Source organism: Gorilla gorilla, chromosome 20, assembly GCF_029281585.2.
Source record: "Gorilla gorilla gorilla isolate KB3781 chromosome 20, NHGRI_mGorGor1-v2.1_pri, whole genome shotgun sequence".
NCBI lineage: Eukaryota > Metazoa > Chordata > Mammalia > Primates > Hominidae > Gorilla > Gorilla gorilla.
Window position 1 is genome coordinate 72,506,724 of NC_073244.2, and position 144,179 is coordinate 72,650,902.

Consider the following 144,179-nt stretch of genomic DNA (forward strand, 5'->3'; position numbering starts at 1 on the left):
CAGATAGCGGTATAGATATTTCCATGTTTATACAGATGGTGGTGTAGATATTTCCATGTTTATAGAGATGGCGGTCTAGATATTTCCATGTTTACAGAGATAGTGGGGTAGTTATTTCCAAGTTTATAGAGACAGCGTTGTAGATATTTCCATGTTTATACAGATAGCGGTGAAGATATTTCCATGTTTATACAGATAGCGGTGTAGATATTTCCATGTTTATACAGATAGCAGTGTAGATATTTCCATGTTTATAGAGATAGTGGTGTAGATAATTTCAATTTTATACAGGGAGCAGTGTAGATATTTCCATGTTCATACAGATGGCGGTGTAGATATTTCCATGTTCATACAGATGGTGGTGTAGATATTTCCATGTTCATACAGATGGCGGTGTAGTTATTTCCATGTTCATACAGATAGCGGTGTAGATATTTCCATGTTCATACAGATAGAGGTGTAGATATTTCCATGTTCATACAGTTAGCGGTGTAGATATTTCCATGTTCAAACAGATGGCAGTGTAGATATTTACATGTTCATACAGATGGCGGTATAGATATTTCCATGTTCATATAGATGGCGGTGTAGATATTTCCATGTTCATACAGATAGCGGTGTAGATATTTCCATGTTCATACAGTTAGCGGTGTAGATATTTCCATGTTCATACAGATGGCGGTGTAGATATTTACATGTTCATACAGATGGCGGTATAGATATTTCCATGTTCGTACAGATGGCGGTGTAGATATTTCCATGTTCATAGAGATGGCGGTGTAGGTATTTCCATGTTTATGCAGATAGCGGTATAGATATTTCCATGTTTATACAGATGGTGGTGTAGATATTTCCATGTTTATACAGATAGCGGTGTAGATATTTCCATGTTTATACAGATAGCAGTGTAGATATTTCCATGTTTATAGAGATAGTGGTGTAGATAATTTCAATTTTATACAGAGAGCAGTGTAGATATTTCCAAGTTCATACAGATAGCGGTGTAGATATTTCCACGTTTATAGAGATGGCGGTGTAGTTATTTCCATGTTCATACAGATGGCGGTGTAGATATTTCCATGTTTATAGAGATGGCGGTGTAGATATTTTCATGTTTACACAGATGGCGGTGTAGATATTTCCATGTTTACACAGATAGAGGTGTAGACATTTCCATGTTTACACAGATAACGGTGTGGATATTTCCATGTTTATGCAGATAGCGGTGTAGATATTTCCATGTTTATACAGATAGCGGTGCGGTTATTTCCATGTTTATACAGATAGTGGTGGAGATATTTCCATGTTTATACAGATAGCGGTGTAGATATTTCCATCTTATTACTGATGGCAGTGTAGATATGTCCATGTTCGTACAGATGGTGGTGTAGATATTTCCATGTTCATACAGTTGGCGGTGTAGATATTTTGAAGTTTATAGAGATAGCGCTGTAGTTATTTCCATATTTATAGAGAAATCTGTGTAGATATTTCCATGTATATTCAGATAGCTCTGTAGATATTTCCATGTTCATGCAGATGCCGGTGTACATATATCCATGTTCATACAGATGGCGGTGAAGATATTTCCATGTTCATACAGATGGCGGTGTAGATATTTCCATGTTCATCCAAATTGCGGTGTATATATTTTCATGTTCATAGAGATGGCGGTGTAGATATTTCCATGTTCAAACAGATAGCGGTGTAGATATTTCCATGTTCATACCCATAGCGGTGTAGACATTTCCATGTTCATACATTTAGCGGTGTAGATATTTCCATGTTCTTACAGATGGCGGTGAACATATTTACATGTTCATACAGATGGCGGTGTAGATTTTTCCATGTTCGTACGGATGGCAGTGTAGATATTTCCATGTTCATACAGGTGGCGGTGTAGATATTTCCATGTTTATACAGATAGCAGTGTAGTTATTTCCATGTTAATAGAGATAGCTGTGTAGATATTTCCATTGATATACAGATAGCTGTGTAGATATTTGCATGTTCATACAGATAGCGGTGTAGATATTTCCATGTTCGTACAGATAGCGGTGTAGATATTTCCATGTTCATACAGATAGCGGTGTAGATATTTCCATGTTCATACAGATAACGGTGTAGATATTTCCATGTTCATACAGACAGCGTTGTAGATATTTCCATGTTCATACAGGTAGCGGTGTAGATATTTCCATGTTCATACAGATGGCGGTGTAGATATTTACATGTTCATACAAAGGCCGTATAGATATTTCCATGTTCGTACAGATGGCGGTGTAGATATTTCCATGTTCATACAGATCGCGGTGTAGATATTTCGAAGTTTATAGAGATAGCGCTGTAGTTATTTCCATATTTATAGAGAAATCTGTGTAGATATTTCCATGTATATTCAGATAGCTGTGTAGATATTTCCATGTTCATGCAGATAGCGGTGTAGATATTTCCATGTTCATCCAGATGTCGGTGTACATATATCCATGTTCATACAGATGGCGGTGAAGATACATCCATGTTCATACAGATGGCGGTGTAGATACTTCCATGTTCATACAAATGGCGGTGTAGATATTTCCATGTTCATAGAGATGGCGTTGCAGATATTTCCATGTTCATACAAATGGCGGTGTAGATATTTCCATGTTCATAGAGATGGTGGTGTAGATATTTCCATGTTCATACAGATAGCAGTGTAGTTATTTCCATGTTTATAGAGATAGCAGTGTAGATATTTCCATTGATATACAGATAGCTTTGTAGATATTTGCATGTTCATACAGATAGCGGTGTAGATATTTCCATGTTCATACAGATAGCGGTGTAGATATTTCCATGTTCACACAGATAGCGGTGTAGATATTTCCATGTTCATACAGTTGCGGTGTAGATATTTCCATGTTCAAACAGATGGCGGTGTAGATATTTACATGTTTATACAGATGGCGGTATAGATATTTCCATGTTCGTACAGATGGGGGTGTAGATATTTCCATGTTCATACAGATAGCGGTGTAGATATTTCCATGTTCCTACAGTTAGCGGTGTAGGTATTTCCATGTTCATACAGATGGCGGTGTAGATATTTACATGTTCATACAGATGGCGGTATAGATATTTCCATGTTCGTACAGATGGCGGTGTAGATATTTCCATGTTCATAGAGATGGCGGTGTAGGTATTTCCATGTTTATGCAGATAGCGGTATAGATATTTCCATGTTTATACACATGGTGGTGTTGATATTTCCATGTTTATAGAGATGGCGGTCTAGATATTTCCATGTTTACAGAGATAGTGGTGTAGTTATTTCCAAGTTTATAGAGACAGCGTTGTAGATATTTCCATGTTTATACAGATAGCGGTGAAGATATTTCCATGTTTATACAGATAGCGGTGTAGATATTTCCATGTTTATACAGATAGCAGTGTAGATATTTCCATGTTTATAGAGATAGTGGTGTAGATAATTTCAATTTTATACAGAGAGCAGTGTAGATATTTCCATGTTCATACAGATGGCGGTGTAGATATTTCCATGTTCATACAGATGGCGGTGTAGATATTTCCATGTTCATACAGATGGCGGTGTAGTTATTTCCATGTTCATACAGATGGCGGTGTAGATATTTCCATGTTCATACAGATAGCGGTGTAGATATTTCCATGTTCATACAGTTAGCGGTGTAGATATTTCCATGTTCAAACAGATGGCAGTGTAGATATTTACATGTTCATACAGATGGCGGTATAGATATTTCCATATTCATACAGATGGCGGTGTAGATATTTCCATGTTCATACAGATAGCGGTGTAGATATTTCCATGTTCATACAGTTAGCGGTGTAGATATTTCCATGTTCATACAGATGGCGGTGTAGATATTTACATGTTCATACAGATGGCGGTATAGATATTTCCATGTTCGTACAGATGGTGGTGTAGATATTTCCATGTTCATAGAGATGGCGGTGTAGGTATTTCCATGTTTATGCAGATAGCGGTATAGATATTTCCATGTTTATACAGATGGTGGTGTAGATATTTCCATGTTTATAGAGATGGCAGTCTAGATATTTAAATGTTTGCAGAGATAGTGGTGTAGTTATTTCCAAGTTTATAGAGACAGCGTTGTAGATATTTCCATGTTTATACAGATAGCGGTGAAGATATTTCCATGTTTATACAGATAGTGGTGTAGATATTTCCATGTTTATACAGATAGCAGTGTAGATATCTCCATGTTTATAGATATAGTGGTGTAGATAATTTCAATTTTATACAGAGAGCAGTGTAGATATTTCCAAGTTCATACAGATAGCGGTGTAGATATTTCCACGTTTATAGAGATGGCGGTGTAGTTATTTCCATGTTCATACAGATGGCGGTGTAGATATTTCCATGTTTATAGAGATGGCGGTGTAGATATTTTCATGTTTACACAGATGGCGGTGTAGATATTTCCATGTTTACACAGATAGAGGTGTAGACATTTCCATGTTTACACAGATAGCGGTGTGGATATTTCCATGTTTATGCAGATAGCAGTGTAGATATTTCCATGTTTATACAGATAGCGGTGCGGTTATTTCCATGTTTATACAGATAGTGGTGGAGATATTTCCATGTTTATACAGATAGCGGTGTAGATATTTCCATCTTATTACTGATGGCGGTGTAGATATGTCCATGTTCGTACAGATGGCGGTGTAGATGTTTCCATGTTCATACAGTTGGCGGTGTAGATATTTTGAAGTTTATAGAGATAGCGCTGTAGTTATTTCCATATTTATAGAGAAATCTGTGTAGATATTTCTATGTATATTCAGATAGCTGTGTAGATATTTCCATGTTCATGCAGATGCCGGTGTACATATATCCATGTTCATACAGATGGCGGTGAAGATATTTCCATGTTCATACAGATGGCGGTGTAGATATTTCCATATTCATACAAATGGCGGTGTATATATTTTCATGTTCATAGAGATGGCGGTGTAGATATTTCCAGGTTCATGCAAATGGCGGTGTAGATATTTCCATGTTCATAGAGATGGCGGTGTATATATTTACATGTTCATACAGATGGCGGTATAGATATTTCCATGTTCGTACAGATGGCGGTGTAGATATTTCCATGTTCATAGAGATGGCGGTGTAGGTATTTCCATGTTTATGCAGATAGCGGTATAGATATTTCCATGTTTATACAGATGGTGGTGTAGATATTTCCATGTTTATAGAGATGGCGGTCTAGATATTTCCATGTTTACAGAGATAGTGGGGTAGTTATTTCCAAGTTTATAGAGACAGCGTTGTAGATATTTCCATGTTTATACAGATAGCGGTGAAGATATTTCCATGTTTATACAGATAGCGGTGTAGATATTTCCATGTTTATACAGATAGCAGTGTAGATATTTCCATGTTTATAGAGATAGTGGTGTAGATAATTTCAATTTTATACAGAGAGCAGTGTAGATATTTCCATGTTCGTACAGATGGCGGTGTAGATATTTCCATGTTCATACAGATGGCGGTGTAGATATTTCCATGTGCATACAGATGGCGGTGTAGTTATTTCCATGTTCATACAGATAGCGGTGTAGATATTTCCATGTTCATACAGATAGCGGTGTAGATATTTCCATGTTCATACAGTTAGCGGTGTAGATATTTCCATGTTCAAACAGATGGCAGTGTAGATATTTACATGTTCATACAGATGGCGGTATAGATATTTCCATGTTTGTACAGATGGCGGTGTAGATATTTCCATGTTCATACAGATAGCGGTGTAGATATTTCCATGTTCATACAGTTAGCGGTGTAGATATTTCCATGTTCAAACAGATGGCAGTGTAGATATTTACATGTTCATACAGATGGCGGTATAGATATTTCCATGTTCGTACAGATGGCGGTGTAGATATTTCCATGTTCATACAGATAGCGGTGTAGATATTTCCATGTTCATACAGTTAGCGGTGTAGATATTTCCATGTTCATACAGATGGCGGTGTAGATATTTACATGTTCATACAGATGGCGGTATAGATATTTCCATGTTCGTACAGATGGCGGTGTAGATATTTCCATGTTCATAGAGATGGCGGTGTAGGTATTTCCATGTTTATGCAGATAGCGGTATAGATATTTCCATGTTTATACACATGGTGGTGTAGATATTTCCATGTTTATAGAGATGGCGGTCTAGATATTTCCATGTTTACAGAGATAGTGGTGTAGTTATTTCCAAGTTTATAGAGACAGCGTTGTAGATATTTCCATGTTTATACAGATAGCGGTGAAGATATTTCCATGTTTATACAGATAGCGGTGTAGATATTTCCATGTTTATACAGATAGCAGTGTAGATATTTCCATGTTTATAGAGATAGTGGTGTAGATAATTTCAATTTTATACAGAGAGCAGTGTAGATATTTCCAAGTTCATACAGATAGCGGTGTAGATATTTCCACGTTTATAGAGATGGCGGTGTAGTTATTTCCATGTTCATACAGATGGCGGTGTAGATATTTCCATGTTTATACAGATGGCGGTGTAGATATTTTCATGTTTACACAGATGGCGGTGTAGATATTTCCATGTTTACACAGATAGAGGTGTAGACATTTCCATGTTTACACAGATAGCGGTGTGGATATTTCCATGTTTATGCAGATAGCGGTGTAGATATTTCCATGTTTATACAGATAGCGGTGCGGTTATTTCCATGTTTATACAGATAGTGGTGGAGATATTTCCATGTTTATACAGATAGCGGTGTAGATATTTCCATCTTATTACTGATGGCGGTGTAGATATGTCCATGTTCGTACAGATGGCGGTGTAGATATTTCCATGTTCATACAGTTGGCTGTGTAGATATTTTGAAGTTTATAGAGATAGCGCTGTAGTTATTTCCATATTTATAGAGAAATCTGTGTAGATATTTCCATGTATATTCAGATAGCTGTGTAGATATTTCCATGTTCATGCAGATGCTGGTGTACATATATCCATGTTCATACAGATGGCAGTGAAGATATTTCCATGTTCATACAGATGGCGGTGTAGATATTTCTATATTCATTCAAATGGCGGTGTATATATTTTCATGTTCATAGAGATGGCGGTGTAGATATTTCCAGGTTCATGCAAATGGCGGTGTAGATATTTCCATGTTCATAGAGATGGCGGTGTAGATATTTCCATGTTTATACAGATAGCAGTGTAGTTTTTTCCATGTTTATTTAGATAGCAGTGTAGATATTTCCATTGATATACAGATAACTGTGTAGATATTTATATGTTCATACAGATGGCGGTGTAGATATTTCCATGTTCATACAGATGGCGGTGTAGATATTTCCATGTTCATACAGATGGCGGTGTAGATATTTCCATGTTCATACAGATAGTGGTGTAGATATTTCCATGTTCAAACAGATAGCGGTGTAGATATTTCCATGTTCATACCCATAGCGGTGTAGACATTTCCATGTTCATACATTTAGCGGTGTATATATTTCCTTGTTCTTACAGATGGCGGTGAACATATTTAAATGTTCATACAGATGGCGGTATAGATATTTCCATGTTTGTACGGATGGCAGTGTAGATATTTCCATGTTCATACAGGTGGCGGTGTAGATATTTCCATGTTTAAACAGATAGTAGTGTAGTTATTTCCATGTTAATAGAGATAGCTGTGTAGATATTTCCATTGATATACAGATAGCTGTGTAGATATTTGCATGTTCATACAGATAGCGGTGTAGATATTTCCATGTTCGTACAGATAGCGGTGTAGATATTTCCATGTTCATACAGATAGCGGTGTAGATATTTCCATGTTCATACAGATAACGGTGTAGATATTTCCATGTTCATACAGACAGCGTTGTAGATATTTCCATGTTCATACAGGTAGTGGTGTAGATATTTCCATGTTCATACAGATGGCGGTGTAGATATATACATGTTCATTCAGAGGGCGGAAAACATATTTCCATGTTCGTACAGATGGCGGTGTAGATATTTCCATGTTCATAGAGATGGCGGTGTAGATATTTCCATGTTCATACAGATAGCGGTGTAGATATTTCGAAGTTTATAGAGATAGCGCTGTAGTTATTTCCATATTTATAGAGAAATCTGTGTAGATATTTCCATGTATATTCAGATAGCTGTGTAGATATTTCCATGTTCATGCAGATAGCGGTGTAGATATTTCCATGTTCATCCAGATGGCTGTGTAGATATTTCCATGTTCATACAGATAGCGGTGCTGATATTTCCATGTTTATACAGGTAGCGGTGTAGATATTTCCATGTATACACAGATAGCGGTGTAGATATTTCCATGTTCATACAGATAGCGGTGTAGATATTTCCATGTTCATACAGTTAGCGGTGTAGATATTTCCATGTTCATACAGATGGCGGTGTAGATATTTACATGTTCATACAGATGGCGGTGTTGATATTTCCATGTTCATACAGATAGCGGTGTAGATATTTCCATGTTCATACAGTTAGCGATGTAGATATTTCCATGTTCATACAGATGGCGGTGTAGATATTTCCATGTTTATACAGATAGCAGTGTAGTTATTTCCATGTTAATAGAGATAGCTGTGTAGATATTTCCATTGATATACAGATAGCAGTGTAGATATTTGCATGTTCATACAGATGGCGGTGTAGATATTTCGAAGTTTATAGAGATAGCGCTGTGGTTATTTCCATACTTATAGAGAAATATGTGTAGATATTTCGAAGTTTATAGAGATAGCGCTGTGGTTATTTCCATACTTATAGAGAAATCTGTGTAGATATCTCCATGTATATTCAGATAGCTGTGTAGATATTTCTATGTTCATGCAGATAGCGTTGTAGATATTTCCATGTTCATCCAGATGTCGGTGTACATATATCCATGTTAATACAGATGGCGGTGAAGATACTTCCATGTTCATACAGATGGCGGTGTAGATAGTTCCATGTTCATACAAATGGCGGTGTAGATATTTCCATGTTCTTAGAGATGGCGGTGTAGATATTTCCATGTTCATACAGATGGCGGTGTAGATATTTGAAAGTTTATAGAGATAGCGCTGTAGTTATTTCCATATTTATAGAGAAATCTGTGTAGATATTTCCATGTATATGCAGATAGCTGTGTAGATATTTCCATGTTCATGCAGATAGCGGTGTAGATATTTCCATGTTCATCCAGATGCCAGTGTAGATATATCCATGCTCATACAGATGGCGGGGTAGATATTTCCATGTTCATACAGATGACGGTGTAGATATTTCCATGTTCATACAGTTGGCGGTGTAGATATTTCCATGTTCATACAGATGGCGGTGTAGATAGTTCCATGTTCATACAAATGGCGGTGTAGATATCTCCATGTTCATACAAATGGCGGTGTGGATATTTCCATGTTCATAGCGATGGCGGTATAGATATTTCCATGTTTATACACATAGCAGTGTAGTTATTTCCATGTTCATACAGATAGCTGTGTAGACATTTGCATGTTCATGCAGATAGCGGTGTAGATATTTCCGTGTTCATACCGATAGCGGTGTAGATATTTCCATGTTCATACAGACAGCGGTGTAGATATTTCCATGTTCATACAGATAGCGGTGTAGATATTTCCATGTTCATACAGATAGCGGTGTAGATATTTCCATGTTCATACAGTTAGCGATGTAGATATTTCCATGTTCATACAGATGGCGGTGTAGATATTTCCATGTTCATACAGATGGCGGTGTAGGTATTTGTACGTTTATAGAGATTGCGGTGTAGATATTTCCATGTTTATACTGATGGCGGTGTAGATATCTCCATGTTTATAGAGATGGCGGTGTAGATATTTCCATGTTTATACAGAAAGCGGTGTAGATATTTCCATGGTTACCCAGATAGTGGTATAGACCTTTCCATGTTTACACAGATAGCTTTGTAGATATTTACATGTTTATAGAGATAGTGGTGTAGTTATTTCCAAGTTTATAGAGACAGCGTTGTATATATTTCCATGTTTATACAGATAGCAGTGAAGATATTTCCATGTTTATACAGATAGCGGTGTAGGTATTTCCATGTTTATACAGATAGCAGTGTTGTTATTTCCATGTTTATGGAGATAGCGGTGTAGTTATTTCCATTGATATACAGTTAGCTGTGTAGATATTTGCATGTTCATACAGATAGCAGTGAAGATATTTCCATGTTCATACAGATAGCGGTGTAGATATTTCCACCTTTATAGAGATGGCGGTGTAGATATTTCCATGTTCATACAGATGGCGGTGTAGGTATTTGTACGTTTATAGAGATTGCGGTGTAGATATTTCCATGTTTATACTGATGGCGGTGTAGATATCTCCATGTTTATAGAGATGGCGGTGTAGATATTTCCATGTTTATACAGAAAGCGGTGTAGATATTTCCATGGTTACCCAGATAGTGGTATAGACCTTTCCATGTTTACACAGATAGCTTTGTAGATATTTACATGTTTATAGAGATAGTGGTGTAGTTATTTCCAAGTTTATAGAGACAGCGTTGTAGATATTTCCATGTCTATACAGATAGCGTTGAAGATATTTCCATGTTTATACAGATAGCGGTGTAGATATTTCCATGTTTATATAGATAGTGGTGTAGATATTTCCATGTTTATACAGATAGCGGTGTAGATATTTCCATGTTTATATAGATAGTGGTGTGGATATTTCCATCTTACTACTGACGGCGTTGTAGATATTTCCAAGTTTATAGAGATAGCGGTGTAGATATTTCCATGTTTATACAGATAGCGGTGTAGATATTTCCATGTTTATACAGAGAGCAGTATAGATATATCTATCTTAATACAGATGGCGTTGTAGATATTTCCATGTCCCTGCAGATGGCAGAGTAGATATTTCCATGTTCATACAGATAGCGGTGTAGATATTTCCATGTTCATACAGAAAGCAGTGTAGATATTTCCATGCTCATACACATAGCGGTGTAGATATTTCCATGTTCATACATATGGCGGTGAAGTTAATTCCATGTTCATACAGATGGCAGTGTAGATATTTCCATGTTCACACAGATGGCGGTGTAGTTATTTGCATGTTCATAGAGATGACGCTGTACATATTTCCATGTTTATTGAGATAGCGGTGTAGTTATTTCCATGTTTATTGAGATAGCGGTGTAGATATTTCCATGTATATACAGATAGGAGTGTGAATTTTTCCATGTTCATACAGATAGTGGTATAGATATTTTCACCTTTATAGAGATGGTGGTGTAGATATTTCCATGTTCATACAGTTGGCGGTGTAGATATTTCCATGTTTATACAGATAGCGGTGTAGATATTTCCATGTTTATACAGATAGCGGTGTAGATATTTCCATGTTCATACATATGGCGGTGAAGATAATTCCATGTTCATACAGATGGTGGTGTAGATATTTCTATGTTTATACAGATGGCGGTGAAGATATTTCCATGTTTAGAGAGATGGCGGTGTAGATATTTCCATGTTTACACAGATAGCGGTGTAGATATTTCCATGTTGATACATATAGCGGTGTAGATATTTCCAAGTTTATAGAGATAGCGTTGTAGATATTTCCATGTTTATGGAGATAGCGTTGTAGATATTTCCATGTTTATACAGATAGCGGTATAGATATTTCCATGTTTATACAGATTGCAGTGTAGATATTTCCATGTTTATAAAGATGGCGGTCTAGATTTTTCCATGTTGATAGAGATAGTGGTGTAGTTATTTCCAAGTTTCTAGAGACAGCGTTGTAGATATTTCCATGCTTATACAGATTGCGGTGAAGGTATTTCTATGTTTATACAGATAGCGGTGTAGTTATCTCCATGTTTATACAGATAGCGGTGTATATATTTACATGTTTATAGAGATGGCGGTCTAGATATTCTCTTGTTTATACAGATAGTGTTGTAGATCTTTCCATGTTTATAGAGGTTGCGGTGTAGATAATTCCAATTTTATACAGATAGCAGTGTAGATATTTCCATGTTCATACAAATAGCGGTGTAGATATTTCCACGTTTATAGAGATGGCGGTGTAGATATTTCCATGTTCATACAGATGGCGGGGTAGAAATTTCCATGTTTACACAGATAGCGGTGTAGATATTTCCGTGCTGATACACATAGCGGTGTAGATATTTCCGTGTTAATAGAGATAGCGGTGTATTTATTTCCATGTTTATAGAGAAATCTGTGTAGATATTTCCATGTGTATGCAGTTAGATGTGTAGATATTTCCATGTTTACACTGATAACGGTGTAGACATTTCCACCTTTCCACAGATAGAGGTGTAGACATTTCCATGTTTACACAGATAGCATTGTAAATATTTACATGTTTATAGAGATAGCGGTGTAGTTATTTCCAAGTTTATACAGACTGCTTTGAAGATATTTCCATGTTTATAGAGATAGCGGTGTAGATATTTCCATGTTTATAGAGAAAGCTGTATAGATATTTCCATGTTTATACAGATAGCGGTGTAGATATTTCTATGCTTATAGAGATGGCGGTGTAGATATTTCCATGTTTATACTGATGGCGGTGTAGATATTTCCATGTTTATAGAGATGGCGGTGTAGATATTTCCATTTTTATACAGAAAGCGGTGTATATATATCCATGTTTACACAGATAGTGGTGTAGACCTTTACATGTTTACACAGATAGCGTTGTAGATATTTACATGTTTATAGAGATAATGGTGTAGTTATTTCCATGTTTATACAGATAGCGGTGAAGTTATTTCCATGTTTACGCAGATAGCGGTGTGGATATTTCAATGATTATACAGAGAGCGGTGTGGATATTTCCATGTTTATACAGATAGCGGTGTTGATATTTCCATGTTTATACAGATAGCGGTGTGGATATTTCCATTTCATGCATATAGTGGTGTGGATATTTCCATGTTTATACAGACAGCAGTGTAGATATTTCCATGTTTATACAAATAGCGGTGTAGATATTTCCATGTTCATACAGATAGCGGTGTAGATATTTCCATGTTTATACAGATAGCGGTGTAGATATTTCCATGTTTTTAGAGATGGCGGTCTAGATATTTCCATGTTTATAGAGATAGTGGTGTAGTTATTTCCAAGTTTGTAGAGACAGCGTTGTAGATATTTCCGCGTTTATACAGATAGCGGTGAAGATATTTCCATGTTTAAACAGATAGCGGTGTAGATATTTCCATGTTTATACAGATAGCGGTGTAGATATTCACAAGTTTATAGAGATGGCGGTCTAGATATTGTCTTGTTTATACAGATAGCGGTGTAGATATTTCCATGTTTATACAGATAGCGGTGTAGATTATTCCAATATTATACAGATAGCAGTGTAGATATTTCGAAGTTCATACAAATAGCGGTGTAGATATTTCAACGTTTATAGAGATGGCGGTGTAGATATTTCCATGTTCCTAGAGATGGCAGTGTAGATATTTCCATGTTCATTCAAATGGCAGTGTAGATATTTCCATGTTTATAGTGATATCAGTGTGGATATTTTCATGTTTACACAGATGGCGGTGTAGATATTTCCATGTTCATAGAGATGGCGGTCTAGATATTCTCATGTTTATACAGATAGCAATGTAGTTCTTTCCATGTTTATAGAGATAGTGTTGTAGATAATTCCAATTTTATACAGATAGCAGTGTAGATATTTCCATGTTCATACAAATAGCAGTGTAGATATTTCCACGTTTATAGAGATGGCAGTGTAGATATTTCCATGTTCATACAGATGGCGGGATAGATATTTCCATGTTTACACAGATAGCGTTGTAGATATTTCCATGCTGATACACATAGCGGTGTAGATATTTCCGTGTCAGTAGTTAGCGGTGTAGTTATTTCCTTCTTTATAGGGAAATCTGTGTAGATATTTCCATGTGTATGCAGTTAGCTGTGTAGATATTTCCATGTTTACACTGATAACGGTGTAGACATTTCCATCTTTCCACTGATAGCGGTGTAGACATTTCCATGTTTACACAGATAGCATTGTAAATATTTACATGTTTATAGAGATAGCGGTGTAGTTATTTCCAAGTTTATACAGACAGCTTTGAAGATATTTAAATGTTTATAGAGATAGCGGTGTAGTTATTTCCATGTTTATAGAGAAAGCTGTATAGATATTTCCATGTTTATACAGATAGCGGTGTAGATATTTCCATGTTTATACAGATATCGGTTTAGATATTTCCATGTTTCTACTGATAGCGGTGTGGATATTTGCATCTTAATACAGATGGCGGTGTAGATATTTCCATGTCAATACAGATGGCGGTGCAGATATTTCCATGTTCATACAGATGGCGGTGTAGATATTTCTATGTTTATAGAGATGGCGGTGTAGATATTTCCATGTTTATACTGATGGCGGTGTAGATATTTCCATGTTTATACAGAAAGCGGTGTAGATATTTCCATGTTTACACAGATAGTGGTGTAGACATTTCCATGTTTACACAGATAGCGTTGTAGATATTTACATATTTGTAGAGATAATGGTGTAGTTATTTCCATGTTTATACAGATAGCGGCGAAGTTATTTCCATGTTTACACAGATAGCGGTGTGGATATTTCAATGATTATACAGAGAGCGGTGTAGATATTTCCATGTTTATACAGATAGCGGTGTTGATATTTCCATGTTTATTCAGATAGCGGTGTGGAAATTTCCATGTTTATGCATATAGTGGTGTGGATATTTTCATGTTTATACAGATAGCAGTGTAGATATTTCCATGTTTATACAGATAGCAGTGTAGATATTTCCATGTTCACACAGATAGCGGTGTAGATATTTCCATGTTTATACAGATAGCGGTGTAGATATTTCCATATTTATAGAGATGGCGGTCTAGATATTTCCATGCTTATAGAGATAGTGGTGTAGTTATTTCCAAGTTTGTAGAGACAGCATTGTAGATATTTCCATGTTCATACAGATGGCGGTGAAGATAATTCCATGTTCATACAGATGGCGGTGTAGACATTTCCATGTTCATACAAATGGCGGTGTAGTTATTTGCATGTTCATAGACATGGTGCTGTAGTTATTTCCATGTTTATAGAGATAGCGGTGTAGTTATTTCCATGTTTATAGAGATAGCGGTGTAGATATTTGCATGTATATACAGATAGCAGTGTGATTTTTTCCATGTTCATACAGATAGCGGTATAGATATTTTCACCTTTGTAGAGATGGCGGTGTAGATATTTCCATGTTCATACAGTTGGCGTTGTAGATATTTCCATGTTTATAGAGATGGCGGTGTAGATATTTCCATGTTTATACAGATGGCGGTGTAGATATTTCCATGTTTACACAGATAGCGGTGTGGATATCACCATGTTTATACAGATAGCGGTGTAGGTATTTCCATGTTTATACAGATAGCGGTTGAGATATTTCCATCTTAATACAGATGGCGGTGTAGATTTTTCCATGTTCCTACAGATGGCGGTGTAGATTTTTCCATGTTCCTACAGATGGCGGTGTACATATTTCCAAGTTTATAGACATGGCGGTGTAGTTATTTCCATATTTATATAGAAAGCTGTGTAGATATTTCCAAGTACTTGCAGATAGCTGTGTAGATATTTCCATGTTCATACAGATAGCGGTGTAGATATTTTCATATTCATCCACATGGCAGTGTAGATATATCCATGTTCATACAGATGGCGGTTAAGATATGTCCATGTTCATAGAGATGGCGTTGTAGGTATTTCCATGTTCATACAGATAGTGGTGTAGTTATTTCCAAGTTTATAGAGATAGCAGTGGAGACATTTCCATTGACATACAGATAGCTGTGTAGATATTTCCAAGTTTATACAGATAGCGGTGTAGATATTTCCATATTTATACAGATAGCGGTGTAGATATTTCCATGTTCATCCAGATGGCGGAGTAGATATTTCCATGTTCATGCAGATGGCGGTGAAGATATTTCCATGTTCATACAGATATCGCTGTAGATATGTCCATGTTCATACAAATGGCGGTGTAGGTATTTTCATGTTCATAGAGATGGCTGTGTAGTTATTTCCATGTTTATGGAGATGGCGTTGTAGATATTTCCATGTTTATAGAGATAGCAGTGAAGATATTTCCAGTTATACAGATAGCTGTGTAGATTTTCCATGTTCATACAGATAGCGGTGTAGATATTTCCATGTTTATACAGATAGCGGTGTAGATATTTCCATGTTTATAGAGACGGCGGTCTAGATATTTCCACATTTATAGAGATTGTGGTGTAGTTATTTCCAAGTTTGTAGAGACAGCGTTGTAGATAATTCCATGTTTATAGAGATAGCGGTGAGGATATTTCCATGTTTACACAGATGGCAATGTAGATATTTCCATGTTTACACAGATAGCGGTGTAGGCATTTCCATGTTTACACAGATAGCGTTGTACACATTTCCATGTTTACTCAGATAGCATTGTAGATATTTACATGTTTATATAGATAGCGTTGTAGTTATTTCCATGTTTATACAGATAGCGGTGAAGACATTTCCATGTTTACACAGATAGCGGTCTGAATATTTCCATGTTTATACAGATAGCGGTGTAGATATTTCCATGTTTATACTGATAGCGGTGCAGATATTCCCATGTTTATACAGATGGCGTTGTAGATATTTCCATGTTTATACAGGTAGCGATGTAGATATTTCCAAGTTTATAGAGATAGCGGTGTAGATATTTCCATGTTTATACAGATAGCGGTGTAGATATTTCCATCTTAATACAGATGGCGTGGTAGATATTTCCTTGTTCATACAGATGGCGGTGCAGATATTCCCATGTTCCTACAGATGGCGGTGTAGATATTTCCATGTTCACAGCGATGGCGGTGTAGATATTTCCACGTTTATACAGATGGCGGTGTTGGTACTTCCTTCTTCATAGACATAGCGGTGTAGATATCTCCATGTTCATACAGATGGCCGTTTAGATATTGCCATATTTATAGAGATGGCGGTATAGCTATTTCCATGTTTATAGAGATGGCAGTGTAGATATTTTCATGTTCATCCAGATGCCGGTGTAGATATATCCATCTTCATACTGATGGCGGTGAAGATATTTCCATGTTCATACAGATGGCGGTGTAGATATTTCCATCTTCATACAAATGGCGGTGTAGATATTTCCATGTTCATACAGATAGTGGTGTAGATATTTACATGTTCATACAGATGGTGGTGTAGGTATTTCCATGTTCGTACAGATGGCGGTGTAGATATTTCCATGTTCATAGAGATGGCGGTGTAGATATTTCCATGTTTATGCAGATAGTGGTATACATATTTCCATGTTTATACAGATGGTGGTGTAGATATTTCCATGTTTATAGAGATGGCGGTCCAGATATTTCCATGTTTATAGAGATAGTGGTGTAGTTATTTCCAAGTTTACAGAGACAGCGTTGTAGATATTTCCATGTTTATACAGATAGCGGTGAAGATATTTCCGTGTTTATACAGATAGCAGTGTAGATATTTCCGTGTTTATACAGATAGCGGTGTAGATACTTCCACGTTTATAGAGATAGTGGTGTAGATAATTCCAATTTTATACAGATAGCAGTGTAGATATTTCCAAGTTCATACAGATAGCGGTGTAGATATTTCCACGTTTATAGAGATGGAGTGTATAGATATTTCCATGTTCATACAGATGGCGGTGTAGATATTTCCATGTTTATAGAGATGGTGGTGTAGATATTTTCATGTTTACACAGAGGGCGGTGTAGATATTTCAATGTTTACACAGATAGCGGTGTAGACATTTCCATATTTACACTGATAGCGGTGTGGATATTTCCATGTTTATGCAGATAGCGGTGTAGATATTTCCATGTTTATACAGATAGCGGTGCGGATATTTCCATGTTTATACAGATAGCTGGGCAGATATTTCCATGTTTATACAGATAGCGGTGAAGATATTTCCATTTTAATATAAATGGAGGTGTAGATATCTCCATGTTCGTACAGATGGTGATGTAGATGTTTCCATGTTCATACAGATGGTGGTGTAGATATTTCGAAGAATATAGAGACACCGCTGTAGTTATTTCCATATTTATAGAGAAATCTGTGTAGATATTTCCATGTATATGCAGATAGCTGTGTAGATATTTCCATGTTCATGCAGATAGCGGTGTAAATATTTCCATGTTCATCCAGATGCCGGTGTAGATATCTACATGTTCATACAGATGGCGGTGAAGGTATTTCCATGTTCATACAGATGGCGGTGTAGGTATTTCCATGTTCATAGAGATGGCGGTGTAGATATTTCCATGTTCATACAAATGGCAGTGTAGATATTTCCATGTTCATAGAGATGGCGGTATAGATATTTCCATGTTTATACACATAGCAGTGTAGTTATTCCCATGTTCATACAGATAGCTGTGTAGACATTTGCATGTTCATGCAGATAGCGGTGTAGATATTTCTGTGTTCATACAGATAGCGGTGTAGATATTTCCATGTTCATACAGATAGCGGTGTAGATATTTCCATGTTCATACAGATAGCGGTGTAGATATTTCCATGTTCATACAGTTAGCGGTGTAGATATTTCCATGTTCATACAGATGGCGGTGTAGATATTTCCATGTTCATACGGATGGCAGTGTAGATAATTCCATGTTCATACAGGTGGCAGTGTATATATTTCCATGTTTATACAGATAGCAGTGTAGTTATTTCCATGTTTATAGAGATAGCAGTGTAGATATTTACATTGATATACAGATAGCTGTGTAGATATTTGCATGTTCATACAGACAGCGGTGTAGATATTTCCATGTTCATACAGATAGCGGTTTAGATATTTCCATGTATGTACTGATAGCAGTGTATATATTTCCATGTTCATAGAGATAACGGTGTAGATATTTCCATGTTCTTACAGATAGCGGTGTTGATATTTCCATGTTCTTACAGTTAGCGGTGTAGATATTTCCATGTTCATACAGATGGTGGTGTAGATATTTACATGTTCATACAGATGGCGGTGTAGATATTTCCATGTTCGTACAGATGGCGTGTAGATATTTCCATGTTCATAGAGATGGCGGTGTAGATATTTCCATGTTTATGCAGATAGCGGTATAGATATTTCAATGTTTATACAGATTGTGGTGTAGATATTTCCATGTTTATAGAGATGGCGGTCTAGATATTTCCGTGTTTATAGAGATAGTGGTGTAGTTATTTCCAAGTTTATGGAGACAGCGTTGTATATATTTCCATGTTTATACAGATAGCAGTGAAGGTATTTCCATGTTTATACAGATAGCGGTGTAGGTATTTCCATGTTTATACAGATAGCAGTGTTGTTATTTCCATGTTTATGGAGATAGCGGTGTAGTTATTTCCATTGATATACAGATAGCTGTGTAGATATTTGCATGTTCATACAGATAGCGGTGAAGATATTTCCATGTTCATACAGATAGCGGTGTAGATATTTCCACCTTTATAGAGATGGCGGTGTAGATATTTCCATGTTTATACAGATGGTGGTGTAGATATTTGTACGTTTATAGAGATTGCGGTGTAGATATTTCCATGTTTATACTGATGGCAGTGTAGATATCTCCATGTTTATAGAGATGGCGGTGTAGATATTTCCATGTTTATACAGAAAGCGGTGTAGATATTTCCATGGTTACCCAGATAGTGGTATAGACCTTTCCATGTTTACACAGATAGCGTTGTAGATATTTACATGTTTATAGAGATAGTGGTGTAGTTATTTCCATCTTTTTACAGATAGCGGTGAAGATATTTCCATGTTTACACAGATAGCGGTGTGGATATTTCAATGTTTATACAGAGAGCGGTGTAGAAATTTCCATGTTTATACAGATAGTGGTGCTGATATTTCCATGTTTATTACAGATAGCGGTGTGGATATTTCCATGTTTATACAGATAGCGGTGTAGATATTTCCATGTTTATACAGATAGCGGTGTAGATATTTCCATGTTTATATAGATAGTGGTGTGGATATTTCCATCTTACTACTGACGGCGTTGTAGATATTTCCAAGTTTATAGAGATAGCGGTGTAGATATTTCCATGTTTATACAGATAGCGGTGTAGATATTTCCATGTTTATACAGAGAGCGGTATAGATATATCTATCTTAATACAGATGGCGTTGTAGATATTTCCATGTTCCTGCAGATGGCAGAGTAGATATTTCCATGTTCATACAGATAGCGGTGTAGATATTTCCATGTTCATACAGAAAGCAGTGTAGATATTTCCATGCTCATACACATAGCGGTGTAGATATTTCCATGTTCATACATATGGCGGTGAAGATAATTCCATGTTCATACAGATGGCAGTGTAGATATTTCCATGTTCACACAGATGGCGGTGTAGTTATTTGCATGTTCATAGAGATGACGCTGTACATATTTCCATGTTTATTGAGATAGCGGTGTAGTTATTTCCATGTTTATTGAGATAGCGGTGTAGATATTTCCATGTATATACAGATAGGAGTGTGAATTTTTCCATGTTGATACAGATAGTGGTATAGATATTTTCACCTTTATAGAGATGGTGGTGTAGATATTTCCATGTTCATACAGTTGGCGGTGTAGATATTTCCATGTTTATACAGATAGCGGTGTAGATATTTCCATGTTTATACAGATAGCGGTGTAGATATTTCCATGTTCATTCATATGGCGGTGAAGATAATTCCATGTTCATACAGATGGCGGTGTAGATATTTCTATGTTTATACAGATGGCGGTGAAGATATTTCCATGTTTAGAGAGATGGCGGTGTAGATATTTCCATGTTTACACAGATAGCGGTGTAGATATTTCCATGTTGATACATATAGCGGTGTAGATATTTCCAAGTTTATAGAGATGGCGGTCTAGATATTGTCTTGTTTATACAGATAGCGGTGTAGATATTTCCATGTTTATACAGATAGCGGTGTAGATTATTCCAATATTATACAGATAGCAGTGTAGATATTTCGAAGTTCATACAAATAGCGGTGTAGATATTTCAACGTTTATAGAGATGGCGGTGTAGATATTTCCATGTTCCTAGAGATGGCAGTGTAGATATTTCCATGTTCATACAAATGGCGGTGTAGATATTACCATGTTTATAGAGATATCGGTGTAGATATTTTCATGTTTACACAGATGGCGGTGTAGATATTTCCATGTTCATAGAGATGGCGGTCTAGATATTCTCATGTTTATACAGATAGCGATGTAGTTCTTTCCATGTTTATAGAGATAGCATTGTAGATAATTCCAATTTTATACAGATAGCAGTGTAGATATTTCCATGTTCATACAAATAGCGGTGTAGATATTTCCACGTTTATAGAGATGGCAGTGTAGATATTTCCATGTTCATACAGATGGCGGGATAGATATTTCCATGTTTTCACAGATAGCGTTGTAGATATTTCCATGCTGATACACATAGCGGTGTAGATATTTCCGTGTCAGTAGTTAGCGGTGTAGTTATTTCCTTCTTTATAGAGAAATCTGTGTAGATATTTCCATGTGTGTGCAGGTAGCTGTGTAGATATTTCCATGTTTACACTGATAACGGTGTAGACATTTCCATCTTTCCACAGATAGCGTGTAGACATTTCCATGTTTACACAGATAGCATTGTAAATGTTTACTTGTTTATAGAGATAGCGGTGTAGTTATTTCCAAGTTTATACAGACTGCTTTGAAGATATTTCCATGTTTATAGAGATATCGGTGTAGATATTTCCATATTTATAGAGAAAGCTGTATAGATATTTCCATGTTTATACAGATAGCGGTGTAGATATTTCTATGTTTATAGAGATGGCGGTGTAGATATTTCCATGTTTATACTGATGGCGGTGTAGATATTTCCATGTTTATAGAGATGGCGGTGTAGATATTTCCATTTCTATACAGAAAGCGGTGTATATATTTCTATGTTTACACAGATAGTGGTGTAGACCTTTCCATGTTTACACAGATAGCGTTGTAGATATTTACATGTTTATAGAGATAATGGTGTAGTTATTTCCATGTTTATACAGATAGCGGTGAAGTTATTTCCATGTTTACACAGATAGCGGTGTGGATATTTCAATGATTATTCAGAGTGCGGTGTGGATATTTCCATGTTTATACAGATAGCGGTGTTGATATTTCCATGTTTATACAGATAGCGGTGTGGATATTTCCATTTCATGCATATAGTGGTGTGGATATTTCCATGTTTATACAGACATCAGTGTAGATATTTCCATGTTTATACAAATAGCGGTGTAGATATTTCCATGTTCATACAGATAGCGGTGTAGATATTTCCATGTTTATACAGATAGCGGTGTAGATATTTCCATGTTTTTAGAGATGGCGGTCTAGATATTTCCATGTTTATAGAGATAGTGGTGTAGTTATTTCCAAGTTTGTAGAGACAGCGTTGTAGATATTTCCGCGTTTATACAGATAGCGGTGAAGATATTTCCATGTTTAAACAGATAGCGGTGTAGATATTTCCATGTTTATACAGATAGCTTTGTAGATATTCACAAGTTTATAGAGATGGCGGTCTAGATATTGTCTTGTTTATACAGATAGCGGTGTAGATATTTCCATGTTTATACAGATAGCGGTGTAGATTATTCCAATATTATACAGATAGCAGTGTAGATATTTCGAAGTTCATACAAATAGCGGTGTAGATATTTCAACGTTTATAGAGATGGCGGTGTAGATATTTCCATGTTCATAGAGATGGCGGTGTAGATATTTCCATGTTCATACAAATGGCGGTGTAGATATTTCCATGTTCCTAGAGATGGCGGTGTAGATATTTCCATGTTCATACAAATGGCGGTGTAGATATTTCCATGTTTATAGAGATATCGGTGTAGATATTTTCATGTTTACACAGATGGCGGTGTAGATATTTCCATGTTCATAGAGATGGCGGTCTAGATATTCTCATGTTTATACAGATAGCGATGTAGTTCTTTCCATGTTTATAGAGATAGCGTTGTAGATAATTACAATTTTATACAGATAGCAGTGTAGATATTTCCATGTTCATACAAATAGCGGTGTAGATATTTCCACGTTTATAGAGATGGCAGTGTAGATATTTCCATGTTCATACAGATGGCGGGATAGATATTTCCATGTTTTCACAGATAGCGTTGTAGATATTTCCATGCTGATACACATAGCGGTGTAGATATTTCCGTGTCAGTAGTTAGCGGTGTAGTTATTTCCTTCTTTATAGAGAAATCTGAGTAGATATTTCCATGTGTATGCAGTTAGCTGTGTAGATATTTCCATGTTTACACTGATAACGGTGTAGACATTTCCATCTTTCCACAGATAGCGGTGTAGACATTTCCATGTTTACACAGATAGCATTGTAAATATTTACATGTTTATAGAGATAGCGGTGTAGTTATTTCCAAGTTTATACAGACAGCTTTGAAGATATTTCCATGTTTATAGAGATATCGGTGTAGTTATTTCCATGTTTATAGAGAAAGCTGTATAGATATTTCCATGTTTATACAGACAGCGGTGTAGATATTTCCATGTTTATACAGATATCGGTTTAGATATTTCCATGTTTCTACTGATAGCGGTGTGGATATTTGCATCTTAATACAGATGGCGGTGTAGATATTTCCATGTCAATACAGATGGCGGTGCAGATATTTCCATGTTCATACAGATGGCGGTGTAGATATTTCTATGTTTATAGAGATGGCGGTGTAGATATTTCCATGTTTATACTGATGGCGGTGTAGATATTTCCATGTTTATACAGAAAGCGGTGTAGATATTTCCATGTTTACACAGATAGTGGTGTAGACATTTCCATGTTTACACAGATAGCGTTGTAGATATTTACATATTTGTAGAGATAATGGTGTAGTTATTTCCATGTTTATACAGATAGCGGCGAAGTTATTTCCATGTTTACACAGATAGCGGTGTGGATATTTCAATGATTATACAGAGAGCGGTGTAGATATTTCCATGTTTATACAGATAGCGGTGTTGATATTTCCATGTTTATTCAGATAGCGGTGTGGAAATTTCCACGTTTATGCATATAGTGGTGTGGATATTTTCATGTTTATACAGATAGCAGTGTAGATATTTACAAGTTTATAGAGATGGCAGTCTAGATATTGTCTTGTTTATACAGATAGCGGTGTAGATATTTCCATGTTTATAGAGATAGCGGTGTAGATTATTCCAATTTTATACAGATAGCAGTGTAGATATTTCCATGTTCAAACAAATAGCGGTGTAGATATTTCAACGTTTATAGAGATGGCGGTGTAGATATTTCCATGTTCATACAGATGGCGGTGTAGATATTTCCATGTTTACACAGATAGCGGTGTAGATATTTCCATGTTGTTACACATAGCGGTGTAGATATTTCCATGATTTTAAAGATAGCGGTGTAGTTATTTCCTTGTTTATAGAGAAAACTTTGTAGATATTTCGATGTATATGCAGTTAACTGTGTAGATATTTCCATGTTCATACAGATAGCGGTTTAGATATTTCCATTTTCATACACATAGCGGTGTAGATATTTCCATGTTCATACAGATGGCGGTGAAGATAATTCCATGTTCATACAGATGGCGGTGTAGATATTTCCATGTTCATACAAATGGCGGTGTAGTTATTTGCATGTTCATAGACATGGCGCTGTAGTTATTTCCATGTTTATAGAGATAGCGGTGTAGTTATTTCCATCTTTATAGAGATAGCGGTGTAGATATTTGCATGTATATACAGATAGCAGTGTGATTTTTTCCATGTTCATACAGATAGCGGTATAGATATTTTCACCTTTGTAGAGATGGCGGTGTAGATATTTCCATGTTCATACAGTTGGCGTTGTAGATATTTCCATGTTTATAGAGATGGCGGTGTAGATATTTCCATGTTTATACAGATGGCGGTGTAGATATTTCCATGTTTACACAGATAGCGGTGTGGATATCACCATGTTTATACAGATAGCGGTGTAGGTATTTCCATGTTTATACAGATAGCGGTTCAGATATTTCCATCTTAATACAGATGGCGGTGTAGATTTTTCCATGTTCCTACAGATGGCGGTGTAGATTTTTCCATGTTCCTACAGATGGCGGTGTACATATTTCCAAGTTTATAGACATGGCGGTGTAGTTATTTCCTTATTTATATAGAAAGCTTTGTAGATATTTCCAAGTACATGCAGATAGCTGTGTAGATATTTCCATGTTCATACAGATAGCGGTGTAGATATTTTCATATTCATCCACATGGCGGTGTAGATATATCCATGTTCATACAGATGGCGGTGAAGATATTTCCATGTTCATAGAGATGGCGTTGAAGGTATTTCCGTGTTCATACAGATAGTGGTGTAGTTATTTCCAAGTTTATAGAGATAGCAGTGGAGACATTTCCATTGACATACAGATAGCTGTGTAGATATTTCCAAGTTTATACAGATAGCGGTGTAGATATTTCCATGTTTATACAGATAGCGGTGTAGATATTTCCATGTTCATCCAGATGGCGGAGTAGGTATTTCCATGTTCATGCAGATGGCGGTGAAGATATTTCCATGTTCATACAGATATCGCTGTAGATATGTCCATGTTCATACAAATGGCGGTGTAGGTATTTTCATGTTCATAGAGATGGCTGTGTAGTTATTTCCATGTTTATGGAGATGGCGTTGTAGATATTTCCATGTTTATAGAGATAGCAGTGAAGATATTTCCAGTTATATACAGATAGCTGTGTAGATTTTCCATGTTCATACAGATAGCGGTGTAGATATTTCAATGTTTATACAGATAGCGGTGTAGATATTTCCATGTTTATAGAGACGGCGGTCTAGATATTTCCACATTTATAGAGATAGTGGTGTAGTTATTTCCAAGTTTGTAGAGACAGCGTTGTAGATAATTCCATGTTTATAGAGATAGCGGTGAGGATATTTCCATGTTTACACAGATGGCAATGTAGATATTTCCATGTTTACACAGATAGCGGTGTAGACATTTCCATGTTTACACAGATAGCGGTGTAGACATTTCCATGTTTACTCAGATAGCATTGTAGATATTTACATGTTTATATAGATAGCGTTGTAGTTATTTCCATGTTTATACAGATAGCGGTGAAGATATTTCCATGTTTACACAGATAGCGGTGTGGATATTTCCATGTTTATACAGATAGCGGTGTAGATATTTCCATGTTTATACTGATAGCGGTGCAGATATTCCCATGTTTATACAGATGGCGTTGTAGATATTTCCATGTTTATACAGGTAGCGATGGAGATATTTCCAAGTTTATAGAGATAGCCGTGTAGATATTTCCATGTTTATAGAGATAGCGTTGTAGATATTTCCATGTTCACACAGATGGCGGTGTATATATTTCCATGTTCATACAGATGGCCGTGTAGATATTTCGAAGTTTATAGAGATAGCGCTGTAGTTATTTCCATATTTATAGAGAAATCTGTGTAGATATTTCCATGTATATTCAGATAGCTGAGTAGATATTTCCATGTTCATGCAGATAGCGGTGTAGATATTTCCATGTTCAGAGAGATGGCGGTGTAGATATCTCCATGTCTATGCAGATAGCGGTATAGATATTTCCATGTTTATACAGACGGTGGTGTAGATATTTCCATGTTTATAGAGATGGCGGTCTAGATATTTCCATGTTTACAGAGATAGTGGTGTAGTTATTTCCAAGTTTGTAGAGACAGCGTTTTAGATATTTCCATGTTTATAGAGATAGCAGTGAAGATATTTCCAGTTATATACAGATAGCTGTGTAGATTTTCCATGTTCATACAGATAGCGGTGTAGATATTTCCATGTTTATACCGATAGCGGTGTAGATATTTCCATGTTTATAGAGACGGCGGTCTAGATATTTCCACATTTATAGAGATAGTGGTGTAGTTATTTCCAAGTTTGTAGAGACAGCGTTGTAGATAATTCCATGTTTATAGAGATAACGGTGAGGATATTTCCATGTTTACACAGATGGCAATGTAGATATTTCCATGTTTACACAGATAGCGGTGTAGACATTTCCATGTTTACACAGATAGCGGTGTAGACATTTCCATGTTTACTCAGATAGCCTTGTAGATATTTACATGTTTATATAGATAGCGTTGTAGTTATTTCCATGTTTATACAGATAGCGGTGAAGATATTTCCATGTTTACACAGATAGCGGAGTGGATATTTCCATGTTTATACAGATAGCGGTGTAGATATTTCCATGTTTATACTGATAGCGGTGCAGATATTCCCATGTTTATACAGATGGCGTTGTAGATATTTCCATGTTTATACAGGTAGCGATGTAGATTTTTCCAAGTTTATAGAGATAGCCGTGTAGATATTTCCATGTTTATACAGATAGCGGTGTAGATATTTCCATCTTAATACAGATGGCGTGGTAGATATTTCCTTGTTCATACAGATGGCGGTGCAGATATTCCCATGTTCCTACAGATGGCGGTGTAGATATTTCCATGTTCACAGCGATGGCGGTGTAGATATTTCAACGTTTATACAGATGGCGGTGTAGGTACTTCCTTCTTTATAGACATAGCGGTGTAGATATCTCCATGTTCATACAGATGGCCGTTTAGATATTGCCATCTTTATAGAGATGGCGGTATAGCTATTTCCATGTTTATAGAGATGGCAGTGTAGATATTTTCATGTTCATCCAGATGCCGGTATAGATATATCCATGTTCATAATGATGGCGGTGAAGATATTTCCATGTTCATACAGATGGCGGTGTAGATATTTCCATCTTCATACAAATGGCGGTGTAGATATTTCCTTGTTCATACAGATAGCGGTGTAGATATTTACATGTTCATACAGATGGTGGTGTAGGTATTTCCATGTTCGTACAGATGGCGGTGTAGATATTTCCATGTTCATAGAGATGGCGGTGTAGATATTTCCATGTTTATGCAGATAGTGGTATACATATTTCCATGTTTATACAGATGGTGGTGTAGATATTTCCATGTTTATAGAGATGGCGGTCCAGATATTTCCATGTTTATAGAGATAGTGGTGTAGTTATTTCCAAGTTTACAGAGACAGCGTTGTAGATATTTCCATGTTTATACAGATAGCGGTGAAGATATTTCCATGTTTATACAGATAGCGGTGCAGATATTTCCGTGTTTATACAGATAGCGGTGTAGATACTTCCACATTTATAGAGATAGTGGTGTAGATAATTCCAATTTTATACAGATAGCAGTGTAGATATTTCCAAGTTCATACAGATAGTGGTGTAGATATTTCCACGTTTATAGAGATGGAGTGTGTAGATATTTCCATGTTCATACAGATGGCGGTGTAGATATTTCCATGTTTATAAAGATGGTGGTGTAGATATTTTCATGTTTACACAGAGGGCGGTGTAGATATTTCAATTTTTACACAGAGAGCGGTGTAGACATTTCCATGTTTACACTGATAGCGGTGTGGATATTTCCATGTTTATGCAGATAACGGTGTAGATATTTCCATGTTTATACAGATAGCGGTGCGGATATTTCCATGTTTATACAGATAGTTGGGCAGATATTTCCATGTTTATACAGATAGCGGTGAAGATATTTCGATTTTAATATAGATGGAGGTGTAGATATCTCCATGTTCGTACAGATGGTGATGTAGATGTTTCCATGTTCATACAGATGGTGGTGTAGATATTTCGAAGAATATAGAGACACCGCTGTAGTTATTTCCATATTTATAGAGAAATCTGTGTAGATATTTCCATGTATATGCAGATAGCTGTGTAGATATTTTCATGTTCATGCAGATAGCGGTGTAAATATTTCCATGTTCATCCAGATGCCGGTGTAGATATCTACATGTTCGTACAGATGGCAGTGAAGGTATTTCCATGTTCATACAGATTGCGGTGTAGGTATTTCCATGTTCATAGAGATGGCGGTGTAGATATTTCCATGTTCATAAAAATGGCAGTGTAGATATTTCCATGTTCATAGAGATTGCGGTATAGATATTTCCATGTTTATACACATAGCAGTGTAGTTATTTCCATGTTCATACAGATAGCTGTGTAGACATTTGCATGTTCATGGAGATAGCGGTGTAGATATTTCCGTGTTCATACAGATAGCGGTGTAGATATTTCCATGTTCATACAGTTAGCGGTGTAGATATTTCCATGTTCATACAGATGGCGGTGTAGATATTTCCATGTTCATACGGATGGCAGTGTAGATAATTCCATGTTCATACAGGTGGCAGTGTAGATATTTCCATGTTTATACAGATAGCAGTGTAGTTATTTCCATGTTCATACAGATAGCTGTGTAGACATTTGCATGTTCATGCAGATAGCGGTGTAGATATTTCCGTGTTCATACAGATAGCGGTGTAGATATTTCCATGTTCATACAGATAGCGGTGTAGATATTTCCATGTTCATACAGATAGCGGTGTAGATATTTCCATGTTCATACAGTTAGCGGTGTAGATATTTCCATGTTCAAACAGATGGCAGTGTAGATATTTACATGTTCATACAGATGGCGGTATAGATATTTCCATGTTCATATAGATGGCGGTGTAGATATTTCCATGTTCATACAGATAGCGGTGTAGATATTTCCATGTTCATACAGTTAGCGGTGTAGATATTTCCATGTTCATACAGATGGCGGTGTAGATATTTACATGTTCATACAGATGGCGGTATAGATATTTCCATGTTCGTACAGATGGCGGTGTAGATATTTCCATGTTCATAGAGATGGCGGTGTAGGTATTTCCATGTTTATGCAGATAGCGGTATAGATATTTCCATGTTTATACAGATGGTGGTGTAGATATTTCCATGTTTATACAGATAGCGGTGTAGATATTTCCATGTTTATACAGATAGCAGTGTAGATATTTCCATGTTTATAGAGATAGTGGTGTAGATAATTTCAATTTTATACGGAGAGCAGTATAGATATTTCCAAGTTCATACAGATAGCGGTGTAGATATTTCCACGTTTATAGAGATGGCGGTGTAGTTATTTCCACGTTCATACAGATGGCGGTGTAGATATTTCCATGTTTATAGAGATGGCGGTGTAGATATTTTCATGTTTACACAGATGGCAGTGTAGATATTTCCATGTTTACACAGATAGAGGTGTAGACATTTCCATGTTTACACAGATAGCGGTGTGGATATTTCCATGTTTATGCAGATAGCGGTGTAGATATTTCCATGTTTATACAGATAGCGGTGCGGTTATTTCCATGTTTATACAGATAGTGGTGGAGATATTTCCATGTTTATACAGATAGCGGTGTAGATATTTCCATCTTATTACTGATGGCGGTGTAGATATGTCCATGTTCGTACAGATGGCGGTGTAGATATTTCCATGTTCATACAGTTGGCGGTGTAGATATTTTGAAGTTTATAGAGATAGCGCTGTAGTTATTTCCATATTTATAGAGAAATCTGTGTAGATATTTCCATGTATATTCAGATAGCTGTGTAGATATTTCCATGTTCATGCAGATGCCGGTGTACATATATCCATGTTCATACAGATGGCGGTGAAGATATTTCCATGTTCATACAGATGGCGGTGTAGATATTTCCATGTTCATACAAATGGCGGTGTATATATTTTCATGTTCATAGAGATGGCGGTGTAGATAATTCCAGGTTCATGCAAATGGCGGTGTAGATATTTCCATGTTCATAGAGATGGCGGTGTAGATATTTCCATGTTTATACAGATAGCAGTGTAGTTTTTTCCATGTTTATTTAGATAGCAGTGTAGATATTTCCATTGATATACAGATAACTGTGTAGATATTTACATGTTCATACAGATGGCGGTGTAGATATTTCCATGTTCATACAGATGTCGGTGTAGATATTTCCATGTTCATACAGATGGCGGTGTAGATATTTCCATGTTCATACAGATAGCGGTGTAGATATTTCCATGTTCAAACAGATAGCGGTGTAGATATTTCCATGTTCATACCCATAGCGGTGTAGACATTTCCATGTTCATACATTTAGCGCTGTAGATATTTCCATGTTCTTACAGATGGCGGTGAACATATTTACATGTTCATACAGATGGCGGTGTAGATATTTCCATGTTTGTACGGATGGCAGTGTAGATATTTCCATGTTCATACATGTGGCGGTGTAGATATTTCCATGTTTATACAGATAGCAGTGTAGTTATTTCCATGTTAATAGAGATAGCTGTGTAGATATTTCCATTGATATACAGATAGCTGTGTAGATATTTGCATGTTCATACAGATAGCGGTGTAGATATTTCCATGTTCGTACAGATAGCGGTGTAGATATTTCCATGTTCATACAGATAGCGGTGTAGATATTTCCATGTTCATACAGATAACGGTGTAGATATTTCCATGTTCATACAGACAGCGTTGTAGATATTTCCATGTTCATACAGGTAGCGGTGTAGATATTTCCATGTTCATACAGATCGCGGTGTAGATATTTACGTGTTCATACAAAGGCCGTATAGATATTTTCATGTTCGTACAGATGGCGGTGTAGATATTTCCATGTTCATAGAGATGGCGGTGTAGATATTTCCATGTTCATACAGATCGCGGTGTAGATATTTCGAAGTTTATAGAGATAGCGCTGTAGTTGTTTCCATATTTATAGAGAAATCTGTGTAGATATTTCCATGTATATTCAGATAGCTGTGTAGATATTTCCATGTTCATGCAGATAGCGGTGTAGATATTTCCATGTTCATCCAGATGTCGGTGTACATATATCCATGTTCATACAGATGGCGGTGAAGATACATCCATGTTCGTACAGATGGCGGTGTAGATAGTTCCATGTTCATACAAATGGCGGTGTAGATATTTCCATGTTCATAGAGATGGCGTTGCAGATATTTCCATGTTCATACAAATGGCAGTGTAGGTATTTCCATGTTCATAGAGATGGTGGTGTAGATATTTCCATGTTCATACAGATAGCAGTGTAGTTATTTCCATGTTTATAGAGATAGCAGTGTAGATATTTCCATTGACATACAGATAGCTTTGTAGATATTTGCATGTTCATACAGATAGCGGTGTAGATATTTCCATGTTCATACAGATAGCGGTGTAGATATTTCCATGTTCATACAGATAGCGGTGTAGATATTTCCATGTTCATACAGTTAGCGGTGTAGATATTTCCATGTTCATACAGATGGCGGTGTAGATATTTACATGTTCATACAGATGGCGGTATAGATATTTCCATTTTCGTACAGATGGCGGTGTAGATATTTCCATGTTCATAGAGATGGCGGTGTAGGTATTTCCATGTTTATGCAGATAGCGGTATAGATATTTCCATGTTTATACAGATGGTGGTGTAGATATTTCCATGTTTATACAGATAGCGGTGTAGATATTTCCATGTTTATACAGATAGCAGTGTAGATATTTCCATGTTTATAGAGATAGTGGTGTAGATAATTTCAATTTTATACGGAGAGCAGTATAGATATTTCCAAGTTCATACAGATAGCGGTGTAGATATTTCCACGTTTATAGAGATGGCGGTGTAGTTATTTCCACGTTCATACAGATGGCGGTGTAGATATTTCCATGTTTATAGAGATGGCGGTGTAGATATTTTCATGTTTACACAGATGGCAGTGTAGATATTTCCATGTTTACACAGATAGAGGTGTAGACATTTCCATGTTTACACAGATAGCGGTGTGGATATTTCCATGTTTATGCAGATAGCGGTGTAGATATTTCCATGTTTATACAGATAGCGGTGCGGTTATTTCCATGTTTATACAGATAGTGGTGGAGATATTTCCATGTTTATACAGATAGCGGTGTAGATATTTCCATCTTATTACTGATGGCGGTGTAGATATGTCCATGTTCGTACAGATGGCGGTGTAGATATTTCCATGTTCATTCAGTTGGCGGTGTAGATATTTTGAAGTTTATAGAGATAGCGCTGTAGTTATTTCCATATTTATAGAGAAATCTGTGTAGATATTTCCATGTATATTCAGATAGCTGTGTAGATATTTCCATGTTCATGCAGATGCCGGTGTACATATATCCATGTTCATACAGATGGCGGTGAAGATATTTCCATGTTCATACAGATGGCGGTGTAGATATTTCCATGTTCATACAAATGGCGGTGTATATATTTTCATGTTCATAGAGATGGCGGTGTAGATAATTCCAGGTTCATGCAAATGGCGGTGTAGATATTTCCATGTTCATAGAGATGGCGGTGTAGATATTTCCATGTTTATACAGATAGCAGTGTAGTTTTTTCCATGTTTATTTAAATAGCAGTGTAGATATTTCCATTGATATACAGATAACTGTGTAGATATTTACATGTTCATACAGATGGCGGTGTAGATATTTACATGTTCATACAGATGGCGGTGTAGATATTTCCATGTTCATACAGATGTCGGTGTAGGTATTTCCATGTTCATACAGATGGCGGTGTAGATATTTCCATGTTCATACAGATAGCGGTGTAGATATTTCCATGTTCAAACAGATAGCGGTGTAGATATTTCCATGTTCATACCCATAGCGGTGTAGACATTTCCATGTTCATACATTTAGCGCTGTAGATATTTCCATGTTCTTACAGATGGCGGTGAACATATTTACATGTTCATACAGATGGCGGTGTAGATATTTCCATGTTTGTACGGATGGCAGTGTAGATATTTCCATGTTCATACATGTGGCGGTGTAGATATTTCCATGTTTATACAGATAGCAGTGTAGTTATTTCCATGTTAATAGAGATAGCTGTGTAGATATTTCCATTGATATACAGATAGCTGTGTAGATATTTGCATGTTCATACAGATAGCGGTGTAGATATTTCCATGTTCGTACAGATAGCGGTGTAGATATTTCCATGTTCATACAGATAGCGGTGTAGATATTTCCATGTTCATACAGATAACGGTGTAGATATTTCCATGTTCATACAGACAGCGTTGTAGATATTTCCATGTTCATACAGGTAGCGGTGTAGATATTTCCATGTTCATACAGATCGCGGTGTAGATATTTACGTGTTCATACAAAGGCCGTATAGATATTTTCATGTTCGTACAGATGGCGGTGTAGATATTTCCATGTTCATAGAGATGGCGGTGTAGATATTTCCATGTTCATACAGATCGCGGTGTAGATATTTCGAAGTTTATAGAGATAGCGCTGTAGTTATTTCCATATTTATAGAGAAATCTGTGTAGATATTTCCATGTATATTCAGATAGCTGTGTAGATATTTCCATGTTCATGCAGATAGCGGTGTAGATATTTCCATGTTCATCCAGATGTCGGTGTACATATATCCATGTTCATACAGATGGCGGTGAAGATACATCCATGTTCGTACAGATGGCGGTGTAGATAGTTCCATGTTCATACAAATGGCGGTGTAGATATTTCCATGTTCATAGAGATGGCGTTGCAGATATTTCCATGTTCATACAAATGGCGGTGTAGGTATTTCCATGTTCATAGAGATGGTGGTGTAGATATTTCCATGTTCATACAGATAGCAGTGTAGTTATTTCCATGTTTATAGAGATAGCAGTGTAGATATTTCCATTGACATACAGATAGCTTTGTAGATATTTGCATGTTCATACAGATAGCGGTGTAGATATTTCCATGTTCATACAGATAGCGGTGTAGATATTTCCATGTTCATACAGATAGCGGTGTAGATATTTCCATGTTCATACAGTTAGCGGTGTAGATATTTCCATGTTCATACAGATGGCGGTGTAGATATTTACATGTTCATACAGATGGCGGTATAGATATTTCCATGTTCGTACAGATGGCGGTGTAGATATTTCCATGTTCATACAGATGGCGGTGTAGGTATTTCCATGTTTATGAGATAGCGGTGTAGATATTTCCATGTTTATACAGATGGTGGTGTAGATATTTCCATGTTCATACAGATAGCGGTGTAGATATTTCCATGTTTATACAGATGGCGGTGTAGATATTTCCATGTTCATACAGATGGCGGTGTAGATAATTTCCATGTTCATACAGATAGCGGTGTAGATATTTCCATGTTCATACAGATAGCGGTGTAGATATTTCCATGTTTATACAGTTAGCGGTGTAGATATTTCCATGTTCAAACAGATGGCAGTGTAGATATTTACATGTTTATAGAGATGGCGGTGTAGATATTTCCATGTTTACACAGATGGCAGTGTAGATATTTCCATGTTTATACAGATAGCGGTGTAGATATTTCCATGTTTACACAGATAGCGGTGTAGATATTTCCATGTTCATGGAGATGGCGGTGTAGATATTTCCATGTTTACACAGATAGCGTTGTAGATATTTACATGTTTATAGAGATAGTGGTGTAGTTATTTCCATCTTTTTACAGATAGCGGTGAAGATATTTCCATGTTTACACAGATAGCGGTGTGGATATTTCAATGATTATACAGAGAGCGGTGTAGAAATTTCCATGTTTATACAGATAGTGGTGCTGATATTTCCATGTTTATTACAGATAGCGGTGTGGATATTTCCATGTTTATACAGATAGCGGTGTAGATATTTCCATGTTTATACAGATAGCGGTGTAGATATTTCCATGTTTATATAGATAGTGGTGTGGATATTTCCATCTTACTACTGACGGCGTTGTAGATATTTCCAAGTTTATAGAGATAGCGGTGTAGATATTTCCATGTTTATACAGATAGCGGTGTAGATATTTCCATGTTTATACAGAGAGCAGTATAGATATATCTATCTTAATACAGATGGCGTTGTAGATATTTCCATGTTCCTGCAGATGGCAGAGTAGGTATTTCCATGTTCATACAGATAGCGGTGTAGATATTTCCATGTTCATACAGAAAGCTGTGTAGATATTTCCATGCTCATACACATATCGGTGTAGATATTTCCATGTTCATACATATGGCAGTGAAGATAATTCCATGTTCATACAGATGGCAGTGTAGATATTTCCATGTTCACACAGATGGCGGTGTAGTTATTTGCATGTTCATAGAGATGACGCTGTACATATTTCCATGTTTATTGAGATAGCGGTGTAGTTATTTCCATGTTTATTGAGATAGCGGTGTAGATATTTCCATGTACATACAGATAGCAGTGTGAATTTTTCCATGTTCATACAGATAGTGGTATAGATATTTTCACCTTTATAGAGATGGTGGTGTAGATATTTCCATGTTCATACAGTTGGCGGTGTAGATATTTCCATGTTTATACAGATAGCGGTGTAGATATTTCCATGTTTATACAGATAGCTGTGTAGATATTTCCATGTTCATACATATGGCGGTGAAGATAATTCCATGTTCATACAGATGGCGGTGTAGATATTTCTATTTTTATACAGATGGCGGTGAAGATATTTCCATGTTTAGAGAGATGGCGGTGTAGATATTTCCATGTTTACACAGATAGCGGTGTAGATATTTCCATGTTGATACATATAGCGGTGTAGATATTTCCAAGTTTATAGAGATAGCGTTGTAGATATTTCCATGTTTATAGAGATAGCGTTGTAGATATTTCCATGTTTATACAGATAGCGGTATAGATATTTCCATGTTTATACAGATAGCAGTGTAGATATTTCCATGTTTATAAAGATGGCAGTCTAGATATTTCCATGTTGATAGAGATAGTGGTGTAGTTATTTCCAAGTTTCTAGAGACAGCGTTGTAGATATTTCCATGCTTATACAGATAGCGTTGAAGGTATTTCTATGTTTATACAGATAGCGGTGTAGATATCTCCATGTTTATACAGATAGCGGTGTATATATTTACATGTTTATAGAGATGGCGGTCTAGATATTCTCTTGTTTATACAGATAGTGTTGTAGATCTTTCCATGTTTATAGAGGTTGCGGTGTAGATAATTCCAATTTTATACAGATAGCAGTGTAGATATTTCAATGTTCATACAAATAGCGGTGTAGATATTTCCATGTTTATAGAGATGGCGGTGTAGATATTTCCATGTTCATACAGATGGCGGGGTAGAAATTTCCATGTTTACACAGATAGCGGTGTAGATATTTCCGTGCTGATACACATAGCGGTGTAGATATTTCCGTGTTAATAGAGATAGCGGTGTAGTTATTTCCTTGTTTATAGAGAAATCTGTGTAGATATTTCCATGTGTATGCAGTTAGATGTGTACATATTTCCATGTTTACACTGATAATGGTGTAGACATTTCCACCTTTCCACAGATAGAGTTGTAGACATTTCCATGTTTAAACAGATAGCATTGTAAATATTTACATGTTTATAGAGATAGCGGTGTAGTTATTTCCAAGTTTATACAGACTGCTTTGAAGATATTTCCATGTTTATAGAGATAGCGGTGTAGATATTTCCATGTTTATAGAGAAAGCTGTATAGATATTTCCATGTTTATACAGATAGCGGTGTAGATATTTCTATGTTTATAGAGATGGCGGTGTAGATATTTCCATGTTTATACTGATGGCGGTGTAGATATTTCCATGTTTATAGAGATGGTGGTGTAGATATTTCCATTTTTATACAGAAAGCGGTGTATATATTTCCATGTTTACACAGATAGTGGTGTAGACCTTTCCATGTTTACACAGATAGCGTTGTAGATATTTACATGTTTATAGAGATAATGGTGTAGTTATTTCCATGTTTATACAGATAGCGGTGAAGGTATTTCCATGTTTACACAGATAGCGGTGTGGATATTTCAATGATTATACAGAGAGCGGTGTGGATATTTCCATGTTTATACAGATAGCGGTGTTGATATTTCCATGTTTATACAGATAGCGGTGTGGATATTTCCATTTCATGCATATAGTGGTGTGGATATTTCCATGTTTATACAGACATCAGTGTAGATATTTCCATGTTTATACAAATAGCGGTGTAGATATTTCCATGTTCATACAGATAGCGGTGTAGATATTTCCATGTTTATACAGATAGCGGTGTAGATATTTCCATGTTTTTAGAGATGGCGGTCTAGATATTTCCATGTTTATAGAGATAGTGGTGTAGTTATTTCCAAGTTTGTAGAGACAGCGTTGTAGATATTTCCGCGTTTATACAGATAGCGGTGAAGATATTTCCATGTTTAAACAGATAGCGGTGTAGATATTTCCATGTTTATACAGATAGCGGTGTAGATATTCACAAGTTTATAGAGATGGCGGTCTAGATATTGTCTTGTTTATACAGATAGCGGTGTAGATATTTCCATGTTTATACAGATAGCGGTGTAGATTATTCCAATATTATACAGATAGCAGTGTAGATATTTCGAAGTTCATACAAATAGCGGTGTAGATATTTCAACGTTTATAGAGATGGCGGTGTAGATATTTCCATGTTCCTAGAGATGGCGGTGTAGATATTTCCATGTTCATACAAATGGCGGTGTAGATATTTCCATGTTTATAGAGATATCGGTGTAGATATTTTCATGTTTACACAGATGGCGGTGTAGATATTTCCATGTTCATAGAGATGGCGGTCTAGATATTTCCATGTTTATAGAGATATCGGTGTAGATATTTTCATGTTTACACAGATGGCGGTGTAGATATTTCCATGTTCATAGAGATGGCGGTCTAGATATTATCAGGTTTATACAGATAGCGATGTAGTTCTTTCCATGTTTATAGAGATAGCGTTGTAGATAATTCCAATTTTATACAGATAGCAGTGTAGATATTTCCATGTTCATACAAATAGCGGTGTAGATATTTCCATGTTCCTACAGTTAGCGGTGTAGATATTTCCATGTTCATACAGATGGCGGTGTAGATATTTACATGTTCATACAGATGGCGGTGTAGATATTTCCATGTTCGTTCAGATGGCGTTGTAGATATTTCCATGTTCATAGAGATGGCGGTGTAGGTATTTCCATGTTTATGCAGATAGCGGTATAGATATTTCCATGTTTATACAGATGGTGGTGTAGATATTTCCATGTTTATAGAGATGGCGGTCTAGATATTTCCATGTTTACAGAGATAGTGGGGTAGTTATTTCCAAGTTTATAGAGACAGCGTTGTAGATATTTCCATGTTTATACAGATAGCGGTGAAGATATTTCCATGTTTATACAGATAGCGGTGTAGATATTTCCATGTTTATACAGATAGCAGTGTAGATATTTCCATGTTTATAGAGATAGTGGTGTAGATAATTTCAATTTTATACAGGGAGCAGTGTAGATATTTCCATGTTCATACAGATGGCGGTGTAGATATTTCCATGTTCATACAGATGGTGGTGTAGATATTTCCATGTTCATACAGATGGCGGTGTAGTTATTTCCATGTTCATACAGATAGCGGTGTAGATATTTCCATGTTCATACAGATAGAGGTGTAGATATTTCCATGTTCATACAGTTAGCGGTGTAGATATTTCCATGTTCAAACAGATGGCAGTGTAGATATTTACATGTTCATACAGATGGCGGTATAGATATTTCCATGTTCATATAGATGGCGGTGTAGATATTTCCATGTTCATACAGATAGCGGTGTAGATATTTCCATGTTCATACAGTTAGCGGTGTAGATATTTCCATGTTCATACAGATGGCGGTGTAGATATTTACATGTTCATACAGATGGCGGTATAGATATTTCCATGTTCGTACAGATGGCGGTGTAGATATTTCCATGTTCATAGAGATGGCGGTGTAGGTATTTCCATGTTTATGCAGATAGCGGTATAGATATTTCCATGTTTATACAGATGGTGGTGTAGATATTTCCATGTTTATACAGATAGCGGTGTAGATATTTCCATGTTTATACAGATAGCAGTGTAGATATTTCCATGTTTATAGAGATAGTGGTGTAGATAATTTCAATTTTATACAGAGAGCAGTGTAGATATTTCCAAGTTCATACAGATAGCGGTGTAGATATTTCCACGTTTATAGAGATGGCGGTGTAGTTATTTCCATGTTCATACAGATGGCGGTGTAGATATTTCCATGTTTATAGAGATGGCGGTGTAGATATTTTCATGTTTACACAGATGGCGGTGTAGATATTTCCATGTTTACACAGATAGAGGTGTAGACATTTCCATGTTTACACAGATAACGGTGTGGATATTTCCATGTTTATGCAGATAGCGGTGTAGATATTTCCATGTTTATACAGATAGCGGTGCGGTTATTTCCATGTTTATACAGATAGTGGTGGAGATATTTCCATGTTTATACAGATAGCGGTGTAGATATTTCCATCTTATTACTGATGGCAGTGTAGATATGTCCATGTTCGTACAGATGGTGGTGTAGATATTTCCATGTTCATACAGTTGGCGGTGTAGATATTTTGAAGTTTATAGAGATAGCGCTGTAGTTATTTCCATATTTATAGAGAAATCTGTGTAGATATTTCCATGTATATTCAGATAGCTGTGTAGATATTTCCATGTTCATGCAGATGCCGGTGTACATATATCCATGTTCATACAGATGGCGGTGAAGATATTTCCATGTTCATACAGATGGCGGTGTAGATATTTCCATGTTCATCCAAATTGCGGTGTATATATTTTCATGTTCATAGAGATGGCGGTGTAGATATTTCCATGTTCAAACAGATAGCGGTGTAGATATTTCCATGTTCATACCCATAGCGGTGTAGACATTTCCATGTTCATACATTTAGCGGTGTAGATATTTCCATGTTCTTACAGATGGCGGTGAACATATTTACATGTTCATACAGATGGCGGTGTAGATTTTTCCATGTTCGTACGGATGGCAGTGTAGATATTTCCATGTTCATACAGGTGGCGGTGTAGATATTTCCATGTTTATACAGATAGCAGTGTAGTTATTTCCATGTTAATAGAGATAGCTGTGTAGATATTTCCATTGATATACAGATAGCTGTGTAGATATTTGCATGTTCATACAGATAGCGGTGTAGATATTTCCATGTTCGTACAGATAGCGGTGTAGATATTTCCATGTTCATACAGATAGCAGTGTAGATATTTCCATGTTCATACAGATAACGGTGTAGATATTTCCATGTTCATACAGACAGCGTTGTAGATATTTCCATGTTCATACAGGTAGCGGTGTAGATATTTCCATGTTCATACAGATGGCGGTGTAGATATTTACATGTTCATACAAAGGCCGTATAGATATTTCCATGTTCGTACAGATGGCGGTGTAGATATTTCCATGTTCATACAGATCGCGGTGTAGATATTTCGAAGTTTATAGAGATAGCGCTGTAGTTATTTCCATATTTATAGAGAAATCTGTGTAGATATTTCCATGTATATTCAGATAGCTGTGTAGATATTTCCATGTTCATGCAGATAGCGGTGTAGATATTTCCATGTTCATCCAGATGTCGGTGTACATATATCCATGTTCATACAGATGGCGGTGAAGATACATCCATGTTCATACAGATGGCGGTGTAGATACTTCCATATTCATACAAATGGCGGTGTAGATATTTCCATGTTCATAGAGATGGCGTTGCAGATATTTCCATGTTCATACAAATGGCGGTGTAGATATTTCCATGTTCATAGAGATGGTGGTGTAGATATTTCCATGTTCATACAGATAGCAGTGTAGTTATTTCCATGTTTATAGAGATAGCAGTGTAGATATTTCCATTGATATACAGATAGCTTTGTAGATATTTGCATGTTCATACAGATAGCGGTGTAGATATTTCCATGTTCATACAGATAGCGGTGTAGATATTTCCATGTTCACACAGATAGCGGTGTAGATATTTCCATGTTCATACAGTTGCGGTGTAGATATTTCCATGTTCAAACAGATGGCGGTGTAGATATTTACATGTTTATACAGATGGCGGTATAGATATTTCCATGTTCGTACAGATGGGGGTGTAGATATTTCCATGTTCATACAGATAGCGGTGTAGATATTTCCATGTTCCTACAGTTAGCGGTGTAGGTATTTCCATGTTCATACAGATGGCGGTGTAGATATTTACATGTTCATACAGATGGCGGTATAGATATTTCCATGTTCGTACAGCTGGCGGTGTAGATATTTCCATGTTCATAGAGATGGCGGTGTAGGTATTTCCATGTTTATGCAGATAGCGGTATAGATATTTCCATGTTTATACACATGGTGGTGTTGATATTTCCATGTTTATAGAGATGGCGGTCTAGATATTTCCATGTTTACAGAGATAGTGGTGTAGTTATTTCCAAGTTTATAGAGACAGCGTTGTAGATATTTCCATGTTTATACAGATAGCGGTGAAGATATTTCCATGTTTATACAGATAGCGGTGTAGATATTTCCATGTTTATACAGATAGCAGTGTAGATATTTCCATGTTTATAGAGATAGTGGTGTAGATAATTTCAATTTTATACAGAGAGCAGTGTAGATATTTCCATGTTCATACAGATGGCGGTGTAGATATTTCCATGTTCATACAGATGGCGGTGTAGATATTTCCATGTTCATACAGATGGCGGTGTAGTTATTTCCATGTTCATACAGATGGCGGTGTAGATATTTCCATGTTCATACAGATAGCGGTGTAGATATTTCCATGTTCATACAGTTAGCGGTGTAGATATTTCCATGTTCAAACAGATGGCAGTGTAGATATTTACATGTTCATACAGATGGCGGTATAGATATTTCCATATTCATACAGATGGCGGTGTAGATATTTCCATGTTCCTACAGATAGCGGTGTAGATATTTCCATGTTCATACAGTTAGCGGTGTAGATATTTCCATGTTCATACAGATGGCGGTGTAGATATTTACATGTTCATACAGATGGCGGTATAGATATTTCCATGTTCGTACAGATGGTGGTGTAGATATTTCCATGTTCATAGAGATGGCGGTGTAGGTATTTCCATGTTTATGCAGATAGCGGTATAGATATTTCCATGTTTATACAGATGGTGGTGTAGATATTTCCATGTTTATAGAGATGGCAGTCTAGATATTTAAATGTTTGCAGAGATAGTGGTGTAGTTATTTCCAAGTTTATAGAGACAGCGTTGTAGATATTTCCATGTTTATACAGATAGCGGTGAAGATATTTCCATGTTTATACAGATAGTGGTGTAGATATTTCCATGTTTATACAGATAGCAGTGTAGATATCTCCATGTTTATAGATATAGTGGTGTAGATAATTTCAATTTTATACAGAGAGCAGTGTAGATATTTCCAAGTTCATACAGATAGCGGTGTAGATATTTCCACGTTTATAGAGATGGCGGTGTAGTTATTTCCATGTTCATACAGATGGCGGTGTAGATATTTCCATGTTTATAGAGATGGCGGTGTAGATATTTTCATGTTTACACAGATGGCGGTGTAGATATTTCCATGTTTACACAGATAGAGGTGTAGACATTTCCATGTTTACACAGATAGCGGTGTGGATATTTCCATGTTTATGCAGATAGCAGTGTAGATATTTCCATGTTTATACAGATAGCGGTGCGGTTATTTCCATGTTTATACAGATAGTGGTGGAGATATTTCCATGTTTATACAGATAGCGGTGTAGATATTTCCATCTTATTACTGATGGCGGTGTAGATATGTCCATGTTCGTACAGATGGCGGTGTAGATGTTTCCATGTTCATACAGTTGGCGGTGTAGATATTTTGAAGTTTATAGAGATAGCGCTGTAGTTATTTCCATATTTATAGAGAAATCTGTGTAGATATTTCTATGTATATTCAGATAGCTGTGTAGATATTTCCATGTTCATGCAGATGCCGGTGTACATATATCCATGTTCATACAGATGGCGGTGAAGATATTTCCATGTTCATACAGATGGCGGTGTAGATATTTCCATATTCATACAAATGGCGGTGTATATATTTTCATGTTCATAGAGATGGCGGTGTAGATATTTCCAGGTTCATGCAAATGGCGGTGTAGATATTTCCATGTTCATAGAGATGGCGGTGTATATATTTACATGTTCATACAGATGGCGGTATAGATATTTCCATGTTCGTACAGATGGCGGTGTAGATATTTCCATGTTCATAGAGATGGCGGTGTAGGTATTTCCATGTTTATGCAGATAGCGGTATAGATATTTCCATGTTTATACAGATGGTGGTGTAGATATTTCCATGTTTATAGAGATGGCGGTCTAGATATTTCCATGTTTACAGAGATAGTGGGGTAGTTATTTCCAAGTTTATAGAGACAGCGTTGTAGATATTTCCATGTTTATACAGATAGCGGTGAAGATATTTCCATGTTTATACAGATAGCGGTGTAGATATTTCCATGTTTATACAGATAGCAGTGTAGATATTTCCATGTTTATAGAGATAGTGGTGTAGATAATTTCAATTTTATACAGAGAGCAGTGTAGATATTTCCATGTTCGTACAGATGGCGGTGTAGATATTTCCATGTTCATACAGATGGCGGTGTAGATATTTCCATGTGCATACAGATGGCGGTGTAGTTATTTCCATGTTCATACAGATAGCGGTGTAGATATTTCCATGTTCATACAGATAGCGGTGTAGATATTTCCATGTTCATACAGTTAGCGGTGTAGATATTTCCATGTTCAAACAGATGGCAGTGTAGATATTTACATGTTCATACAGATGGCGGTATAGATATTTCCATGTTTGTACAGATGGCGGTGTAGATATTTCCATGTTCATACAGATAGCGGTGTAGATATTTCCATGTTCATACAGTTAGCGGTGTAGATATTTCCATGTTCAAACAGATGGCAGTGTAGATATTTACATGTTCATACAGATGGCGGTATAGATATTTCCATGTTCGTACAGATGGCGGTGTAGATATTTCCATGTTCATACAGATAGCGGTGTAGATATTTCCATGTTCATACAGTTAGCGGTGTAGATATTTCCATGTTCATACAGATGGCGGTGTAGATATTTACATGTTCATACAGATGGCGGTATAGATATTTCCATGTTCGTACAGATGGCGGTGTAGATATTTCCATGTTCATAGAGATGGCGGTGTAGGTATTTCCATATTTATGCAGATAGCGGTATAGATATTTCCATGTTTATACACATGGTGGTGTAGATATTTCCATGTTTATAGAGATGGCGGTCTAGATATTTCCATGTTTACAGAGATAGTGGTGTAGTTATTTCCAAGTTTATAGAGACAGCGTTGTAGATATTTCCATGTTTATACAGATAGCGGTGAAGATATTTCCATGTTTATACAGATAGCGGTGTAGATATTTCCATGTTTATACAGATAGCAGTGTAGATATTTCCATGTTTATAGAGATAGTGGTGTAGATAATTTCAATTTTATACAGAGAGCAGTGTAGATATTTCCAAGTTCATACAGATAGCGGTGTAGATATTTCCACGTTTATAGAGATGGCGGTGTAGTTATTTCCATGTTCATACAGATGGCGGTGTAGATATTTCCATGTTTATACAGATGGCGGTGTAGATATTTTCATGTTTACACAGATGGCGGTGTAGATATTTCCATGTTTACACAGATAGAGGTGTAGACATTTCCATGTTTACACAGATAGCGGTGTGGATATTTCCATGTTTATGCAGATAGCGGTGTAGATATTTCCATGTTTATACAGATAGCGGTGCGGTTATTTCCATGTTTATACAGATAGTGGTGGAGATATTTCCATGTTTATACAGATAGCGGTGTAGATATTTCCATCTTATTACTGATGGCGGTGTAGATATGTCCATGTTCGTACAGATGGCGGTGTAGATATTTCCATGTTCATACAGTTGGCTGTGTAGATATTTTGAAGTTTATAGAGATAGCTCTGTACTTATTTCCATATTTATAGAGAAATCTGTGTAGATATTTCCATGTATATTCAGATAGCTGTGTAGATATTTCCATGTTCATGCAGATGCTGGTGTACATATATCCATGTTCATACAGATGGCAGTGAAGATATTTCCATGTTCATACAGATGGCGGTGTAGATATTTCTATATTCATTCAAATGGCGGTGTATATATTTTCATGTTCATAGAGATGGCGGTGTAGATATTTCCAGGTTCATGCAAATGGCGGTGTAGATATTTCCATGTTCATAGAGATGGCGGTGTAGATATTTCCATGTTTATACAGATAGCAGTGTAGTTTTTTCCATGTTTATTTAGATAGCAGTGTAGATATTTCCATTGATATACAGATAACTGTGTAGATATTTATATGTTCATACAGATGGCGGTGTAGATATTTCCATGTTCATACAGATGGCGGTGTAGATATTTCCATGTTCATACAGATGGCGGTGTAGATATTTCCATGTTCATACAGATAGTGGTGTAGATATTTCCATGTTCAAACAGATAGCGGTGTAGATATTTCCATGTTCATACCCATAGCGGTGTAGACATTTCCATGTTCATACATTTAGCGGTGTATATATTTCCTTGTTCTTACAGATGGCGGTGAACATATTTAAATGTTCATACAGATGGCGGTATAGATATTTCCATGTTTGTACGGATGGCAGTGTAGATATTTCCATGTTCATACAGGTGGCGGTGTAGATATTTCCATGTTTAAACAGATAGTAGTGTAGTTATTTCCATGTTAATAGAGATAGCTGTGTAGATATTTCCATTGATATACAGATAGCTGTGTAGATATTTGCATGTTCATACAGATAGCGGTGTAGATATTTCCATGTTCGTACAGATAGCGGTGTAGATATTTCCATGTTCATACAGATAGCGGTGTAGATATTTCCATGTTCATACAGATAACGGTGTAGATATTTCCATGTTCATACAGACAGCGTTGTAGATATTTCCATGTTCATACAGGTAGTGGTGTAGATATTTCCATGTTCATACAGATGGCGGTGTAGATATATACATGTTCATTCAGAGGGCGGAAAACATATTTCCATGTTCGTACAGATGGCGGTGTAGATATTTCCATGTTCATAGAGATGGCGGTGTAGATATTTCCATGTTCATACAGATAGCGGTGTAGATATTTCGAAGTTTATAGAGATAGCGCTGTAGTTATTTCCATATTTATAGAGAAATCTGTGTAGATATTTCCATGTATATTCAGATAGCTGTGTAGATATTTCCATGTTCATGCAGATAGCGGTGTAGATATTTCCATGTTCATCCAGATGGCTGTGTAGATATTTCCATGTTCATACAGATAGCGGTGCTGATATTTCCATGTTTATACAGGTAGCGGTGTAGATATTTCCATGTATACACAGATAGCGGTGTAGATATTTCCATGTTCATACAGATAGCGGTGTAGATATTTCCATGTTCATACAGTTAGCGGTGTAGATATTTCCATGTTCATACAGATGGCGGTGTAGATATTTACATGTTCATACAGATGGCGGTGTTGATATTTCCATGTTCATACAGATAGCGGTGTAGATATTTCCATGTTCATACAGTTAGCGATGTAGATATTTCCATGTTCATACAGATGGCGGTGTAGATATTTCCATGTTTATACAGATAGCAGTGTAGTTATTTCCATGTTAATAGAGATAGCTGTGTAGATATTTCCATTGATATACAGATAGCAGTGTAGATATTTGCATGTTCATACAGATGGCGGTGTAGATATTTCGAAGTTTATAGAGATAGCGCTGTGGTTATTTCCATACTTATAGAGAAATATGTGTAGATATTTCGAAGTTTATAGAGATAGCGCTGTGGTTATTTCCATACTTATAGAGAAATCTGTGTAGATATCTCCATGTATATTCAGATAGCTGTGTAGATATTTCTATGTTCATGCAGATAGCGTTGTAGATATTTCCATGTTCATCCAGATGTCGGTGTACATATATCCATGTTAATACAGATGGCGGTGAAGATACTTCCATGTTCATACAGACAGCGTTGTAGATATTTCCATGTTCATACAGGTAGCGGTGTAGATATTTCCATGTTCATAGAGATGGCGGTGTAGATATTTCCATGTTCATACAGATGGCGGTGTAGATATTTGAAAGTTTATAGAGATAGCGCTGTAGTTATTTCCATATTTATAGAGAAATCTGTGTAGATATTTCCATGTATATGCAGATAGCTGTGTAGATATTTCCATGTTCATGCAGATAGCGGTGTAGATATTTCCATGTTCATCCAGATGCCAGTGTAGATATATCCATGCTCATACAGATGGCGGGGTAGATATTTCCATGTTCATACAGATGACGGTGTAGATATTTCCATGTTCATACAGTTGGCGGTGTAGATATTTCCATGTTCATACAGATGGCGGTGTAGATAGTTCCATGTTCATACAAATGGCGGTGTAGATATCTCCATGTTCATACAAATGGCGGTGTGGATATTTCCATGTTCATAGCGATGGCGGTATAGATATTTCCATGTTTATACACATAGCAGTGTAGTTATTTCCATGTTCATACAGATAGCTGTGTAGACATTTGCATGTTCATGCAGATAGCGGTGTAGATATTTCCGTGTTCATACCGATAGCGGTGTAGATATTTCCATGTTCATACAGACAGCGGTGTAGATATTTCCATGTTCATACAGATAGCGGTGTAGATATTTCCATGTTCATACAGATAGCGGTGTAGATATTTCCATGTTCATACAGTTAGCGATGTAGATATTTCCATGTTCATACAGATGGCGGTGTAGATATTTCCATGTTCATACAGATGGCGGTGTAGGTATTTGTACGTTTATAGAGATTGCGGTGTAGATATTTCCATGTTTATACTGATGGCGGTGTAGATATCTCCATGTTTATAGAGATGGCGGTGTAGATATTTCCATGTTTATACAGAAAGCGGTGTAGATATTTCCATGGTTACCCAGATAGTGGTATAGACCTTTCCATGTTTACACAGATAGCTTTGTAGATATTTACATGTTTATAGAGATAGTGGTGTAGTTATTTCCAAGTTTATAGAGACAGCGTTGTATATATTTCCATGTTTATACAGATAGCAGTGAAGATATTTCCATGTTTATACAGATAGCGGTGTAGGTATTTCCATGTTTATACAGATAGCAGTGTTGTTATTTCCATGTTTATGGAGATAGCGGTGTAGTTATTTCCATTGATATACAGTTAGCTGTGTAGATATTTGCATGTTCATACAGATAGCAGTGAAGATATTTCCATGTTCATACAGATAGCGGTGTAGATATTTCCACCTTTATAGAGATGGCGGTGTAGATATTTCCATGTTCATACAGATGGCGGTGTAGGTATTTGTACGTTTATAGAGATTGCGGTGTAGATATTTCCATGTTTATACTGATGGCGGTGTAGATATCTCCATGTTTATAGAGATGGCGGTGTAGATATTTCCATGTTTATACAGAAAGCGGTGTAGATATTTCCATGGTTACCCAGATAGTGGTATAGACCTTTCCATGTTTACACAGATAGCTTTGTAGATATTTACATGTTTATAGAGATAGTGGTGTAGTTATTTCCAAGTTTATAGAGACAGCGTTGTAGATATTTCCATGTCTATACAGATAGCGTTGAAGATATTTCCATGTTTATACAGATAGCGGTGTAGATATTTCCATGTTTATATAGATAGTGGTGTAGATATTTCCATGTTTATACAGATAGCGGTGTAGATATTTCCATGTTTATATAGATAGTGGTGTGGATATTTCCATCTTACTACTGACGGCGTTGTAGATATTTCCAAGTTTATAGAGATAGCGGTGTAGATATTTCCATGTTTATACAGATAGCGGTGTAGATATTTCCATGTTTATACAGAGAGCAGTATAGATATATCTATCTTAATACAGATGGCGTTGTAGATATTTCCATGTCCCTGCAGATGGCAGAGTAGATATTTCCATGTTCATACAGATAGCGGTGTAGATATTTCCATGTTCATACAGAAAGCAGTGTAGATATTTCCATGCTCATACACATAGCGGTGTAGATATTTCCATGTTCATACATATGGCGGTGAAGATAATTCCATGTTCATACAGATGGCAGTGTAGATATTTCCATGTTCACACAGATGGCGGTGTAGTTATTTGCATGTTCATAGAGATGACGCTGTACATATTTCCATGTTTATTGAGATAGCGGTGTAGTTATTTCCATGTTTATTGAGATAGCGGTGTAGATATTTCCATGTATATACAGATAGGAGTGTGAATTTTTCCATGTTCATACAGATAGTGGTATAGATATTTTCACCTTTATAGAGATGGTGGTGTAGATATTTCCATGTTCATACAGTTGGCGGTGTAGATATTTCCATGTTTATACAGATAGCGGTGTAGATATTTCCATGTTTATACAGATAGCGGTGTAGATATTTCCATGTTCATACATATGGCGGTGAAGATAATTCCATGTTCATACAGATGGTGGTGTAGATATTTCTATGTTTATACAGATGGCGGTGAAGATATTTCCATGTTTAGAGAGATGGCGGTGTAGATATTTCCATGTTTACACAGATAGCGGTGTAGATATTTCCATGTTGATACATATAGCGGTGTAGATATTTCCAAGTTTATAGAGATAGCGTTGTAGATATTTCCATGTTTATGGAGATAGCGTTGTAGATATTTCCATGTTTATACAGATAGCGGTATAGATATTTCCATGTTTATACAGATTGCAGTGTAGATATTTCCATGTTTATAAAGATGGCGGTCTAGATATTTCCATGTTGATAGAGATAGTGGTGTAGTTATTTCCAAGTTTCTAGAGACAGCGTTGTAGATATTTCCATGCTTATACAGATTGCGGTGAAGGTATTTCTATGTTTATACAGATAGCGGTGTAGTTATCTCCATGTTTATACAGATAGCGGTGTATATATTTACATGTTTATAGAGATGGCGGTCTAGATATTCTCTTGTTTATACAGATAGTGTTGTAGATCTTTCCATGTTTATAGAGGTTGCGGTGTAGATAATTCCAATTTTATACAGATAGCAGTGTAGATATTTCCATGTTCATACAAATAGCGGTGTAGATATTTCCACGTTTATAGAGATGGCGGTGTAGATATTTCCATGTTCATACAGATGGCGGGGTAGAAATTTCCATGTTTACACAGATAGCGGTGTAGATATTTCCGTGCTGATACACATAGCGGTGTAGATATTTCCGTGTTAATAGAGATAGCGGTGTATTTATTTCCTTGTTTATAGAGAAATCTGTGTAGATATTTCCATGTGTATGCAGTTAGATGTGTAGATATTTCCATGTTTACACTGATAACGGTGTAGACATTTCCACCTTTCCACAGATAGAGGTGTAGACATTTCCATGTTTACACAGATAGCATTGTAAATATTTACATGTTTATAGAGATAGCGGTGTAGTTATTTCCAAGTTTATACAGACTGCTTTGAAGATATTTCCATGTTTATAGAGATAGCGGTGTAGATATTTCCATGTTTATAGAGAAAGCTGTATAGATATTTCCATGTTTATACAGATAGCGGTGTAGATATTTCTATGCTTATAGAGATGGCGGTGTAGATATTTCCATGTTTATACTGATGGCGGTGTAGATATTTCCATGTTTATAGAGATGGCGGTGTAGATATTTCCATTTTTATACAGAAAGCGGTGTATATATATCCATGTTTACACAGATAGTGGTGTAGACCTTTACATGTTTACACAGATAGCGTTGTAGATATTTACATGTTTATAGAGATAATGGTGTAGTTATTTCCATGTTTATACAGATAGCGGTGAAGTTATTTCCATGTTTACGCAGATAGCGGTGTGGATATTTCAATGATTATACAGAGAGCGGTGTGGATATTTCCATGTTTATACAGATAGCGGTGTTGATATTTCCATGTTTATACAGATAGCGGTGTGGATATTTCCATTTCATGCATATAGTGGTGTGGATATTTCCATGTTTATACAGACAGCAGTGTAGATATTTCCATGTTTATACAAATAGCGGTGTAGATATTTCCATGTTCATACAGATAGCGGTGTAGATATTTCCATGTTTATACAGATAGCGGTGTAGATATTTCCATGTTTTTAGAGATGGCGGTCTAGATATTTCCATGTTTATAGAGATAGTGGTGTAGTTATTTCCAAGTTTGTAGAGACAGCGTTGTAGATATTTCCGCGTTTATACAGATAGCGGTGAAGATATTTCCATGTTTAAACAGATAGCGGTGTAGATATTTCCATGTTTATACAGATAGCGGTGTAGATATTCACAAGTTTATAGAGATGGCGGTCTAGATATTGTCTTGTTTATACAGATAGCGGTGTAGATATTTCCATGTTTATACAGATAGCGGTGTAGATTATTCCAATATTATACAGATAGCAGTGTAGATATTTCGAAGTTCATACAAATAGCGGTGTAGATATTTCAACGTTTATAGAGATGGCGGTGTAGATATTTCCATGTTCCTAGAGATGGCAGTGTAGATATTTCCATGTTCATTCAAATGGCAGTGTAGATATTTCCATGTTTATAGTGATATCAGTGTGGATATTTTCATGTTTACACAGATGGCGGTGTAGATATTTCCATGTTCATAGAGATGGCGGTCTAGATATTCTCATGTTTATACAGATAGCAATGTAGTTCTTTCCATGTTTATAGAGATAGTGTTGTAGATAATTCCAATTTTATACAGATAGCAGTGTAGATATTTCCATGTTCATACAAATAGCAGTGTAGATATTTCCACGTTTATAGAGATGGCAGTGTAGATATTTCCATGTTCATACAGATGGCGGGATAGATATTTCCATGTTTACACAGATAGCGTTGTAGATATTTCCATGCTGATACACATAGCGGTGTAGATATTTCCGTGTCAGTAGTTAGCGGTGTAGTTATTTCCTTCTTTATTGGGAAATCTGTGTAGATATTTCCATGTGTATGCAGTTAGCTGTGTAGATATTTCCATGTTTACACTGATAACGGTGTAGACATTTCCATCTTTCCACTGATAGCGGTGTAGACATTTCCATGTTTACACAGATAGCATTGTAAATATTTACATGTTTATAGAGATAGCGGTGTAGTTATTTCCAAGTTTATACAGACAGCTTTGAAGATATTTAAATGTTTATAGAGATAGCGGTGTAGTTATTTCCATGTTTATAGAGAAAGCTGTATAGATATTTCCATGTTTATACAGATAGCGGTGTAGATATTTCCATGTTTATACAGATATCGGTTTAGATATTTCCATGTTTCTACTGATAGCGGTGTGGATATTTGCATCTTAATACAGATGGCGGTGTAGATATTTCCATGTCAATACAGATGGCGGTGCAGATATTTCCATGTTCATACAGATGGCGGTGTAGATATTTCTATGTTTATAGAGATGGCGGTGTAGATATTTCCATGTTTATACTGATGGCGGTGTAGATATTTCCATGTTTATACAGAAAGCGGTGTAGATATTTCCATGTTTACACAGATAGTGGTGTAGACATTTCCATGTTTACACAGATAGCGTTGTAGATATTTACATATTTGTAGAGATAATGGTGTAGTTATTTCCATGTTTATACAGATAGCGGCGAAGTTATTTCCATGTTTACACAGATAGCGGTGTGGATATTTCAATGATTATACAGAGAGCGGTGTAGATATTTCCATGTTTATACAGATAGCGGTGTTGATATTTCCATGTTTATTCAGATAGCGGTGTGGAAATTTCCATGTTTATGCATATAGTGGTGTGGATATTTTCATGTTTATACAGATAGCAGTGTAGATATTTCCATGTTTATACAGATAGCAGTGTAGATATTTCCATGTTCACACAGATAGCGGTGTAGATATTTCCATGTTTATACAGATAGCGGTGTAGATATTTCCATATTTATAGAGATGGCGGTCTAGATATTTCCATGCTTATAGAGATAGTGGTGTAGTTATTTCCAAGTTTGTAGAGACAGCATTGTAGATATTTCCATGTTCATACAGATGGCGGTGAAGATAATTCCATGTTCATACAGATGGCGGTGTAGACATTTCCATGTTCATACAAATGGCGGTGTAGTTATTTGCATGTTCATAGACATGGTGCTGTAGTTATTTCCATGTTTATAGAGATAGCGGTGTAGTTATTTCCATGTTTATAGAGATAGCGGTGTAGATATTTGCATGTATATACAGATAGCAGTGTGATTTTTTCCATGTTCATACAGATAGCGGTATAGATATTTTCACCTTTGTAGAGATGGCGGTGTAGATATTTCCATGTTCATACAGTTGGCGTTGTAGATATTTCCATGTTTATAGAGATGGCGGTGTAGATATTTCCATGTTTATACAGATGGCGGTGTAGATATTTCCATGTTTACACAGATAGCGGTGTGGATATCACCATGTTTATACAGATAGCGGTGTAGGTATTTCCATGTTTATACAGATAGCGGTTGAGATATTTCCATCTTAATACAGATGGCGGTGTAGATTTTTCCATGTTCCTACAGATGGCGGTGTAGATTTTTCCATGTTCCTACAGATGGCGGTGTACATATTTCCAAGTTTATAGACATGGCGGTGTAGTTATTTCCATATTTATATAGAAAGCTGTGTAGATATTTCCAAGTACTTGCAGATAGCTGTGTAGATATTTCCATGTTCATACAGATAGCGGTGTAGATATTTTCATATTCATCCACATGGCAGTGTAGATATATCCATGTTCATACAGATGGCGGTTAAGATATGTCCATGTTCATAGAGATGGCGTTGTAGGTATTTCCATGTTCATACAGATAGTGGTGTAGTTATTTCCAAGTTTATAGAGATAGCAGTGGAGACATTTCCATTGACATACAGATAGCTGTGTAGATATTTCCAAGTTTATACAGATAGCGGTGTAGATATTTCCATATTTATACAGATAGCGGTGTAGATATTTCCATGTTCATCCAGATGGCGGAGTAGATATTTCCATGTTCATGCAGATGGCGGTGAAGATATTTCCATGTTCATACAGATATCGCTGTAGATATGTCCATGTTCATACAAATGGCGGTGTAGGTATTTTCATGTTCATAGAGATGGCTGTGTAGTTATTTCCATGTTTATGGAGATGGCGTTGTAGATATTTCCATGTTTATAGAGATAGCAGTGAAGATATTTCCAGTTATACAGATAGCTGTGTAGATTTTCCATGTTCATACAGATAGCGGTGTAGATATTTCCATGTTTATACAGATAGCGGTGTAGATATTTCCATGTTTATAGAGACGGCGGTCTAGATATTTCCACATTTATAGAGATTGTGGTGTAGTTATTTCCAAGTTTGTAGAGACAGCGTTGTAGATAATTCCATGTTTATAGAGATAGCGGTGAGGATATTTCCATGTTTACACAGATGGCAATGTAGATATTTCCATGTTTACACAGATAGCGGTGTAGGCATTTCCATGTTTACACAGATAGCGTTGTACACATTTCCATGTTTACTCAGATAGCATTGTAGATATTTACATGTTTATATAGATAGCGTTGTAGTTATTTCCATGTTTATACAGATAGCGGTGAAGACATTTCCATGTTTACACAGATAGCGATCTGAATATTTCCATGTTTATACAGATAGCGGTGTAGATATTTCCATGTTTATACTGATAGCGGTGCAGATATTCCCATGTTTATACAGATGGCGTTGTAGATATTTCCATGTTTATACAGGTAGCGATGTAGATATTTCCAAGTTTATAGAGATAGCGGTGTAGATATTTCCATGTTTATACAGATAGCGGTGTAGATATTTCCATCTTAATACAGATGGCGTGGTAGATATTTCCTTGTTCATACAGATGGCGGTGCAGATATTCCCATGTTCCTACAGATGGCGGTGTAGATATTTCCATGTTCACAGCGATGGCGGTGTAGATATTTCCACGTTTATACAGATGGCGGTGTTGGTACTTCCTTCTTCATAGACATAGCGGTGTAGATATCTCCATGTTCATACAGATGGCCGTTTAGATATTGCCATATTTATAGAGATGGCGGTATAGCTATTTCCATGTTTATAGAGATGGCAGTGTAGATATTTTCATGTTCATCCAGATGCCGGTGTAGATATATCCATCTTCATACTGATGGCGGTGAAGATATTTCCATGTTCATACAGATGGCGGTGTAGATATTTCCATCTTCATACAAATGGCGGTGTAGATATTTCCATGTTCATACAGATAGTGGTGTAGATATTTACATGTTCATACAGATGGTGGTGTAGGTATTTCCATGTTCGTACAGATGGCGGTGTAGATATTTCCATGTTCATAGAGATGGCGGTGTAGATATTTCCATGTTTATGCAGATAGTGGTATACATATTTCCATGTTTATACAGATGGTGGTGTAGATATTTCCATGTTTATAGAGATGGCGGTCCAGATATTTCCATGTTTATAGAGATAGTGGTGTAGTTATTTCCAAGTTTACAGAGACAGCGTTGTAGATATTTCCATGTTTATACAGATAGCGGTGAAGATATTTCCATGTTTATACAGATAGCAGTGTAGATATTTCCGTGTTTATACAGATAGCGGTGTAGATACTTCCACGTTTATAGAGATAGTGGTGTAGATAATTCCAATTTTATACAGATAGCAGTGTAGATATTTCCAAGTTCATACAGATAGCGGTGTAGATATTTCCACGTTTATAGAGATGGAGTGTATAGATATTTCCATGTTCATACAGATGGCGGTGTAGATATTTCCATGTTTATAGAGATGGTGGTGTAGATATTTTCATGTTTACACAGAGGGCGGTGTAGATATTTCAATGTTTACACAGATAGCGGTGTAGACATTTCCATATTTACACTGATAGCGGTGTGGATATTTCCATGTTTATGCAGATAGCGGTGTAGATATTTCCATGTTTATACAGATAGCGGTGCGGATATTTCCATGTTTATACAGATAGCTGGGCAGATATTTCCATGTTTATACAGATAGCGGTGAAGATATTTCCATTTTAATATAAATGGAGGTGTAGATATCTCCATGTTCGTACAGATGGTGATGTAGATGTTTCCATGTTCATACAGATGGTGGTGTAGATATTTCGAAGAATATAGAGACACCGCTGTAGTTATTTCCATATTTATAGAGAAATCTGTGTAGATATTTCCATGTATATGCAGATAGCTGTGTAGATATTTCCATGTTCATGCAGATAGCGGTGTAAATATTTCCATGTTCATCCAGATGCCGGTGTAGATATCTACATGTTCATACAGATGGCGGTGAAGGTATTTCCATGTTCATACAGATGGCGGTGTAGGTATTTCCATGTTCATAGAGATGGCGGTGTAGATATTTCCATGTTCATACAAATGGCAGTGTAGATATTTCCATGTTCATAGAGATGGCGGTATAGATATTTCCATGTTTATACACATAGCAGTGTAGTTATTCCCATGTTCATACAGATAGCTGTGTAGACATTTGCATGTTCATGCAGATAGCGGTGTAGATATTTCTGTGTTCATACAGATAGCGGTGTAGATATTTCCATGTTCATACAGATAGCGGTGTAGATATTTCCATGTTCATACAGATAGCGGTGTAGATATTTCCATGTTCATACAGTTAGCGGTGTAGATATTTCCATGTTCATACAGATGGCGGTGTAGATATTTCCATGTTCATACGGATGGCAGTGTAGATAATTCCATGTTCATACAGGTGGCAGTGTATATATTTCCATGTTTATACAGATAGCAGTGTAGTTATTTCCATGTTTATAGAGATAGCAGTGTAGATATTTACATTGATATACAGATAGCTGTGTAGATATTTGCATGTTCATACAGACAGCGGTGTAGATATTTCCATGTTCATACAGATAGCGGTTTAGATATTTCCATGTATGTACTGATAGCAGTGTATATATTTCCATGTTCATAGAGATAACGGTGTAGATATTTCCATGTTCTTACAGATAGCGGTGTTGATATTTCCATGTTCTTACAGTTAGCGGTGTAGATATTTCCATGTTCATACAGATGGTGGTGTAGATATTTACATGTTCATACAGATGGCGGTGTAGATATTTCCATGTTCGTACACATGGCGTGCAGATATTTCCATGTTCATAGAGATGGCGGTGTAGATATTTCCATGTTTATGCAGATAGCGGTATAGATATTTCAATGTTTATACAGATTGTGGTGTAGATATTTCCATGTTTATAGAGATGGCGGTCTAGATATTTCCGTGTTTATAGAGATAGTGGTGTAGTTATTTCCAAGTTTATGGAGACAGCGTTGTATATATTTCCATGTTTATACAGATAGCAGTGAAGGTATTTCCATGTTTATACAGATAGCGGTGTAGGTATTTCCATGTTTATACAGATAGCAGTGTTGTTATTTCCATGTTTATGGAGATAGCGGTGTAGTTATTTCCATTGATATACAGATAGCTGTGTAGATATTTGCATGTTCATACAGATAGCGGTGAAGATATTTCCATGTTCATACAGATAGCGGTGTAGATATTTCCACCTTTATAGAGATGGCGGTGTAGATATTTCCATGTTTATACAGATGGTGGTGTAGATATTTGTACGTTTATAGAGATTGCGGTGTAGATATTTCCATGTTTATACTGATGGCAGTGTAGATATCTCCATGTTTATAGAGATGGCGGTGTAGATATTTCCATGTTTATACAGAAAGCGGTGTAGATATTTCCATGGTTACCCAGATAGTGGTATAGACCTTTCCATGTTTACACAGATAGCGTTGTAGATATTTACATGTTTATAGAGATAGTGGTGTAGTTATTTCCATCTTTTTACAGATAGCGGTGAAGATATTTCCATGTTTACACAGATAGCGGTGTGGATATTTCAATGTTTATACAGAGAGCGGTGTAGAAATTTCCATGTTTATACAGATAGTGGTGCTGATATTTCCATGTTTATTACAGATAGCGGTGTGGATATTTCCATGTTTATACAGATAGCGGTGTAGATATTTCCATGTTTATACAGATAGCGGTGTAGATATTTCCATGTTTATATAGATAGTGGTGTGGATATTTCCATCTTACTACTGACGGCGTTGTAGATATTTCCAAGTTTATAGAGATAGCGGTGTAGATATTTCCATGTTTATACAGATAGCGGTGTAGATATTTCCATGTTTATACAGAGAGCGGTATAGATATATCTATCTTAATACAGATGGCGTTGTAGATATTTCCATGTTCCTGCAGATGGCAGAGTAGATATTTCCATGTTCATACAGATAGCGGTGTAGATATTTCCATGTTCATACAGAAAGCAGTGTAGATATTTCCATGCTCATACACATAGCGGTGTAGATATTTCCATGTTCATACATATGGCGGTGAAGATAATTCCATGTTCATACAGATGGCAGTGTAGATATTTCCATGTTCACACAGATGGCGGTGTAGTTATTTGCATGTTCATAGAGATGACGCTGTACATATTTCCATGTTTATTGAGATAGCGGTGTAGTTATTTCCATGTTTATTGAGATAGCGGTGTAGATATTTCCATGTATATACAGATAGGAGTGTGAATTTTTCCATGTTGATACAGATAGTGGTATAGATATTTTCACCTTTATAGAGATGGTGGTGTAGATATTTCCATGTTCATACAGTTGGCGGTGTAGATATTTCCATGTTTATACAGATAGCGGTGTAGATATTTCCATGTTTATACAGATAGCGGTGTAGATATTTCCATGTTCATTCATATGGCGGTGAAGATAATTCCATGTTCATACAGATGGCGGTGTAGATATTTCTATGTTTATACAGATGGCGGTGAAGATATTTCCATGTTTAGAGAGATGGCGGTGTAGATATTTCCATGTTTACACAGATAGCGGTGTAGATATTTCCATGTTGATACATATAGCGGTGTAGATATTTCCAAGTTTATAGAGATGGCGGTCTAGATATTGTCTTGTTTATACAGATAGCGGTGTAGATATTTCCATGTTTATACAGATAGCGGTGTAGATTATTCCAATATTATACAGATAGCAGTGTAGATATTTCGAAGTTCATACAAATAGCGGTGTAGATATTTCAACGTTTATAGAGATGGCGGTGTAGATATTTCCATGTTCCTAGAGATGGCAGTGTAGATATTTCCATGTTCATACAAATGGCGGTGTAGATATTACCATGTTTATAGAGATATCGGTGTAGATATTTTCATGTTTACACAGATGGCGGTGTAGATATTTCCATGTTCATAGAGATGGCGGTCTAGATATTCTCATGTTTATACAGATAGCGATGTAGTTCTTTCCATGTTTATAGAGATAGCATTGTAGATAATTCCAATTTTATACAGATAGCAGTGTAGATATTTCCATGTTCATACAAATAGCGGTGTAGATATTTCCACGTTTATAGAGATGGCAGTGTAGATATTTCCATGTTCATACAGATGGCGGGATAGATATTTCCATGTTTTCACAGATAGCGTTGTAGATATTTCCATGCTGATACACATAGCGGTGTAGATATTTCCGTGTCAGTAGTTAGCGGTGTAGTTATTTCCTTCTTTATAGAGAAATCTGTGTAGATATTTCCATGTGTGTGCAGGTAGCTGTGTAGATATTTCCATGTTTACACTGATAACGGTGTAGACATTTCCATCTTTCCACAGATAGCGTGTAGACATTTCCATGTTTACACAGATAGCATTGTAAATGTTTACTTGTTTATAGAGATAGCGGTGTAGTTATTTCCAAGTTTATACAGACTGCTTTGAAGATATTTCCATGTTTATAGAGATATCGGTGTAGATATTTCCATATTTATAGAGAAAGCTGTATAGATATTTCCATGTTTATACAGATAGCGGTGTAGATATTTCTATGTTTATAGAGATGGCGGTGTAGATATTTCCATGTTTATACTGATGGCGGTGTAGATATTTCCATGTTTATAGAGATGGCGGTGTAGATATTTCCATTTCTATACAGAAAGCGGTGTATATATTTCCATGTTTACACAGATAGTGGTGTAGACCTTTCCATGTTTACACAGATAGCGTTGTAGATATTTACATGTTTATAGAGATAATGGTGTAGTTATTTCCATGTTTATACAGATAGCGGTGAAGTTATTTCCATGTTTACACAGATAGCGGTGTGGATATTTCAATGATTATTCAGAGTGCGGTGTGGATATTTCCATGTTTATACAGATAGCGGTGTTGATATTTCCATGTTTATACAGATAGCGGTGTGGATATTTCCATTTCATGCATATAGTGGTGTGGATATTTCCATGTTTATACAGACAGCAGTGTAGATATTTCCATGTTTATACAAATAGCGGTGTAGATATTTCCATGTTCATACAGATAGCGGTGTAGATATTTCCATGTTTATACAGATAGCGGTGTAGATATTTCCATGTTTTTAGAGATGGCGGTCTAGATATTTCCATGTTTATAGAGATAGTGGTGTAGTTATTTCCAAGTTTGTAGAGACAGCGTTGTAGATATTTCCGCGTTTATACAGATAGCGGTGAAGATATTTCCATGTTTAAACAGATAGCGGTGTAGATATTTCCATGTTTATACAGATAGCTTTGTAGATATTCACAAGTTTATAGAGATGGCGGTCTAGATATTGTCTTGTTTATACAGATAGCGGTGTAGATATTTCCATGTTTATACAGATAGCGGTGTAGATTATTCCAATATTATACAGATAGCAGTGTAGATATTTCGAAGTTCATACAAATAGCGGTGTAGATATTTCAACGTTTATAGAGATGGCGGTGTAGATATTTCCATGTTCATAGAGATGGCGGTGTAGATATTTCCATGTTCATACAAATGGCGGTGTAGATATTTCCATGTTCCTAGAGATGGCGGTGTAGATATTTCCATGTTCATACAAATGGCGGTGTAGATATTTCCATGTTTATAGAGATATCGGTGTAGATATTTTCATGTTTACACAGATGGCGGTGTAGATATTTCCATGTTCATAGAGATGGCGGTCTAGATATTCTCATGTTTATACAGATAGCGATGTAGTTCTTTCCATGTTTATAGAGATAGCGTTGTAGATAATTACAATTTTATACAGATAGCAGTGTAGATATTTCCATGTTCATACAAATAGCGGTGTAGATATTTCCACGTTTATAGAGATGGCAGTGTAGATATTTCCATGTTCATACAGATGGCGGGATAGATATTTCCATGTTTTCACAGATAGCGTTGTAGATATTTCCATGCTGATACACATAGCGGTGTAGATATTTCCGTGTCAGTAGTTAGCGGTGTAGTTATTTCCTTCTTTATAGAGAAATCTGAGTAGATATTTCCATGTGTATGCAGTTAGCTGTGTAGATATTTCCATGTTTACACTGATAACGGTGTAGACATTTCCATCTTTCCACAGATAGCGGTGTAGACATTTCCATGTTTACACAGATAGCATTGTAAATATTTACATGTTTATAGAGATAGCGGTGTAGTTATTTCCAAGTTTTTACAGACAGCTTTGAAGATATTTCCATGTTTATAGAGATATCGGTGTAGTTATTTCCATGTTTATAGAGAAAGCTGTATAGATATTTCCATGTTTATACAGACAGCGGTGTAGATATTTCCATGTTTATACAGATATCGGTTTAGATATTTCCATGTTTCTACTGATAGCGGTGTGGATATTTGCATCTTAATACAGATGGCGGTGTAGATATTTCCATGTCAATACAGATGGCGGTGCAGATATTTCCATGTTCATACAGATGGCGGTGTAGATATTTCTATGTTTATAGAGATGGCGGTGTAGATATTTCCATGTTTATACTGATGGCGGTGTAGATATTTCCATGTTTATACAGAAAGCGGTGTAGATATTTCCATGTTTACACAGATAGTGGTGTAGACATTTCCATGTTTACACAGATAGCGTTGTAGATATTTACATATTTGTAGAGATAATGGTGTAGTTATTTCCATGTTTATACAGATAGCGGCGAAGTTATTTCCATGTTTACACAGATAGCGGTGTGGATATTTCAATGATTATACAGAGAGCGGTGTAGATATTTCCATGTTTATACAGATAGCGGTGTTGATATTTCCATGTTTATTCAGATAGCGGTGTGGAAATTTCCACGTTTATGCATATAGTGGTGTGGATATTTTCATGTTTATACAGATAGCAGTGTAGATATTTACAAGTTTATAGAGATGGCAGTCTAGATATTGTCTTGTTTATACAGATAGCGGTGTAGATATTTCCATGTTTATAGAGATAGCGGTGTAGATTATTCCAATTTTATACAGATAGCAGTGTAGATATTTCCATGTTCAAACAAATAGCGGTGTAGATATTTCAACGTTTATAGAGATGGCGGTGTAGATATTTCCATGTTCATACAGATGGCGGTGTAGATATTTCCATGTTTACACAGATAGCGGTGTAGATATTTCCATGTTGTTACACATAGCGGTGTAGATATTTCCATGATTTTAAAGATAGCGGTGTAGTTATTTCCTTGTTTATAGAGAAAACTTTGTAGATATTTCGATGTATATGCAGTTAACTGTGTAGATATTTCCATGTTCATACAGATAGCGGTTTAGATATTTCCATTTTCATACACATAGCGGTGTAGATATTTCCATGTTCATACAGATGGCGGTGAAGATAATTCCATGTTCATACAGATGGCGGTGTAGATATTTCCATGTTCATACAAATGGCGGTGTAGTTATTTGCATGTTCATAGACATGGCGCTGTAGTTATTTCCATGTTTATAGAGATAGCGGTGTAGTTATTTCCATCTTTATAGAGATAGCGGTGTAGATATTTGCATGTATATACAGATAGCAGTGTGATTTTTTCCATGTTCATACAGATAGCGGTATAGATATTTTCACCTTTGTAGAGATGGCGGTGTAGATATTTCCATGTTCATACAGTTGGCGTTGTAGATATTTCCATGTTTATAGAGATGGCGGTGTAGATATTTCCATGTTTATACAGATGGCGGTGTAGATATTTCCATGTTTACACAGATAGCGGTGTGGATATCACCATGTTTATACAGATAGCGGTGTAGGTATTTCCATGTTTATACAGATAGCGGTTCAGATATTTCCATCTTAATACAGATGGCGGTGTAGATTTTTCCATGTTCCTACAGATGGCGGTGTAGATTTTTCCATGTTCCTACAGATGGCGGTGTACATATTTCCAAGTTTATAGACATGGCGGTGTAGTTATTTCCTTATTTATATAGAAAGCTTTGTAGATATTTCCAAGTACATGCAGATAGCTGTGTAGATATTTCCATGTTCATACAGATAGCGGTGTAGATATTTTCATATTCATCCACATGGCGGTGTAGATATATCCATGTTCATACAGATGGCGGTGAAGATATTTCCATGTTCATAGAGATGGCGTTGAAGGTATTTCCGTGTTCATACAGATAGTGGTGTAGTTATTTCCAAGTTTATAGAGATAGCAGTGGAGACATTTCCATTGACATACAGATAGCTGTGTAGATATTTCCAAGTTTATACAGATAGCGGTGTAGATATTTCCATGTTTATACAGATAGCGGTGTAGATATTTCCATGTTCATCCAGATGGCGGAGTAGGTATTTCCATGTTCATGCAGATGGCGGTGAAGATATTTCCATGTTCATACAGATATCGCTGTAGATATGTCCATGTTCATACAAATGGCGGTGTAGGTATTTTCATGTTCATAGAGATGGCTGTGTAGTTATTTCCATGTTTATGGAGATGGCGTTGTAGATATTTCCATGTTTATAGAGATAGCAGTGAAGATATTTCCAGTTATATACAGATAGCTGTGTAGATTTTCCATGTTCATACAGATAGCGGTGTAGATATTTCAATGTTTATACAGATAGCGGTGTAGATATTTCCATGTTTATAGAGACGGCGGTCTAGATATTTCCACATTTATAGAGATAGTGGTGTAGTTATTTCCAAGTTTGTAGAGACAGCGTTGTAGATAATTCCATGTTTATAGAGATAGCGGTGAGGATATTTCCATGTTTACACAGATGGCAATGTAGATATTTCCATGTTTACACAGATAGCGGTGTAGACATTTCCATGTTTACACAGATAGCGGTGTAGACATTTCCATGTTTACTCAGATAGCATTGTAGATATTTACATGTTTATATAGATAGCGTTGTAGTTATTTCCATGTTTATACAGATAGCGGTGAAGATATTTCCATGTTTACACAGATAGCGGTGTGGATATTTCCATGTTTATACAGATAGCGGTGTAGATATTTCCATGTTTATACTGATAGCGGTGCAGATATTCCCATGTTTATACAGATGGCGTTGTAGATATTTCCATGTTTATACAGGTAGCGATGGAGATATTTCCAAGTTTATAGAGATAGCCGTGTAGATATTTCCATGTTTATAGAGATAGCGTTGTAGATATTTCCATGTTCACACAGATGGCGGTGTATATATTTCCATGTTCATACAGATGGCCGTGTAGATATTTCGAAGTTTATAGAGATAGCGCTGTAGTTATTTCCATATTTATAGAGAAATCTGTGTAGATATTTCCATGTATATTCAGATAGCTGAGTAGATATTTCCATGTTCATGCAGATAGCGGTGTAGATATTTCCATGTTCAGAGAGATGGCGGTGTAGATATCTCCATGTCTATGCAGATAGCGGTATAGATATTTCCATGTTTATACAGACGGTGGTGTAGATATTTCCATGTTTATAGAGATGGCGGTCTAGATATTTCCATGTTTACAGAGATAGTGGTGTAGTTATTTCCAAGTTTGTAGAGACAGCGTTTTAGATATTTCCATGTTTATAGAGATAGCAGTGAAGATATTTCCAGTTATATACAGATAGCTGTGTAGATTTTCCATGTTCATACAGATAGCGGTGTAGATATTTCCATGTTTATACCGATAGCGGTGTAGATATTTCCATGTTTATAGAGACGGCGGTCTAGATATTTCCACATTTATAGAGATAGTGGTGTAGTTATTTCCAAGTTTGTAGAGACAGCGTTGTAGATAATTCCATGTTTATAGAGATAACGGTGAGGATATTTCCATGTTTACACAGATGGCAATGTAGATATTTCCATGTTTACACAGATAGCGGTGTAGACATTTCCATGTTTACACAGATAGCGGTGTAGACATTTCCATGTTTACTCAGATAGCCTTGTAGATATTTACATGTTTATATAGATAGCGTTGTAGTTATTTCCATGTTTATACAGATAGCGGTGAAGATATTTCCATGTTTACACAGATAGCGGAGTGGATATTTCCATGTTTATACAGATAGCGGTGTAGATATTTCCATGTTTATACTGATAGCGGTGCAGATATTCCCATGTTTATACAGATGGCGTTGTAGATATTTCCATGTTTATACAGGTAGCGATGTAGATATTTCCAAGTTTATAGAGATAGCCGTGTAGATATTTCCATGTTTATACAGATAGCGGTGTAGATATTTCCATCTTAATACAGATGGCGTGGTAGATATTTCCTTGTTCATACAGATGGCGGTGCAGATATTCCCATGTTCCTACAGATGGCGGTGTAGATATTTCCATGTTCACAGCGATGGCGGTGTAGATATTTCAACGTTTATACAGATGGCGGTGTAGGTACTTCCTTCTTTATAGACATAGCGGTGTAGATATCTCCATGTTCATACAGATGGCCGTTTAGATATTGCCATCTTTATAGAGATGGCGGTATAGCTATTTCCATGTTTATAGAGATGGCAGTGTAGATATTTTCATGTTCATCCAGATGCCGGTATAGATATATCCATGTTCATAATGATGGCGGTGAAGATATTTCCATGTTCATACAGATGGCGGTGTAGATATTTCCATCTTCATACAAATGGCGGTGTAGATATTTCCTTGTTCATACAGATAGCGGTGTAGATATTTACATGTTCATACAGATGGTGGTGTAGGTATTTCCATGTTCGTACAGATGGCGGTGTAGATATTTCCATGTTCATAGAGATGGCGGTGTAGATATTTCCATGTTTATGCAGATAGTGGTATACATATTTCCATGTTTATACAGATGGTGGTGTAGATATTTCCATGTTTATAGAGATGGCGGTCCAGATATTTCCATGTTTATAGAGATAGTGGTGTAGTTATTTCCAAGTTTACAGAGACAGCGTTGTAGATATTTCCATGTTTATACAGATAGCGGTGAAGATATTTCCATGTTTATACAGATAGCGGTGCAGATATTTCCGTGTTTATACAGATAGCGGTGTAGATACTTCCACATTTATAGAGATAGTGGTGTAGATAATTCCAATTTTATACAGATAGCAGTGTAGATATTTCCAAGTTCATACAGATAGTGGTGTAGATATTTCCACGTTTATAGAGATGGAGTGTGTAGATATTTCCATGTTCATACAGATGGCGGTGTAGATATTTCCATGTTTATAAAGATGGTGGTGTAGATATTTTCATGTTTACACAGAGGGCGGTGTAGATATTTCAATTTTTACACAGAGAGCGGTGTAGACATTTCCATGTTTACACTGATAGCGGTGTGGATATTTCCATGTTTATGCAGATAACGGTGTAGATATTTCCATGTTTATACAGATAGCGGTGCGGATATTTCCATGTTTATACAGATAGTTGGGCAGATATTTCCATGTTTATACAGATAGCGGTGAAGATATTTCGATTTTAATATAGATGGAGGTGTAGATATCTCCATGTTCGTACAGATGGTGATGTAGATGTTTCCATGTTCATACAGATGGTGGTGTAGATATTTCGAAGAATATAGAGACACCGCTGTAGTTATTTCCATATTTATAGAGAAATCTGTGTAGATATTTCCATGTATATGCAGATAGCTGTGTAGATATTTTCATGTTCATGCAGATAGCGGTGTAAATATTTCCATGTTCATCCAGATGCCGGTGTAGATATCTACATGTTCGTACAGATGGCAGTGAAGGTATTTCCATGTTCATACAGATTGCGGTGTAGGTATTTCCATGTTCATAGAGATGGCGGTGTAGATATTTCCATGTTCATAAAAATGGCAGTGTAGATATTTCCATGTTCATAGAGATTGCGGTATAGATATTTCCATGTTTATACACATAGCAGTGTAGTTATTTCCATGTTCATACAGATAGCTGTGTAGACATTTGCATGTTCATGGAGATAGCGGTGTAGATATTTCCGTGTTCATACAGATAGCGGTGTAGATATTTCCATGTTCATACAGTTAGCGGTGTAGATATTTCCATGTTCATACAGATGGCGGTGTAGATATTTCCATGTTCATACGGATGGCAGTGTAGATAATTCCATGTTCATACAGGTGGCAGTGTAGATATTTCCATGTTTATACAGATAGCAGTGTAGTTATTTCCATGTTCATACAGATAGCTGTGTAGACATTTGCATGTTCATGCAGATAGCGGTGTAGATATTTCCGTGTTCATACAGATAGCGGTGTAGATATTTCCATGTTCATACAGATAGCGGTGTAGATATTTCCATGTTCATACAGATAGCGGTGTAGATATTTCCATGTTCATACAGTTAGCGGTGTAGATATTTCCATGTTCAAACAGATGGCAGTGTAGATATTTACATGTTCATACAGATGGCGGTATAGATATTTCCATGTTCATATAGATGGCGGTGTAGATATTTCCATGTTCATACAGATAGCGGTGTAGATATTTCCATGTTCATACAGTTAGCGGTGTAGATATTTCCATGTTCATACAGATGGCGGTGTAGATATTTACATGTTCATACAGATGGCGGTATAGATATTTCCATGTTCGTACAGATGGCGGTGTAGATATTTCCATGTTCATAGAGATGGCGGTGTAGGTATTTCCATGTTTATGCAGATAGCGGTATAGATATTTCCATGTTTATACAGATGGTGGTGTAGATATTTCCATGTTTATACAGATAGCGGTGTAGATATTTCCATGTTTATACAGATAGCAGTGTAGATATTTCCATGTTTATAGAGATAGTGGTGTAGATAATTTCAATTTTATACGGAGAGCAGTATAGATATTTCCAAGTTCATACAGATAGCGGTGTAGATATTTCCACGTTTATAGAGATGGCGGTGTAGTTATTTCCACGTTCATACAGATGGCGGTGTAGATATTTCCATGTTTATAGAGATGGCGGTGTAGATATTTTCATGTTTACACAGATGGCAGTGTAGATATTTCCATGTTTACACAGATAGAGGTGTAGACATTTCCATGTTTACACAGATAGCGGTGTGGATATTTCCATGTTTATGCAGATAGCGGTGTAGATATTTCCATGTTTATACAGATAGCGGTGCGGTTATTTCCATGTTTATACAGATAGTGGTGGAGATATTTCCATGTTTATACAGATAGCGGTGTAGATATTTCCATCTTATTACTGATGGCGGTGTAGATATGTCCATGTTCGTACAGATGGCGGTGTAGATATTTCCATGTTCATACAGTTGGCGGTGTAGATATTTTGAAGTTTATAGAGATAGCGCTGTAGTTATTTCCATATTTATAGAGAAATCTGTGTAGATATTTCCATGTATATTCAGATAGCTGTGTAGATATTTCCATGTTCATGCAGATGCCGGTGTACATATATCCATGTTCATACAGATGGCGGTGAAGATATTTCCATGTTCATACAGATGGCGGTGTAGATATTTCCATGTTCATACAAATGGCGGTGTATATATTTTCATGTTCATAGAGATGGCGGTGTAGATAATTCCAGGTTCATGCAAATGGCGGTGTAGATATTTCCATGTTCATAGAGATGGCGGTGTAGATATTTCCATGTTTATACAGATAGCAGTGTAGTTTTTTCCATGTTTATTTAGATAGCAGTGTAGATATTTCCATTGATATACAGATAACTGTGTAGATATTTACATGTTCATACAGATGGCGGTGTAGATATTTCCATGTTCATACAGATGTCGGTGTAGATATTTCCATGTTCATACAGATGGCGGTGTAGATATTTCCATGTTCATACAGATAGCGGTGTAGATATTTCCATGTTCAAACAGATAGCGGTGTAGATATTTCCATGTTCATACCCATAGCGGTGTAGACATTTCCATGTTCATACATTTAGCGCTGTAGATATTTCCATGTTCTTACAGATGGCGGTGAACATATTTACATGTTCATACAGATGGCGGTGTAGATATTTCCATGTTTGTACGGATGGCAGTGTAGATATTTCCATGTTCATACATGTGGCGGTGTAGATATTTCCATGTTTATACAGATAGCAGTGTAGTTATTTCCATGTTAATAGAGATAGCTGTGTAGATATTTCCATTGATATACAGATAGCTGTGTAGATATTTGCATGTTCATACAGATAGCGGTGTAGATATTTCCATGTTCGTACAGATAGCGGTGTAGATATTTCCATGTTCATACAGATAGCGGTGTAGATATTTCCATGTTCATACAGATAACGGTGTAGATATTTCCATGTTCATACAGACAGCGTTGTAGATATTTCCATGTTCATACAGGTAGCGGTGTAGATATTTCCATGTTCATACAGATCGCGGTGTAGATATTTACGTGTTCATACAAAGGCCGTATAGATATTTTCATGTTCGTACAGATGGCGGTGTAGATATTTCCATGTTCATAGAGATGGCGGTGTAGATATTTCCATGTTCATACAGATCGCGGTGTAGATATTTCGAAGTTTATAGAGATAGCGCTGTAGTTGTTTCCATATTTATAGAGAAATCTGTGTAGATATTTCCATGTATATTCAGATAGCTGTGTAGATATTTCCATGTTCATGCAGATAGCGGTGTAGATATTTCCATGTTCATCCAGATGTCGGTGTACATATATCCATGTTCATACAGATGGCGGTGAAGATACATCCATGTTCGTACAGATGGCGGTGTAGATAGTTCCATGTTCATACAAATGGCGGTGTAGATATTTCCATGTTCATAGAGATGGCGTTGCAGATATTTCCATGTTCATACAAATGGCAGTGTAGGTATTTCCATGTTCATAGAGATGGTGGTGTAGATATTTCCATGTTCATACAGATAGCAGTGTAGTTATTTCCATGTTTATAGAGATAGCAGTGTAGATATTTCCATTGACATACAGATAGCTTTGTAGATATTTGCATGTTCATACAGATAGCGGTGTAGATATTTCCATGTTCATACAGATAGCGGTGTAGATATTTCCATGTTCATACAGATAGCGGTGTAGATATTTCCATGTTCATACAGTTAGCGGTGTAGATATTTCCATGTTCATACAGATGGCGGTGTAGATATTTACATGTTCATACAGATGGCGGTATAGATATTTCCATTTTCGTACAGATGGCGGTGTAGATATTTCCATGTTCATAGAGATGGCGGTGTAGGTATTTCCATGTTTATGCAGATAGCGGTATAGATATTTCCATGTTTATACAGATGGTGGTGTAGATATTTCCATGTTTATACAGATAGCGGTGTAGATATTTCCATGTTTATACAGATAGCAGTGTAGATATTTCCATGTTTATAGAGATAGTGGTGTAGATAATTTCAATTTTATACGGAGAGCAGTATAGATATTTCCAAGTTCATACAGATAGCGGTGTAGATATTTCCACGTTTATAGAGATGGCGGTGTAGTTATTTCCACGTTCATACAGATGGCGGTGTAGATATTTCCATGTTTATAGAGATGGCGGTGTAGATATTTTCATGTTTACACAGATGGCAGTGTAGATATTTCCATGTTTACACAGATAGAGGTGTAGACATTTCCATGTTTACACAGATAGCGGTGTGGATATTTCCATGTTTATGCAGATAGCGGTGTAGATATTTCCATGTTTATACAGATAGCGGTGCGGTTATTTCCATGTTTATACAGATAGTGGTGGAGATATTTCCATGTTTATACAGATAGCGGTGTAGATATTTCCATCTTATTACTGATGGCGGTGTAGATATGTCCATGTTCGTACAGATGGCGGTGTAGATATTTCCATGTTCATTCAGTTGGCGGTGTAGATATTTTGAAGTTTATAGAGATAGCGCTGTAGTTATTTCCATATTTATAGAGAAATCTGTGTAGATATTTCCATGTATATTCAGATAGCTGTGTAGATATTTCCATGTTCATGCAGATGCCGGTGTACATATATCCATGTTCATACAGATGGCGGTGAAGATATTTCCATGTTCATACAGATGGCGGTGTAGATATTTCCATGTTCATACAAATGGCGGTGTATATATTTTCATGTTCATAGAGATGGCGGTGTAGATAATTCCAGGTTCATGCAAATGGCGGTGTAGATATTTCCATGTTCATAGAGATGGCGGTGTAGATATTTCCATGTTTATACAGATAGCAGTGTAGTTTTTTCCATGTTTATTTAGATAGCAGTGTAGATATTTCCATTGATATACAGATAACTGTGTAGATATTTACATGTTCATACAGATGGCGGTGTAGATATTTCCATGTTCATACAGATGTCGGTGTAGGTATTTCCATGTTCATACAGATGGCGGTGTAGATATTTCCATGTTCATACAGATAGCGGTGTAGATATTTCCATGTTCAAACAGATAGCGGTGTAGATATTTCCATGTTCATACCCATAGCGGTGTAGACATTTCCATGTTCATACATTTAGCGCTGTAGATATTTCCATGTTCTTACAGATGGCGGTGAACATATTTACATGTTCATACAGATGGCGGTGTAGATATTTCCATGTTTGTACGGATGGCAGTGTAGATATTTCCATGTTCATACATGTGGCGGTGTAGATATTTCCATGTTTATACAGATAGCAGTGTAGTTATTTCCATGTTAATAGAGATAGCTGTGTAGATATTTCCATTGATATACAGATAGCTGTGTAGATATTTGCATGTTCATACAGATAGCGGTGTAGATATTTCCATGTTCGTACAGATAGCGGTGTAGATATTTCCATGTTCATACAGATAGCGGTGTAGATATTTCCATGTTCATACAGATAACGGTGTAGATATTTCCATGTTCATACAGACAGCGTTGTAGATATTTCCATGTTCATACAGGTAGCGGTGTAGATATTTCCATGTTCATACAGATCGCGGTGTAGATATTTACGTGTTCATACAAAGGCCGTATAGATATTTTCATGTTCGTACAGATGGCGGTGTAGATATTTCCATGTTCATAGAGATGGCGGTGTAGATATTTCCATGTTCATACAGATCGCGGTGTAGATATTTCGAAGTTTATAGAGATAGCGCTGTAGTTATTTCCATATTTATAGAGAAATCTGTGTAGATATTTCCATGTATATTCAGATAGCTGTGTAGATATTTCCATGTTCATGCAGATAGCGGTGTAGATATTTCCATGTTCATCCAGATGTCGGTGTACATATATCCATGTTCATACAGATGGCGGTGAAGATACATCCATGTTCGTACAGATGGCGGTGTAGATAGTTCCATGTTCATACAAATGGCGGTGTAGATATTTCCATGTTCATAGAGATGGCGTTGCAGATATTTCCATGTTCATACAAATGGCGGTGTAGGTATTTCCATGTTCATAGAGATGGTGGTGTAGATATTTCCATGTTCATACAGATAGCAGTGTAGTTATTTCCATGTTTATAGAGATAGCAGTGTAGATATTTCCATTGACATACAGATAGCTTTGTAGATATTTGCATGTTCATACAGATAGCGGTGTAGATATTTCCATGTTCATACAGATAGCGGTGTAGATATTTCCATGTTCATACAGATAGCGGTGTAGATATTTCCATGTTCATACAGTTAGCGGTGTAGATATTTCCATGTTCATACAGATGGCGGTGTAGATATTTACATGTTCATACAGATGGCGGTATAGATATTTCCATGTTCGTACAGATGGCGGTGTAGATATTTCCATGTTCATAGAGATGGCGGTGTAGGTATTTCCATGTTTATGCAGATAGCGGTATAGATATTTCCATGTTTATACAGATGGTGGTGTAGATATTTCCATGTTTATACAGATAGCGGTGTAGATATTTCCATGTTTATACAGATAGCAGTGTAGATATTTCCATGTTTATAGAGATAGTGGTGTAGATAATTTCAATTTTATACGGAGAGCAGTATAGATATTTCCAAGTTCATACAGATAGCGGTGTAGATATTTCCACGTTTATAGAGATGGCGGTGTAGTTATTTCCACGTTCATACAGATGGCGGTGTAGATATTTCCATGTTTATAGAGATGGCGGTGTAGATATTTTCATGTTTACACAGATGGCAGTGTAGATATTTCCATGTTTACACAGATAGAGGTGTAGACATTTCCATGTTTACACAGATAGCGGTGTGGATATTTCCATGTTTATGCAGATAGCGGTGTAGATATTTCCATGTTTATACAGATAGCGGTGCGGTTATTTCCATGTTTATACAGATAGTAGTGGAGATATTTCCATGTTTATACAGATAGCGGTGTAGATATTTCCATCTTATTACTGATGGCGGTGTAGATATGTCCATGTTCGTACAGATGGCGGTGTAGATATTTCCATGTTCATTCAGTTGGCGGTGTAGATATTTTGAAGTTTATAGAGATAGCGCTGTAGTTATTTCCATATTTATAGAGAAATCTGTGTAGATATTTCCATGTATATTCAGATAGCTGTGTAGATATTTCCATGTTCATGCAGATGCCGGTGTACATATATCCATGTTCATACAGATGGCGGTGAAGATATTTCCATGTTCATACAGATGGCGGTGTAGATATTTCCATGTTCATACAAATGGCGGTGTATATATTTTCATGTTCATAGAGATGGCGGTGTAGATAATTCCAGGTTCATGCAAATGGCGGTGTAGATATTTCCATGTTCATAGAGATGGCGGTGTAGATATTTCCATGTTTATACAGATAGCAGTGTAGTTTTTTCCATGTTTATTTAGATAGCAGTGTAGATATTTCCATTGATATACAGATAACTGTGTAGATATTTACATGTTCATACAGATGGCGGTGTAGATATTTACATGTTCATACAGATGGCGGTGTAGATATTTCCATGTTCATACAGATGTCGGTGTAGGTATTTCCATGTTCATACAGATGGCGGTGTAGATATTTCCATGTTCATACAGATAGCGGTGTAGATATTTCCATGTTCAAACAGATAGCGGTGTAGATATTTCCATGTTCATACCCATAGCGGTGTAGACATTTCCATGTTCATACATTTAGCGCTGTAGATATTTCCATGTTCTTACAGATGGCGGTGAACATATTTACATGTTCATACAGATGGCGGTGTAGATATTTCCATGTTTGTACGGATGGCAGTGTAGATATTTCCATGTTCATACAGGTGGCGGTGTAGATATTTCCATGTTTATACAGATAGCAGTGTAGTTATTTCCATGTTAATAGAGATAGCTGTGTAGATATTTCCATTGATATACAGATAGCTGTGTAGATATTTGCATGTTCATACAGATAGCGGTGTAGATATTTCCATGTTCGTACAGATAGCGGTGTAGATATTTCCATGTTCATACAGATAGCGGTGTAGATATTTCCATGTTCATACAGATAACGGTGTAGATATTTCCATGTTCATACAGACATCGTTGTAGATATTTCCATGTTCATACAGGTAGCGGTGTAGATATTTCCATGTTCATACAGATGGCGGTGTAGATATTTACGTGTTCATACAAAGGCCGTATAGATATTTTCATGTTCGTACAGATGGCGGTGTAGATATTTCCATGTTCATAGAGATGGCGGTGTAGATATTTCCATGTTCATACAGATCGCGGTGTAGATATTTCGAAGTTTATAGAGATAGCGCTGTAGTTATTTCCATATTTATAGAGAAATCTGTGTAGATATTTCCATGTATATTCAGATAGCTGTGTAGATATTTCCATGTTCATGCAGATAGCGGTGTAGATATTTCCATGTTCATCCAGATGTCGGTGTACATATATCCATGTTCATACAGATGGCGGTGAAGATACATCCATGTTCGTACAGATGGCGGTGTAGATAGTTCCATGTTCATACAAATGGCGGTGTAGATATTTCCATGTTCATAGAGATGGCGTTGCAGATATTTCCATGTTCATACAAATGGCGGTGTAGATATTTCCATGTTCATAGAGATGGCGGTGTAGATATTTACATGTTCATACAGATGGCGGTATAGATATTTCCATGTTCGTACAGATGGCGGTGTAGATATTTACATGTTCATACAGATGGCGGTGTAGGTATTTCCATGTTTATGCAGATAGCGGTATAGATATTTCCATGTTTATACAGATGGTGGTGTAGATATTTCCATGTTTATAGAGATGGCGGTCTAGATATTTCCATGTTTACAGAGATAGTGGTGTAGTTATTTCCAAGTTTATAGAGACAGCGTTGTAGATATTTCCATGTTTATACAGATAGCGGTGAAGATATTTCCATGTTTATACAGATAGCGGTGTAGATATTTCCATTGATATACAGATAGCAGTGTAGATATTTCCATGTTTATAGAGATAGTGGTGTAGATAATTTCAATTTTATACAGAGAGCAGTGTAGATATTTCCATGTTCATACAGATGGCGGTGTAGATATTTCCATGTTCATACAGATGGCGGTGTAGATATTTCCATGTTCATACAGATGGCGGTGTAGTTATTTCCATGTTCATACAGATAGCGGTGTAGATATTTCCATGTTCATACAGATAGCGGTGTAGATATTTCCATGTTCATACAGTTAGCGGTGTAGATATTTCCATGTTCAAACAGATGGCAGTGTAGATATTTACATGTTCATACAGATGGCGGTATAGATATTTCCATGTTCGTACAGATGGCGGTGTAGATATTTCCATGTTCATACAGATAGCGGTGTAGATATTTCCACGTTCATGCAAATGGCGGTGTAGATATTTCCATGTTCATAGAGATGGCGGTGTAGATATTTCCATGTTTACACAGATAGCGTTGTAGATATTTACATGTTTATAGAGATAGTGGTGTAGTTATTTCCATCTTTTTACAGATAGCGGTGAAGATATTTCCATGTTTACACAGATAGCGGTGTGGATATTTCAATGATTATACAGAGAGCGGTGTAGAAATTTCCATGTTTATACAGATAGTGGTGCTGATATTTCCATGTTTATTACAGATAGCGGTGTGGATATTTCCATGTTTATACAGATAGCGGTGTAGATATTTCCATGTTTATACAGATAGCGGTGTAGATATTTCCATGTTTATATAGATAGTGGTGTGGATATTTCCATCTTACTACTGACGGCGTTGTAGATATTTCCAAGTTTATAGAGATAGCGGTGTAGATATTTCCATGTTTATACAGATAGCGGTGTAGATATTTCCATGTTTATACAGAGAGCAGTATAGATATATCTATCTTAATACAGATGGCGTTGTAGATATTTCCATGTTCCTGCAGATGGCAGAGTAGGTATTTCCATGTTCATACAGATAGCGGTGCAGATATTTCCATGTTCATACAGAAAGCTGTGTAGATATTTCCATGCTCATACACATATCGGTGTAGATATTTCCATGTTCATACATATGGCAGTGAAGATAATTCCATGTTCATACAGATGGCAGTGTAGATATTTCCATGTTCACACAGATGGCGGTGTAGTTATTTGCATGTTCATAGAGATGACGCTGTACATATTTCCATGTTTATTGAGATAGCGGTGTAGTTATTTCCATGTTTATTGAGATAGCGGTGTAGATATTTCCATGTACATACAGATAGCAGTGTGAATTTTTCCATGTTCATACAGATAGTGGTATAGATATTTTCACCTTTATAGAGATGGTGGTGTAGATATTTCCATGTTCATACAGTTGGCGGTGTAGATATTTCCATGTTTATACAGATAGCGGTGTAGATATTTCCATGTTTATACAGATAGCAGTGTAGATATTTCCATGTTCATACATATGGCGGTGAAGATAATTCCATGTTCATACAGATGGCGGTGTAGATATTTCTATTTTTATACAGATGGCGGTGAAGATATTTCCATGTTTAGAGAGATGGCGGTGTAGATATTTCCATGTTTACACAGATAGCGGTGTAGATATTTCCATGTTGATACATATAGCGGTGTAGATATTTCCAAGTTTATAGAGATAGCGTTGTAGATATTTCCATGTTTATAGAGATAGCGTTGTAGATATTTCCATGTTTATACAGATAGCGGTATAGATATTTCCATGTTTATACAGATAGCAGTGTAGATATTTCCATGTTTATAAAGATGGCAGTCTAGATATTTCCATGTTGATAGAGATAGTGGTGTAGTTATTTCCAAGTTTCTAGAGACAGCGTTGTAGATATTTCCATGCTTATACAGATAGCGTTGAAGGTATTTCTATGTTTATACAGATAGCGGTGTAGATATCTCCATGTTTATACAGATAGCGGTGTATATATTTACATGTTTATAGAGATGGCGGTCTAGATATTCTCTTGTTTATACAGATAGTGTTGTAGATCTTTCCATGTTTATAGAGGTTGCGGTGTAGATAATTCCAATTTTATACAGATAGCAGTGTAGATATTTCAATGTTCATACAAATAGCGGTGTAGATATTTCCATGTTTATAGAGATGGCGGTGTAGATATTTCCATGTTCATACAGATGGCGGGGTAGAAATTTCCATGTTTACACAGATAGCGGTGTAGATATTTCCGTGCTGATACACATAGCGGTGTAGATATTTCCGTGTTAATAGAGATAGCGGTGTAGTTATTTCCTTGTTTATAGAGAAATCTGTGTAGATATTTCCATGTGTATGCAGTTAGATGTGTACATATTTCCATGTTTACACTGATAATGGTGTAGACATTTCCACCTTTCCACAGATAGAGTTGTAGACATTTCCATGTTTAAACAGATAGCATTGTAAATGTTTACATGTTTATAGAGATAGCGGTGTAGTTATTTCCAAGTTTATACAGACTGCTTTGAAGATATTTCCATGTTTATAGAGATAGCGGTGTAGATATTTCCATGTTTATAGAGAAAGCTGTATAGATATTTCCATGTTTATACAGATAGCGGTGTAGATATTTCTATGTTTATAGAGATGGCGGTGTAGATATTTCCATGTTTATACTGATGGCGGTGTAGATATTTCCATGTTTATAGAGATTGTGGTGTAGATATTTCCATTTTTATACAGAAAGCGGTGTATATATTTCCATGTTTACACAGATAGTGGTGTAGACCTTTCCATGTTTACACAGATAGCGTTGTAGATATTTACATGTTTATAGAGATAATGGTGTAGTTATTTCCATGTTTATACAGATAGCGGTGAAGGTATTTCCATGTTTACACAGATAGCGGTGTGGATATTTCAATGATTATACAGAGAGCGGTGTGGATATTTCCATGTTTATACAGATAGCGGTGTTGATATTTCCATGTTTATACAGATAGCGGTGTGGATATTTCCATTTCATGCATATAGTGGTGTGGATATTTCCATGTTTATACAGACATCAGTGTAGATATTTCCATGTTTATACAAATAGCGGTGTAGATATTTCCATGTTCATACAGATAGCGGTGTAGATATTTCCATGTTTATACAGATAGCGGTGTAGATATTTCCATGTTTTTAGAGATGGCGGTCTAGATATTTCCATGTTTATAGAGATAGTGGTGTAGTTATTTCCAAGTTTGTAGAGACAGCGTTGTAGATATTTCCGCGTTTATACAGATAGCGGTGAAGATATTTCCATGTTTAAACAGATAGCGGTGTAGATATTTCCATGTTTATACAGATAGCGGTGTAGATATTCACAAGTTTATAGAGATGGCGGTCTAGATATTGTCTTGTTTATACAGATAGCGGTGTAGATATTTCCATGTTTATACAGATAGCGGTGTAGATTATTCCAATATTATACAGATAGCAGTGTAGATATTTCGAAGTTCATACAAATAGCGGTGTAGATATTTCAACGTTTATAGAGATGGCGGTGTAGATATTTCCATGTTCCTAGAGATGGCGGTGTAGATATTTCCATGTTCATACAAATGGCGGTGTAGATATTTCCATGTTTATAGAGATATCGGTGTAGATATTTTCATGTTTACACAGATGGCGGTGTAGATATTTCCATGTTCATAGAGATGGCGGTCTAGATATTTCCATGTTTATAGAGATATCGGTGTAGATATTTTCATGTTTACACAGATGGCGGTGTAGATATTTCCATGTTCATAGAGATGGCGGTCTAGATATTATCAGGTTTATACAGATAGCGATGTAGTTCTTTCCATGTTTATAGAGATAGCGTTGTAGATAATTCCAATTTTATACAGATAGCAGTGTAGATATTTCCATGTTCATACAAATAGCGGTGTAGATATTTCCACGTTTATAGAGATGGCAGTGTAGATATTTCCATGTTCATACAGATGGCGGGATAGATATTTCCATGTTTACACAGATAGCGTTGTAGATATTTCCATGCTGATACACATAGCGGTGTAGATATTTTCGTGTCAGTAGTTAGCGGTGTAGTTATTTCCTTCTTTATAGAGAAATCTGTGTAGATATTTCCATGTGTATGCAGTTAGCTGTGTAGATATTTCCATGTTTACGCTGATAACGGTGTAGACATTTCCATCTTTCCACAGATAGCGGTGTAGACATTTCCATGTTTACACAGATAGCATTGTAAATATTTACATGTTTATAGAGATAGCGGTGTAGTTATTTCCAAGTTTATACAGACAGCTTTGAAGATATTTCCATGTTTATAGAGATAGCGGTGTAGTTATTTCCATGTTTATAGAGAAAGCTGTATACATATTTCCATGTTTATACAGATAGCGGTGTAGATATTTCCATGTTTATACAGATATCGGTTTAGATATTTCCATGTTTCTACTGATAGCGGTGTGGATATTTGCATCTTAATACAGATGGCGGTGTAGATATTTCCATGTTTACACAGATAGTGGTGTAGACATTTCCATGTTTACACAGATAGCGTTGTAGATATTTACATATTTGTAGAGATAATGGTGTAGTTATTTCCATGTTTATACAGATAGCGGCGAAGTTATTTCCATGTTTACACAGATAGCGGTGTGGATATTTCAATGATTATACAGAGAGCGGTGTAGATATTTCCATGTTTATACAGATAGCGGTGTTGATATTTCCATGTTTATTCAGATAGCGGTGTGGAAATTTCCACGTTTATGCATATAGTGGTGTGGATATTTTCATGTTTATACAGATAGCAGTGTAGATATTTCCATGTTTATACAGATAGCGGTGTAGATATTTCCATGTTCACACAGATAGCGGTGTAGATATTTCCATGTTTATACAGATAGCGGTGTAGATATTTCCATATTTATAGAGATGGCGGTCTAGATATTTCCATGCTTATAGAGATAGTGGTGTAGTTATTTCCAAGTTTGTAGAGACAGGATTGTTGATATTTCCGTGTTTATACAGATAGCGGTGAAGATATTTCCATGTTTATACAGATAGCGGTGTAGATATTTCCATGTTTATACAGATAGCGGTGTAGATATTTACAAGTTTATAGAGATGGCCGTCTAGATATTGTCTTGTTTATACAGATAGCGGTGTAGATATTTCCATGTTTATAGAGATAGCGGTGTAGATTATTCCAATATTATACAGATAGCAGTGTAGATATTTCGAAGTTCATACAAATAGCGGTGTAGATATTTCAACGTTTATAGAGATGGCGGTGTAGATATTTCCATGTTTATAGAGATAGCGGTGTAGATTATTCCAATTTTATACAGATAGCAGTGTAGATATTTCCATGTTCAAACAAATAGCGGTGTAGATATTTCAACGTTTATAGAGATGGCGGTGTAGATATTTCCATGTTCATACAGATGGCGGTGTAGATATTTCCATGTTTACACAGATAGCGGTGTAGATATTTCCATGTTGATACACATAGCGGTGTAGATATTTCCATGATTTTAAAGATAGCGGTGTAGTTATTTCCTTGTTTATAGAGAAAACTGTGTAGATATTTCGATGTATATGCAGTTAACTGTGTAGATATTTCCATGTTCATACAGATAGCGGTTTAGATATTTCCATGTTCATACACATAGCGGTGTAGATATTTCCATGTTCATACAGATGGCGGTGAAGATAATTCCATGTTCATACAGATGGCGGTGTAGATATTTCCATGTTCATACAAATGGCGGTTTAGTTATTTGCATGTTCTTACACATGGGGCTGTAGTTATTTCCATGTTTATAGAGATAGCGGTGTAGTTATTTCCATCTTTATAGAGATAGCGGTGTAGATGTTTGCATGTATATACAGATAGCAGTGTGATTTTTTCCATGTTCATACAGATAGCGGTATAGATATTTTCACCTTTGTAGAGATGGCGGTGTAGATATTTCCATGTTCATACTGTTGGCGTTGTAGATATTTCCATGTTTATAGAGATGGCGGTGTAGATATTTCCATGTTTATACAGATGGCGGTGTAGATATTTCCATGTTTACACAGATAGCGGTGTGGATATCACCATGTTTATACAGATAGCGGTGTAGGTATTTCCATGTTAATACAGATAGCGGTTCAGATATTTCCATCTTAATACAGATGGCGGTGTAGATTTTTCCATGTTCCTACAGATGGCGGTGTAGATTTTTCCATGTTCCTACAGATGGCGGTGTAGATATTTCCAAGTTTATAGACATGGCGGTGTAGTTATTTCCATATTTATATAGAGAGCTGCGTAGATATTTCCAAGTACATGCAGATAGCTGTGTAGATATTTCCATGTTCATTCAGATAGCGGTGTAGATATTTTCATATTCATCCACATGGCGGTGTAGATATATCCATGTTCATACAGATGGCGGTGAAGATATTTCCATGTCCATAGAGATGGCGTTGTAGGTATTTCCATGTTCATACAGATAGTGGTGTAGTTATTTCCAAGTTTATAGAGATAGCAGTGGAGACATTTCCATTGACATACAGATAGCTGTGTAGATATTTCCAAGTTTATGCAGATAGCGGTGTAGATATTTCCATGTTTATACAGATAGCGGTGTAGATATTTGCATGTTCATCCAGATGGCGGAGTAGATATTTCCATGTTCATGCAGATGGCGGTGAAGATATTTCCATGTTCATACAGATATCGCTGTAGATATGTCCATGTTCATACAAATGGCGGTGTAGGTATTTTCATGTTCATAGAGATGGCTGTGTAGTTATTTCCATGTTTATGGAGATGGTGTTGTAGATATTTCCATGTTTATAGAGATAGCAGTGAAGATATTTCCAGTTATATACAGATTGCTGTGTAGATTTTCCATGTTCATACAGATAGCGGTGTAGATATTTCCATGTTTATACAGATAGCGGTGTAGATATTTCCATGTTTATAGAGACGGCGGTCTAGATATTTCCACATTTATAGAGATAGTGGTGTAGTTATTTCCAAGTTTGTAGAGACAGCGTTGTAGATAATTCCATGTTTATAGAGATAGCGGAGAGGATATTTCCATGTTTACACAGATGGCAATGTAGATATTTCCATGTTTACACAGATAGCGGTGTAGGCATTTCCATGTTTACACAGATAGCGGTGTAGACATTTCCATGTTTACTCAGATAGCATTGTAGATATTTACATGTTTATATAGATAGCGTTGTAGTTATTTCCATGTTTATACAGATAGCGGTGAAGATATTTCCATGTTTACACAGATAGCGGTGTGGATATTTCCATGTTTATACAGATAGCGGTGTAGATATTTCCATGTTTATACTGATAGCGGTGCAGATATTCCCATGTTTATACAGATGGCGTTGTAGATATTTCCATGTTTATACAGGTAGCGATGTAGATATTTCCAAGTTTATAGAGATAGCGGTGTAGATATTTCCATGTTTATACAGATAGCGGTGTAGATATTTCCATCTTAATACAGATGGCGTGGTAGATACTTCCTTGTTCATACAGATGGCGGTGCAGATATTCCCATGTTCCTACAGATGGTGGTGTAGATATTTCCATGTTCACAGCGATGGCGGTGTAGATATTTCCACGTTTATACAGATGGCGGTGTAGGTACTTCCTTCTTTATAGACATAGCGGTGTAGATATCTCCATGTTCATACAGATGGCCGTTTAGATATTGCCATCTTTATAGAGATGGTGGTATAGCTATTTCCATGTTTATAGAGATGGCAGTGTAGATATTTTCATGTTCATCCAGATGCCGGTATAGATATATCCATGTTCATACTGATGGCGGTGAAGATATTTCCATGTTCATACAGATGGCGGTGTAGATATTTCCATCTTCATACAAACGGCGGTGTAGATATTTGCATGTTCATAGAGATGGCGGTGTAGATATTTCCATGTTCTTGCAAATGGCGGTGTAGATATTTCCATGTTCATAGAGATGGCGGTGTAGATATTTCCGTGTTTATACAGATAGCAGTGTAGTTATTTCCATGTTTATAGAGATGGCAGTGTACATATTTCCATTGATATACAGATAGCTGTGTAGATATTTCCATGTTCACACAGATAGCGGTGTAGATACTTGCATGTTCATACAGATAGCGGTGTAGATATTTCCATGTTCATACAGATAGCGGTGTAGATATTTCCATGTTCATACATTTCACAGTGTAGTCATTTCCATGTTCATAGAGATGGCGGTGTAGATATTTCCATGTTCATACAGATGGCGGTGAAGATGTATACATGTTCATACAGATGACAGTGAACATATTTCCATGTTCATAGAGATGGCGTTATAGATATTTCCATGTTCATATGGATGGCGGTGTAGATATTTCCGTGTTCTTATGGATGGCAGTGTAGATATTTCCATGTTGATAGAGATGGAGGTGTAGATATTTCCATGTTTATACAGAGGGCGGTTTAGATATTTCCAGGTTTACACAGATAGCGGTGTAGATATTTGCATGTTGATACACATAGCGGTGTAGATATTTCCAAGTTTATAGAGATAGCGGTGTAGTTATTTCCTTGTTTATAGAGAAAGCTGTGTAGATATTTCCATGTATATGCAGTTAGCTGTGTAGATATTTCCATGTTCATACAGATAGCGGTGTAGATATTTCCATGTTCATAGAGATGGCGGTGTAGATATTAACATGTTTATACAGATAGTAGTGTAGTTATTTCCATGTTTATAGAGATAGCAGTGTAGTTAGTTCAATTTATATACAGATAGCTGTGTGGATATTGGCATGTTCATACAGATAGCGGTGTTGATATTTCCATGTTCATACAGATAGCGGTGTAGATATTTCCACGTTCGTACAGATAGCGGTGTAGATATGTCCATGTTCAAACAGATAGCGGTGTAGATATTTCCATGTTCATACAGTTAGCGGTGTAGGTATTTCCAAGTTCATACAGATGACGGTGCAGATAGTTCCATGTTCATACAGATGGCCGTGAAGATATTTACATGTTCATATATATGGCGGTGTAGATATTTCCATGTTCTTAGAGATGACTCTGTAGATATTTCCGTGTTCATTGACATGGCGGTGTAGATATTTCCATGTTCATACATTTGGCGTTGTAGATATTTCCATGTTCATACAGATGGCGGAGTAGATATTTCCATGTTTATAGAGATGGCGGTGTAGATATTTCCATGTTTAAACAGAGGGCGGTTTAGATATTTCCATGTTCATACAGATAGCGGTGTAGATATTTGTATGTTTAGAGAGATAGCGGTGTAGTTATTTCCATGTATTTACAGATGCAGGTGAAGACATTTCCATGTTTATACGGATAGCGGTATAGATATTTCCATGTTTATACAAATGCAGGTGAAGATATTTCCATGTTTATAGAGATAGCGGTGTAGTTATTTCCATGTTTATACAGATAACTGTGTAGATATTTCCATGTTTATATGGATAACAGCGTAGATATTTCCATGTATATACAGAGAGCGGTGTAGTTATTTCCATGTTTATATAGATGGCAGTGTAGATATTTCTAACTTTATACAAATGGCGGTGTAGATATTTCCATGTTTATACAGATAGCTGTGTAGTTATTTCCGTGTTTATAGAGATAGCGGTGTAGATAATTTCAATTTTATACAGATAGCTGGGGAGATATTTGCATGTTCATACAGATAGTGGTGTAGATATTTCCATGTTCATACAGATAGTTGTGTAGATATTTCCATGTTCATACAAGTAGCGGTGTAGATATTTCCATGTTCATACAGATAGCGGTGTAGATATTTCCATGTTCATACCAATATCGGTGTAGATATTTCCATGTCCATACAGTTAGCGGTGTAGATATTTCCATGTTCATACAGATGGTGGTGTAGATGTTTCCATGTTCGTACGGATGGCATTGTAGATATTTCCATGTTCATACAGGAGGCGGTGTAGATATATCCATGTTTACAGATAGCAGTATAGTTATTTCCATGTTTATACAGATAGCGGTTATTTCCATGTTTATACAGATAGCGGTGTAGATATTTCCATGTTTATACAGATAGCAGTGTAGATATTTCCATGTTTATAGAGATAGTGGTGTAGATAATTTCAATTTTATACCGAGAGCAGTGTAGATATTTCCAAGTTCTTACAGATAGCGATGTAGATATTTCCAGTTTTATACAGATAGCGGTGTAGATATTTCCATGTTCATACAGTTAGCGGTGTAGATATTTACATTTTCATACAGATGGCGGTGTAGATATTTACATGTTCATACAGATGGCGGTGTAGATATTTCGAAGTTTATAGAGATAGCGCTGTAGTTATTTCCATATTTATAGAGAAATCTGTGTAGATATTTCCATGTATATGCAGATAGCTGTGTAGATATTTCCATGTTCATGCAGATAGCGGTGTAGATATTTCCATGTTCATCCAGATGCCGGTGTAGATATATCCATGTTCATACAGATGGCGGTGAAGATATTTCCATCTTCATACAGATGGCGGTGTAGATATGTCCATGTTCATACAAATGGCGGTGTATATATTTCCATGTTCATAGAGATGGCGGTGTAGATATTTCCGTGTTCATACAAATGGCGGTGTAGATATTTCCATGTTCATAGAGATGGCGGTGTAGACATTTCCATGTTTATACAGATAGCTGTGTAGTTATTTCCATGTTTATAGAGATAGCAGTGTAGATATTTCCATTGATATACAGATAGCTGTGTGGATATTTTCATGTTCTTACAGATAGCAGTGTAGATATTTCCATGTTCATACAGATAGCGGTGTAGGTATTTCCATGTTCCTACAGATAGCGGTGTAGATATTTCCATGTTCATACAGATAGCTGTTTAGATATTTCCATGTTCACACAGATAGCGGTGTAGATATTTCCATGTTCATACAGTTAGCGGTGTAGATATTTCCATGTTCACACAGATAGCGGTGTAGATATTTCCATGTTCATACAGTTAGCGGTGTAGATATTTCCATGTTCATACAGATGGCGGTGTAAATATTTACATGTTCATACTGATGGCGGTGTAGATATTTCCATGTTCGTACGGATGGCAGTGTAGATATTTCCATGTTCGTACAGGTGGCGGTGTAGATATTTCCATGTTTGTACAGATAGCAGTGTCGTTATTTCCATGTTTATAGAGATAGCAATGTAGATATATTCATTGATATACAGACAGCTGTGTAGATATTTGCATGTTCAGATAGCGGTGTAGATATTTCCATGTTCGTACAGATAGCGGTGTAGATATTTCCATGTTCATACAGATAGCAGTGTAGATATTCCATGTTCATACAGATAACGGTGTAGATATTTCCATCTTCGTACAGATGGCGGTGTAGATATTTCTATGTTCATAGAGGTGGCGGTGTAGATATTTCCATGTTTATGCAGATAGGGGTATAGATATTTTCATGTTTATACAGATGGTGGTGTAGATATTTCCATGTTTATGGGGATGGCGGTGTAGTTATTTTCATGTTTACACATATGGCGGTGTAGATATTTCCATGTTTACACAGATAGCGCTGTAGACATTTCTATGTTTACACAGATAGCAGTGTGGATATTTTCATGTTTATGCAGATAGCAGTGAAGATATTTCCAAGTTTATACAGATAGTCGTGCGGATATTTCCATGTTTATACAGATAGTTGGGCAGATATTTCCATGTTTATACAGATAGCAGTGTAGATGTTTCCATCTTAATACAGATGGCGGTGAAGATATGTCCATGTTTGTACAGATGGCAGTGTAGATATTTCCATGTTCATACAGATGGCGGTGTAGATATTTTGAAGTTTATAGAGATAGCGCTGTAGTTATTTCCGTATTTATAGGGAAATCTGTGTTGATGTTTCCATGTATATTCGGATAGTTGTGTAGATAATTCCATGTTCATGCAGATAGCGGTGTAGATATTTCCATGTTCCTCCAGATGCCTGTGTAGATATATCCATGTTCATACAGATGGTGGTGAAGATATTTCCATGTTCATACAGATGCCGGCGTAGATATTTCCATGTTCATACAAATGGCGGTGTAGATATTTCCATGTTCATAGAGATGGCGGTGTAGATATTTCCATGTTCATACAAATGGCGGTGTAGATATTTCCATGTTCATAGAGATAGCGGTGTAGATATTTCCATGTTTATACAGATAGCAGTGTAGTTATTTCCATGTTTATAGAGATAGCAGTGTAGATATTTCCATTGATATAAAGATAGCTGTGTAGTTATTTGCATGTGTATACAGATAGCGGTGTAGATATTTCCATGTTCATACAGATAGCGGTGTAGATATTTCCATGTTCATACAGATAGCGGTGTAGATATTTCCATGTTCATACAGATAGCGGTGTAGATATTTCCATCTTAATATAGATGGCTTTGTAGATATGTCCATGTTTGTACAGATGGCGGTGTAGATATTTCCATGTTCATAGAGATGGCGGTGTAGATATTTCCATGTTTATGCAGATAGCGTTATAGATATTTCCATGTTTATACAGATGGTGGTGTAGATATTTCCATGTTTATGCAGATAGCGGTATAGATATTTCCATGTTTATACAGATGGTGGTGTAGATATTTCAATGTTTATAGAGATGGCGGTCTAGATATTTCCATGTTTATACAGAGAGCGGTGAAGATATTTCCATGTTTATACAGATAGCTGTGTAGATATTTCCATGTTTTTACAGATAGCAGTGTAGATATTTCCATGTTTATAGAGATAGTAGTGTAGATAATTTCAATTTTTTAACGAGAGCAGTGTAGATATTTCCAAGTTCATACCGATAGCGGTGTAGATATTTCCACATTTATAGAGATGGCGGTGTAGATATTTCCATGTTCATACTGATGGCGGTGTAGATATTTCCATGTTTATAGAGATGGCGGTGTAGATATTTTCATGTTTACACAGATGGCGGTGTAGATATTTCCATGTTTGCACAGATAGCGTTGTAGACATTTCCATGTTTACACAGATAGCGGTGCGGATATTTCCATGTTAATAGAGATAGTTGGGCAGATATTTCCATCTTTATACAGATAGCGGTGTAGAAATTTCCATCTTAATACATATGGCGGTGTGGATATGTCCATGTTCGTACAGATGGCGGTGTAGATATTTCCATGTTCATACAGACGGCGGTGTAGATATTTCGAAGTTTATAGAGACAGCGCTGTAGTTATTTCCATATTTATAGAGAAATCTGTGTAGATATTTCCGTGCATATGCAGACAGCTGTGTAGATATTTCTATGTTCATGCAGATAACGGTGTAGATATTTCCATGTTCATCCAGATGCCGGTGTAGATATATCCATGTTCATACAGATGGCGGTGAAGATATTTCCATGTTCATACAGATGGCGGAGTAGATATTTCCATGTTCATACAAATGGCGGTGTAGATATTTCCATGTTCATAGAGATGGCAGTGTAGATATTTCCAAGTTCATACAAATGGCGGTGTAGATATTTCCATGTTCATAGAGATGGCGTTGTACATATTTCCATGCTTTTACAGATAGCAGTGTAGTTATTTCCATGTTTATAGAGATAGCAGTGTAGATATTTCCATTGATATACAGATAGCTGTGTAGATATTTGCATGTTCATACAGATAGCGGTGTAGATATATCCATGTTCATACAGATAGCGGTGTAGATATTTCGATGTTCATACAGATAACGGTGTAGATATTTCCATGTTCATACAGATAGCGGTGTAGATATTTCCATGTTCATACAGTTAGCCGTGTAGATATTTCCATGTTCATGCAGATGGTGGTGTAGATATTTCCATGTTCATAGAGATGGCGGTGTAGATATTTCCATGTTCGTACAGATGGCGGTGTAGATATTTCCATGTTCATAGAGATGGCGATGTAGATATTTCCATGTTTATGCAGATAGCGGTATAGATATTTCCATGTTTATACAGATGGTGGTGTAGATATTTCCATGTTTATAGAGATGGTTGTCTAGATATTTCCATGTTTACTGAGTGAGTGGTGTAGTTATTTCCAAGTTTATAGAGACAGCGCTGTAGATATTTCCATGTTTATGCAGATAGCGGTGAAGATATTTCCATGTTTATGCAGATAGCGGTGTAGATATTTCCTTGTTTTTCCAGATAGCAGAGTAGATATTTCCATGTTTATAGAGATAGTGGTGTAGATAATTTCAATTTTATACCGAGAGCACTGTAGATATTTCCAAGTTCATACAGGTAGCGGTGTGGATATTTCCACGTTTATAGAGATGGCGGTGTAGATATTTCCATGTTCATACAGATGGCGGTGTAGATATTTCCATGTTTATAGAGATGGCGGTGTAGATATTTTCATGTTTACACAGATGGCGGTGTAGATATTTCCATGTTTACACAGATAGCGGTGTAGACATTTCCATGTTTACACAGATAGCGGTGTGGATATTTCATGTTTATGCAGATAGCGGTGTAGGTATTTCCATGTTTATACAGATAGCGGTGCGGATATTTCCATGTTTATAAAGATAGTTGGGCAGATATTTCCATGTTTATACAGATAGCGGTGTAGATATTTCCATCTTAATACAGATGGCTTTGTAGATATGTCCATGTTTGTACAGATGGCGGTGTAGATATTTCCATGTTCATACAGATGGCGGTGTAGATATTTCGAAGTTTATAGAGATAGCGCTGTAGTTATTTCCATATTTATAGAGAAATCTGTGTAGATATTTCCATGTATATGCAGATAGCTGTGTAGATATTTCCATGTTCTTGCAGATAGCGGTGTAGATATTTCCATGTTCATCCAGATGCCGGTGTAGATATATCCATGTTCATACAGATGGCGGTGAAGATATTTCCATCTTCATACAGATGGCGGTGTAGATATTTCCATGTTCATACAAATGGCGGTGTATATATTTCCATGTTCATAGAGATGGCGGTGTAGATATTTCCGTGTTCATACAAATGGCGGTGTAGATATTTCCATGTTCATAGAGATGGCGGTGTAGACATTTCCATGTTTATACAGATAGCTGTGTAGTTATTTCCATGTTTATAGAGATAGCAGTGTAGATATTTCCATTGATATACAGATAGCTGTGTGGATATTTTCATGTTCTTACAGATAGCAGTGTAGATATTTCCATGTTCATACAGATAGCGGTGTAGATATTTCCATGTTCCTACAGATAGTGGTGTAGATATTTCCATGTTCATACAGATAGCTGTTTAGATATTTCCATGTTCACACAGATAGCGGTGTAGATATTTCCATGTTCATACAGTTAGCGGTGTAGATATTTCCATGTTCACACAGATAGCGGTGTAGATATTTCCATGTTCATACAGTTAGCGGTGTAGATATTTCCATGTTCATACAGATGGCGGTGTAAATATTTACATGTTCATACTGATTGCGGTGTAGATATTTCCATGTTCGTACAGGTGGTGGTGTAGATATTTCCATGTTTGTACAGATAGCAGTGTCGTTATTTCCATGTTTATAGAGATAGCAATGTAGATATATTCATTGATATACAGACAGCTGTGTAGATATTTGCATGTTCAGATATCGGTGTAGATATTTCCATGTTCGTACAGATAGCGGTGTAGATATTTCCATGTTCATACAGATAGCAGTGTAGATATTCCATGTTCATACAGATAACGGTGTAGATATTTCCATCTTCGTACAGATGGCGGTGTAGATATTTCTATGTTCATAGAGGTGGCGGTGTAGATATTTCCATGTTTATGCAGATGGGGGTATAGATATTTTCATGTTTATACAGATGGTGGTGTAGATATTTCCATGTTTATGGGGATGGCGGTGTAGTTATTTTCATGTTTACACAGATGGCGGTGTAGATATTTCCATGTTTACACAGATAGCGCTGTAGACATTTCTATGTTTACACAGATAGCAGTGTGGATATTTTCATGTTTATGCAGATAGCAGTGAAGATATTTCCAAGTTTATACAGATAGTCGTGCGGATATTTCCATGTTTATACAGATAGTTGGGCAGATATTTCCATGTTTATACAGATAGCAGTGTAGATGTTTCCATCTTAATACAGATGGCGGTGAAGATATGTCCATGTTTGTACAGATGGCAGTGTAGATATTTCCATGTTCATACAGATGGCGGTGTAGATATTTTGAAGTTTATAGAGATAGCGCTGTAGTTATTTCCGTATTTATAGGGAAATCTGTGTTGATGTTTCCATGTATATTCGGATAGTTGTGTAGATAATTCCATGTTCATGCAGATAGCGGTGTAGATATTTCCATGTTCCTCCAGATGCCTGTGTAGATATATCCATGTTCATACAGATGGTGGTGAAGATATTTCCATGTTCATACAGATGCCGGCGTAGATATTTCCATGTTCATACAAATGGCGGTGTAGATATTTCCATGTTCATAGAGATGGCGGTGTAGATATTTCCATGTTCATACAAATGGCGGTGTAGATATTTCCATGTTCATAGAGATAGCGGTGTAGATATTTCCATGTTTATACAGATAGCAGTGTAGTTATTTCCATGTTTATAGAGATAGCAGTGTAGATATTTCCATTGATATAAAGATAGCTGTGTAGTTATTTGCATGTGTATACAGATAGCGGTGTAGATATTTCCATGTTCATACAGATAGCGGTGTAGATATTTCCATGTTCATACAGATAGCGGTGTAGATATTTCCATGTTCATACAGATAGCGGTGTAGATATTTCCATCTTAATATAGATGGCTTTGTAGATATGTCCATGTTTGTACAGATGGCGGTGTAGATATTTCCATGTTCATAGAGATGGCGGTGTAGATATTTCCATGTTTATGCAGATAGCGTTATAGATATTTCCATGTTTATACAGATGGTGGTGTAGATATTTCCATGTTTATGCAGATAGCGGTATAGATATTTCCATGTTTATACAGATGGTGGTGTAGATATTTCAATGTTTATAGAGATGGCGGTCTAGATATTTCCATGTTTATACAGAGAGCGGTGAAGATATTTCCATGTTTATACAGATAGCTGTGTAGATATTTCCATGTTTTTACAGATAGCAGTGTAGATATTTCCATGTTTATAGAGATAGTAGTGTAGATAATTTCAATTTTTTAACGAGAGCAGTGTAGATATTTCCAAGTTCATACCGATAGCGGTGTAGATATTTCCACATTTATAGAGATGGCGGTGTAGATATTTCCATGTTCATACTGATGGCGGTGTAGATATTTCCATGTTTATAGAGATGGCGGTGTAGATATTTTCATGTTTACACAGATGGCGGTGTAGATATTTCCATGTTTGCACAGATAGCGTTGTAGACATTTCCATGTTTACACAGATAGCGGTGCGGATATTTCCATGTTAATAGAGATAGTTGGGCAGATATTTCCATCTTTATACAGATAGCGGTGTAGAAATTTCCATCTTAATACATATGGCGGTGTGGATATGTCCATGTTCGTACAGATGGCGGTGTAGATATTTCCATGTTCATACAGACGGCGGTGTAGATATTTCGAAGTTTATAGAGACAGCGCTGTAGTTATTTCCATATTTATAGAGAAATCTGTGTAGATATTTCCGTGCATATGCAGACAGCTGTGTAGATATTTCTATGTTCATGCAGATAACGGTGTAGATATTTCCATGTTCATCCAGATGCCGGTGTAGATATATCCATGTTCATACAGATGGCGGTGAAGATATTTCCATGTTCATACAGATGGCGGAGTAGATATTTCCATGTTCATACAAATGGCGGTGTAGATATTTCCATGTTCATAGAGATGGCAGTGTAGATATTTCCAAGTTCATACAAATGGCGGTGTAGATATTTCCATGTTCATAGAGATGGCGTTGTACATATTTCCATGCTTTTACAGATAGCAGTGTAGTTATTTCCATGTTTATAGAGATAGCAGTGTAGATATTTCCATTGATATACAGATAGCTGTGTAGATATTTGCATGTTCATACAGATAGCGGTGTAGATATATCCATGTTCATACAGATAGCGGTGTAGATATTTCGATGTTCATACAGATAACGGTGTAGATATTTCCATGTTCATACAGATAGCGGTGTAGATATTTCCATGTTCATACAGTTAGCCGTGTAGATATTTCCATGTTCATGCAGATGGTGGTGTAGATATTTCCATGTTCATAGAGATGGCGGTGTAGATATTTCCATGTTCGTACAGATGGCGGTGTAGATATTTCCATGTTCATAGAGATGGCGATGTAGATATTTCCATGTTTATGCAGATAGCGGTATAGATATTTCCATGTTTATACAGATGTTGGTGTAGATATTTCCATGTTTATAGAGATGGTTGTCTAGATATTTCCATGTTTACTGAGTGAGTGGTGTAGTTATTTCCAAGTTTATAGAGACAGCGCTGTAGATATTTCCATGTTTATGCAGATAGCGGTGAAGATATTTCCATGTTTATGCAGATAGTGGTGTAGATATTTCCTTGTTTTTCCAGATAGCAGAGTAGATATTTCCATGTTTATAGAGATAGTGGTGTAGACAATTTCAATTTTATACCGAGAGCACTGTAGATATTTCCAAGTTCATACAGGTAGCGGTGTGGATATTTCCACGTTTATAGAGATGGCGGTGTAGATATTTCCATGTTCATACAGATGGCGGTGTAGATATTTCCATGTTTATAGAGATGGCGGTGTAGATATTTTCATGTTTACACAAATGGCGGTGTAGATATTTCCATGTTTACACAGATAGCGGTGTAGACATTTCCATGTTTACACAGATAGCGGTGTGGATATTTCCATGTTTATGCAGATAGCTGTGTAGATATTTCCATGTTTATACCGATAGCGGTGCGGATATTTCCATGTTTATACAGATAGTTGGGCAGATATTTCCATGTTTATACAGATAGCGGTGTAGTTATTTCCATCTTAATACAGATGGCGGTGTAGATATGTAAATGTTCATACAGATGGCGGTGTAGATATTTCCATGTTCATAAAGATGGCGGTGTAGTTATTTCGAAGTTTATAGAGATAGCGCTGTAGTTATTTCCATATTTATAGAGAAATCTGTGTAGATATTTCCATGTATATGCAGATAGCTGTGTAGATATTTCCATGTTCATGCAGATAGCGGTGTAGATATTTCCATGTTCATCCAGATGCCGGTGTAGATATATCCATGCTCATACTGATGGCGTTGAAGCTACTTCCATGTTCATACAGATGGCGGTGTAGATATTTCCATGTTCATACAAATGGCAGTGTAGATATTTCCTTGTTCATAGAGATGGCGGTGAAGATATTTCCATGTTCACAAATGGCGTTGTAGATATTTCCATGTTCATAGAGATGGCGGTGTAGATATTTCCATGTGTATACAGATAGTAGTCTAGATATTTCCATGTTTATAGAGATAGCAGTGTAGATATTTCCATTGATATACAGATAGCTGTGTAGATATTTGCATGTTCATACAGATAGCGGTGTAGATATTTCCATGTTCAGAGGGCGGTGTAGATATTTCCATGTTCATACAGATAGCGGTGTAGATATTTCCATGTTCATACAGATAGCGGTGTAGATATTTCCATGTTCATACAGATAGCGGTGTAGAGATTTCCATGTTCATACAGTTAGCGGTGTAGATATTTCCATGTTCATACAGATGGCGGTGTAGATATTTACATGTTCATACAGATGGTGGTGTAGATATTTCCATGTTCGTACGGATGGCAGTGTAGATATTTCCATGTTCATACAGGTGGCGGTGTAGATATTTCCATGTTTATACAGATAGCATTGTAGTTATTTCCATGTTTATAGAGATAGCAATGTAGATATTTCCATTGATATACAGATAGCTGTGTTGATATTTGCATGTTCATACAGATAGCGGTGTAGATATTTCCATGTTCATACAGATAACGGTGTAGATATTTCCATGTTCATACAGATAGCGGTGTAGATATTTCCATGTTCATACAGATAACGGTGTAGATATTTCCATGTTCATACAGATAGCGGTGTAGACATTTCCATGTTCATACAGTTAACGTTGTAGATATTTCCATGTTCATACAGATGGCGGTGTAGATATCTAGATGTTCATGCAGATGGCGGTGTAGATATTCCCATGTTCATACAGATGGCGGTGTAGATATTTCCATGTTCATAGAGATGGCGGTGTAGATATTTCCATGTTTATACAGATAGCAGTGTAGATATTTCCATGTTTATAGAGATAGCAGTGTAGATATTTCCATTGATATACAAATAGCTGTGTAAATATTTGCATGTTCATACTGATAGCGGTGTAGATATTTCCATGTTCAGTGGGCGGTGTAGATATTTCCATGTTCATACAGATAGCGGTGTAGATATTTCCATGTTCATACAGATAGCGGTGTAGATATTTCCATGTTCATAGAGATAGCGGTGTAATATTTCCATGTTCATACAGTTAGTGGTGTAGATATTTCCTTGTTCATAGAGATGGCGGTGTAGATATTTCCATGTTTATTCAGACAGCGGTATAGATATTTCCATGTTTATACAGATGGTGGTGTAGGTATTTCCATGTTTATAGAGATGGAGGTCTAGATATTTGCATGTTTATAGAGATAGTGGTGTAGTTACTGCCAAGTTTATAGAGACAGCGTTGCAGATATTTCCATGTTTTTACAGATAGCGGTGATGATATTTCCATGTTTATACAGATAGCGGTGTAGATATTTCCATTTTTATACAGATAACAGTGTAGATATTTCCATGTTTATAGACATAGTGGTGTAGATAATTTCTATTTTATACAGATAGCAGTGTAGATATTTCCAAGTTCATACAGATAGCGGTGTAGATATTTCCACGTTTATAGAGATGGCGGTGTAGATATTTCCATGTTCATACAGACGTTGGTGTAGATATTTCCATGTTTATAGAGATGGCGGTGTAGATATTTCCATGTTTGCACAGATGGCGGTGTAGATATTTCCAGGTTTACACAGATCGCGGTGTAGACATTTCCATGTTTATGCCGATAGCGGTGTGGATATTTCCTTGTTTATGCAGATAGCGGTATAGATATTTCCATGTTTATTCAGATAGCAGTGCGGATATTTCCATGTTTATACAGATAGTTGGGCTGATATTTCCATGTTTATACAGATAGCGGTGTAGATATTTCCATCTTAATACAGATGGCGGTGTGGATATGGCCATGTTAGTACAGATGGCGGTGTAGATATTTCCATATTCATACAGATGGCGGTGTAGATATTTCGACGTTTATAGAGATAGCGCTGCAGTTATTTCCATATTGATAGAGAAATCTGTGTAGATATTTCCATGTATATGCAGATAGCTCTGTAGATATTTCCATGTTCATGCAGATAGCGGTGTAGATATTTCCATGTTCATCCAGATGCCGGTGTAGATATATCCATGCTCATACAGATGGCGGTGAAGATATTTCCATGTTCATACAGATGGCGGTTTAGATATTTCCATGTTCATACAAATGGCGTTGTAGATATTTCCATGTTCATAGAGATGGCGGTGTAGATATTTCCATGTTTATACAGATAGCTGTGTAGATATTTCCATGTTTATAGAGATAGCAGTGTAGATATTTCCAATGATATACAGATAGCTGTGTAGATATTTGCATGTTCATACAGATAGCGGTGTAGATATTTCCATGTTCAGAGGGCGGTGTAGATATTTCCATGTTCATAGAGATGGCGGTGTAGATATTTCCATGTTTATGCAGATAGCGGTATAGATATTTAAATGTTTATACAGATGGCGGTGTAGATATTTCCAAGTTCATAGAGATGGCGGTCTAGATATTTCCATGTTTATACAGATATCGGTGAAGATTTTTCCATGTTTATACAGATAGCGGTGTAGATATTTCCATGTTTATACAGATAGCGGTGCGGATATTTCCATGTTTATGCAGATAGCGGTGTATATATTTCCATGTTTATAGAGATAGCAGTGCGGATATTTCCATGTTTATACAGATAGTTGTGCAGATATTTCCATGTTTATACATATAGCGGTGTAGATATTTCCATCTTATTACAGATGGCGGTGTAGATATGTCCATGTTAGTACAGATGGCGGTGTAGATATTTCCATGTTCATACAGATGGCGGTGTAGATATTTCGAAGTTTATAGAGATAGCGCTGTAGTTATTTCCATATTGATAGAGAAATCTGTGTAGATATTTCCATGTATATGCAGATAGCTGTGTAGATATTTCCATGTTCATACCAATAACGGTGTAGATATTTGCATGTTCATACAGATAGTGGTGTAGATATTTCCATGTTCATACAGATAGCGGTGTAGATATTTCCATGTTCGTACAGTTAGCGGTGTAGATATTTCCATGTTCATAGAGATGGCGGTGTAGGTATTTCCATGTTTATGCAGATAGCGGTATAGATATTTCCATGTTTATACAGATGGTGGTGTAGATATTTCCATGTTTATACAGATAGCGGTGTAGATATTTCCATGTTTATACAGATAGCAGTGTAGATATTTCCATGTTTATAGAGATAGTGGTGTAGATAATTTCAATTTTATACAGAGAGCAGTGTAGATATTTCCAAGTTCATACAGATAGCGGTGTAGATATTTCCACGTTTATAGAGATGGCGGTGTAGTTATTTCCATGTTCATACAGATGGCGGTGTAGATATTTCCATGTTTATAGAGATGGCGGTGTAGATATTTTCATGTTTACACAGATGGCGGTGTAGATATTTCCATGTTTACACAGATAGCGGTGTAGACATTTCCATGTTTACACAGATAGCGGTGTGGATATTTCCATGTTTATGCAGATAGCGGTGTAGATATTTCCATGTTTATACAGATAGCGGTGCGGATATTTCCATGTTTCTGCAGATGGGCAGATATTTCCATGTTTTTACAGATAGCGGTGTAGATATCTCCATCTTAATACAGATGGCGGTGTAGATATGTCCATGTTCGTACAGATGGCGGTGTAGGTATTTCCATGTTCATACAGATGGCGGTGTAGATATTTCGAAGTTTATAGAGATAGCGCTGTAGTTATTTCAATATTTATAGAGAAATCTGTGTAGATATTTCCATGTATATGCAGATAGCTGTGCAGATATTTCCATGTTCATGCAGATAGCGGTGTAGTTATTTCCATGTTCATCCAGATGCCGGTGTAGATATTTCCCTGTTTATACAGATGGCGGTGAAGATATTTCCATGTTCATAGAGATTGCGGAGTAGATATTTCCATGTTCATACTAATGGCGGTGTAGATATTTCCATGTTTATAGAGATGGCGGTGTAGATATTTCCATGTTTATACAGATAGCAGTGTAGTTATTTCCATGTTTATAGAGATAGTGGTGTAGATAATTTCAATTTTATACAGATAGCAGTGTAGATAGTTGCATGTTCATACAGATAGCGGTGTAGTTATTTCAATGTTCATACAGTAAGCGGTGTAGATATTTCCATGTTCATACAGATGGCGGTGTAGATATTTCCATGTTCGTACAGATGGCGGTGTATATATTTCCATGTTCATAGAGATGGCGGCGTAGATATTTCCATGTTTATGCAGATAGCGGTATAGATATTTCCATGTTTATACAGACGGTGGTGTAGATATTTCCATGTTCATACAGAGGGCGGTGTAGATATTTCCATGTTCTTACAGATAGCGGTGTAGATATTTCCATGTCCATACAGATAGCGGTGTAGATATTTTCATGTTCATACAGATAGCGGTGTAGATATTTCCATGTTGATACAGTTAGCGGTGTAGATATTTCCATGTTCATACAGATGGCGGTGTAGCTATTTACATGCTCATACAGATGTCGGTGTAGATATTTCCATGTTCATGCGGATGGCAGTGTAGATATTTCCATGTTCATACAGTTAGCGGTGTAGATATTTCCATGTTCATACAGATAGCGGTGTAAATATTTACATGTTCATACTGATGGCGGTGTAGATATTTCCATGTTCGTACGGATGGCAGTGTAGATATTTCCATGTTCGTACAGGTGGCGGTGTAGATATTTCCATGTTTATAGAGATAGCAGTGTCGTTATTTCCATGTTTATAGAGATAGCAATGTAGATATTTCCATTGATATACAGATAGCTGTGTAGATATTTGCATGTTCAGATAGCGGTGTAGATATTTCCATGTTCGTACAGATAGCGGTGTAGATATTTCCATGTTCATACAGATAGCAGTGTAGATATTCCATGTTCATACAGATAACGGTGTAGATATTTCCATCTTCGTACAGATGGCGGTGTAGATATTTCCATGTTCATAGAGGTGGCCGTGTAGATATTTCCATGTTTATGCAGATAGGGGTATAGATATTTTCATGTTTATACAGATGGTGGTGTAGATATTTCCATGTTTATGGGGATGGCGGTGTAGTTATTTTCATGTTTACACAGATGGCGGTGTAGAGATTTCCATGTTTACACAGATAGCGCTGTAGACATTTCCATGTTTACACCGATAGCATTGTGGATATTTCCATGTTTATGCACATAGCAGTGTAGATATTTCCAAGTTTATACAGATAGTCGTGCGGATATTTCCATGTTTATACAGATTGTTGGGCAGATATTTCCATGTTTATACAGATAGCAGAGTAGATGTTTCCATCTTAATACAGATGGCGGTGTAGATATGTCCATGTTTGTACAGAAGGCAGTGTAGATATTTCCATGGTCATACAGATGGCGGTGTAGATATTTCGAAGTTTATAGAGATAGCGCTGTAGTTATTTCCATATTTATAGGGAAATCTGTGTAGATGTTTCCATGTATATTCGGATAGCTGTGTAGATATTTCCATGTTCATGCAGATAGCGGTGTAGATATTTCCATGTTCATCCAGATGCCGGTGTAGATATATCCATGTTCATACAGATGGTGGTGAAGATATTTCCGTGTTCATACAGATGCCGGCGTAGATATTTCCATGTTCATAGAGATGGCGGTGTAGATATTTCCTTGTTCATACAAGTGGCGGTGTAGATATTTCCATGTTTATACAGATGGTGGTGTAGGTATTTCCATGTTCATACAGATAGCGGTGTAGATATTTCCATGTTCATACAGATAGCGGTGTAGATATTTCCATGTTCATACAGATAGCGGTGTAGATATTTCCATGTTCATAAAGATAGCAGTGTAGATATTTCCATCTTAATATAGATGGCTTTGTAGATATGTCCATGTTTGTACAGATGGCGGTGTAGATATTTCCATGTTCATAGAGATGGCGGTTTAGATATTTCCATGTTTATGCAGATAGCGGTATAGATATTTCCATGTTTATACAGATGGTGGTGTAGATATTTCCATGCTTACAGAGATGGTGGTCTAGATATTTCCATGTTTATAGAGATAGTGGTGTAGTTATTTCCAAGTTTATAGAGACAGCGTTGTAGGTATTTCCATGTTTATACAGATAGCGGTGAAGATATTTCCATGTTTATACAGATAGCGGTGTAGATATTTCCATGTTTATACAGATAACAGTGTAGATATTTCCATGTTTATAAAGATAGTGGTGTAGATAATTTCAATTTTATACAGATAGCAGTGTAGATATTTCCAAGTTCATACAGATAGCGGTGTAGATATTTCCACGTTTATAGAGATGGCGGTGTAGATATTTTCATGTTTACACAGATGGCGGTGTAGAGATTTCCATGTTTACACAGATAGCGGTGTAGACATTTCCATGTTTACACAGATAGCGGTGTGGATATTTCCATGTTTATGCAGATAGCGGTGTAGATATTTCCATGTTTATACAGATAGCGGAGCGGATATTTCCATGTTTATACAGATAGTTGGGTAGATATTTCCATGTTTATACAGATAGCGGTGTAGATATTTCCATCTTAATACAGATGGCTTTGTAGATATGTCCATGTTTGTACTGATGGCGGTGTAGATATTTCCATGTTCATACAGATGGCGGTGTAGATATTTCCATGTTTATAGAGATGGCGGTGTAGATATTTTCATGTTTACACAGATGGCGGAGTAGATATTTCCATGTTTACACAGATAGCGGTGTAGACATTTCCATGTTTACACTGATAGCAGTGTGGATATTTCCATGTTTATGCAGATAGCGGTTTAGATATTTCCATGTTTATACAGATAGCAGTGCGGATATTTCCATGTTTATACAGATAGTTGGGCAGATATTTCCATGTATATGCAGATAGCTGTGTAGATATTTCCATGTTCATGCAGATAGCGGTGTAGATATTTCCATGTTCATCCAGATGCCGGTGTAGATATATCCATGTTCATACAGATGGCGGTGAAGATATTTCCGTGTTCATACAGATGCCGGTGTAGATATTTCCATGTTCCTACAAATGGCGGTGCATATATTTCCATTTTCATAGAGATGGCGGTGTAGATAATTCCGTGTTCATACAAATGGCCGTGTAGATATTTCCATGTTCATAGAGATGGCGGTGTAGATATTTCCAAGTTTATACAGATAGCAGTGTATTTTTTTCCATGTTTATAGAGACAGAAGTGTAGATATTTCCATTGATATATAGATAGCTGTGTAGATATTTGCATGTTCTTACAGATAGCGGTGTAGATATTTCCTTTTTCATACAGAAAGCAGTGTAGATATTTCCATGTTCATACAGATAGCGGTGTAGATATTTCCATGTTCATACAGATAGCGGTGTAGATATTTCCATGTTCACACAGATAGCGGTGTAGGTATTTCCATGTTCATACAGTTAGCGGTGTAGGTATTTCCATGTTCGTACAGATAGCGGTGTAGATATTTCCATGTTCATACAGTTAGAGGTGTAGATATTTCCATGTTCATACAGATGGCGGTGTAGATATTTACATGTTCGTACACATGGCGGTGTAAATATTTTCATGTTCGTACAGATGGCGGTTTAGATATTTCCATGTTCATAGAGATGGCGGTGTAGATATTTCCATGTACATGCAGAGAGCGGTGTAGATATTTCCATGTTCATCCAGATGCCGGTGTAGATATATCCATGTTCATACAGATGGCGGTGAAGACTTTTCCATGTTCATAGAGACGGCGGTGTAGATATTTCCATGTTCATAGAGATGGCGGTGTAGATATTTCCATGCTCATACAAACGGCGGTGTAGATATTTCCATGTTCATAGAGATGGCGGTGTAGATATTTCCATGTTCATACAAATGGCGGTGTAGATATTTCCATGTTCATAGAGATGGCGGTGTAGATATTTCCATGTTCAAACAAATGGCGTTGTAGATATTTCCATGTTCATAGAGATGGCGGTGTAGATATTTCCATGTTCAAACAAATGGCGTTGTAGATATTTCCATGTTCATAGAAATGGCTGTGTAGATATTTCCATGTTTATACAGATAGCAGTGTAGATATTTCCATGTTTATAGAGATAGCAGTGTGGATATTTCCATTGATATACAGATAGCTGTGTAGATATTTGTATGTTCATACAGATAGCGGTGTAGATATTTCCATGTTCAGATAGCGGTGTAGATATTTCCATGTTCGTACAGATAGCGGTGTAGATATTTCCATGTTCATACAGATAGCAGTGTAGATATTCCATGTTCATACAGATAACGGTGTAGATATTTCCATCTTCGTACAGATGGCGGTGTAGATATTTCCATGTTCATAGAGGTGGCCTTGTAGATATTTCCATGTTTATGCAGATAGGGGTATAGATATTTTCATGTTTATACAGATGGTGGTGTAGATATTTCCATGTTTATGGGGATGGCGGTGTAGTTATTTTCATGTTTACACAGATGGCGGTGTAGAGATTTCCATGTTTACACAGATAGCGCTGTAGACATTTCCATGTTTACACCGATAGCGGTGTGGATATTTCCATGTTTATGCACATAGCAGTGTAGATATTTCCAAGTTTATACAGATAGTCGTGCGGATATTTCCATGTTTATACAGATTGTTGGGCAGATATTTCCATGTTTATACAGATAGCAGAGTAGATGTTTCCATCTTAATACAGATGGCGGTGTAGATATGTCCATGTTTGTACAGAAGGCAGTGTAGATATTTCCATGGTCATACAGATGGCGGTGTAGATATTTCGAAGTTTATAGAGATAGCGCTGTAGTTATTTCCATATTTATAGGGAAATCTGTGTAGATGTTTCCATGTATATTCGGATAGCTGTGTAGATATTTCCATGTTCATGCAGATAGCGGTGTAGATATTTCCATGTTCATCCAGATGCCGGTGTAGATATATCCATGTTCATACAGATGGTGGTGAAGATATTTCCGTGTTCATACAGATGCCGGCGTAGATATTTCCATGTTCATAGAGATGGCGGTGTAGATATTTCCTTGTTCATACAAGTGGCGGTGTAGATATTTCCATGTTTATACAGATGGTGGTGTAGGTATTTCCATGTTCATACAGATAGCGGTGTAGATATTTCCATGTTCATACAGATAGCGGTGTAGATATTTCCATGTTCATACAGATAGCGGTGTAGATATTTCCATGTTCATAAAGATAGCAGTGTAGATATTTCCATCTTAATATAGATGGCTTTGTAGATATGTCCATGTTTGTACAGATGGCGGTGTAGATATTTCCATGTTCATAGAGATGGCGGTTTAGATATTTCCATGTTTATGCAGATAGCGGTATAGATATTTCCATGTTTATACAGATGGTGGTGTAGATATTTCCATGCTTACAGAGATGGTGGTCTAGATATTTCCATGTTTATAGAGATAGTGGTGTAGTTATTTCCAAGTTTATAGAGACAGCGTTGTAGGTATTTCCATGTTTATACAGATAGCGGTGAAGATATTTCCATGTTTATACAGATAGCGGTGTAGATATTTCCATGTTTATACAGATAACAGTGTAGATATTTCCATGTTTATAAAGATAGTGGTGTAGATAATTTCAATTTTATACAGATAGCAGTGTAGATATTTCCAAGTTCATACAGATAGCGGTGTAGATATTTCCACGTTTATAGAGATGGCGGTGTAGATATTTTCATGTTTACACAGATGGCGGTGTAGAGATTTCCATGTTTACACAGATAGCGGTGTAGACATTTCCATGTTTACACAGATAGCGGTGTGGATATTTCCATGTTTATGCAGATAGCGGTGTAGATATTTCCATGTTTATACAGATAGCGGAGCGGATATTTCCATGTTTATACAGATAGTTGGGTAGATATTTCCATGTTTATACAGATAGCGGTGTAGATATTTCCATCTTAATACAGATGGCTTTGTAGATATGTCCATGTTTGTACTGATGGCGGTGTAGATATTTCCATGTTCATACAGATGGCGGTGTAGATATTTCCATGTTTATAGAGATGGCGGTGTAGATATTTTCATGTTTACACAGATGGCGGAGTAGATATTTCCATGTTTACACAGATAGCGGTGTAGACATTTCCATGTTTACACTGATAGCAGTGTGGATATTTCCATGTTTATGCAGATAGCGGTTTAGATATTTCCATGTTTATACAGATAGCAGTGCGGATATTTCCATGTTTATACAGATAGTTGGGCAGATATTTCCATGTATATGCAGATAGCTGTGTAGATATTTCCATGTTCATGCAGATAGCGGTGTAGATATTTCCATGTTCATCCAGATGCCGGTGTAGATATATCCATGTTCATACAGATGGCGGTGAAGATATTTCCGTGTTCATACAGATGCCGGTGTAGATATTTCCATGTTCCTACAAATGGCGGTGCATATATTTCCATTTTCATAGAGATGGCGGTGTAGATAATTCCGTGTTCATACAAATGGCCGTGTAGATATTTCCATGTTCATAGAGATGGCGGTGTAGATATTTCCAAGTTTATACAGATAGCAGTGTATTTTTTTCCATGTTTATAGAGACAGAAGTGTAGATATTTCCATTGATATATAGATAGCTGTGTAGATATTTGCATGTTCTTACAGATAGCGGTGTAGATATTTCCTTTTTCATACAGAAAGCAGTGTAGATATTTCCATGTTCATACAGATAGCGGTGTAGATATTTCCATGTTCATACAGATAGCGGTGTAGATATTTCCATGTTCACACAGATAGCGGTGTAGGTATTTCCATGTTCATACAGTTAGCGGTGTAGGTATTTCCATGTTCGTACAGATAGCGGTGTAGATATTTCCATGTTCATACAGTTAGAGGTGTAGATATTTCCATGTTCATACAGATGGCGGTGTAGATATTTACATGTTCGTACACATGGCGGTGTAAATATTTTCATGTTCGTACAGATGGCGGTTTAGATATTTCCATGTTCATAGAGATGGCGGTGTAGATATTTCCATGTACATGCAGAGAGCGGTGTAGATATTTCCATGTTCATCCAGATGCCGGTGTAGATATATCCATGTTCATACAGATGGCGGTGAAGACTTTTCCATGTTCATAGAGACGGCGGTGTAGATATTTCCATGTTCATAGAGATGGCGGTGTAGATATTTCCATGCTCATACAAACGGCGGTGTAGATATTTCCATGTTCATAGAGATGGCGGTGTAGATATTTCCATGTTCATACAAATGGCGGTGTAGATATTTCCATGTTCATAGAGATGGCGGTGTAGATATTTCCATGTTCAAACAAATGGCGTTGTAGATATTTCCATGTTCATAGAGATGGCGGTGTAGATATTTCCATGTTCAAACAAATGGCGTTGTAGATATTTCCATGTTCATAGAAATGGCTGTGTAGATATTTCCATGTTTATACAGATAGCAGTGTAGATATTTCCATGTTTATAGAGATAGCAGTGTGGATATTTCCATTGATATACAGATAGCTGTGTAGATATTTGTATGTTCATACAGATAGCGGTGTAGATATTTCCATGTTCAGATAGCGGTGTAGATATTTCCATGTTCGTACAGATAGCGGTGTAGATATTTCCATGTTCATACAGATAGCAGTGTAGATATTCCATGTTCATACAGATAACGGTGTAGATATTTCCATCTTCGTACAGATGGCGGTGTAGATATTTCCATGTTCATAGAGGTGGCCGTGTAGATATTTCCATGTTTATGCAGATAGGGGTATAGATATTTTCATGTTTATACAGATGGTGGTGTAGATATTTCCATGTTTATGGGGATGGCGGTGTAGTTATTTTCATGTTTACACAGATGGCGGTGTAGAGATTTCCATGTTTACACAGATAGTGCTGTAGACATTTCCATGTTTACACCGATAGCGGTGTGGATATTTCCATGTTTATGCAGATAGCAGTGTAGATATTTCCAAGTTTATACAGATAGTCGTGCGGATATTTCCATGTTTATACAGATTGTTGGGCAGATATTTCCATGTTTATACAGATAGCAGAGTAGATGTTTCCATCTTAATACAGATGGCGGTGTAGATATGTCCATGTTTGTACAGAAGGCAGTGTAGATATTTCCATGGTCATACAGATGGCGGTGTAGATATTTCGAAGTTTATAGAGATAGCGCTGTAGTTATTTCCATATTTATAGGGAAATCTGTGTAGATGTTTCCATGTATATTCGGATAGCTGTGTAGATATTTCCATGTTCATGCAGATAGCGGTGTAGATATTTCCATGTTCATCCAGATGCCGGTGTAGATATATCCATGTTCATACAGATGGTGGTGAAGATATTTCCGTGTTCATACAGATGCCGGCGTAGATATTTCCATGTTCATAGAGATGGCGGTGTAGATATTTCCTTGTTCATACAAGTGGCGGTGTAGATATTTCCATGTTTATACAGATGGTGGTGTAGGTATTTCCATGTTCATACAGATAGCGGTGTAGATATTTCCATGTTCATACAGATAGCGGTGTAGATATTTCCATGTTCATACAGATAGCGGTGTAGATATTTCCATGTTCATAAAGATAGCAGTGTAGATATTTCCATCTTAATATAGATGGCTTTGTAGATATGTCCATGTTTGTACAGATGGCGGTGTAGATATTTCCATGTTCATAGAGATGGCGGTTTAGATATTTCCATGTTTATGCAGATAGCGGTATAGATATTTCCATGTTTATACAGATGGTGGTGTAGATATTTCCATGCTTACAGAGATGGTGGTCTAGATATTTCCATGTTTATAGAGATAGTGGTGTAGTTATTTCCAAGTTTATAGAGACAGCGTTGTAGGTATTTCCATGTTTATACAGATAGCGGTGAAGATATTTCCATGTTTATACAGATAGCGGTGTAGATATTTCCATGTTTATACAGATAACAGTGTAGATATTTCCATGTTTATAAAGATAGTGGTGTAGATAATTTCAATTTTATACAGATAGCAGTGTAGATATTTCCAAGTTCATACAGATAGCGGTGTAGATATTTCCACGTTTATAGAGATGGCGGTGTAGATATTTTCATGTTTACACAGATGGCGGTGTAGAGATTTCCATGTTTACACAGATAGCGGTGTAGACATTTCCATGTTTACACAGATAGCGGTGTGGATATTTCCATGTTTATGCAGATAGCGGTGTAGATATTTCCATGTTTATACAGATAGCGGAGCGGATATTTCCATGTTTATACAGATAGTTGGGTAGATATTTCCATGTTTATACAGATAGCGGTGTAGATATTTCCATCTTAATACAGATGGCTTTGTAGATATGTCCATGTTTGTACTGATGGCGGTGTAGATATTTCCATGTTCATACAGATGGCGGTGTAGATATTTCCATGTTTATAGAGATGGCGGTGTAGATATTTTCATGTTTACACAGATGGCGGAGTAGATATTTCCATGTTTACACAGATAGCGGTGTAGACATTTCCATGTTTACACTGATAGCAGTGTGGATATTTCCATGTTTATGCAGATAGCGGTTTAGATATTTCCATGTTTATACAGATAGCAGTGCGGATATTTCCATGTTTATACAGATAGTTGGGCAGATATTTCCATGTATATGCAGATAGCTGTGTAGATATTTCCATGTTCATGCAGATAGCGGTGTAGATATTTCCATGTTCATCCAGATGCCGGTGTAGATATATCCATGTTCATACAGATGGCGGTGAAGATATTTCCGTGTTCATACAGATGCCGGTGTAGATATTTCCATGTTCCTACAAATGGCGGTGCATATATTTCCATTTTCATAGAGATGGCGGTGTAGATAATTCCGTGTTCATACAAATGGCCGTGTAGATATTTCCATGTTCATAGAGATGGCGGTGTAGATATTTCCAAGTTTATACAGATAGCAGTGTATTTTTTTCCATGTTTATAGAGACAGAAGTGTAGATATTTCCATTGATATATAGATAGCTGTGTAGATATTTGCATGTTCTTACAGATAGCGGTGTAGATATTTCCTTTTTCATACAGAAAGCAGTGTAGATATTTCCATGTTCATACAGATAGCGGTGTAGATATTTCCATGTTCATACAGATAGCGGTGTAGATATTTCCATGTTCACACAGATAGCGGTGTAGGTATTTCCATGTTCATACAGTTAGCGGTGTAGGTATTTCCATGTTCGTACAGATAGCGGTGTAGATATTTCCATGTTCATACAGTTAGAGGTGTAGATATTTCCATGTTCATACAGATGGCGGTGTAGATATTTACATGTTCGTACACATGGCGGTGTAAATATTTTCATGTTCGTACAGATGGCGGTTTAGATATTTCCATGTTCATAGAGATGGCGGTGTAGATATTTCCATGTACATGCAGAGAGCGGTGTAGATATTTCCATGTTCATCCAGATGCCGGTGTAGATATATCCATGTTCATACAGATGGCGGTGAAGACTTTTCCATGTTCATAGAGACGGCGGTGTAGATATTTCCATGTTCATAGAGATGGCGGTGTAGATATTTCCATGCTCATACAAACGGCGGTGTAGATATTTCCATGTTCATAGAGATGGCGGTGTAGATATTTCCATGTTCATACAAATGGCGGTGTAGATATTTCCATGTTCATAGAGATGGCGGTGTAGATATTTCCATGTTCAAACAAATGGCGTTGTAGATATTTCCATGTTCATAGAGATGGCGGTGTAGATATTTCCATGTTCAAACAAATGGCGTTGTAGATATTTCCATGTTCATAGAAATGGCTGTGTAGATATTTCCATGTTTATACAGATAGCAGTGTAGATATTTCCATGTTTATAGAGATAGCAGTGTGGATATTTCCATTGATATACAGATAGCTGTGTAGATATTTGTATGTTCATACAGATAGCGGTGTAGATATTTCCATGTTCAGATAGCGGTGTAGATATTTCCATGTTCGTACAGATAGCGGTGTAGATATTTCCATGTTCATACAGATAGCAGTGTAGATATTCCATGTTCATACAGATAACGGTGTAGATATTTCCATCTTCGTACAGATGGCGGTGTAGATATTTCCATGTTCATAGAGGTGGCCGTGTAGATATTTCCATGTTTATGCAGATAGGGGTATAGATATTTTCATGTTTATACAGATGGTGGTGTAGATATTTCCATGTTTATGGGGATGGCGGTGTAGTTATTTTCATGTTTACACAGATGGCGGTGTAGAGATTTCCATGTTTACACAGATAGCGCTGTAGACATTTCCATGTTTACACCGATAGCGGTGTGGATATTTCCATGTTTATGCAGATAGCAGTGTAGATATTTCCAAGTTTATACAGATAGTCGTGCGGATATTTCCATGTTTATACAGATTGTTGGGCAGATATTTCCATGTTTATACAGATAGCAGAGTAGATGTTTCCATCTTAATACAGATGGCGGTGTAGATATGTCCATGTTTGTACAGAAGGCAGTGTAGATATTTCCATGGTCATACAGATGGCGGTGTAGATATTTCGAAGTTTATAGAGATAGCGCTGTAGTTATTTCCATATTTATAGGGAAATCTGTGTAGATGTTTCCATGTATATTCGGATAGCTGTGTAGATATTTCCATGTTCATGCAGATAGCGGTGTAGATATTTCCATGTTCATCCAGATGCCGGTGTAGATATATCCATGTTCATACAGATGGTGGTGAAGATATTTCCGTGTTCATACAGATGCCGGCGTAGATATTTCCATGTTCATAGAGATGGCGGTGTAGATATTTCCTTGTTCATACAAGTGGCGGTGTAGATATTTCCATGTTTATACAGATGGTGGTGTAGGTATTTCCATGTTCATACAGATAGCGGTGTAGATATTTCCATGTTCATACAGATAGCGGTGTAGATATTTCCATGTTCATACAGATAGCGGTGTAGATATTTCCATGTTCATAAAGATAGCAGTGTAGATATTTCCATCTTAATATAGATGGCTTTGTAGATATGTCCATGTTTGTACAGATGGCGGTGTAGATATTTCCATGTTCATAGAGATGGCGGTTTAGATATTTCCATGTTTATGCAGATAGCGGTATAGATATTTCCATGTTTATACAGATGGTGGTGTAGATATTTCCATGCTTACAGAGATGGTGGTCTAGATATTTCCATGTTTATAGAGATAGTGGTGTAGTTATTTCCAAGTTTATAGAGACAGCGTTGTAGGTATTTCCATGTTTATACAGATAGCGGTGAAGATATTTCCATGTTTATACAGATAGCGGTGTAGATATTTCCATGTTTATACAGATAACAGTGTAGATATTTCCATGTTTATAAAGATAGTGGTGTAGATAATTTCAATTTTATACAGATAGCAGTGTAGATATTTCCAAGTTCATACAGATAGCGGTGTAGATATTTCCACGTTTATAGAGATGGCGGTGTAGATATTTTCATGTTTACACAGATGGCGGTGTAGAGATTTCCATGTTTACACAGATAGCGGTGTAGACATTTCCATGTTTACACAGATAGCGGTGTGGATATTTCCATGTTTATGCAGATAGCGGTGTAGATATTTCCATGTTTATACAGATAGCGGAGCGGATATTTCCATGTTTATACAGATAGTTGGGTAGATATTTCCATGTTTATACAGATAGCGGTGTAGATATTTCCATCTTAATACAGATGGCTTTGTAGATATGTCCATGTTTGTACTGATGGCGGTGTAGATATTTCCATGTTCATACAGATGGCGGTGTAGATATTTCCATGTTTATAGAGATGGCGGTGTAGATATTTTCATGTTTACACAGATGGCGGAGTAGATATTTCCATGTTTACACAGATAGCGGTGTAGACATTTCCATGTTTACACTGATAGCAGTGTGGATATTTCCATGTTTATGCAGATAGCGGTTTAGATATTTCCATGTTTATACAGATAGCAGTGCGGATATTTCCATGTTTATACAGATAGTTGGGCAGATATTTCCATGTATATGCAGATAGCTGTGTAGATATTTCCATGTTCATGCAGATAGCGGTGTAGATATTTCCATGTTCATCCAGATGCCGGTGTAGATATATCCATGTTCATACAGATGGCGGTGAAGATATTTCCGTGTTCATACAGATGCCGGTGTAGATATTTCCATGTTCCTACAAATGGCGGTGCATATATTTCCATTTTCATAGAGATGGCGGTGTAGATAATTCCGTGTTCATACAAATGGCCGTGTAGATATTTCCATGTTCATAGAGATGGCGGTGTAGATATTTCCAAGTTTATACAGATAGCAGTGTATTTTTTTCCATGTTTATAGAGACAGAAGTGTAGATATTTCCATTGATATATAGATAGCTGTGTAGATATTTGCATGTTCTTACAGATAGCGGTGTAGATATTTCCTTTTTCATACAGAAAGCAGTGTAGATATTTCCATGTTCATACAGATAGCGGTGTAGATATTTCCATGTTCATACAGATAGCGGTGTAGATATTTCCATGTTCACACAGATAGCGGTGTAGGTATTTCCATGTTCATACAGTTAGCGGTGTAGGTATTTCCATGTTCGTACAGATAGCGGTGTAGATATTTCCATGTTCATACAGTTAGAGGTGTAGATATTTCCATGTTCATACAGATGGCGGTGTAGATATTTACATGTTCGTACACATGGCGGTGTAAATATTTTCATGTTCGTACAGATGGCGGTTTAGATATTTCCATGTTCATAGAGATGGCGGTGTAGATATTTCCATGTACATGCAGAGAGCGGTGTAGATATTTCCATGTTCATCCAGATGCCGGTGTAGATATATCCATGTTCATACAGATGGCGGTGAAGACTTTTCCATGTTCATAGAGACGGCGGTGTAGATATTTCCATGTTCATAGAGATGGCGGTGTAGATATTTCCATGCTCATACAAACGGCGGTGTAGATATTTCCATGTTCATAGAGATGGCGGTGTAGATATTTCCATGTTCATACAAATGGCGGTGTAGATATTTCCATGTTCATAGAGATGGCGGTGTAGATATTTCCATGTTCAAACAAATGGCGTTGTAGATATTTCCATGTTCATAGAGATGGCGGTGTAGATATTTCCATGTTCAAACAAATGGCGTTGTAGATATTTCCATGTTCATAGAAATGGCTGTGTAGATATTTCCATGTTTATACAGATAGCAGTGTAGATATTTCCATGTTTATAGAGATAGCAGTGTGGATATTTCCATTGATATACAGATAGCTGTGTAGATATTTGTATGTTCATACAGATAGCGGTGTAGATATTTCCATGTTCAGATAGCGGTGTAGATATTTCCATGTTCGTACAGATAGCGGTGTAGATATTTCCATGTTCATACAGATAGCAGTGTAGATATTCCATGTTCATACAGATAACGGTGTAGATATTTCCATCTTCGTACAGATGGCGGTGTAGATATTTCCATGTTCATAGAGGTGGCCGTGTAGATATTTCCATGTTTATGCAGATAGGGGTATAGATATTTTCATGTTTATACAGATGGTGGTGTAGATATTTCCATGTTTATGGGGATGGCGGTGTAGTTATTTTCATGTTTACACAGATGGCGGTGTAGAGATTTCCATGTTTACACAGATAGCGCTGTAGACATTTCCATGTTTACACCGATAGCGGTGTGGATATTTCCATGTTTATGCAGATAGCAGTGTAGATATTTCCAAGTTTATACAGATAGTCGTGCGGATATTTCCATGTTTATACAGATTGTTGGGCAGATATTTCCATGTTTATACAGATAGCAGAGTAGATGTTTCCATCTTAATACAGATGGCGGTGTAGATATGTCCATGTTTGTACAGAAGGCAGTGTAGATATTTCCATGGTCATACAGATGGCGGTGTAGATATTTCGAAGTTTATAGAGATAGCGCTGTAGTTATTTCCATATTTATAGGGAAATCTGTGTAGATGTTTCCATGTATATTCGGATAGCTGTGTAGATATTTCCATGTTCATGCAGATAGCGGTGTAGATATTTCCATGTTCATCCAGATGCCGGTGTAGATATATCCATGTTCATACAGATGGTGGTGAAGATATTTCCGTGTTCATACAGATGCCGGCGTAGATATTTCCATGTTCATAGAGATGGCGGTGTAGATATTTCCTTGTTCATACAAGTGGCGGTGTAGATATTTCCATGTTTATACAGATGGTGGTGTAGGTATTTCCATGTTCATACAGATAGCGGTGTAGATATTTCCATGTTCATACAGATAGCGGTGTAGATATTTCCATGTTCATACAGATAGCGGTGTAGATATTTCCATGTTCATAAAGATAGCAGTGTAGATATTTCCATCTTAATATAGATGGCTTTGTAGATATGTCCATGTTTGTACAGATGGCGGTGTAGATATTTCCATGTTCATAGAGATGGCGGTTTAGATATTTCCATGTTTATGCAGATAGCGGTATAGATATTTCCATGTTTATACAGATGGTGGTGTAGATATTTCCATGCTTACAGAGATGGTGGTCTAGATATTTCCATGTTTATAGAGATAGTGGTGTAGTTATTTCCAAGTTTATAGAGACAGCGTTGTAGGTATTTCCATGTTTATACAGATAGCGGTGAAGATATTTCCATGTTTATACAGATAGCGGTGTAGATATTTCCATGTTTATACAGATAACAGTGTAGATATTTCCATGTTTATAAAGATAGTGGTGTAGATAATTTCAATTTTATACAGATAGCAGTGTAGATATTTCCAAGTTCATACAGATAGCGGTGTAGATATTTCCACGTTTATAGAGATGGCGGTGTAGATATTTTCATGTTTACACAGATGGCGGTGTAGAGATTTCCATGTTTACACAGATAGCGGTGTAGACATTTCCATGTTTACACAGATAGCGGTGTGGATATTTCCATGTTTATGCAGATAGCGGTGTAGATATTTCCATGTTTATACAGATAGCGGAGCGGATATTTCCATGTTTATACAGATAGTTGGGTAGATATTTCCATGTTTATACAGATAGCGGTGTAGATATTTCCATCTTAATACAGATGGCTTTGTAGATATGTCCATGTTTGTACTGATGGCGGTGTAGATATTTCCATGTTCATACAGATGGCAGTGTAGATATTTCCATGTTTATAGAGATGGCGGTGTAGATATTTTCATGTTTACACAGATGGCGGAGTAGATATTTCCATGTTTACACAGATAGCGGTGTAGACATTTCCATGTTTACACTGATAGCAGTGTGGATATTTCCATGTTTATGCAGATAGCGGTTTAGATATTTCCATGTTTATACAGATAGCAGTGCGGATATTTCCATGTTTATACAGATAGTTGGGCAGATATTTCCATGTATATGCAGATAGCTGTGTAGATATTTCCATGTTCATGCAGATAGCGGTGTAGATATTTCCATGTTCATCCAGATGCCGGTGTAGATATATCCATGTTCATACAGATGGCGGTGAAGATATTTCCGTGTTCATACAGATGCCGGTGTAGATATTTCCATGTTCCTACAAATGGCGGTGCATATATTTCCATTTTCATAGAGATGGCGGTGTAGATAATTCCGTGTTCATACAAATGGCCGTGTAGATATTTCCATGTTCATAGAGATGGCGGTGTAGATATTTCCAAGTTTATACAGATAGCAGTGTATTTTTTTCCATGTTTATAGAGACAGAAGTGTAGATATTTCCATTGATATATAGATAGCTGTGTAGATATTTGCATGTTCTTACAGATAGCGGTGTAGATATTTCCTTTTTCATACAGAAAGCAGTGTAGATATTTCCATGTTCATACAGATAGCGGTGTAGATATTTCCATGTTCATACAGATAGCGGTGTAGATATTTCCATGTTCACACAGATAGCGGTGTAGGTATTTCCATGTTCATACAGTTAGCGGTGTAGGTATTTCCATGTTCGTACAGATAGCGGTGTAGATATTTCCATGTTCATACAGTTAGAGGTGTAGATATTTCCATGTTCATACAGATGGCGGTGTAGATATTTACATGTTCGTACACATGGCGGTGTAAATATTTTCATGTTCGTACAGATGGCGGTTTAGATATTTCCATGTTCATAGAGATGGCGGTGTAGATATTTCCATGTACATGCTGAGAGCGGTGTAGATATTTCCATGTTCATCCAGATGCCGGTGTAGATATATCCATGTTCATACAGATGGCGGTGAAGACTTTTCCATGTTCATAGAGACGGCGGTGTAGATATTTCCATGTTCATAGAGATGGCGGTGTAGATATTTCCATGCTCATACAAACGGCGGTGTAGATATTTCCATGTTCATAGAGATGGCGGTGTAGATATTTCCATGTTCATACAAATGGCGGTGTAGATATTTCCATGTTCATAGAGATGGCGGTGTAGATATTTCCATGTTCAAACAAATGGCGTTGTAGATATTTCCATGTTCATAGAGATGGCAGTGTAGATATTTCCATGTTCAAACAAATGGCGTTGTAGATATTTCCATGTTCATAGAAATGGCTGTGTAGATATTTCCATGTTTATACAGATAGCAGTGTAGATATTTCCATGTTTATAGAGATAGCAGTGTGGATATTTCCATTGATATACAGATAGCTGTGTATATATTTGTATGTTCATACAGATAGCGGTGTAGATATTTCCATGTTCAGATAGCGGTGTAGATATTTCCATGTTCGTACAGATAGCGGTGTAGATATTTCCATGTTCATACAGATAGCAGTGTAGATATTCCATGTTCATACAGATAACGGTGTAGATATTTCCATCTTCGTACAGATGGCGGTGTAGATATTTCCATGTTCATAGAGGTGGCCGTGTAGATATTTCCATGTTTATGCAGATAGGGGTATAGATATTTTCATGTTTATACAGATGGTGGTGTAGATATTTCCATGTTTATGGGGATGGCGGTGTAGTTATTTTCATGTTTACACAGATGGCGGTGTAGAGATTTCCATGTTTACACAGATAGCGCTGTAGACATTTCCATGTTTACACCGATAGCGGTGTGGATATTTCCATGTTTATGCAGATAGCAGTGTAGATATTTCCAAGTTTATACAGATAGTCGTGCGGATATTTCCATGTTTATACAGATTGTTGGGCAGATATTTCCATGTTTATACAGATAGCAGAGTAGATGTTTCCATCTTAATACAGATGGCGGTGTAGATATGTCCATGTTTGTACAGAAGGCAGTGTAGATATTTCCATGGTCATACAGATGGCGGTGTAGATATTTCGAAGTTTATAGAGATAGCGCTGTAGTTATTTCCATATTTATAGGGAAATCTGTGTAGATGTTTCCATGTATATTCGGATAGCTGTGTAGATATTTCCATGTTCATGCAGATAGCGGTGTAGATATTTCCATGTTCATACAGATAGCGGTGTAGATATTTCCATGTTCATACAGATAGCGGTGTAGATATTTCCATGTTTATACAGTTAGTGGTGTAGATATTTCCATGTTCATACAGATGGCGGTGTAGATATTTACATGCTTATACAGATGGCGGTGTAGGTATTTCCATGTTCGTACGGATGGCAGTGTAGATATTTCCATGTTCATACAGGTGGCGGTGTAGATATTTCCATGTTTATACAGATAGCAGTGTAGTTATTTCCATGTTTATAGAGATAGCAGTGTAGATATTGCCATTGATATTCAGATAGCTGTGTAGATATTTGCATGTTCATACAGATAGCGGTGTAGATATTTCCATGTTTGTACAGATAGCGGTGTAGATATTTCCATGTTCATACAGATAGCTGTGTAGTTATTTCCATGTTCATACAGATAACGGTGTAGATATTTCCATCTTCATACAGATAGCGGTGTAGATATTTCCATGTTCATACAGTTAGCGTTGTAGATATTTCCATGTTCATACAGATGGCGTTGTAGATATATAAATGTTCATGCAGATGGCAGTGTAGATATTTCCATGGTCGTACAGATGGCGGTGTAGATATTTCCATGTTCATAGAGATGGCGGTGTAGATATTTCCATGTTTATAGAGATGGCGGTCTAGATATTTCCATGTTTATAGAGATAGTGGTGTAGTTATTTCCATGTTTATAGAGACGGCATTGTAGATATTTCCATGTTTATACAGATAGCGGTGAAGATATTTCCATGTTTATACAGATAGCGGTGTAGATATTTCCATGTTTATACAGATAGCAGTGTAGATATTTCCATGTTTATAGAGATAGTGGTGTAGATAATTTCAATTTTATAGCGAGAGCAGTGTAGATATTTCCACGTTCATACAGATAGCGGTGTAGATATTTCCACGTTTATAGAGATGGCGGTGTAGATATTCCCATGTTCATACTGATGGAGGTGTAGATAGTTCCGTGTTTATAGAGATGGCGGTGTAGATATTTTCATGTTTACACAGATGGCGGTGTAGATATTTCCATGTTTACACATATAGCGGTGTAGACATTTCCATGTTTACACAGATAGCGGTGTGGATATTTCCATGTTTATGCAGATAGCGGTGTAGATATTTCCATGTTTATACAGATAGCGGTGTGGATATTTCCATGTTTATACAGATAGTTGGACAGGTATTTCCATGTTTATACAGATAGCGGTGTAGATATTTCCATCTTAATACAGATGGGGGTGTAGATATGTCCATGTTCGCACAGATGGCGGTGCAGATATTTCCATGTTCATACAGATGGTGGTGTAGATATTTCGAAGTTTATAGAGATAGCGCTGTAGTTATTTCCATATTTATAGAGAAATCTGTGTACATATTTCCATGCATATGCAGACAGCTGTGTAGATATTTCCATGTTCATGCAGAAAGCGGTGTAGATATTTCCATTTTCATCCAGATGCCGGTGTAGATAAATCCATGTTCATACAGATGGCGGTGAAGATATTTCCATGTTCATACAGATGGCGGTGTAGATATTTCCATGTTCATACAAATGGCGGTGTAGATATTTCCATGTTCATAGATATAGCGGTGTAGATATTTCCATGTTCATACAAATGGCAGTGTAGATATTTCCATGTTCATACAGTTAGCGGTGTAGATATTTCCATGTTCATACAGATGGCGGTGTAGATATTTACATGTTCATACTGATGGCGGTGTTGATATTTCCATGTTCGTACAGATGGCGGTGTAGATATTTCCGTGTTCATAGAGATGGCGGTGTAGATATTTCCATGTTTATGCAGATAGCGGTATAGATATTTCCATGTTTATACAGATGGTGGTGTAGATATTTCCATGTTTATAGAGATGGCGGTCTAGATATTTCCATGTTTATAGAGATTGTGGTGTAGTTATTTCCAAGTTTGTAGAGACAGCGTTGTAGATATTTCCATGTTTATACAGATAGCGGTGAAGATATTTCCATGTTTATACAGATAGCGGTGTACATATTTCCATGTTTATTTAGATAACAGTGTAGATATTTCCATGTTCATACAGATAGCGGTGTAGATATTTCCATGTTCATACAGTTAGCCGTGTAGATATTTCCATGTTCATGCAGATGGTGGTGTAGATATTTCCATGTTCATACAGTTAGCGGTGTTGATATTTCCATGTTCGTACAGATGGCGGTGTAGATATTTCCGTGTTCATAGAGATGGCGGTGTAGATATTTCCATGTTTATGCAGATAGCGGTATAGATATTTCCATGTTTATACAGATGGTGGTGTAGATATTTCCATGTTTATAGAGATGGCGGTCTAGATATTTCCATGTTTATAGAGATTGTGGTGTAGTTATTTCCAAGTTTGTAGAGACAGCGTTGTAGATATTTCCATGTTTATACAGATAGCGGTGAAGATATTTCCATGTTTATACAGATAGCGGTGTACATATTTCCATGTTTATTTAGATAACAGTGTAGATATTTCCATGTTTATAGAGATAAGGGTGTAGATATTTTCAATTTTCTACAGATAGCAATGTAGATATTTCCAAGTTCATACAGATAGCGGTGTAGATATTTCCACGTTTATAGAGATGGCGGTGTAGATATTTCCATGTTCATACACATGGCGGTGTAGATATTTCCATGTTTATAGAGATGGCGGTGTAGATATTTTCATGTTTACACAGATGGCGGTGTAGATATTTCCATGTTTACACAGATAGCGGTGTAGACATTTCCATGTTTACACAGATAGCGGTGTGGATATTTCCATGTTTATGCAGATAGCGGTGTAGATATTTCCATGTTTATACAGATAGCGGTGCGGATATTTCCATGTTTCTGCAGATGGGCAGATATTTCCATGTTTTTACAGATAGCGGTGTAGATATCTCCATCTTAATACAGATGGCGGTGTAGATATGTCCATGTTCGTACAGATGGCGGTGTAGGTATTTCCATGTTCATACAGATGGCGGTGTAGATATTTCGAAGTTTATAGAGATAGCGCTGTAGTTATTTCAATATTTATAGAGAAATCTGTGTAGATATTTCCATGTATATGCAGATAGCTGTGCAGATATTTCCATGTTCATGCAGATAGCGGTGTAGTTATTTCCATGTTCATCCAGATGCCGGTGTAGATATTTCCCTGTTTATACAGATGGCGGTGAAGATATTTCCATGTTCATAGAGATTGCGGAGTAGATATTTCCATGTTCATACTAATGGCGGTGTAGATATTTCCATGTTCATAGAGATGGCGGTGTAGATATTTCCATGTTTATACAGATAGCAGTGTAGTTATTTCCATGTTTATAGAGATAGTGGTGTAGATAATTTCAATTTTATACAGATAGCAGTGTAGATAGTTGCATGTTCATACAGATAGCGGTGTAGTTATTTCAATGTTCATACAGTAAGCGGTGTAGATATTTCCATGTTCATACAGATGGCGGTGTAGATATTTCCATGTTCGTACAGATGGCGGTGTATATATTTCCATGTTCATAGAGATGGCGGCGTAGATATTTCCATGTTTATGCAGATAGCGGTATAGATATTTCCATGTTTATACAGACGGTGGTGTAGATATTTCCATGTTCATACAGAGGGCGGTGTAGATATTTCCATGTTCTTACAGATAGCGGTGTAGATATTTCCATGTCCATACAGATAGCGGTGTAGATATTTTCATGTTCATACAGATAGCGGTGTAGATATTTCCATGTTGATACAGTTAGCGGTGTAGATATTTCCATGTTCATACAGATGGTGGTGTAGCTATTTACATGCTCATACAGATGTCGGTGTAGATATTTCCATGTTCATGCGGATGGCAGTGTAGATATTTCCATGTTCATACAGTTAGCGGTGTAGATATTTCCATGTTCATACAGATAGCGGTGTAAATATTTACATGTTCATACTGATGGCGGTGTAGATATTTCCATGTTCGTACGGATGGCAGTGTAGATATTTCCATGTTCGTACAGGTGGCGGTGTAGATATTTCCATGTTTATAGAGATAGCAGTGTCGTTATTTCCATGTTTATAGAGATAGCAATGTAGATATTTCCATTGATATACAGATAGCTGTGTAGATATTTGCATGTTCAGATAGCGGTGTAGATATTTCCATGTTCGTACAGATAGCGGTGTAGATATTTCCATGTTCATACAGATAGCAGTGTAGATATTCCATGTTCATACAGATAACGGTGTAGATATTTCCATCTTCGTACAGATGGCGGTGTAGATATTTCCATGTTCATAGAGGTGGCCGTGTAGATATTTCCATGTTTATGCAGATAGGGGTATAGATATTTTCATGTTTATACAGATGGTGGTGTAGATATTTCCATGTTTATGGGGATGGCGGTGTAGTTATTTTCATGTTTACACAGATGGCGGTGTAGAGATTTCCATGTTTACACAGATAGCGCTGTAGACATTTCCATGTTTACACCGATAGCGGTGTGGATATTTCCATGTTTATGCAGATAGCAGTGTAGATATTTCCAAGTTTATACAGATAGTCGTGCGGATATTTCCATGTTTATACAGATTGTTGGGCAGATATTTCCATGTTTATACAGATAGCAGAGTAGATGTTTCCATCTTAATACAGATGGCGGTGTAGATATGTCCATGTTTGTACAGAAGGCAGTGTAGATATTTCCATGGTCATACAGATGGCGGTGTAGATATTTCGAAGTTTATAGAGATAGCGCTGTAGTTATTTCCATATTTATAGGGAAATCTGTGTAGATGTTTCCATGTATATTCGGATAGCTGTGTAGATATTTCCATGTTCATGCAGATAGCGGTGTAGATATTTCCATGTTCATCCAGATGCCGGTGTAGATATATCCATGTTCATACAGATGGTGGTGAAGATATTTCCGTGTTCATACAGATGCCGGCGTAGATATTTCCATGTTCATAGAGATGGCGGTGTAGATATTTCCTTGTTCATACAAGTGGCGGTGTAGATATTTCCATGTTTATACAGATGGTGGTGTAGGTATTTCCATGTTCATACAGATAGCGGTGTAGATATTTCCATGTTCATACAGATAGCGGTGTAGATATTTCCATGTTCATACAGATAGCGGTGTAGATATTTCCATGTTCATAAAGATAGCAGTGTAGATATTTCCATCTTAATATAGATGGCTTTGTAGATATGTCCATGTTTGTACAGATGGCGGTGTAGATATTTCCATGTTCATAGAGATGGCGGTTTAGATATTTCCATGTTTATGCAGATAGCGGTATAGATATTTCCATGTTTATACAGATGGTGGTGTAGATATTTCCATGCTTACAGAGATGGTGGTCTAGATATTTCCATGTTTATAGAGATAGTGGTGTAGTTATTTCCAAGTTTATAGAGACAGCGTTGTAGGTATTTCCATGTTTATACAGATAGCGGTGAAGATATTTCCATGTTTATACAGATAGCGGTGTAGATATTTCCATGTTTATACAGATAACAGTGTAGATATTTCCATGTTTATAAAGATAGTGGTGTAGATAATTTCAATTTTATACAGATAGCAGTGTAGATATTTCCAAGTTCATACAGATAGCGGTGTAGATATTTCCACGTTTATAGAGATGGCGGTGTAGATATTTTCATGTTTACACAGATGGCGGTGTAGAGATTTCCATGTTTACACAGATAGCGGTGTAGACATTTCCATGTTTACACAGATAGCGGTGTGGATATTTCCATGTTTATGCAGATAGCGGTGTAGATATTTCCATGTTTATACAGATAGCGGAGCGGATATTTCCATGTTTATACAGATAGTTGGGTAGATATTTCCATGTTTATACAGATAGCGGTGTAGATATTTCCATCTTAATACAGATGGCTTTGTAGATATGTCCATGTTTGTACTGATGGCGGTGTAGATATTTCCATGTTCATACAGATGGCGGTGTAGATATTTCCATGTTTATAGAGATGGCGGTGTAGATATTTTCATGTTTACACAGATGGCGGAGTAGATATTTCCATGTTTACACAGATAGCGGTGTAGACATTTCCATGTTTACACTGATAGCAGTGTGGATATTTCCATGTTTATGCAGATAGCGGTTTAGATATTTCCATGTTTATACAGATAGCAGTGCGGATATTTCCATGTTTATACAGATAGTTGGGCAGATATTTCCATGTATATGCAGATAGCTGTGTAGATATTTCCATGTTCATGCAGATAGCGGTGTAGATATTTCCATGTTCATCCAGATGCCGGTGTAGATATATCCATGTTCATACAGATGGCGGTGAAGATATTTCCGTGTTCATACAGATGCCGGTGTAGATATTTCCATGTTCCTACAAATGGCGGTGCATATATTTCCATTTTCATAGAGATGGCGGTGTAGATAATTCCGTGTTCATACAAATGGCCGTGTAGATATTTCCATGTTCATAGAGATGGCGGTGTAGATATTTCCAAGTTTATACAGATAGCAGTGTATTTTTTTCCATGTTTATAGAGACAGAAGTGTAGATATTTCCATTGATATATAGATAGCTGTGTAGATATTTGCATGTTCTTACAGATAGCGGTGTAGATATTTCCTTTTTCATACAGAAAGCAGTGTAGATATTTCCATGTTCATACAGATAGCGGTGTAGATATTTCCATGTTCATACAGATAGCGGTGTAGATATTTCCATGTTCACACAGATAGCGGTGTAGGTATTTCCATGTTCATACAGTTAGCGGTGTAGGTATTTCCATGTTCGTACAGATAGCGGTGTAGATATTTCCATGTTCATACAGTTAGAGGTGTAGATATTTCCATGTTCATACAGATGGCGGTGTAGATATTTACATGTTCGTACACATGGCGGTGTAAATATTTTCATGTTCGTACAGATGGCGGTTTAGATATTTCCATGTTCATAGAGATGGCGGTGTAGATATTTCCATGTACATGCAGAGAGCGGTGTAGATATTTCCATGTTCATCCAGATGCCGGTGTAGATATATCCATGTTCATACAGATGGCGGTGAAGACTTTTCCATGTTCATAGAGACGGCGGTGTAGATATTTCCATGTTCATAGAGATGGCGGTGTAGATATTTCCATGCTCATACAAACGGCGGTGAAGATATTTCCATGTTCATAGAGATGGCGGTGTAGATATTTCCATGTTTATACACATGGGGGTGTAGATATTTCCATGTTCATAGAGATGGCGGTGTAGATATTTCCATGTTTATACAGATAGCAGTGTAGTTATTTCCATGTTTATAGAGATAGCAGTGTAGATATTTCCATTGATATACAGATAGCTGTGTAGTTATTTGCATGTTTATACAGATAGCGGTGTAGATATTTCCATGTTCATACAGATAGCGGTGTAGATATTTCCATGTTCATACACATAGCGGTGTAGATATTTCCATGTTCATACAGATAGCGGTGTAGATATTTCCATCTTAATATAGATGGCTTTGCAGATATGTCCATGTTTGTACAGATGGCGGTGTAGATATTTCCATGTTCATAGAGATGGCGGTGTAGATATTTCCATGTTTATGCAGATAGCGGTATAGATATTTCCATGTTTATACAGATGGTGGTGTAGATATTTCCATGTTCATACAGATAGAGGTGTAGATATTTCCATGTTCATACAGATAGCGGTGTAGATATTTCCATGTTCATACAGATAGCGGTGTAGATATTTCCATGTTCATAAAGATAGCGGTGTAGATATTTCCATCTTAATATAGATGGCTTTGTAGATATGTCCATGTTTGTACAGATGGCGGTGTAGATATTTCCACGTTCATAGAGATGGCGGTATAGCTATTTCCATGTTTATACAGATGGTGGTGTAGATATTTCCATGTTTATAGAGATGGTGGTCTAGATATTTCCATGTTTATAGAGATACTGGTGTAGTTATTTCCAAGTTTATAGAGACAGCGTTGTAGATATTTCCATGTTTATACAGATAGCGGTGAAGATATTTCCATGTTTATACAGATAGCGGTGTAGATATTTCCATGTTTATACAGATAACAGTGTAGATATTTCCATGTTTATAGAGATAGTGGTGTAGATAATTTCAATTTTATACAGATAGCAGTGTAGATATTTCCAAGTTCATACAGATAGCGGTGTAGATATTTCCACGTTTATAGAGATGGCGGTGTAGATATTTTCATGTTTACACAGATGGCGGTGTAGAGATTTCCATGTTTACACAGATAGCGGTGTAGACATTTCCATGTTTACACAGATAGCGGTGTGGATATTTCCATGTTTATGCAGATAGCGGTGTAGATATTTCCATGTTTATACAGATAGCGGAGCGGATATTTCCATGTTTATACAGATAGTTGGGTAGATATTTCCATGTTTATACAGATAGCGGTGTAGATATTTCCATCTTAATACAGATGGCTTTGTAGATATGTCCATGTTTGTACTGATGGCGGTGTAGATATTTCCATGTTCATACAGATGGCGGTGTAGATATTTCCATGTTTATAGAGATGGCGGTGTAGATATTTTCATGTTTACACAGGTGGCGGTGTAGATATTTCCATGTTTACACAGATAGCGGTGTAGACATTTCCATGTTTACACTGATAGCAGTGTGGATATTTCCATGTTTATGCAGATAGCGGTTTAGATATTTCCATGTTTATACAGATAGCAGTGCGGATATTTCCATGTTTATACAGATAGTTGGGCAGATATTTCCATGTATATGCAGATAGCTGTGTAGATATTTCCATGTTCATGCAGATAGCGGTGTAGATATTTCCATGTTCATCCAGATGCCGGTGTAGATATATCCATGTTCATACAGATGGCGGTGAAGATATTTCCGTGTTCATACAGATGCCGGTGTAGATATTTCCATGTTCCTACAAATGGCGGTGCATATATTTCCATTTTCATAGAGATGGCGGTGTAGATATTTCCGTGTTCATACAAATGGCCGTGTAGATATTTCCATGTTCATAGAGATGGCGGTGTAGATATTTCCAAGTTTATACAGATAGCAGTGTATTTTTTTCCATGTTTATAGAGACAGAAGTGTAGATATTTCCATTGATATATAGATAGCTGTGTAGATATTTGCATGTTCTTACAGATAGCGGTGTAGATATTTCCTTTTTCATACAGAAAGCAGTGTAGATATTTCCATGTTCATACAGATAGCGGTGTAGATATTTCCATGTTCATACAGATAGCGGTGTAGATATTTCCATGTTCACACAGATAGCGGTGTAGGTATTTCCATGTTCATACAGTTAGCGGTGTAGGTATTTCCATGTTCGTACAGATAGCGGTGTAGATATTTCCATGTTCATACAGTTAGAGGTGTAGATATTTCCATGTTCATACAGATGGCGGTGTAGATATTTACATGTTCGTACACATGGCGGTGTAAATATTTTCATGTTCGTACAGATGGCGGTTTAGATATTTCCATGTTCATAGAGATGGCGGTGTAGATATTTCCATGTACATGCAGAGAGCGGTGTAGATATTTCCATGTTCATCCAGATGCCGGTGTAGATATATCCATGTTCATACAGATGGCGGTGAAGACTTTTCCATGTTCATAGAGACGGCGGTGTAGATATTTCCATGTTCATAGAGATGGCGGTGTAGATATTTCCATGCTCATACAAACGGCGGTGTAGATATTTCCATGTTCATAGAGATGGCGGTGTAGATATTTCCATGTTTATACACATGGCGGTGTAGATATTTCCATGTTCATAGAGATGGCGGTGTAGATATTTCCATGTTTATACAGATAGCAGTGTAGTTATTTCCATGTTTATAGAGATAGCAGTGTAGATATTTCCATTGATATACAGATAGCTGTGTAGTTATTTGCATGTTTATACAGATAGCGGTGTAGATATTTCCATGTTCATACAGATAGCGGTGTAGATATTTCCATGTTCATACACATAGCGGTGTAGATATTTCCATGTTCATACAGATAGCGGTGTAGATATTTCCATCTTAATATAGATGGCTTTGCAGATATGTCCATGTTTGTACAGATGGCGGTGTAGATATTTCCATGTTCATAGAGATGGCGGTGTAGATATTTCCATGTTTATGCAGATAGCGGTATAGATATTTCCATGTTTATACAGATGGTGGTGTAGATATTTCCATGTTCATACAGATAGAGGTGTAGATATTTCCATGTTCATACAGATAGCGGTGTAGATATTTCCATGTTCATACAGATAGCGGTGTAGATATTTCCATGTTCATAAAGATAGCGGTGTAGATATTTCCATCTTAATATAGATGGCTTTGTAGATATGTCCATGTTTGTACAGATGGCGGTGTAGATATTTCCACGTTCATAGAGATGGCGGTATAGCTATTTCCATGTTTATACAGATGGTGGTGTAGATATTTCCATGTTTATAGAGATGGTGGTCTAGATATTTCCATGTTTATAGAGATACTGGTGTAGTTATTTCCAAGTTTATAGAGACAGCGTTGTAGATATTTCCATGTTTATACAGACAGCGGTGAAGATATTTCCATGTTTATACAGATAGCGGTGTAGATATTTCCATGTTTATACAGATAACAGTGTAGATATTTCCATGTTTATAGAGATAGTGGTGTAGATAATTTCAATTTTATACAGATAGCAGTGTAGATATTTCCAAGTTCATACAGATAGCGGTGTAGATATTTCCACGTTTATAGAGATGGCGGTGTAGATATTTTCATGTTTACACAGATGGCGGTGTAGAGATTTCCATGTTTACACAGATAGCGGTGTAGACATTTCCATGTTTACACAGATAGCGGTGTGGATATTTCCATGTTTATGCAGATTGCGGTGTAGATATTTCCATGTTTATACAGATAGCGGTGCAGATATTTCAATGTTTATACAGATAGTTGGGTAGATATTTCCATGTTTATACAGATAGCGGTGTAGATATTTCCATTTTAATACAGATGGCTTTGTAGATATGTCCATGTTTGTACAGATGGCGGTGTAGATATTTCCATGTTCATATAGATGGCGGTGTAGTTATTTCCATGTTTATAGAGATGGCGGTGTAGATATTTTCATGTTTACACAGATGGCGGTGTAGATATTTCCATGTTTACACAGATAGCGGTGTAGACATTTCCATGTTTACACAGATAGCAGTGTGGATATTTCCATGTTTATGCAGATAGCGGTGTAGATATTTCCATGTTTATACAGATAGCAGTGCGGATATTTCCATGTTTATACAGATAGTTGGGCAGATATTTCCATGTATATGCAGACAGCTGTGTAGATATTTCCATGTTCATGCAGATAGCGGTGTAGATATTTCCATGTTCATCCAGATGCCGGTGTAGATATATCCATGTTCATACAGATGGCGGTGAAGATATTTCCGTGTTCATACAGATGGCGGTGTAGATATTTCTATGTTCCTACAAATGGCGGTGTATATATTTCCATTTTCATAGAGATGGCGGTGTAGATATTTCCGTGTTCATACCAATGGCCGTGTAGATATTTCCATGTTCATAGAGATGGCGGTGTAGATATTTCCAAGTTTATACAGATAGCAGTGTATTTTTTTCCATGTTTATAGAGACAGCAGTGTAGATATTTCCATTGATATATAGATAGCTGTGTAGATATTTGCATGTTGTTACAGATAGCGGTGTAGATATTTCCATGTTCATACAGATAACAGTGTAGATATTTCCATGTTCATACAGATAGCGGTGTAGATATTTCCATGTTCATACAGATAGCGGTGTAGACATTTCCATGTTCACACAGATAGCGGTGTAGGTATTTCCATGTTCATACAGTTAGCGCTGTAGGTATTTCCATGTTCGTACAGATAGCGGTGTAGATATTTCCATGTTCATACAGTTAGAGGTGTAGACATTTCCATGTTCATACAGATGGCGGTGTAGATATTTACATGTTCGTACACATGGCGTTGTAAATATTTCCATGTTCGTACAGATGGCGGTGTAGATATTTCCATGTTCATAGAGATGGCGGTGTAGATATTTCCATGTACATGCAGAGAGCGGTGTAGGTATTTCCTTGTTCATCCAGATGCCGGTGTAGATATATCCATGTTCATACAGATGGCGGTGAAGACTTTTCCATGTTCATAGAGACGGCGGTGTAGATATTTCCATGTTCATAGAGATGGCGGTGTAGATATTTCCGTGCTCATACAAATGGCGGTGTAGATATTTCCATGTTCATAGAGATGGTGGTGTAGATATTTCCATGTTTATATACATAGCAGTGTAGTTATTTCCATGTTTATAGAGATAGCAGTGTAGATATTTCCACTGATATACATATAGCTGTGTAGATATTTGCATGTTCATACAGATAGCGGTGTAGATATTTCCATGTTCATACAGATAGCGGTGTAGATATTTGCATGTTCATACAGATAGCGGTGTAGATATTTCCATGTTCATACAGATAGCGGTGTAGATATTTCCATGTTCATACAGATAGCGGTGTAGATATTTCCATGTTCATACAGAGAGCGGTGAAGATATTTCCATGTTCATACAGATAGCGGTGTAGATATTTCCATGTTCATACAGATAGCGGTGTAGGTATATCCATGTTCATAGAGACGGCGGTGTAGATATTTCCATGTTCCTACAGATGGCGGTGTAGATATTTACATGTTCATACAGATGGCGGTGTAGATATTTCCATGTTAGTACGGATGGCAGTGTAGATATTTCCATGTTCCTACAGGTGGCGCTGTAAATATTTCCATGTTTATACAGATAGCAGTGTAGATATTTCCATGTTTATAGAGATAGCAGTGTAGATATTTCCATTGATATACAGATAACTGTGTAGATATTTGCATGTTCATACAGATAGCGGTGTAGATATTTCCATGTTCATACAGATTGCGGTGTAGATATTTCCATTTTCATTCAGATAGCGGTGTAGATATTTCAATGTTCATACAGATAACGGTGTAGATATTTCTATGTTCATACAGATAGTGGTGTAGATATTTCCATGTTCATACAGAGAGAGGTGTAGATATTTCCATGTTCATACATTTTGCGGTGTAGATATTTCCATGTTCATAGAAATGGCGGTGTAGATATTTCCATGTTCTTTCAGATGGCGTTGTAGATATTTCCATGTTCGTACGGATGGCAGTGTAGATATTTCCATGTTCATACAGGTGGCGGTGTGGATATTTCCATGTTTATACAGACAGCAGTGTAGTTATTTCCATGTATATAGAGATAGCAGTGTAGATATTTCCATTGATATACAGATAGCTGTGTAGATATTTGCATGTTCATACAGATAGCAGTGTAGATATTTCCATGTTCATACAGATAGCGGTGTAGATATTTCCATGTTCATACAGAGAGCGGTGTAGATATTTCCATGTTCATACAGATAACGGTGTAGATATTTCCATGTTCATACAGATAGCGGTTTAGATATTTCCATGTTCATACAGTTAGAGGTGTAGATATTTCCATGTTCATACAGATGGCGGTGTAGATATTTACATGTTCGTACATATGGCGTTGTAAATATTTCCATGTTCGTACAGATGGCGGTGTAGATATTTCCATGTTCATAGAGATGGCGGTGTAGATATTTCCATGTACATGCAGAGAGCGGTGTAGATATTTCCATGTTCATCCAGATGCCGGTGTAGATATATCCATGTTCATACAGATGGCGGTGAAGTCTTTTCCATGTTCATAGAGACGGCGGTGTAGATATTTCCATGTTCATAGAGATGGCGGTGTAGATATTTCCATGCTCATACAAATGGTGGTGTAGATATTTCCATGTTCATAGAGATGGTGGTGTAGATATTTCCATGTTTATACAGATAGCAGTGTAGTTATTTCCATGTTTATAGAGATAGCAGTGTAGATATTTCCACTGATATACAGATAGCTGTGTAGATATTTGCATGTTCATACAGATAGCGGTGTAGATATTTCCATGTTCATACAGATAGCGGTGTAGATATTTCCATGTTCATACAGATAGCGGTGTAGATATTTCCATGTTCATACAGAGAGCGGTGAAGATATTTTCATTTTCATACAGATAGCGGTGTAGATATTTCCATGTTCATACAGATAGCGGTGTAGGTATATCCATGTTCATAGAGACGGCGGTGTAGATATTTCCATGTTCCTACAGATGGCGGTGTAGATATTTACATGTTCATACAGATGGCGGTGTAGATATTTCCATGTTAGTACGGATCGCAGTGTAGATATTTCCATGTTCATACAGGTGGCGGTGTAAATATTTCCATGTTTATACAGATAGCAGTGTAGATATTTCCATGTTTATAGAGATAGCAGTGTAGATATTTCCATTGATATACAGATAACTGTCTAGATATTTGCATGTTCATACAGATAGCGGTGTAGATATTCCCATGTTCATACAGATAGCGGTGTAGATATTTCCATTTTCATACTGAGAGCGGTGTAGATATTTCCATGTTCATACAGATAACGGTTTAGATATTTCCATGTTCATACAGTTAGAGGTGTAGATATTTCCATGTTCATACAGATGGTGGTGTAGATATTTACATGTTCGTACACATGGCGTTGTAAATATTTCCATGTTCGTACAGATGGCGGTGTAGTATTTCCATGTTCATAGAGATGGCGGTGTAGATATTTCCATGTACATGCAGAGAGCGGTGTAGATATTTCCATGTTCATCCAGATGCCAGTGTAGATATATCCATGTTCATACAGATGGCGGTGAAGACTTTTCCATGTTCATAGAGACGGCGGTGTAGATATTTCCATGTTCATAGAGATGGCGGTGTAGATATTTCCATGCTCATACAAATGGCGGTGTAGATATTTCCATGTTCATAGAGATGGTGGTTTAGGTATTTCCATGTTTATACAGATAGCAGTGTAGTTATTTGCATGTTTATAGAAATAGCAGTGTAGTTATTTCCACTGATATACAGATAGCTGTGTAGATATTTGCATGTTCATACAGATAGCGGTGTAGATATTTCCATGTTCATACAGATAGCGGTGTAGATATTTCCATGTTCATACAGATAGCGGTGTAGATATTTCCATGTTCATACAGAGAGCGGTGAAGATATTTCCATGTTCATACATATAGCGGTGTAGATATTTCCATGTTCATACAGATAGCGGTGTAGGTTTATCCATGTTTATAGAGATGGCGGTGTAGATATTTCCATGTTCCTATAGATGGCGGTGTAGATATTTACATGTTCATACAGATGGCCGTGTAGATATTTCCATGTTAGTACGGATGGCAGTGTAGATATTTCCATGTTCATACACGTGGCGGTGTAAATATTTCCATGTTTATACAGATAGCAGTGTAGATATTTCCATTGATATACAGATAGCTGTGTAGATATTTGCATGTTCATACAGATAGCGGTGTAGATATTTCCATGTTCATACAGATAGCGGTGTAGATATTTCCATGTTCATACAGATAGCGGTGTAGATATTTCCATTTTCATTCAGGTAGCGGTGTAGATATTTCAATGTTCATACAGATAACGGTGTAGATATTTCTATGTTCATACAGATAGTGGTGTAGATATTTCCATGTTCATACAGAGAGAGGTGTAGATATTTCCATGTTCATACAGTTTGCGGTTTAGATATTTCCATGTTCATACAAATGGCGGTGTAGATATTTCCATGTTCATACAGATGGCGGTGTAGATATTTCCATGTTCGTACGGATGGCAGTGTAGATATTTCCATGTTCATACAGGTGGCGGTGTAGATATTTCCATGTTTATACAGACAGCAGTGTAGTTATTTCCATGTTTATTGAGATAGCAGTGTAGATATTTCCATTGATATACAGATAGCTGTGTAGATATTTGCATGTTCATACAGATAGCGGTGTAGATATTTTCATGTTCATACAGATAGCGGTGTAGATATTTCCATGTTCATACAGAGAGCGGTGTAGATATTTCCATGTTCATACAGATAACGGTGTAGATATTTCCATGTTCATACAGATAGCGGTTTAGATATTTCCATGTTCATACAGTTAGAGGTGTAGATATTTCCATGTTCATACAGATGGCGGTGTAGATATTTACATGTTCGTACACATGGCGGTGTAGATATTTCCATGTTCATACAGATGGCGGTGTAGATATTTCCATGTTCATAGAGATGGTGGTGTAGATATTTCCATGTTTATGCAGATAGCGGTATAGATATTTCTATGTTTATACAGATGGTGGTGTAGATATTACAATGTTTATAGAGATGGCAGTCTAGATATTTCCATGTTTATAGAGATAGTGGTGTAATTATTTCCAAGTTTATAGAGACAGCGTTGTAGATATTTCCATGTTTATACAGATAGCGGTGAAGATATTTCCATGTTTATACAGATAGCGGTGTAGATATTTCCATGTTTATACAGATAGCGGTGTAGATATTTTCATGTTTATAGAGATAGTGGTGTAGATAATTCCAATTTTATACAGATAGCAGTGTAGATATTTCGAAGTTCGTACAGAGAGCGGTGTAGATATTTCCACCTTTATAGAGATGGCGGTGTAGATATTTCCATGGTCATACAGTTAGCGGTGTAGATATTTCCATGTTCATACAGATGGCGGTGTAGATATTTACATGTTCATACAGATTTCGGTGTAGATATTTCCATGTTCGTATGGATGGCAGTGTAGATAATTCCATGTTCATACAGGTGGCGGTGTAGATATTTCCATGTTTATACAGATAGCAGTGTAGTTATTTCCATGTTTATAGAAATAGCAGTGTAGATATTTCCATTGGTATACAGATAGCTGTGAAGATATTTGCATGTTCATACACATAGCGGTGTAGATGTTTCCATGTTTAAACAGATAGCGGTGTAGATATTTCCATGTTTATGCAGATAGCGGTGTAGATATTCACAAGTTTATAGAGATGGCGGTCTAGATATTGTCTTGTTTATGCAGATAGCGGTGTAGATATTTCCATGTTTATACAGATAGCGTTGTAGATTATTCCAATATTATACAGATAGCAGTGTAGATATTTCGAAGTTCATACAAATAGCGGTGTAGATATTTCCATGTTCATACAGATGGCGGTGTAGATATTTCCATGTTCATACAGATGGCGGTGTAGATATTTCCATGTTAACACAGATAGCGGTGCAGATATTTCCATGTTGATTCACATAGCGGGGTATATATTTCCATGTTTTTAGAGATAGCGGTGTAGTTATTTTCTTGTTTACAGAGAAATCTGTGTAGATATTTCCATGTATATGCAGTTAACTGTGTAGATATTTCCATGTTCATACAGATGGTGGTTAATTCCACGTTCATACAGATGGCGGTTTAGATATTTCCATGTTCATACAAATGGCGGTGTAGTTATTTGCATGTTCTTAGAGATGGCAGTGTAGTTATTTCCATGTTTATAGAGATAGCGGTGTAGTTATTTCCATGTTTATAGAGATAGCGGTGTAGATATTTCCATGTATATACAGAAAGCAGTGTGATTTTTTCCATGTTCATACAGATAGTGGTATAGATATTTTCACCTTTATAGAGATGGCGGTGTAGATATTTCCATGTTCATACAGTTGGCGTTGTTGTTTCTATGTTTATAGAGATGGCGGTGTAGATATTTCCAAGTTTATTCAGATGGCGGAGTAGATATTTCCATGTTTATAGAGATGGCGGTGTAGATATTTCCATGTTTACACAGATAGCAGTGCAGACATTTCCATGTTTACCCAGATAACGGTGTAGACATTTCCATCTTTCCACAGATAGCGGTGTAGACATTCCCATGTTTACACAGATAGCATTGTAAATATTTACATGTTTATAGAGATAGCGGTGTAGTTATTTACATGTTTATACAGACAGCGGTGAAGATATTTCCATGTTTATAGAGATAACGGTGTATTTATTTCCATGTTTATAGAGATAGCGCTGTAGAGTTTTCCATGTATATACATATAGCTATGCAGACATTTCCATGTTCTTACAGACAGAGATGTAGATATTTCCATGTTCATACAGATAGCAGAGTGGATATTTGCATGTTCATACAGATAGCGGTGTAGATATTTCTATGTTTATAGAGATGGCGGTGTAGATATTTCCACGTTTATACTGATGACGGTGTAGATATTTCCATGTTTATAGAGAAGGCGGTGTAGATATTTCCATGTTTATACAGAAAGCGGTGTAGATATTTCCATGTTTACACAGATAGTGGTGAAGACATTTCCATGTTGAAACAGATAGCGTTGTAGATATTTGCATGTTTATAGAGATAGTGGTGTAGTTACTTCCGTGTTTATACAGATAGCGGTGAAGTTATTTCCATGCTTACACAGATAGCGGTGTGGATATTTCATGGATTATGCAGAGAGCGGTGAAGATATTTCCATGTTTATACAGATAGCGGTGCTGATATGTCCATGTTTATACAGATAGCGGTGTGCATATTTCCATGTTTATACATATAGCGGTGTGGATATCTCCATGTTTATACAGATAGCGGTGTAGATATTTCCATGTTTATACAGATAGCGGTTCAGATATTTCCATCTTAATACAGATGGCGGTGTAGATATTTCCATGTTCCTACAGATGGCGGTGTAGATTTTTCCATGTTCCTATAGATGGCGGTGTAGTTATTTCCAAGTTTATAGAGATGGCGGTGTAGTTATTTCCATGTTTATATAGAAAGCTGTTTAGATATTTCCATGTATATGCAGATAGCTGTGTAGATATTTCCATGTTCATACAGATAGCGGTGTAGATAATTCCGTATTCATCCACATGGCGGTGTTGATATATCCATGTTCATACAGATGGCGGTGAAGGAATTTCCATGTTCATGCGGATGGCGGTGTAGATATTTCCATGATCATACAAATGGCGGTGTAGATATTTCCATGTTCATTGAGATGGCATTGTAGGTATTTCCATGTTCATACAGATGGTGGTGTAGTTATTTCCATGTTTATAGAGATAGCAGTGTAGACATTTTCATTGACATACAGATAGCTGTGTTGATATTTCCATGTTCATACAGATAGCGGTGTAGATGTTTCCATGTTCATACAGATAGCGGTGAAGATATTTCCACGTTCATACAGATAGCAGTGTAGATATTTCTATGTTCAAACAGATAGCGGTGTTGATATTTCCATGTTCATACAGATAGCGGTGTTGATATTTCCATGTTCATACAGTTAGCGGTGTTGATATTTCCATGTTCATACAGATAGCGGTGTAGATATTTCCATGTTCATACTGATGGCGGTGAAGATATTTACATATTCATACAGATGGCGGTGTACATATTTCCATGTTCATAGAGATGGCGGTGTAGATATTTCCATGTTCATACGGATGGCGGTGTAGATATTTCCATGTTCATACGGATGGTGGTGTAGATATTTCCATGCTTATATAGATGGCGGTGCAGATATTTCCATGTTTATACAGAGGGCGGTATAGATATTTCCATGTCTACACAGATAGCGGTGTAGATATTTCCATGTTGGTATATATAGCGGTGTAGATATTTAAAAGTTTATAGAGAAAGCGGTGGAGATATTTCAAGTTTATAGAGATAGCATTGTAGATATTTCCATGTTTATACAGATAGCGGTATAGATATTTCCTTGTTTATGCAGATAGCGGTGTGGATATTTCCATCTTAGTACAGATGGCGTTGTAGATATTTCCAAGTTCATACAGATAGCAGTGTAGATATATCCATGTTCATACAGATGGCGGTGAAGGTATTTCCATGTTCATACAGATGGCGGTGTAGATATTTCCATGTTCATGCAGAAGGCGGTGAAGATATTTCCATGTTCATACAGATGGCGCTGTAGATATGTCCATGTTCATACACACGGCGGTGTAGATATTTCCATGTTCATAGAGATGGCGGTGTGGTTATTTCCTTGTTCATACAAATGGCGGTGTAGATATTTCCATGTTCATAGAGATGGCGGTGTAGATATTTCCATGTTTATACAGATAGCAGTGTAGTTATTTCCATGTTTATAGAGATAGCAGTGTAGATATTTCCATTGATATACAGATAGCTGTGTAGATATTTGAATGTTCATACAGATGGCGGTGTAGATATTTCCATGTTCATACAGATAGCGGTGTAGATATTTCCATGTTCATACAGATAGCTGTGTAGATATTTCCATGTTCATAGAGATAGCGGTGCAGATATTTCCATGTTTATACAGATAGCGGTGCAGATATTTCCACGTTTATAAAGATAGCGGTGTAGATATTTCCATGTTTATACAGGTGGCGTTGTAGATATTTCCAAGTTTATACAGATAGCGGTATAGATATTTCCATGTTTATACAGATAGCGGTGTAGATATTTCCATCTTAATACAGATGGCGTTCTAGATATTTCCATGTTCCTAGAGATGGCAGTGTAGATATTTCCATGTTCATACAAATGGCAGTGTGGATATTTAAATGTTCATAGAGATAGCGGTGTAGATATTTCCTTGTTTATAGAGAAAGCTGTGCAGATATTTCCATGTATACGCAGTTAGCTGTGTAGATATTTCCATGTTCATACACATAGCGGTGTAGATCTTTCCGTGTTTATACACGTAGGGGTGTAGATATTTCCATATTCATACAGATGGTGGTGTAGATATTTCCCTGTTCATCCAGATGGCGGTGTAGATATTTCCCTGTTTATAGAGATAGCGTTGTAGATATTTCCATGTTTATACTGATAGCGGTGTAGATATTTCCATGTTTATAGAGATGGCGGTCTACATATTTCCATGTTGATAGAGATGGTGGTTTAGTTATTTCCAAGTTTGTAGAGACAGCATTGTAGATATTTCCATGTTTATACAGATAGCGGTGAATATATTTTCATGTCTATACAGATAGCGGTGTAGATATCTCCATGTTTATACAGATAGAGGTGTATATATTTACATGTTTATAGAGATGGCGGTCTAGATATTCTCTTGTTTATACAGATAGCGATGTAGTTCTTTCCATGTTTATAGAGATAGCGGTGTAGATAATTCCAATTTTATACAGATAGCAGTGTAGATATTTTCATGTTCATACAAATAGCGGTGTAGATATTTCCACGTTTATAGAGATGGCGGTGTAGATATTTCCATGTTCATACAAATGGCGGGGTAGATATTTCCATGTTTACACAGATAGCGTTGTAGATATTTCCATGCTGATACACATAGCAGTGTAGATATTTCCGTGTCAATAGAGATAGCGGTGTAGTTATTTCCTTGTTTATAGAGAAAGCTGTGTAGATATTTCCATGTGTATGCAGTTAGCTGTCTAGATATTTCCATGTTTACACTGATAACGCTGTAGACATTTCCATCTTTCCACAGATAGCGGTGTACACATTTCCATGTTTACACAGATAGCATTGTAAATATTTACACGTTTATAGAGATAGCGGTGTAGTTATTTCCAAGTTTATACAGACAGCTTTTAAGATATTTCCATGTTTATAGAGATAGCGGTGTAGTTGTTTCCATGTTTGTAGAGAAAACTGTATAGATATTTCCATGTTTATACAGATATCGGTTTAGATATTTCCATGTTTCTACAGATAGCGGTGTGGATATTTGCATCTTAATACAGATGGCGGTGTAGATATTTCCATGTCAATACAGATGGCGGTGCAGATATTTCCATGTTCATAGAGATGGCGGTGTAGATATTTCTATGTTTATAGAGATGGCGGTGTCGATATTTCCATGTTTATACTGATGGCGGTGTAGATATTTCCATGTTGATTCAGAAAGCGGTGTAGATATTTCCATGTTTACACAGATAGTGGTGTAGACCTTTCCATGTTTACACAGATAGCATTGTAGATATTTACATGTTTGTAGAGATAATGGTGTAGTTATTTCCATGTTTATACAGATAGCGGTGAAGTTATTTCCATGTTTACACAGATAGCGGTGTGGATATTTCAATGATTATACAGAGAGCGGTGTAGATATTTCCATGTTTATACAGATAGTGGTGTAGATATTTCCATGTTCATACTGATAGCGGTGTAGATATTTCGATTTTCATTCAGATAGCGGTATAGATATTTCCATGTTTATACAGATAGCGTTGTAGATTATTCCAATATTATACAGATAACAGTGTAGATATTTCGAAGTTCATACAAATAGCGGTGTAGGGATTTCCATGTTCATACAGTTTGCGATGTAGATATTTCCATGTTCATACAGATGGCGGTGTAGATATTTACATGTTTGTACAGATGGCGGTGTAGATATTTCCATGTTCGTACAGATGGCAGGGTAGATATTTCCATGTTCATACAGGTGGCGGTGTAGATATTTCCAGGTTTATACAGATAGCAGTGTAGATATTTCCATGTATATACAAATAGCAGTTTAGATATTTCCACCTTTAGAGAGATGACGGTGTAGATATTTCCGTGTTCATACATATGGTGGTGAAGATATTTCCATGTTTATAGAGATGGCGGTGTAGATATTTCCATGTTTATACAGAGGGTGGTTTAGATATTTCCATGTTTACAGATGTAGAGGTGTAGATATTTCCATGTTGATACACATAGCGGTGTAGATATTTCCAAGTTTATAGAGATAGCGGTGTAGGTATTTCCATGTTTACACAGATAGCGGTGTAGACATTTCCATGTTTACACAGATAGTAGTGTGGATATTTCCATGTTTATGCAGATAGCGGTGTAGATATTTCCATGTTTATACAGATAGCGGTATAGTTATTTCCATCTTAATACAGATTGTGGTGTAGATATGTCCATGTTCGTACAGATGGCGGTGTAGATATTTCCATGTTCATACAGATGGCGGTGTAGCTATTTACATGTTCATACAGATGGCAGTGTAGATATTTCCATGTTCGTACAGATGGCGGTGTAGATATTTCCAAGTTCGTAGAGATGGTGGTGTAGATATTTCCATGTTTATGCAGATAGCGGTATAGATATTTCCATGTTTATACAGATGGTGGTGTAGGTATTTCCATCTTTATAGAGATGGCGGTCTAGATATTTCCATGTTTATAGAGATAGTGGTGTAGTTATTTCCAAGTTGATAGAGACAGCGTTGTAGATATTTACATGTTTATACAGATAGCGGTGAAGATATTTCCTATTTATACAGATAGAGGTGTAGATATTTCAATTTTTATACAGATAACAGTGTAGATATTTCCATGTATATAGAGATAGTGGTGTAGATAATTTCAATTTTATACAGATAGCAGTGTAGATATTTCCAAGTTCATACAGATATCGTTGTAGATATTTCCACGTTTATAGAGATGGCGGTGTAGATATTTTCATGTTCATACAGATGGCGGTGTAGATATTTCCATGTTTTTAGAGATGGCGGTGTAGATATTTTCATGTTTACACAGATGGCGGTGTAGATATTTCCATATTTACACAGATAGCGGTGTAGAAATTTCCATGTTTACACAGATAGCGTTGTGGATATTTCCATGTTTATGCAGATAGCGGTGTAGATATTTCCATGTTCATACAGATAGCGGTGCGGATATTTCCATGTTTATACAGATAGGCAGATATTTCCATGTTTATACAGATAGCGGTGCAGATATTTCCATGTTCATGCAGATAGCGGTGTAGATAATTCCATGTACATCCAGATGCCGGTGTAGATATATCCATGTTCATAGAGATGGCGGTGTAGATATTTCCATGTTTATAGAGATGGCGGTGTAGATATTTTCATGTTTACACAGATGGCGGTGTAGATATTTCCATGTTTACGCAGATAGCAGTGTAGATATTTCCATGTTTATGCAGATAGAGGTGTAGATATTTCCATGTTTATACCGATAGCGGTGCGGGTATTTCCATGTTTATACAGATATTTGGGCAGATATTTCCATGTTTATACAGATAGCGGTGTAGATATTTCCATCTTAATACAGATGTCGGTGTACGTATGTCCATGTTCGCACAGATGGCGGTGTAGATATTTCCATATTCCTACAGATGGCGGTGTAGATATTTCGAAGTTTATAGGGATAGCGCTGTAGTTATTTCCATATATATAGAGAAATCTGTGTAGATATTTCCATGTATACGCAGATAGCTGTGTAGATATTTCCATGTTCATGCAGATAGCGGTGTAGATATTTCCATGTTCATCCAGATGCCGGTGTAGATATATCCATGTTCATACAGATGACGGTGTAGATATTTCCATGTTCATACAGATGACGGTGTAGATATTTACATGTTCATACAGATGGCGGTGTAGATATTTCCATGTTCGTACGGATGGCAGTGTAGATATTTCCATGTTCATACAGGTGGCGGTGTAGATATTTCCATGTTTATACAGATAGCAGTGTAGTTATTTCCATGTTTATAGAGATAGCAGTGTAGATATTTCCATTGATATACAGATAGCTTTGTAGATATTTGCATGTTCATACAGGTAGCAGTGTAGATATTTCCATGTTCATACAGATAGCGGTGTAGATATTTCCATGCTTATAGAGATGGCGGTGCAGATATTTCCATGTTTATACAGAGGGCGGTTTAGATATTTCCATGTTTACACAGATAGCGGTGTAGATATTTCCATGTTGGTACATATAGCGGTGTAGATATTTCCAAGTTTATAGACAAAGCGGTGTAGATATTTCCAAGTTTACAGAGATAGCATTGTAGATATTTCCATGTTCATACAAATAGCGGTATAGGTATTTTCACCTTTTTATAGATGACGGTTTAGATATTTCTATGTTCATACAGTTGGCGGTGTAGATATTTCCATGTTTATAGAGATGGCGGTGTAGATATTTCCATGTTTACACAGATAGCGGTGTAGATATTTCCATGTTTACACAGATAACGGTGTAGACATTTCCATCTTTCCACAGATAGCGGTGTAGACATTTCCATGTTTACACAGAAAGCATTGTAAATATTTACATGTTTATAGAGATAGCGGTGTAGTTATTTCCATGTTTATACAGACAGTGGTGAAGATA